Source organism: Neoarius graeffei, chromosome 3, assembly GCF_027579695.1.
Source record: "Neoarius graeffei isolate fNeoGra1 chromosome 3, fNeoGra1.pri, whole genome shotgun sequence".
Classification (NCBI taxonomy): Eukaryota; Metazoa; Chordata; class Actinopteri; order Siluriformes; family Ariidae; genus Neoarius; species Neoarius graeffei.
Window position 1 is genome coordinate 93,525,637 of NC_083571.1, and position 144,179 is coordinate 93,669,815.

At 42.9% G+C, this 144,179-nt stretch overlaps 3 protein-coding genes across 3 annotated transcripts in view; 1 reads left to right on the top strand and 2 right to left on the bottom strand.

The window, feature by feature from the left end:
* Positions 1-4,193, bottom strand: part of si:dkey-71h2.2 (low density lipoprotein receptor adapter protein 1) — a 99,527-nt gene extending 95,334 nt beyond the window's left edge. Inside the window, 1 exon segment of the mRNA XM_060916089.1 lies at positions 4,109-4,193. Coding sequence (XP_060772072.1) covers positions 4,109-4,193 — 85 coding nt within the window.
* Positions 4,194-27,974: 23,781 nt separating this feature from the next.
* si:ch211-278j3.3 (E3 ubiquitin-protein ligase RNF19A) lies at positions 27,975-71,891 on the bottom strand. The gene is made up of 9 exons (XM_060916090.1): positions 71,733-71,891; positions 64,902-65,353; positions 61,567-61,772; positions 57,296-57,443; positions 42,226-42,388; positions 41,721-41,835; positions 28,892-29,023; positions 28,342-28,600; positions 27,975-28,182 (listed from the first exon to the last, which is right to left on the bottom strand). Exons 1-9 carry the CDS (start codon positions 71,889-71,891, stop codon positions 27,987-27,989), a joined length of 1,830 nt encoding a protein of 609 aa, XP_060772073.1. The 3' UTR covers positions 27,975-27,986.
* A 33,902-nt stretch (positions 71,892-105,793) lies between these two features.
* Positions 105,794-144,179, top strand: part of znf513a (zinc finger protein 513a) — a 47,987-nt gene continuing 9,601 nt past the window's right edge. Inside the window, exons 1-3 of the mRNA XM_060917659.1 lie at positions 105,794-105,980; positions 106,464-106,568; positions 108,695-108,826. Of these exons, the coding sequence (XP_060773642.1) occupies positions 106,529-106,568; positions 108,695-108,826 (172 nt within the window). The 5' untranslated portion in view covers positions 105,794-105,980; positions 106,464-106,528. The remainder of the gene's footprint in view (positions 105,981-106,463; positions 106,569-108,694; positions 108,827-144,179) is intronic.

The following is a 144,179-nucleotide window of genomic DNA, read 5'->3' on the forward strand; positions in this document are numbered from 1 at the left end:
AATACCGGTTTCACACCTCGAAAAAGCCAGATCCGTCTGGACGCGAGGCCGAAACGATAAAGTATTTATGCGGCTTCGACAAAAACGTACTTGTGTGGACGGGCCCTTAGTGTTTTCCAAGTACTTTTCTTGCTGTGTCGTTATTTTACAGTACTTTTTTTCTTTTGGTCACGAAGCACTAAAGTCCCCACCTGTTTCTTTGTTTCCTCCTCACAAAGTCCATATGCATGAAGGTCACGACTAAATTCATCCCCAGCCATACAGTTACAATGCGCCGTGATCATGTCTCCGTCTTGTTTAACGAAGATCCAGGTCTTTCAAGGGGTTTCTGATGATCTTCGTGAATGATTTTCCTGAGAGATAAAAGTGAACTGTTGTTTGTTTACACTTCAACTTGCAGCGCTTTGTTGTAAAGACGGGAGCGAAAAGCTTAAAAAAAAATAATAATACACGGGCAAAAACAATCCAGGATTCATTCGGCAGCGACTTGATCCCGAGGTCCTTTACCCAGCCACGTACAAAAAAGTTGCAAGCCTCCATACTCTTCCACACTTTCATGTGTTTTGCGGTGTAGAAGGACGTCTGCAACACCAGATACGTAGTTCGAGATGTTGGGGAACTCGACTGAAGGGTAGTTTTCGAGATCGTATGACAAATCCTTCTTTCCCAGACTGTAGCGGTCGATGCCATTGCACACAGCAATCTTCTGTATCTAAAGCGAGCAGTGGCTTCAAGATTACGAGCATACTCTGATAACTTATCGCTAGTTGTGTGCGCTACGGCAGCCATTTTGGTTTGTTTGACCACCAGGTGTTTTAGCGGAAGTGAAATCGCTAAGAAAAAAGTCACGTGACTGAAACCCAAGAATAAAACCAGTTCCTACAGCAATTAAACAGACTGTTTGACAGTTGTTTCTTAGCACAGTTTCTCACAAATAATTGTCAGAAGTGCATCCTAGTAAATCATTAAAAGTTTGAATCCAGGGAGAGTGGAATTTATTTTATGCCCAAGGTTTCCAAAGTATCTCTGAGAAAATAATAACCAAGGACATAGTTCCTAGGAGAGAATGACTCATAGCTGACATATCAACGTGACTGTTTTGGACTGCAGGCAGCGTGTCACCAGCTCACACAACGACACATCACTCTGTATCTAGCTCCTTACATTGTGTGGTAATTTAAAAAAAAAAAAAAACTACATAAGAGTTAAACAATGATTAATAATTAATTACTAAAATAATCATTTGCATGAAATTTGTAAACCTACAATTATCAACAGTCCATAATTATCGACACCTTGTCAGATTTACCAATAAAAAACAATTTTACAAAGGTGAGTTTCAGTTACAACAGTTATTATCAGTTAATTAATCACCCGGAAGACCCGCCTCACCCTTTGATCTTGTCGTTTAATGACGCAGCTCATTACCCGAGATGGAATTTTTTTTTTAGCACGATCAGCAATTGGAGGAAAACCCGGACATTATCATCGCAGGTAAGTATGGTGGAAAGATCATGGACATGCATTTACTGACCAAATTCACTGATATTTCATGACCTCCTTGTCGAAACCTACTTTGTTTCTTACTCTTTCGTTTGACAGTCGCCATTTTGTATCTAAACGCGCGTTTGAGAATCACGTGAGGTGTTGATAATAGTGATAATTCCACAGGGTGTCGATAATGGTGGACACCGGTGAAAGTTAAGTAACATTTACAACTGTTATGGATGGATCTTTGTGCAACATTGTTGAAGTAGATGAACTACTTTAAAAAATAAAAGTGCTGCAATAATTTTTTTTTCTGATTCATAACAGAATGGAATGTTTAGAGAGTATTTTGAATCCGATTGCAAGAAATAGAATTAAAATTAAAAACCCGGACATTATCATCGCAGGTAAGCATGGTGGAAAGATCATGGACATGTTTTTACTTATCCTTGTCGAAACCTACTTTGTTTCTTACTCTTTCATTTAACAGTCATCATTTTGTATCTAAACGCGCGTTTCAGAAGTCACGTGAGGTGTCGATAATAGTGATCACTTTCACCGGTGTCCACCGTTATCGACACCCTGTGGAATTAAGTGACATTTATAACTGTTATGGATCGATCTTTGTGGAACATTGTTGAAGTTTTAAATAAAAACCATGTTTTGTTAATGTAATACTACACACCGATCATTTTTTATAAATAATCATATGGATGTCGATAATGGTGTCGATAACTGTGGACAAAGGAGTCGATAACTGTGGATAAAGGTGTCCATAACTGTGGACAAAGGTGTCCATAACTGTGGACAAAGGTGTCCATAGTTGCGGAACAGTGCTGATAACTGTGGACAAAGGTGTTGATAATTGCGGAACAGTGTTGATAACTATGGACAAAGGTGTCGATAATTGTGGAACGGTGTCGATAAATGTGGACAAAGGTGTCAATAATTGTAGAATGGTGTCGATAACTGTGGACAAAGGTGTCCATAATTGTGGAACGGTGCCGATAACTGTGGACAAAGGTGTCCATAATTGTGGAACGGTGCCGATAACTGTGGATAAAGGTGTCGATAACTGTGGACAGCCGTGTCGATAAATGTGGACAAAAGCGTCGATAATTGTAGAAGGGTGCCGATAACTGTGGACAAAGGTGTCGATAACTGTGGACAAAGGTGTCGATAACTGTGGAACCGTGTTGATAACTGTGGACAAAGGCGTCGATAATTGTAGAACGGTGCCGATAACTGTGGACAAAGGCGTCGATAATTGTAGAACAGTGCCGATAACTGTGGACAAAGGTGTCCATAATTGTGGAACGGTGTTGATAACTGTGGACAAAGGCATCGATAACTGTGGACAACGGCGTCGATAACTGTGGACAACGGCGTCGATAACTGTGGACAACGGCGTCGATAACTGTGGACAACAGCATCGATAATTGTATAACGGTGCTGATAACTGTGGACAAAGGCGTCAATAACTGGAATGTTGTCGATAACTGTGGAGCGGTGTTGATAACTGTGGACAAAGGTGTCGATAATTGCGGAACGGTATCGATAAATGTGGATAAAGGTGTCGATAATTGTAGAACGGTGTTGATAACTGTGGACAAAGGTGTCCATAATTGTGGAACGGTGTCGATAACTGTGGACAAAGATGTCGATAATTGTGGAACGGTGTCGATAATTGTAGAACGGTGTCGATAACTGTGTACAAAGGTGTCGATAATTGCAGAACAGTGTCAATAACTATGGACAAAGGTGTCGATAACTGTGGACAAAGGTGTCGATAGTTGCAGAATGGTGCCGATAACCATGGACAAAGGTGTCAATAATTGCAGAACGGTGTTGATAACTCTGGACAAAGGTGTCGATAATTGCAGAACAATGTCAATAACTGTGGACAAAGGTGTCCGTAATTGTGGAACGGTGTCGAGAACTGTGGACAAAGGTGTCGATAATTGTAGAACGGTGTCACGTGATCTGATACACTAAGTAAGCAAGAATCAACTCTTTTTTTCTTTAACTACTCATGCACAATTTACGTATTGAAAGAGTCTCTTCTACTTTTGCAACGGCCAAAAGATCGCTACGGTGTCGACAATTGTAGCCGCCTCTCTATTCCTGTAGCTTTTTTTTTTAAATGCTGTTTGTGTGTTTTGACTGGGTAGCTGTGTAGGAGTGGACTTTGGTTCAATACAATGAAGTTCAATGCTTTTATTCGTTCGACATCATCTCTGTTCAATTCCCAAGAAACAACAGGCATGAAAGAAAAGTTTATCATGATGGGAACCGCCATCCAATCAGCTTTGCATAATATTTGCAAAAATGAGGAGAACAAGATAAATAATAATAATAATAATAATAATAATAATAATAATAATAATAATAGGATAAACATTTGCATAAACATACACCTTTATTTAATTTTAATTTGCATTTTATTTTATTTTATTAATTTGTTTATTTTGCAGTAAATATATACAAAGGCTGTCATAAAGGCTTCTGAAAAGGCTACACCATGCAGTTGGAGTTACATTACAATCATCACATCACATCAGGCACCACAGACTCTCAGGTCCAGTTCTATATTTAGTTTCTTAAACATCTCAACACTTACTTTCGTGCTTGGCGGTTCCCCATGTGTGCCGCGGAACTCCAGGACTTTTTATGATGGCTCTGCCGGCTGATTTTAACGCGTCCATGCTGAGGTGTGTCAGTAGTTTCTGAGCCTGTGATGGGAAGCGGAGGCTGAGCGGGACCCCGAGAACAGCGCTCTCAACTCGCTCACAGCCCTGCGCGTGCGCTGCTTGGATACGGATGGAAAGGTGCGCGCTCACGCAACGCCCACTTCCGGGGTTACGTAAAAAGGCGGCGACGTGATTTTAGGGTTTTTTGTTTGTTTGTTTGTGGAACAATAGAGCTGTATTAAGTAGGAGGAAATCTATATTTATGGAAGAACAGATATGGTCTATTGTACATATTATGGATGGATGGATGGAAATGGTAATATACTTGAATTAAATGAATTTCATAAGAAAGAAAGAAAGAAAGAAAGAAAGCACAACTTTATTCATCACACACTTGTGAAATTCCTCTCTGCATTTAACCAGGACTGCCAACTTTTCAAAATTCCTTGGAGTGAAATTTTTTTTGGGGGGGGGGGTCGACGGCAAAATTTTTCCGCACACCACGCAGTAAGTGGGAATTTTGTATTCAGTTTGATATTCATTTGTCCCCCTGCATTCTGGTGTTTTGTTTGTGGGTCGTCCAGCTGGAGATGGACAATGAAGGGGGGGGGGGGGGGGGGGGGGGGGTTGAGATTTTGGATTTAGTAGATGTTCCTGCATTCTGGTGGATTTTTGGAGTGGCCTGCTGTGCCATACCTACATTCTTAAGGCCTCTGCATGCTCTTGCGACAAGGCTTTCGCAGATAGCTTTTCGCAGACAGTTGTAATTTATCGTTGAACGGGGAGTAATAGGCGTGCGCGATGTTATTCACCGCCACAACACAAGGGGGCGCGAAATCGCTAGGAGTAGTTGGTGGGTGTGGTTAGTGGAGTGTTTATCCTCCGGTTACTTATGACTAGAACTGGAGTCGTATAGATGTACGTACTTCCTCGATCAACCGCTCTTCGTGCTGCTCCATCTTTGCTCGTGTTTTTAAAAATGGCGGTCGTGAAAACAAACCAAACCGGGAAAGTAGGGAAGCGGAAGTGCGTGTACAGCGGATGTAGAGTGGACCAATCAGAGCCCTCTTGTCTGCGATGCTGTCTGCGAGGCTTCTGCGGTGGTCACAATTTTTGGGAGGTGCGCGCAGAGCGTCTGCAAAGGTGGGGGGGGCTACGCAGATGCTGTCTGTGACGCCATCTGCGAGGACTGGGTTGTCAGCATAAAGGCCTCTGCATGCTCTTGCGACAAGGCTTTCGCAGATAGCTTTTCGCAGACAGTTGTAATTTATTGTTGAGCGGGGGAATAGGCGTGCGCGATGTTATTCACCGGCACAACGCAAGGGGGCGCGAAGTCGCTAGGAGTAGTTGGTAGGTGTGGTTAGTGGAGTGTTTATCCTCCAGTTACTTATACTAGACCTTTTTTTTTTATAATGACTAGAACTGGAGTCGTATAGATGTACGTACTTCCTCACTTCCTCAGTCAACCGCTCTTCATGCTGCTCCATCTTCGCTCGTGTTTTTAAAAATGCCAGTCGTGAAAACAAAACAAACCAGGAAAGTAGGGAAGCGGAAGTGCGTGTACAGCAGGTAGAGTGGACCAATCAGAGCCCTCTTGTCTGTGGCGCTGTCTGCGAGGCTTTTGCGGTGGTCACAATTTTTGGGAGGTGCGCGCAGAGCGTCTGCGAAGGTGGGGGGGCTACGCAGACACTGTCTGCGACACCGTCTGCGAGGACTGGGTTGTCAGCATAAATTGGCCTTCAATTGGCCTTTACACACCCTGACTTGCCAGGCCTTCAGCTTGTGGCCAACAAAAGCACCAAGTTTTGGCTTAAAAGCCCCCACACTAGAAAACTACAGATGACTGCCAATGTTCCTGTAGCCCTATAGACCTGTGTTTCAGATTTAAAGGCAAGTTCATGTTTGAAATATTACATCAGCTAAGCCTAAACACCTTCTGAATTGAAACTAAATGTTAAGTTTTTAAAAACTGTTGCAAAAATAAGATTGTCCCTCACTGACTATTCATTATGCATTTAAGGGCTTTCCCCACCACTGGGTTCAGCAGAAGATTGGCATGGGGAAAAATATCAACAGCAAAAGAACAAATAAAATGCTTAAACAGTAAGCAAAATGTGCATGTGCTACAAGAAACATTAAAATGATTAAGTTTGAACAGTATTGAAACACAAAAAGCTGAACCTTGGCCATAGGTGGGAATGTCCACACAAAGTTGGGCTTAAAAATTTTGGTCATACTTAAATAAGCTATATTAATATATTTCTTATTAATTTATTTCTTATCTATGTTTCTTATTAGTAATAGAGCATTCATCAGGGCCTGTTATCTGACAAATATTCTCTACCTGTCTTGCCCTCTTTGAAACCCTGTCTCCTCAGTATATTGTTCTCTGTCTTTTTTTTTAATTATTCACAACAAGTTCAAGTTCTTTGATATTACAGGTGACCATGCTTTATTTACTTTAACTGAGCAATTACATACATCATAAATAATTAAAAATAAATACCCTGTAAATAAACAATAGGTATGGTGGCTAATGGCTCTTCTTGCATTTGTAATACTATCTCTTACTTGCTTTATTTTACAACATTTCCAGTATGGCTTCAAATAAAGTCATAAAGTATGATAACATACAGTAAACAAACTAAAAATCCGCCTTAATAAACGTGTGCTAAGGAGGTGCTTTCCCGTGCTGCTTGTTGGGGAAGATAGAGGCTGTGGCACGGCAGGAGGCCTATAATGATTTAGCATGCCTAGTACACAGCTCTCGATATGGCATTAAATATTCTCACAACACTTATAGGCTAAAACGATTAAGAAACTTTATACAAGTTCATAATCACGCCAGTAACGCCACACATCGGCGTACATATGTACAAACCTGTCTGAGACACCCGTCTTCAACTTGGATACCTTCTTCTCTCTCCTCTTCCTCTAAATTGACGGTAGGCAATTATCCAACTACCGGCGAGTGAAGCATCATTAGATGCGCCACCTACCATAGGGGAGTGTGTACAGAAGGGAACAACTCTCTGTCTGTTTAGCCGTGCGTAAGGCGTAATTGATCGATCGCAAGTGGTTGGCGCGACGCAATAGGTAGCCTAGATCAGATAGATAAACTAGATTTTTTTCTAGCGTGAGAAATTGGAGGTATGGCGTGTAAGCGTGTGAAGACAGTCAAATGCATGTGTCTCACCCTCATTGCGTGAGAGTTGGCAGCCCAGATTTAACCCATCTGAAGCAGTCAACACACACACATACCCAGAGCAGTAGGCAGCCATGCTAACAGCACCCAGGGAGCAGTTGGCCCAAGGCCGTCCCATATTAACCTAACCACATGTCTTTGGACTGTAGGGGAAACCCACGCAGACACGGCGAGAACATGCAAACTCCACACAGAAAGGCCCCTGCCGACCACTGGGCTCAAACCCAGAACCTTCCTTCTGTGAGGTGACCATGCTAACCACGGTGGTGTAAGTGGTTAACACTTACACTCACTTACTTACTTAGTGGTTAGCATCTCATCTCATGATCTATAGCCTGTTCTACAGGGTCGCAGGCAAGCTGGAGCCTATCCCAGCTGACTACGGGCGAAAGGCGGGGTACACTCTGGACAAGTCGCCAGGTCATCACAGGGCTGACACATAGACAAAGACAACCATTCACACTCACATTCACACCTACGGTCAATTTAGAGTCACCAGTTAACCTAACCTGCATGTCTTTGGACTGTGGGGGAAACCGGAGCACCCGGAGGAAACCGACGCGGACACGGGGAGAACATGCAAACTCCGCACAGAAAGGCCCTCGCTGGCCACGGTGCTCGAACCCGGACCTTCTTGCTGTGAGGCAACAGCGCTAACCACTACACCACCTCGCCACCCCCGGTTAGCATTTAATACTAAATATGATATGGATTGGGCGGCACGGTGGTGTAGTGGTGGTGTAGTGGTTAGCGCTGTCGCCTCATTGATTGCATGATTGCTGGGATCAACTTCGACAAGCTCTCTGTCTTGGACAGAGTTAGAGCCACCAGGAAAGCAGAAGCTATCCTGGCTGACCCCAGTCACCCGCTGTTCTCTGAATATAGGCTGCTGCCTTCTGGTCATCAGTACTTGGTACCAAAATGTAGGACGAACAGATTTAAAAGTTTATTTGTCAATGTAACTACTGTACTGGCCTGATAAACACCGGACTGTCATGATCGGTTTCCCTGTAATATCTGTGCACCTTGTTTTCATTGTGATCGTATGCTGTATGTTTTGTTGTATTGTGTTTTATTCTCTGCTGGCTGTACAACAAATTGCCCCTCATGGGGATAATAAAGTTTACTATTACACAGCAAGAAGGTCCTGGGTTTGTGCCCAGTGGCCAGCGAGGGCCTTTCTGTGTGGAGTTTGCATGTTCTCCCCGTGTCTGCGTGGGTTTCCTCTGGGTGCTCCGGTTTCCCCTACAGTCCAAAGACATGCAGGTTAGGTTAACTGGTGACTCTAAATTGACCATAGGTGTGAATGTGAGTGTGAATGGTTGTCTGTGTCTATGTGTCAGTCCTGTGATGACCTGGCGACTTGTCCAGGGTGTACCCCGCCTCTCACCCGTAGTCAGCTGGGATAGGCTCCAGCTTGCCTGCGACCCTGTAGAACAGGATAAGCGGCTACAGATAATGGATGGATGATATGGATTGCTCCATCCAGACTTATAAGAAAGTGACAGAACATTCCAATAGCCCTTATTCAATCAATAAAAAAATAATATATTAAACATACCAACACCGAGATTACACAATATTAAAATTGATGATGTGGACCCAGTAAACGAAAAGTGCAACAATAAGTTTTTAAGAAAATATTTCATTAACACTCTATTTCCAGGTATAACAAGGAGCCCACTTAGTCTTCAAAATTATGACAAATCTAAAATTTAAACTATCAGAACAAATTTCTTAAAATTTCCAATCCCCCCCAAATATAAAGAAATACATTTTAAAACAATTAGCAAGATATATATATATATATATATATATATATATATATATATATATATATATATATATATATATCCAATCTTCTTCTTCTTCTTTTGGCTGCTCCCGATTAGGGGTCACCACAGCGGATCTTTCATCTCCGTTGCTCCCTGTCTTCCGCATCCTTCTCTACCACACCTGCCACTTTCATGTCCTCTCTCACCACATCCATGTATCTCCTCTTTGGCCTTCCTCGTTTTTGTTTGCCTGGCAACTCCATCCTCAACATTCTCCTTCCAACATGCTCTGCATCTCTTCTCAGGATGTGCCCATACCATCTCAGTCTCATCTCTCTTAGCTTAATTCCCAAGCTCTCCACATGTGCTGTCCCTCTGATGTGCTCGTTCCTTATCCTGTCCAACCTCCCATTGCAAACCTTAACATCCTCAACTCCGCCACCTCCAACTTTGCCTCCTGTTTCTTCGTTAAGGGTACGGTCTCCAATCCATACATCACAGCTGGTCTCACTACTGTCTTATACAGCTTACCTTTCACTTTTGCTGGGACTTTCCTATCACAAACGACTCCCGAAATTCTTCTCCAGCTGCTCCACCCTGCCTGCACTCTCTTTCTCACCTCACTATCACACGATAGTGAATCCCTCTAATGAATTTTTTATAAATTAATTGGAGGGATATATATATCCGTCCAATGAATTTATAAAAAAAAAAGATTTCAATTAGAAGTAGAAAATTGTTATATTTGTACCAAAAACATAGAAATGACAGAACACCTGTTTTATGCCTGTGATGCAGTTCAGAACTTATGGAAATCCCTTCACAATTGGATATCTTCCAAATCCATAAGTATAGATTTATTTCCTTTCCAAAATATTCAGATGGGTGTGATTCTGAAAAATAAGAACATTGAGTTTCTAGTGAATAATCTCATTATAGTTACAAAATATTACATACACAAATGTCAATCTAGAAAGTGCTCTCCATCATGGTCTGTACTTAAACAGGAATTATCTTTATTTCACAAATGTCTCAAGAAAATTAACAATGCCCAGGATAAGAACTTGTGCTCACTTACTAGTGCATCTCAAAAAATTAGAATATTGTGAAAAAGTTCAATATTTTCTATCAGTTATTTAAGAAAGTGAAAATGTTATATATTATAGACTCATTACACATAAACTAAAATGTTTCAAGCATTTTTCTATTTTAATTTTAATCAGTATGGCATACAGTACAAAAACATTAAAAAAAATCTCAAAATATTAGAATATTTCATTTCGAGTTTGAGTAAAACAGTATGAACACAGTGTATCTCTCGGTCTAGTTCAGTACACACAACCACAATCATGGGGAAGACTGCTAACTTGACTGTTGTCCAGAAGATGATCACTGATGCCCTCCACAAGGAGGGTAAGCCACAAAAGGTCATTGCTGAAAAGGGTGGCTGGAAAAGGTGCACAAGCCACAGGGATGGCTGCAGTCTTGAGAGGATTGTTAAGAAAAGTTGATTCAAGAACTTGGGAGAGCTTCACAAGGAGTGGACTGAGGCTGGTGTCCGTGTATCAAGACCCATCACGAACAGACATCTTCAAGAAAGGGGATACAACTTTCGCATTCCTAATATCAAGCTACTCCTGAGCCAGAGACAATGTCAGAAGTGTCTTATCTGGGCTAAGGAGAGAAAGAAATGGACTGTTGCTCAGTGGTCCAAAGTCCTCTTTTCAGATGAAAGTACATTTTGCATTTAATTTGGAAATCACGGTTCTAGAGTCTGGAGGAAGAGTGGAGAGGCACAGAATCCAAGGTGTTTGAAGCCCAGTGTGAAGTTTCCACAGTCTGTGATGATTTGGGGTGCCATGTCATCTGCTGGTGTTGGTCCACTGTATTTTATCAAGTCCAAAGTCAACACAGCCATCTACCAGGAGATTTTAGAGCACTTCATGCTTCTATCTGCTGATGAGCTTTTTGGAGATGCTGATTTCCTTTTCCAGCAGGACTTAGCACCTACCCACAGTGCCAAAACTACTACCAAATGGTTTGCTAACCATGATATTACTGTGTTTGATTGGCCAGCCAACTTGCCTGACCTGAACCCCACAGAGAATCTATGGGGTATTGTCAAGAGGAAGATGAGAAACACCCGACCCAAAAATACAGATACACTGAAGGCCACTATCAAAGCAACCTGGGCTTCAATAACACCTCAGCGGTGCCACAGACTGATCACCTCCATGCCACACCGCATTGATACAGTAATTCATGGTAAAGGAGCCCCAACCACCAAGTATTGAGTGTATAAATGAATATACTTTTCAGAAGTTGGACATTTCTGTATTGTAAATCCTTTTTTTGATTGATCTTAGGGAATATTCTAATAATTTGAGATACTGGAGTTCTGATTTTCATGAGCTATAAGCCATAATCATCAAAATTAAAACAAAAAAGGCTTTAAATATTTCACTTTACATGTAATGAATATAGAATATATGAAAGTTTACCTTTTTGAATTAAATTATGAAAAAAAGGAACTTTTTCATGGTATTCTAATTTTTTGAGATGCACTAGTATATTGTCATATCAGTTGTGCTAAACCCTTGTTATATATATATATTTTTTTTCTTTGTCTTGCATACCTTTAATCCACTCATTAGAGGAGGTGGGATTTTGGTTTTTGATAGAATTGATAAATGTTTTGTAGTGAGTTTGTCGTTGCATTGTATTCTTTTGTTTCAATAAAAAAAGTTTGCTTTTGTTTGTTTGTTTTTTAAATAACACTTTATTGAAAACATACAAATGTACAAACCTAATACGGAACCAACACCCTGTTATCATCTTATTAAATACAGGGAAGAGCAAAGAAATGATCAAAGGGAACAATCTGATAAAAAAAAAATCTAGTATAAACAACTAATAATACAAAATTGAAAATAAATTATGTAGGAAGTGCTGTTAAAAATGTACATGATAGAAAGAAAAACAAGTAAACAAGCAAGACAAAATAATAAAAATAAATTAAGCATTGCCAGGCAAAACAAACCTCGCCCAGCAGCACTTATTTTATACCTATATGTTGATGATGGTAATATTTCTCAATCATCAGCTGTCAGGTTATAGTCCTTTGAAAATCCATGACCTTAAGTTTAACGTTTCAGAGTCACTCAAGGTCAAAGATCATGGCAGTAACTGAAAGCCCATATGGCACTTCCTATAAGTAGATGATGTCTACCGTCAACCGTTTTCAAGTTACAGCCCTCTGAATGTCTGTGGCCTTGAGTTTGACCTTTCATGGTCACTCAAGGTCAAAGATCATGATGCCAAATGAAAGGCCATATAGGAGTTCCTATATGCTCATAATAGTAAGTATCTGTCTATCGACAACCGACAACAATCTAGCACTAGATTGTTAACAGACAGGCACAAAAACAAACAAACAAGGTTAAAGGTCATGGTGCCAAATGAAAGCCCATATATGACTTCCTATATGTTGATAATGATAAACATCTCTCTGTCTCTAATTGTTTTCGAGTTATAATGGAAAATATGCAAATTTTACCAATGACCTTGACCCGCCTGACATTTGACCCCTAACTGCTAAGAAAACTATGAGAGGTACCCCATCATGTAGCATATTAATGGAAGCAGAATTGAAAGATGAACATTTTGGAATTGGTTTGAAGTAAATATGATGAAGGAAGAGATCATGAAAACAATTATTTTGACCTTTTTCGTGACCTTGACCAGATGACCCTCAAAATATTGGAGAGTCTATTTGAGACCAATGCACATCTATCCTGGAACTTTCATGAAGATTGGTCCAGCTGTTTTCCCGTAATGTTACCAAAAAAAAAAAAACAAAGAAACAAAGAAACCCCACTGAAAACAATATCTCGCTGTGGACTCCGTCCCGGGTGAGGCAAAAAGTGACATGATTCTAGTCAACCTAGTCATGTTTTTCTTGAAAAATCCACTCAATAAGTGTATGATAATGATATTGTGGCAGCGGGGGCATGGTCAGGCGCCAGTCTGTGACAGGAGGGCGGAGTCAGGGAAGGTAAGTGGCAGAATCACTACACTTGACGGCAATTAACCTGTGTTTGTCTGTGTCTTCCCAGTGACCGCGCCCTATTTAAGGAGGGAGAGCGAGAGCAGAGGAGCTGATCCCCGAACTAGACGCTGGTTGTGTTGATGTGTGTCTGTGCATTCAAAAAGTTGTTCACTGAAAAGTGTGGCAATAAAGCCCTTTGCAAACCTGCTCTCTGTCCTGCCGTCCTCTGTGCTCTACTCACCCCTATCGAACTGCTACAGTGGTGCCGAAACCCAGGAAAAAGTGGAGCACCAGCCGAGCAGCCCCACAGAGTCCTCCCCGTTCGTCGAACTGGTCCACGCCCTCGCCACGGCCCATCAAAGCCAGCACCAGGCGCTCGTCACCCTCCAGAAGGAGCAAGAGCGACGCTTCAAGGCCCTGGTGCTGGCCCAACAAGAAGATCGAGAGGCGTTCCGGCACCTCCTCGCGTCGGCGGGGTCCACCAGCGCTCCTACTGCGGGCCCATCTCCCCTCACCGTCACCAAGATGGGCCCGCAGGACGACCCCGAAGCGTTCATCACGCTCTTCGAGCAAGTTGCCGGAGCCTCGGGGTGGCCGATGGAGCGGCGCGCCTCCTCCCCCTGCTAAGGGGAGAGGCACAGCTGGCCGCGCTACAGCTCCCCACCGACCTCCAGCTGGCCTACGCGGACCTCCGCCGGGCTGTCCTCCAGCGCGTGGGGCGCACCCCAGAACAGCAGCGCCAATGCTTCCGCGCGTTGCACTTGGAGGAAGTCGGCCGGCCGTTCGCGTTTGGCCAGCAGCTCCAGGACGCCTGCTGGCAGTGGTTGAGGGCCGACAACCGCGACGCCGAGGGAATCATCGACCAGGTGGTGCTGGAACAGTTCATCGCTCGCTTGCCAGCAGGAACCGCGGAGTGGGTCCAGTGCCACCGCCCGGCGTCGCTGGATCAGGCAGTCGAGCTGGCGGAGGACCATTTGGCGGCTGTCCCGGCGGCAGGACAGCAGACGGCATCTTCTCTTCTCTCCTCTTCTCTCTCTCTCTCCCCCTCCTCCTGTGTCCCGTCCTCACCCCATTCCCCCACCGCGGAGGCGGGGGCTGGCACCTCCCCAGCCTTCCCGTTTCTCCCTTCTGTGTCTGTCTCTCCCCCACCTCAGGTGAGTGAGCCCCAGAACACCGGTGCAGAGGGAAAGCCCGGGCCGGTCTGCTGGCGCTGTGGGGAGCCGGGCCACCTTCAACAGCAGTGCACGGCGATGGAGGTGGGCACGGTGGTTCGGATCCCCGACGCGCCAGAGGCCGCCCTCGATTGGGCCGGAGCGTATCGCATACCGGTGAGTATCCAAGGGGGGGATACATATCAGGCATTGGTGGATTCTGGTTGTAACCAGACCTCAATTCACCAAAGCCTGGTGCAACACGAGGCATTGGGGGGTGCACAGGGGGTGAAGGTGTTGTGTGTGCACGGGGACGTTCACAGCTACCCTTTGGTGTCGGTCCACGTTTTTTTCCGAGGGGAAAAATTTATAGTGAAGGCGGCGGTTAATCCTCGCCTTACCCACTTTGTAATTTTGGGGACTGATTGGCCGGGATTTCGGGATTTAATGACACGCTTAGTAAAGAGTGAGTCCTGCCATTTGACAGGGGGAGGTCCCGGTGTCGCTTTGGCGGGAGCAGCTGTCACAGAGCCATCCACGTCATCTCCGCGTCAGAGTGAGGAGCCGCCGGCTCCTCCTCTCTCTATTGGGGAATCCCTCGCGGATTTCCCATTAGAACAATCGCGAGACGAGACTCTGCGACATGCATTTGACCAAGTGAGAGTAATCGATGGTCAAACGCTCCAGCTGAACGCCACCCCGTCCTTCCCCTACTTCGCGATTATGAAGGATAGGTTATACTGAGTGACGCAGGACACTCAAACTAAAGAGCGAGTCACGCAACTTTTAATTCCAAAGAGCCACTGGGAATTGGTATTCCAGGCGGCTCACTTTAATCCCATGGCTGGACACTTAGGGCAGGATAAGACACTAGCCCGAATAATGGCCCGATTCTATTGGCCGGGGGTTCGCGGCGATGTTCGTAGGTGGTGTACGGCGTGCCGTGAATGCCAGTTAGTAAATCCAGCGGCCATTCCAAAAGCGCCTTTGCGCCCTCTACCATTAATCGAGACCTCGTTCGAAAGGATTGGGATGGATCTCGTCGGGCCATTAGATCGGTCAGCACGAGGGTACCGCTGGTGGACTATGCAACGCGATACCCGAAAGCAGTGCCTTTGCGCAATATCTCAGCACGCAGTATTGCAGAGGCACTCTTCCGCGTTATCTCCCGAGTTGGAATCCTGAAAGAGATTCTAACTGATCAAGGCACCACATTTATGTCACGGACACTGCGCGAACTGTATGGGTTTTTGGGGATTAAGCCGATCCGCACCAGCGTGTATCACCCACAAATGGACGGTTTAGTGGAACGGTTCAACCGCACCCTCAAAAATATCATTAAAAAATTCGTAAGTGAGGACGCACGTAATTGGGATAAGTGGCTCAAGCCCTTGTTGTTTTCAGTGCGAGAGGTTCCCCAAGCCTCCACGGGGTTCTCCCCGTTCGAATTATTATATGGGCGTAAGCCGCGCGGCATTCTAGACGTGCTGCGGGAAAATTGGGAGGAGGGACCTTCACAAAGTAAGAACGAAATTCAATACGTTATGGACCTGCGCGCAAAACTCCACACGCTCACCCACCTAACCCAGGAGAATTTGCGGCAGGCCCAAGAACGGCAAGCCCGCCTGTACAACAAGGGTACGCGTCTTAGAGAGTTCACACTGGGAGATAAGGTACTCGTACTGTTGCCCACGTCGAGCTCCAAATTAATTGCCAAGTGGCAAGGACCCTTTGAGGTCACACGGCGAATCGGGGACGTCAACTATGAGGTAAGGCGAACGGACAGGGGTGGGGCGCTACAGATTTACCACCTCAATCTGCTTAAACTCTGGAATGAGGAGGTCCCCGTGGCGTTGGTGTCGGTGGTTCCGGAGAAGGCGTAGCTGGGGCCGGAGGTTCAAAAAGGGGCATTGACATCACGTACCTCTCCGGTCCCCTGTGGAGACCACCTCTCCCCGACCCAACTCACAGAGGTCACCCAGTTGCAGACCGAGTTTTTGGATGTGTTCTTGCCCCTGCCCGGTTGCACTAACCTCATAGAGCACCACATAGAGACGCCCCTGGGGGTAGTAGTGCGTAGCCGCCCTTACAGACTACCCAAACACACAAAAAAAGGTGGGTCGGGAAGAACTTCAGGCCATGCTCGAAATGGGCATCGTCGAGGAGTCCCACAGTGACTGGAGCAGCCCGGTGGTCTTGGTACCCAAGGCCGACGGGTCGGTCCGGTTCTGTGTGGACTACAGAAAAGTCAACGCGGTGTCTAAATTCGATGCGTACCCAATGCCTCGTATTGATGAGTTGCTCGATCGACTCGGCACTGCTCGCTTTTATTCGACACTGGATTTGACGAAGGGATATTGGCAGATCCCCTTGAATCCCCTATCCCGAGAAAAAACGGCCTTTTCCACACCGTTTGGTTTACACCAATTTGTCACCCTTCCGTTTGGGCTGTTTGGGGCACCCGCTACGTTTCAGCGGCTGATGGATAGAGTCCTCCGCCCCCACGTCACGTATGCGGCCGCGTATCTAGATGATATCATCATCTATAGTAATGACTGGCCGAGGCACCTTGAACATCTGAGGGCCATCCTTAGGTCGCTGAGGCGAGCGGGGCTCACAGCCAACCCAAAGAAGTGTGCGATTGGGCGGGTGGAAGTACGGTATTTGGGCTTCCACTTGGGCAACGGGCAGGTGCGTCCCCAAATTAATAAGACGGCAGCGATTGCGGCCTGCCCGAGGCGCAAGACCAAAAAGGGGGGTGAGACAGTTCCTGGGGCTGGCTGGCTATTACCGTAGGTTTATACCTAATTACTCGGACGTCACCAGCCCGCTGACTGATCTCACTAAAAAGGCGGCCCCAGATCCGGTCCAGTGGACGGAGCAATGCCAGCAGGCTTTTTCAGAGGTAAAGGCTGCACTGTGTGGGGGGCCACTTCTACACTCCCCTGACTTTTCTCTCCCCTTTGTGTTGCAGACCGATGCGTCGGACAGAGGGCTGGGGGCAGTTTTGTCCCAGGAGGTGGAGGGGGAGGACCGCCCCGTCCTCTACATCAGTAGGAAGCTGTCAGTGCGTGAGGGGCGCTACAGCACCATTGAAAAGGAGTGTCTGGCGATCAAGTGGGCGGTCCTCGCCCTCCGTTACTACCTGCTGGGGCGCCCGTTCACCCTCTGTTCGGACCACGCGCCCCTCCAGTGGCTCCACTGCATGAAAGATGCCAACGCGCGGATCACCCATTGGTATCTGGCACTCCAACCCTTCAACTTTAAGGTGGTCCACAGGCCGGGGGCGCAGATGATCGTGGCGGACTTCCTCTCCCGTCAAGGGGGGGGGAGTCGGCTGCGGGCCGGACGGCCGCCCGGCCTGAGTCGGGCGGTGGGGGTATGTGGCAGCGGGGGCGTGGTCAGGCGCCGGTCTGTGACAGGAGGGCGGAGTCAGGGAAGGTAAGTGGCAGAATCACTACACCTGACGGCAATTAACCTGTGTTTGTCTGTGTCTTCCCAGTGACCGCGCCCTATTTAAGGAGGGAGAGCGAGAGCAGAGGAGCTGATCCCCGAACTAAACACTGATTGTGTTGATGTGTGTCTGTGCATTCGAAAAGTTGTTCACTGAAAAGTGTGGCAATAAAGCCCTTTGCAAACCTGCTCTCTGTCCTGCCGTCCTCTGTGCTCCACTCACCCCTATCGAACTGCTACAGATATCGACCAAAGAATTTGTTTGTTTGTTTTTCTGTTTGACAAAATAGCTTATAGAGCGGCAGCTACAATTACCAACGCCTTAACGATCTTTTGGCCATTGGAAAAGTTGAAAAGACTTTCAATATGTAAATTGTGCATGAATAATTATTCAAACGTCCACTGGAAAAAAAAAGAGTTGATTCCTGATTACTTAGTGTATCAGATCACGTGACACCATTCCACAATTATCGACACCTTTGTCCACAGTTATCGACACCATTCCACAATTATCGACATCCAGATGATTATTTATAATTAAAAAAAAAAATCAGTGTGTGGTATTAAGTTGATGAAACATAGTTTTGATATAAACTTTGTTGTACATAGACATATTGAGTACAAAATATCTTTATATAAATATATCGATGTCGGTGCTTACATAAATAAGAAGGTAATTCTAATGTTTGTAAACAAATGAACTGATAATGTTGAACCTGTGTCAGAAAATCTTTTTGTTCCACTTTCTACCCACTTTCTAAGAATTTTCATAGATCACATTTTGTTAATCATTTGTTGTTTGTATTAATTTCTAGTTTTGTAGTTTACCAATAAATATCAACAGGCAATTGACATTGTAACCACATGAAAATCCAGGTCAAAGGTCACATGTCATTCCTCGAACCAAAATATAAAATGTCTACTGATATTGTAATGTGTGGTCGAGATTTACAACAAACTGCAAAAAATATTTTCTGAATGGAATAGAAAAATCTGAATATTTCAAGCATGTAATTTTTTATATGCTAGGAATTTAATTCTGGTCTAATTCTATTTACTGCAATAGGATTCCAAATAATCTATAAACATTCCATTCTGTTATGAATCAGAAAAATAAATTATAAATCACAGCACTTTTATTTTTTTAAAGTACTTCATCTACTTCAACAATGTTACACAAAGATCGATCCATAACAGTTATAAATGTCACTTAATTCCACAGCGTGTCGATAACGGTGGACACCAGTGAAAGTGATCACTATTATCAACACCTCACGTGATTCTCAAACGCGCGTTTAGATACAAAATGGCGACTGTCAAATGAAAGAGTAAGAAACAAAGTAGGTTTCGACAAGGAGATCATGAAATATTGGTGAATTTGATCAGTAAATACATGTCCATGATCTTTCCACCATGCTTATCTGCGATGATAACGTCCGGGTTTTCCTCAAATTACTGATCATGCTAAAAAAAAAAATTCCATCTCAGGTAACGAGCTGTGTCATCAGACGACAAGATCAAAGGGTGAGGCGGGTTTTACGGTTGATTAATTAGCCAATAATAACTGTTGTAACTGAAACTCACCTTTGTAAAATTGTTTTTTATTGGTAAGTCTGAAAAGGTGTCGATAATCATGGACTGTCGATAATTGTAGCCGCAGTTCTAATAATACAAAATTGAAAAGAAATTATGTAGGAAGTGCTGTTGTTAAAAATGTACATGGATAGAAAGGAAAAAAGAAAAACAAGTAAACAGGCAAAAAATAAAAAAGCGACGTGATTCTAATCACTCCAGTCATGTTTATCTCAAAAAATCCACTCAATAAATGTATGATATAGGCACTTCACCTTAAAATTTCAAAGAGGTTCAATTCACCTTAAAATCTGCTCCCTTTTAAAGGACACCTGAAGAAGAACATAGCTTTTTGAATTTTAAAATAATCTTTTACAGTTGCAGAGATATGGTGATTTTAGTAAAAATCAATAACAGTAATTAAGTATGATGTATTATAGACAAAAACTTGTGCAATAAAATTTTTTTTTTTCAAGAATTACAAGAAGATTCAATTTCCCAGCATTAGTTAGTCCTTTTAACAGGTACAAACCATATATTTCTGTAATCAGCAACTCCATACCTATATGGTGATAATGTCATGAATGGCATACAGACAACCTTGACCTTGAAACGACCTTCATGCACTGGAAAAAAATCTCAGCTGATGCAGACACAGCAGTTCCAAGTATCTTATTCTCAATTCATCAATTCATTACTCCACACAATTAATGTTGCTGATTGATTGATTGATTGATTGCACTGCTAGTTGAGTGTAGTTGACAGCTTGTCACCTCATTAATTGACAGAGGTGGACAGTAACGAAGTACATTTACTTGAGTACTGTACTTAAGTACACTTTTTGAGTATCTGTACTTTACTTGAGTATTTTTTTTTGGGGGGGTGGAGCTTATGACTAAGTTCACTACATTTGAAAGACAAATATCATACTTTTTACTCCACTACATTTCTATCAAGGTCCTCGTTACTCGTTACTATGATGCAGCTTTGAAAGTGGATGTTTTTTTTCTTTTCTTTTCTCAAATGTGATTGTTTTTTTCACAAGTGACACTAAGACAGACTATCAGTAATCACTAGGGTCACATCTCATCCATAGACTGGATAAAACCAAGATCGGTGATTTCTCTGCAGCATTATTTGAACACGATCAGTTGATGGCAGAATGGAAGGAGGCGGTTCTTCTGGGGAATGCACACACACCCATGGCTTTACCTAGAACCCATGTTTCAGTTTTCTCAAAAGATTAAAGATTCATTTCGTTTTAAATGTTTGCTTTGTTTGCCAAAAACAGAGCACATCACAACCTACAAAAACTCACCATCCAACCTGTGGAAGCATATTGAGGTATATAAATGTTTTATTCCAAGAGAAAGCTTGCAACAAAGTTGTCTGTGCTTTTAGAGCTAGTGATAACGTTGCAATAGCTATGCAGACTGGTTAGTCAAATGACTTTCTATGGATTTGCCCGCCAAGTTGCCATAGCCTTGTCCACGACTAACGTTAACACATAGCTAGTTAACTTGGACACTGTTAGTTAGCATGTAAAAACAGAGTTATGCTAACATGAATAAAGTTAACTTATCTGAAGTCCTTTCAGAAATATGTTTTAGCATAATCTTGCCAAATAAACAGAATGTAGAAATCTTTCTTTTCTAGTAGCGTTAGCTACCCAATAAGATTTTAAGTTTGAAAAGAGTTTGCTAGCATGTCAGGTGGAGCTTCACTGACTAGCTAGCTTAACATTAAACCACCATGATGGCACAGCATGTGTTCATTTTGTGAATTCACATTTCTGTCTTTGGTAACGGCGTTAGGCTTTGTAAGCGTTGTGGCAATAATACAGCGATGCACTGACAGAAAATGTACTTTTAATACTTAAGTACTTTTAAAAGCAAGTACTTCGGTACTTTAACTTAAGTAAAAATTTGGCTGGAGCACTTTCACTTGTATCGGAGTAACATTTGACCAGTGGGATCTGTACTTTGACTTAAGTAATGAAGTTGGGTACTTTGTCCATCTCTATTAATTGATCAGTCATTGATAAAAATTAGCTGACCCCCCCCAACATTGTAGCACAAAATAGAAAGGGTCTACATGGTCCTGATTGGTACTGTTAGAACCAGAAAAGGTTGTAGTTTTATGAGCAACTTAGTTTCGGAGGTTAACCCTAACAATTACGACAGGAAATGCAAAAATATCTCACCTTTGACACATTTTCATCCAAGGCTGGCATTTTGTTTTGGACCGGAAAAAAGGCCTATGTCATCCCTAGCATTCTCATTTGTTTGAAAGTCAGGGGGAACCCATTTCATATTTAAGGGAAATTTCCAAATCTAATTTTGCTATACGACAAAGTTCCTGCTGCGCGCTCACTGCACACAATGCATATGGCACAACGCGTCACCCACTTCTCTGGCTCTAGCGCTGAATGTGAAGTGTCTATAGAATAAAGATATCGGCCAAAGAATTTTTTTTTTCTGTTTGACAAAATAGCTTATAGTTAATATTAATCAAAGTAGGTGTGTTGGAATTTTTTTTCCCTCAGATATTACATTTTGACCTGAGATAAATGTCATCAGATAGAGCTCGGAAATCCTTTTCCATTGATATATGTCGGGTTACTGTATGTGGTATAGAAAAAAAAGTGATGGCAAAATGAATTTCGTTAAAAAGCTCCTTGCTTTTTGCATTGACATTTGCATAGAAATGAAGAAAAATGTCTTGACCATCTTTGGTTCAAGGTACAAAAATTATCATAACTTTCTTAAAAACTGAGTAAATGTCATGAAATTTTCAAGAGATATCCACAATTTCAAGTGCTTTCTATTTATGTGAACATCAGCTGCCTCCATTAACTATGATGCCTAATTAGCATACTGATTAATAAAAACTACAAAATCCAGGTTTGTACAACAAAACCATAAAAAAATTAAATGACTTTGCAAAGCTAGTTTTATTTTAAAGGTATAACTTGTGATAATTTGCAAGAAAAAAATTTAAATTTTAATAGTGTTGATGTCTTAAAGAACTAATCATTAACCATTAGTCTAATGGCGTAGCCCATTTTCAGCCATCAAAAACAACTTTTTGATCATCAACTGATTAAAATTTCACCAAATTACAGCTAAGGAATGGTATTAATTGCCATATTACCCTAAATTGTGGTCATTAGTTAGTGAAGTGGTTTATCAGTAATTAAATCCAAGCGAAAATTTCAGCAGCAAAAAACTACAATTTATTGCAGCTGAACTGGAAAAATTCAAAACCGTAGTGAGATAATCTACTCTCCTTGCATAATGAGCAGAAAGACCGTTAGAAACCGCCAATCAGAAGCTAATTTGCTGGGACAACCCTCAAGCAGCAGTGCACTCACTGGAACAGCGTGGTTGGCCAGCCAGTGCAGCCTGCTGTCTGAAGATTGTGGTGTACCTGAAAGCTGGAGTGAATGAATGAATGAATGATAGTCAAACTCTGTTGAAAATTCCAGTTTGAGCTGACCAACTATTAGCTGCCCTAATAGGCCTAGTTGGTGGTCATGCTGGTAGACCATCTTGGCCTTACATTTGTGTTAGCTTCTTAAAAAATAGCTTGACTAGATATAAATGACTTGCAGCCACATGATCAAAATGTGCTACGTCATGAGCGTTCGTTATGATGGTGGATATACAAAGCAACCAAGATGACAGCCGCTGAAAGTGTGTCTGTAAACAATGCTGAATTTTCTCAGTATTACCACAATTTGAACAATCGAGCGAAGATATAATACAAAGAGAAGATAGATATGTGTGGTTTTGACCCATATTATTTTAAAAAGTCAGACCTTTCTGAAGATAAGATGCTTCTACTGACCATCGAATACGACTACAGGTCATTTCATCCAATGGCCATTTCGTCCAAAGCCTTTTTCATACGCACTATCAATTATTTTATATTTCAGGTATTTGTTTGTTCGAAAAAAGGAGGAATTCTCAATGGAATTTGACCGAAGCAAAACACATTTTTGTAAAGCAAATGAGTGCCATAGAACGTGCGCTTCGACACTAAAGAACGTACTAAGGGGGGTAACCACGTCGGCCTGTGACACTTGCTGACCCTGGGATGAGTTAACTTCCTTGTCATTGCAGGCTGCTCGCTTGCATGTCTGTGTTTCCGGCTAGATCAAATTAAATCTTCAGATGCCGAGCAGCGCTCTCACGGGGGCTTTGTTCGCGAATCCCGGGCCGAGAAGAGATCCTACCGATCCGAGACCATGCTCTTTCAAAGGGGGAGACTTAGAGGGAGGTGCCTGTAAAATTTGGCTTCGCTGCGAGCTCCGTTGGCCGAGTTATTAATTGTTAAAGCTGGTTGGATCGTATTAAATCTTAAGGCACAGAGCAGTGCTCTCGCGGGGGCTTTGTTCACAAACACCGGAATACCTGAAATATCAGATATATCTATCCATCAATTATCTATACCTTATCCATCAGGGTCATAGGTGAGCTGGAGCCAATCCCAGCTGAGATTAGGTGAGAGGCAAGGTACACCCTAGACAGGTCACCAATCTATCACAGGGCTAACACAGAGATGGACAACCATTCACACTCACACCTATGGACAATTTAAAGTAGCCAGTTAACCTCATTCACATGTCTTTGGACTGTGGGAGGAAACCGGAGCACCCTGAGGAAACCCAAACAGGCATGACAAGAACATGCAAACTCCACACAGAAAGGACCCAGTTGGCCACCAGGTTCAAACCGTGAACCTTCTTGCTATAAGGCTAAACACTGCACCGCTGTACTGCTTTGGCAGGACAGTTATTAAAAAAATACTATGTAGCATTTTAACTATAAAAGGAGCACAGACCATACAAACTCACCTAATTTATCTTTTTTATTTAAATATGTACAGTGCCTTGCAAAAGTATTCATCCCCCTTGGTGTTTGTCCTGTTTTGTCGCATTACAAGCTGGAATTAAAATGGATTTTTGGAGGGTTAGCACCATTTGATTTACACGACATGCCTACAACTTTAAAGGTGTACATTGTTGTTTTATTGTGACACAAACAATAATTAAGATGAAAAAACAAAAATCTGCAGTGTGCATAGGTATTCACCCCCTTTTTGTATGAAACCCCTAAATAAGAGCTGGTCCAACCAATTCACTTCATCAGTCACATAATTAGTTGATTAAGATCCACCTGTGTGCAATCAAAGTGTCACATGATCTGTCACATGGTGTCTGTATAAATCAACCTGTTCTGGAAGGACCCTGACTCTGCAACACTACTAAGCAAGCAACATGAGAACCAAGGAGCCTCCAAACAGGTCAGAGACAAAGTTGTGGAGAAGTATAGATCAGGGTTGGGTTATAAAAAATATCCCAAACTTTGAATATCCCACAGAGCACCATTAAATCCATTATAGCAAAATGGAAAGAATATGGCACCACTACAAACCTGACAAGAGAAGGCCACCCACTAAAACTCACAGACCGGGCAAGGAGGGCATTAATCAGAGATGCAACAAAGACACCAAAGATAACACTGAAGGAGCTGCAAAGATTCACAGCGGAGATGGGAGCATCTGTCCATATGACCACTTTAAACCGCACACTCCACAAAGCGGGGCTTCATGGACGAGTGGCCAGAAAAAAAGTAATTGCTTAAAGAAAAAAATAAGAAAACATGTTTGGAGTTTGCCCAACAGCATGTGGAAGAAGATTCTCTGGTCAGATGAGGCTAAAATTGAACTTTTTGGCCATCATGAGAAATGCCATGTGTGGTGCAAACCCAACACCCTGAGAACACTATTCCTACAGTGAAGCATGGTGGTGGCAGCATCATGCTGTGGGGATGTTTTTCTTCTGCAGGGACAGAAAACTGGTTAGGACTGAAGGAAAGCTGGATGGCAGTAAATACAGGGCAGTTCTGGAGGAAAAATCTGTTTGAGTCAGTCAGAGGTTTGAGACTGGAACGAAAGTTCACATTCCAGCAGGACAATGACCCTAAACATACTGTTAAAGCTACACTGCAGTGGTTTAAAGGGAAACATTTAAATGTCTTGGAATGGCCTAGTCAAAGCCCAGATCTCAATCCAATTGAGAATCTGTGGTATAACTTGAATATTGCTGCACACCAACGCAACCCATCTAACTTGAAGGAATTGGAGCAGTTTTGCCTTGAGGAATGGGCAAAAATCCCAGTGGCTCATTTGCTAAGCTAAGCTAATAGAGACTTGCCCCAAGAGACTTGCAGCTGTAACTGCAGCAAAAGGTGGTTCTACAAAGTATTGACTTTTGGGGGGTGAATACCTATGCACTCCAGATTTCTGTTTTTTCATCTTAATTACTGTTTGTGTCACAATAAAAAATTATTTTCACCTTTAAAGCTGTAGGCATGTTGTGTAAATCAATGGTGCTAACCCCCCAAAAATCCACTTTAATTCCAGCTTGTAATGTGACAAAACAAGACAAACACCAAGGGGGATGAATACTTTTGCAAGACGCTGCAAAAGCCACAATCAAATCATTAAACATTGTTTTAGATGCATTTAGCCATCATTGACTTTCTCAAAATAAGAACGTTTCATGACTACTCCCAAAGTATCCGAGCAAACAGCTTTGACAAATTAGTCAGCAATAATTAGTGTCAAGGCGGCACGGTGGTGTAGTGGTCAGCGCTGTCGCCTCACAGCAAGAAGTTCGAGCCCCGTGGCCAGCGAGGGCCTTTCTGTGTGGAGTTTGCATGTTCTCCCCGTGTCCGCGTGGGTTTCCTCCGGGCGCTCCGGTTTCCCCCACAGTCCAAAGACATGTAGGTTAGGTTAACTGGTGACTCTAAATTGACCGTAGGTGTGAGTGTGAATGGTTGTCTGTGTCTATGTGTCAGCCCTGTGATGACCTGGCGACTTGTCCAGGGTGTACCCCGCCTTTCGCCCGTAGTCAGCTGGGATAGGCTCCAGCTTGCCTGCGACCCTGTAGAACAGGATAAAGCGGCTAGAGATAATGAGATGAGATGAAGTCAATTACCAGATCAGTGTAAATAAGCATCAATACATGACATGTCCTTTAGCGCCCTCTAGGAGTGCTGTGTTGTTATTACATTACATACTGTACAAGAAATGCTGTAGCTTGTTAGCTCAGTAAGTGGCCAAGTAATGCTAATTATGTTTATTCTGGATGTAATCTATTCTTTTCCCCAGTAGATTTAAACATTAACAAATACTTCAGCAACACATATTTGCCAAGAACACAAAATTAATTTCTTACTTAGAATCTGTTTATTCATACACCATTTCAATTTTCCAAATCTACATTGCACATACAGTTATTTCACTTCAGATCTGTGCATATATTTACCCACACAATTAAATCTTTCTCAAACACGTGAAATATTCCAGCTTCAGTTTTTTACCCATCTGCTTATTTCTTGGGAAAGAAGCACCTCAGGTGACATGCTGATATGGGATTTTGCTTTGGTGCTCACTGCTGACTTGCAGAGAGCAAATCTAGAGGGTTTCTGCAAGCTGTGTCGTTGTGCCTTCATGCCTCTATATGCTGTAGAAGTGATCTGAGAGACTGCCTTAACTAAGACTCAGTTGCACTTATGGAAATAATCCCAACCATATTACCGAAGCTTCACACTTCTTTCCCTACTATCGTTAGTATCTCTAGTCCAGAAAAGTGCTCATCCAGTTGTATCATTTAAGCTGAACACAGTTTACTGGCTCAGTCATTCGAGAAATAGGACACAGTGGCTTTTTAGAGATTGTATAAAATAACTCAAGTTCAAATGAATTTCAGTAAGCAACACACTGGATGCGATACAGTTATGGAGAATCGTTTCGGCCAAGACGCTTTCGGTTCAACTGCATTAACAAGGCTTATGTTTAGTTAGTTGCTACATACAGGGAACGTTAACGAGATTAGTATTTTACTGAGTAGACTCGTAGGCTAAATCTAGATCAAAGGCCCATTATTTATGCAACATAAATAGGACAGTACATGGTATTCTGTGAAAACTTTTTACTAATTATTTGAATCAACATCATAGCGGGAATGTCAAAATACCCTGTTGCACAGTTGCCAGTAGTATTGTATTGTATTCTCCAGGCAAGGAAGCATTAGATTCCATAATATTGTGTAAAAGCTGTATGTCAAACTAGGAAACTCATTGCTCCAAAAGAAAATCATGCTGTAGTTCTTGAATTTATTGTTATATTTTAAGGGATGAAATAGTACAGCCACTTAATACAAAAGTATATTGCAGCTATAAGAAGGGCGAAACAAATAAATTAAATAAAATACCATCTGGATAGCCATTTTTTTCTTTGTACCACAGTAAAAAAGAGGCTAACAATCACAAGACTGGCTCGCAAACATGCTTTCGGTCAGTTTAGTTCATACGATCATCATTACTCATCATAATGGTCGACTGGCAGCTGCCCTGGACGTTTGTCCCCATGCGCTCTGTCATGATGCTGAATCCTTTCTATCTTGCTATCTTGCTCTCGCCCCCTCTCGTCCTCTCTCGCTCCACTGGTCTTCATTTCTCTGTCTCTGTGTGAACAGACAGAGGCTAGAAGCAGCTGGTTGGAGGTACAGTGGGTGGTGAAAACAGCTGAGGATCAGACATTGTCTGTCTGTGTAATTGGCTGGGGGTCTTCATTCATTGGCCTTTGGGAGGCACTGAGAGGATCGTGTGATTGATGGAGAGACTCGGCTGACAGACTGCGGCTAGAGAGAACACTGCTGAGACTGGGCTGACGTCTGCCGCGTGGCTGGGCCTCAATCTCCACCCGTACCTCAATATTGGTCCCCTCCCTGCAGTCACATATGGCAGCAATTCCAGCTTCACATTGTTTAACTCTCATAATCTGTTCGCTATTTGTAATGGAGTCCACTCTACAAAATACATTAGCATACAATATCATGTTGGTTCCATTTCACTTAAAACTCTAGTCTTGATAAATATGGACCCACCTCAAAGCAAAGGTCTGTGTGCTGCTAAAGACACACTCCTCAGCAACATCCGCATCATCTGATTTGCTGTCTTGTTTGGTGCTTACCACCTGTACATCATCAGATGGATCAGAGGATCCCTCAGGCTGTGAGAGGACAGCACTGGTACTGGGTAACGCTACTGCTTCATCCGCACTCACTTCCTGGAGACTGATCTCATTTAGCGCTGGCTTGGGCTGCCCAGTCCAGTGATCACTGACTACATGGGAAAACAAAAGATCTTCAAGAGAAGTTGAAACTTCAGATCAGAAGGTTGAAATGTCAACTAAACAATTTATTGTGGATTTTTTAAATTGGCGTCAATACCACAGGCATGATTAATATACAGTTTACTAATATCAAAAGTGGAATATTTTCCAGTGTCATTGCTACAGTGATCCAGGACTCTGTTAGATGAGCAGTATAAAAAAAAATAGTTAGCTAGTTTATAATTCATACCTCACACCAAATAAGGTTCTGAATATATCTAAAAAAAAATTTACTCAGATTGTATATTAGCATCTAGACTTACAAGTGGCCAGGTCCTCTAACTGGATCTTCCGCATTTCAGGGGCTTCAGTTTGAGGCCTGCACCAGCCGTTACGACACAGAGACATGGGGACGACGCCGTAAACATATGTCAGCATCAGAGGCACTCCAACCGCTGGAAATATCGAGCAGACATATTCAAATGTATTCCCAGTTTTGAGAACTTGCATCCCTATGTTGCCGATCAACAAAAACAAACTTCCCAGTAAGTTACTGAATCTACTACAGTATCCAGCATAAGTATAAGAACGTGGTCCAAGTCATTTACATTCATTTACAATCCCAATTCCAAAAATGTTGGGACACTGTGTAAACTGTAAATAAAAACAGAATCCGATAATTTGCAAATCATGGAAACCCCATATTTCAAATGTTGAAAATGAGACATTTTATTGTCTCATTCATCTCATTATCTCTAGCCGCTTTATCCTTCTACAGGGTCGCAGGCAAGCTGGAGCCTATCCCAGCTGACTACGGGCGAGAGGCGGGGTACACCCTGGACAAGTCGCCAGGTCATCACAGGGCTGACACATAGACACAGACAACCATTCACACTCACATTCACACCTACGGTCAATTTAGAGTCACCAGTTAACCTAACCTGCATGTCTTTGGACTGTGGGGGAAACCGGAGCACCCGGAGGAAACCCGCACGGACACGGGGAGAACATGCAAACTCCACACAGAAAGGCCCTCGCCGGCCACGGGGCTTGAACCCGGACCTTCTTGCTGTGAGGCAACAGCGCTAACCATTACACCACCGTGCCGCCACATTTTATTGTTTTTTGAAAAATATATGCTCATTTTGAATTTGACGTCAGCAACACATTTTCAAAAAAGTTGAGACAGGGGCATGTTTACCACTGTGTTGCATCATCTCTACTTTTAACAACACTCTGTAAATGTTTGGGAACTGAGGAGACCAGTTGCTGTAGTTTTGAAAGAGAAATGTTGTCCCATTCTTGCCTGATACACAATTTCAGTTGCTGAACAGTTCGGGGTCTCCTTTGTCATATTTTGCACCAAATGTTTTAAATGGGAGACAGGTCTGGACTGCAGGCAGGCCAGTTTAGCACCTGGACTCTTTTACTACAGAGCCATGCAGTTTTAATATGTGCAGAAAGCGGTTTGGCATTGTGTTGCTGAAAGAAGGAAGGCCTTCCCTGAAAAAGATTTTATTTGGATGGCAGCAAATTGCTCTGAAATGTGTATATATCATTCAGCATTAATGATGCCTTTCCAGATGTACAAGCTACTAATGCATCCTCATACCATCACAGATGCTGGCTTTTGAACTGTGCACTGATAAGCTGGATGGTCCCTCTCCTCTTTAGCCTAGAGCAGGGGTGTCAAACCTGATCCATAAAGGGCCGTGTGGCTGCAGGTTTTCATTCCAGCCATGCAGCAGCACCCTGATTTGGCTTATTCAATCAACTGACACACCCACCCTTTAATCAAGGGTGGGTGTGGCTGCAAGTATTTGACTGTGTGAAGACAGTTCAGTTGATTGAATGAGCCAAGTCAGGTGTGCTGCTGCATGGCTGGAATGAAAACCTGCAGCCACAAGGCCCTTTATGGATCAGGTTTGACACCCCTGGCCTAGAGGATGCGGTGTCCATGATTTCTAAAAATAATTTCTACTTTTGATTCGTCAGACCTCGGAACAATTTTCCACTTCACTTTGGTCCATCGTAAAAGAGCTCGGGCCCAGAGAAGGCAGCGGTGTTTCTGGATATTGTTTATATATGGTTTTAACTTGCATGTGTGGATGCAGTAATGAACTGTTTTCACAGACGATGGTTTTCTGAAGTGTTCCTGAGCCCATACAGTGATTTCCACTACAGACATGTGTCTGCTTTTAATGCAGTGTTGCCTGAGGGCCTGAAGATCACAGGCATCCAATGTCAGTTTTCAGCCTTGTCTCTTGCATACAGAGATTTCTCCAGATTCTCTGAATCTTTTAATGATATTATGTACCATAGATGATGTAATCCCCAAATTCTTTGCAATTTTACACTGAGGGACGTTATTGTTAAATTGTTCCACTGTTTGCCCATGCAGTCTTTCACAGAGCGGTGAACCCCTCCCCATCTTTACTTCTGAGAGACTCCGCCTCTCTGGGATGCTCTTTTTATACCCAATCATGTTCCTGACCTGTTGCCAATTAACCAAAATTTTTTTTTAGCATTACTTAACTTTTTCGGTCTTTTGTTGCCCTGTCCCAACTTTTCTGGAACGTGTTGCTGGCATCGAATTCAAAATTTAAAAACAAAAAAATCTCTTTAACATTTGGTATGTTGTCTTTGTACTATTTTCAATGAAATATAGGATTTCCATGATTTGCAAATCTTCACATTCTGTTTTTATTTATGTTTTACACAGCATCCCAACTTTTTTTGGAATTGGGGTTGTACCTAGTCTCACATTTCTGATTTGCTGCTCAAACTGTTTGAACCTGTCTGAGTGCTGGCGAGTGCAAGAGAGCAATCAAACAAACTGCATTTTTAATTTTGGTGCAATTATCATGACCATTAAAGTTTTAAATCTAATACTTTGTTGTACTTTTTTTTTGTCAAAAAGTACCATTTCCATGAATTCAAAACATTCTCAATTTGAATGAAACCAAGGGTGCCACATCAGAGCAAACGGCACCGCAAGCATGGGCCAAAACAATACTAGTGTGAAATGGGGAAAGGGTGGGGCCTCGAGAGAGTCAGATAATATTAGTGAGTACAAAACCCTGCACAAATATCAATTGGCTTATGAGTGGCTTTTATTATAAAAAAGACAGCTCTTTTGGTGTGTTTTGGACAACATTCCATTGTATGCAAAGTGTGCAAAGGTTGGCAGGTATAACAGTCCATCCATCCATCCATCATCGCTTATCCTGTGCAGGGTCACGGGCAAGCTGGAGCCTATCCCAGCTGACTATGGGTGGGTACACCCTGGACAAGTCACCAGATCATCACAGAGCTGACAAACAACCATTCACATTCACACCTACGGTCAATTTAGAGCCACCATTTAGCCTAACCTGCATGTCTTTGGACTGTGGGGGAAACTGGAGCACCTGGAGGAAACCCATGCAGACACGGGGAGAACATGCAAACTCTGCACAGAAAGGCCTCCATTGGCCGCTGGGCTCGAACCCAGAACCTGCTTGCCGTGAGGCAACAGTGCTAACCACTACACCACTGTGCCGGCAGGTATAACAATCTTTTTAAATATTTATTTTTGGTATTTTCCATCTCACTACTACAGTATACAGCTCTGATATAAAGTGTTGCATGTCCATTGCTTTGCACACTGCAAAAAAAAAAATGAAAACTGCATTTGAGGAGAAAATTCCTTAATACGAGTGAAATTATCTTGCTGCGTGGACAGATAATTTTACTTGACAAGACATCTTGGAATAAGCTGGTTACAATTTAGAACTAGTCTGAATAATCTCAGAGTTGGTGTCTTGTATTCTTCTAATAGGAAATGCTCGATCGTTTCAACTATTTTCAAGATATTCTAACTTAAGATATCATTTTTGCAGTGTAGAAGAAAGCAAGACACCAACTCTGAGATCATTAAAAGCAGGGCTTTGAACCGGTTCAAGGAACGAAAACGAAAACCGGGAACTTTTTCTATTTCACATGGAACAGAAACGAAACCAGAAACTTTATTATTTTTTATGTTCCGGAACAGAAACGCTTATTAAAAATAATGGTAACCGGTTAATACCGGTTTTTATTTCGTTCCTCAAAGTTTCTGTAGCCTACAAATAGTCATTCTTCTCCTGCGGAAGTTTCTATGACCCGCTGGGGTTCACTTCCTGTGTGACGTTCGCTGATTGAATGGAGAGAGCGGGAAGGTGGACTACTAGTGAATACTAGGTGAATTACTGAGTGTCTGAGCAAAGAAGAGCCTGAACGATGCAACCTCCCTATTGGCTGTTTGTAAAAATGTATCAATTGTTGCCCTTCCCACGGGAATCATCGCGGGCTCGAGAGACGAGACAGTTCGTTGGTAGCAGAACAAAATGTCTGGACACAAATCGGGTTTTCAGAAAAGGAACGGAGGGTCGAAAATACAAAAAAGGAGGCAGAAAATGCAAAACGAGTTTTAAGGTAGGACAAATGGTTACTTTTTAAGGCAGCCCGCCGTGGCTGCCTGCAGGCTTATTTATTATAGCCCATTGAGTTAAAATAGTTGATATAAAATGTTTATAGTTATAGTTATGTGATGGTTGTCCTGATTTAGACTGGTGGTTTTTTTTTTGGGGGGGGTTGCGCGATGTTGCACCCGGGTCCAGATTAGGGCAGAACCGGCCCTGGCTACATTTCAGGTGTAGTTTGTTATGAATGTATGTACTTGCATAGATGTGTACTTGGTCTTCCAATATGGCGCCTAACAAAATCTCGCGGCGCGGTGACGTCATGCGGTAGCCCTCTATAGGGCCTGACTAGCCTTTGGTAACACACTAAACGAATTATCTTTCATTTTTGGCACTTTTTCTGTTTGTGTAGATGGGAAGACATACTGAGAATCCAAATCGCCAACATTTGAAATAATAATTGTTTTGAATTATTTCTTGTCTTATTTAATGAAGGTTGTAATAGAATTAGCCTACATTTGGCTTAAGCTGGATGAGACAGAGACATAATTTTATAGCCATTTGTTAAACAGCTGACAGGGAACGTAATTAACCGTTCCGGGAACGAAATTTTTTTGTTCTAACCGGTTCGGGAACGTCTATTTAATGGTGGAACCCAAAACCGGAAACGTTAAAATTCCGTTTCTGTTCGGAACGAACCAATAGGAAAAAAATTCCGGTTCAAAGCCCTGATTAAAAGTAGTTCTAGATTGTACCCAACTTATTCCAAGATGTCTTGTCAAATAAAATTATCTGTCCATGCAGCAAGATAATTTCACTAGTGTTAAGGAATTTTCTCCTCAAATTCAGCTTTCGGTTTTTTGCAGTGCAAGATAACAAGAGGAATGATCTACAGTCCCCAGATATGACCTAAATCCTCAGGAAAGTATAATGTAAACTTGTGGCATACTCATCTCATTATCTCTAGCCGCTTTATCCTGTTCTACAGGGTCGCAGGCAAGCTGGAGCCTATCCCAGCTGACTATGGGCAAAAGGCGGGGTACACCCTGGACAAGTCGCCAGGTCATCACAGGGCTGACACATAGACACAGACAACCATTCACACTCACATTCACACCTACGCTCAATTTAGAGTCACCAGTTAACCTAACCTGCATGTCTTTGGACTGTGGGGGAAACCGGAGCACCCGGAGGAAACCCACGCAGACACGGGGAGAACATGCAAACTCCACACAGAAAGGCCCTCGCCGGCCACGGGGCTCGAACCCGGACCCTCTTGCTGTGAGGCGACAGCGCTAACCACTACACCACCGTGCCACCCGCACTATAAACATACAGGAGAATAATGGAAGCAACAAAGACTGGGTCAGTGGCTCATTTTAGCCAGGGGACAAAAGATCTTCATTCTCCATGGTGTGGAGTAAAACAGAGTAACATTGTTTACACCACTCTGTAGCAGTCTTGTGCTCAGGGGACAAGGGCCCTCTGTGAATCTGTTAAAACTGGATCAGTGCTGAGAGCAAATTCACAAGCAGGGCACTGAGAGGAGGCGGGGCACTGCACAATATGAATTCACACCACGCCATGGAGATCGATCTGACACTTCAATGGCAACAAGCTGCTGTAATTTTGCCACTAAAGCCCTCGCTGCGGCCACGATACTGAGAAACATATGACTCATCAAGGGGCTAGAGGAGCGAACATATGTGTGAGAAAACAAGACTCGAAGGCATCACTGTGCATGAACAGACCCAGAGCTCAACTTCCATTTGTTTCCATGGTGCTTAGCAGTATGACAATATGTAGAAGGACATGATTATGCATGTGAGCATGCACGTGTATATCACTATACGTGTGCACAGTGCAGTTCCCCCAGATGGTGACCCACAACAGGAAGCAGAGCTTTGCTGTGGGAGTGAGTTTGAACACCAAGCATTTAGTCAGCACTTTCTTCCAACACAAGCCGCCTTACATGAGTAACAGCCTACTAGCGATGGGAGGCATTCTCTACCTCGCATGACATCTCACCTTTCTCTTATGGCTACGTTTAAAGTGTATAGGGGAGAGCGGGGAGACTTGGGACAGGGGAGACTTGGGACCGTTTGTACATTTAATTTCAAGTAATCAGGTTTTAGATGACATCAGAAGTTAGATGTCGCCCCTGAGAGTAACCTACTTCTTTTGGAGCTACGAAGCTGGACACTGCCGTAAGATTTGTGGAGTTCAATATTTCCGTCAACCAAAACTTGTATTTTCTGCTTCACACTCCACCTCCATTCTATGGTGTAATGTACACTGGTGAATTCAGGATTTGTTAGGAATTAAAGTGCATATCACGGGTAAATTCAGGAGCAAGATCAATGTAATTCTCCTATTTTATATTAAACTTTGGTCAAATATCTGTCACATTTTGCATTTTGTGCAATTTTTTTACCTTGCGCAATACCAGAAAAATTCAGTTGAAATCAAGCCATTTGAGGCGAATTGGTCTGCCTCTGAAAAAACTTGCCATTTGGATTTCCCGGCAAACACTGATTTTCGTGACGTCACGTGCGGGACGCCTCCCTCTGAATCCTACGTCAGCGCTGGTTTGTTTATGAGAAAACAGCCGTATTGTTTACATCCCCGGTGTTGTCTCCGTCATCTTCACTACTTGAATCATCATCAAATCCAAACAGATGAAGCCCCAATTCTGACATCTCATTATATTTCCGTTATTTCATTATATCTCATTATATTTATATAGCTTCCGGTTGAGAGTACGTCGTGCGCGTTCTGGCTGCCGCTTCTCACCGGAGCTTTTTTTTGTTGTTTTTTTGTTTTATTTTATTTCTTTTTCTATTTTTTTTCTGTGTGTTTGTGTAGTTTGATGTTTGTTTGAGTGTTTTCTCCACCGGTTGTGTGGTAGCTCCGGACCTAGTTTTGGGCGTCGGTTCCCTCCAGGCCTTGGTTCGCCGTGGGTGATGCCTGCGCTCCCAGCTGTGGACTGCATTGAGCTCGTTGCTCATTTTACGTCATGGTTGTCCAGCGCTCTGTGCTTTAATGCTTGGTGTGATGTTCCGAGCGATGTTGCTCGGTGGTGTCGCGGCGGCTGTGCAGGCGGTTTGGGACACACCAGCGCTTTGCATGGCGGACCTTCTCTGCTCGCTGTGTGGATCCATGGCGTGGTGTTTGAGCGATGTTGCTGACGGCATCACGGCGGCGGTGCTGGAGATGTGGGACTTGTTTTCGTGCGCCTTTTGGTGGGACTGTGGCTGCTACACCACGGGAATTACATCCTGACCCCTACTTGGTGGACTTTTTACTTTTAATTTTTTATTTTTTTATTATATATATATTTTTTTTCTTTCTTTGTCTACTATTTATTTGTTATCTGTGTGTGTGTGATTGTGTGTGTGTGTGTATGTGTGTGTATGTTTGAACTTCCTGTAAAGCGTCTTTGAGTACCATGAAAAGCGCTATACAAAACAGATGTATTATTATTATTATTATTATTATATTCTTCATCCAAAGGTGAAGTAACATTGCACTCAGGTGACAATTCCATATTTCAATGCAAAATCGCTAGCTGCTAAACTTGGTCTACACAGGCTGTGCACTGAAACCGTGTAAGCTCTCGCAGCTTGCTAGCGCTTCCGCAGGTGACGTCACAAATCTGTCTCCAGACTCCCTTGGGATTTTTCCAGACACGTTTTGTTATTTTATTTTTTTCTGCTGTAGACAGATGGCCTTGTGCAAAATTACCCTTCCGGATGAGTGTGTAAAGGGACATTCTCATCTCATCTCGTTATCTCTAGCCGCTTTATCCTGTTCTACAGGGTCGCAGGCAAGCTGGAGCCTATCCCAGCTGACTACGGGCGAAAGGCGGGGTACACCCTGGACAAGTCGCCAGGTCATCACAGGGCTGACACATAGACACAGACAACCATTCACACTCACATTCACACCTACGGTCAATTTAGAGTCACCAATTAACCTAACCTGCATGTCTTTGGACTGTGGGGGAAACCGGAGCACCCAGAGGAAACCCACGCGGACACGGGGAGAACATGCAAACTCCGCACAGAAAGGCCCTCGCCGGCCACGGGATCTCGAATCTGGACCTTCTTGCTGTGAGGCGACAGCGCTAACCACTACACCACCGTGCCGTAAAGGGACATTCTTTCATATAAAAAAGAAAAAAACGAAATTGGTCCAGGACATGCACTTGAAAGTACTACGTATGCAGCTTAAGCCCTATTCGCACGGGATAAGTATTACCTGTGGACCTCTGGTAATTCGGAATAATTACAGAGAATGTCTGAGTTCTTAGTCCCGTGCGAATGCTCCATGTCCGTAATTTGCCAAGTAATAATTCCGCCGCGAATTACCCACTGTGTTTCGGCAAAACACAGACGTCCAGTGGTAATACAAGTCCCGTGTAAATGCGCATGTCTGTGTTTGTAATTATTAAACGCGCGTCTCTTGTACTTTTCTGGAGTGAATAATGGAGGATACGGGCGAAATTTTGATAAACAGCATTTCAGGGGCAAGTGGTAGTAGGCCTATCCCGTATTTGAACCAGATAAGCATTTTGAACTCCTGTCTACTAGTGTTATGACGTTCGCGAACGAACCGATTCTTTTGAACGGCTCCTAGGCATGAACGATGAGAACCGAGTCTCGAGCTGGGGGAGCCGTTCTTTCTGTCGTTCTTTTTCTGTACTGTGTTTCAGATGAAAAAGCTTTTGCCCAAGGACAAGAAGTAGGCTAAACAGCATTTGCCTTTTATTTATTCAAGTTTTATCTGTTTGCCTAATAGTTCAAATTGTTTTGTATATAGTTTATAATGCTGTTGTGTGATATTAATGATAATATTGTGGGAAAACTACTTTGCACGGACGTTCATTTAATTTATTCTATCGTCATTTTGTTTGTTCTATTTTTGTGTATTTTATTTGTTTATCTGTTTGTCTAGTTGTATCTATTTTTCTAATAATAATATATTTTTTGCATTAATAGTTTGTTTTTTCCTATTAAAATAATCTTGTGTTCTTGTTATAACTTTATCTATTTATCTGAATGTTTAGTTGTATCTATTTTTGTTACAATTTCAATATTTTTAATGTAGAAAGTTTGTTTTTTTCTATTAAAATGTTCTTGTGTGATAACTAGTTCTTGTGTTATATTTATTGTAGTTGTATCTATTTTGTATCTCAGACTTAAATATTTTTGTAAAACAAGTGTTTTTCTATAAAATATTCTTGCGTTCTTGGTAACTATGTTCTTAAGTGGGTTCTTTTTTTTTTTTTTACAGAAAAGCCGTTCTGCATGGACATTCATCGTTCTGCAAGCCCTCATTGTTTTTTAATGGTTATTTATGAGCGTTTAGGGGTTACAATAATGTAAGTCTAGGTTGCTTTATATAAAAGGTATGTCCAGAAATATTGATGTCACTGTCTAAGCACAAGCAGAGGGATGTGGCTTCTTTAGACGCTGTCTTCTTAAAACTGAATAAATATTTAAAAAGAGCCAAATGAGCCAGTCTTTTGAACGGCTCTTTTCAAAGAACGGATCACAAAGATGCGGATCCCATCAAAGAGCCGTAAATCCCATCTCTACTGTCTACAAGATGAAACAGGATGCTGTGAACTTACGACACATCCGGTCACAATGTCTGTAAATTCAGTGAATTACAGACTTTTGCTTATCCCGTCCGAATGCGCCACACAATAACACAGAGGTGCGGGGGTAATTGCGAATTACCAGAGGTCCATAGGTAATACTTATCCCATGCGAATCGTACTTTAGAGTTACCATATATAGTATTATTTATTAAACTTAAATTCTGGGGAAAAACATTTAAAGGTAGACTGCCTTTCAGATTTTTCAAGTGTAGGTCATAAAAAGAATTTTCCCCGACACCCAATTATTTTTGTTTAGTGCACGGAAAGCTACTGAATTTGAATCACAGACTTCCAATTTTATTAGTTTTTTAAAAAATAGAACAATTAATGAATTTACACCCACGTGGCCCTAAATTCTCCGCTATTTTTTCCTGCTTCACCATGACCCAATTCAAGATACTACGTCATGCATCATGTGGTGGGCTTTCCCCGTTCACTCAAGGCATTGTGGGATACAAATTTGAAACAAGAGAGAAAAATGGAGGACGTGAGTGTGCAAATGAAACGTGAAAGACGGACTACAGTAACGGAAAGCGAGAAGAAAAGACGTTATGTTGCGAAGGAAAAGAAACACGGAACCAAACTAGTAAATATAGTTTGGTCAGCGAGCACCTCGGTGTGATCAGCTATTCGTTTAGCGACAGAATGATGTAACTGTCAGTGCACGGTCAAAAGTAAACCTGCGCATGTGCACACAGACAGACTTCCTCTGTCTGCTCGACTGCGTGAAGCGAGCAATTTCATGCACATTATTTGCTAGGGAATCTCCTCATATTAAATAACTTCCCAGCCTGTTTTTTTTGTTGTTGTTTTTTAGATATTGCAGAAATAAACATCTCATCTCATCTCATTATCTGTAGCCGCTTTATCCTGTACAGGATCGCAGGCGAGCTGGAGCCTATCCCAGCTGACTACGGGCGAAAGGCAGGGTACACCCTGGACAAGTCGCCAGGTCATCACAGGGCTGACACATAGACACAGACAACCATTCACACTCACATTCACACCTACGCTCAATTTAGAGTCACCAGTTAACCTAACCTGCATGTCTTTGGACTGTGGGGGAAACCGGAGCACCTGGAGGAAACCCACGCGGACACGGGGAGAACATGCAAACTCCACACAGAAAGGCCCTCGCCGGCCCCGGGGCTTGAACCCAGGACCTTCTTGCTGTGAGGCGACAGCGCTAACCATTACACCACCGTGCCGCCCAGAAATAAACATATATCACAATAACCAAATCTCAGAGGGAACTAAATTTCACCAATTTTATGAAATCGAAAGGCTGTATAGCTTTAAGGATTTTTTTTGTTTTTCAAAATGCCCAGATGGGGAGAGTTGGGACAGTTCATGTTACAGTTTTTTCTTGAGGTTTACAAATATAAAATTGTTGAAAAATGTTTGTTAAAAATGTGGGAGTTAAACCTGTATGAGGATGAAGCTTATTTCATTCCTTCTTAAGAATGGAACCGTTTTATCTAGTCAGGTTTTGGATAAACTGATGTTTTTCTATCGCCATACCAGCATTGTGTGTTCATACAGTTCATATGGTACCAATAAATAAAAATTAAACATGTTGGCCTATGCATTTTATTTTTGTTCCATGTCTCCCCACTATGTCCCTAGTTTCCCAACATAATGTCCCATGTTTCTCCTCAATGTCTCATATCTCCCTACAAAAAGTGAAGCCTGAAGGCCAGTATACCCGTATGTGACAAGATATATGTGAGAAACTAAACTTGTGGTAAGAGGGTATAGTATCCATCCATTATCTGTAGCCGCTTATCCTGTTCTACAGGGTCGCAGGCAAGCTGGAGCCTATCCCAGCTGACTACGGGCGAAAGGCGGGGTACACCCTGGACAAGTCGCCAGGTCATCACAGGGCCGACACATAGACAGACAACCGTTCACACTCACATTCACACCTACGGTCAATTTAGAGTCACCAGTTAACCTAACCTGCATGTCTTTGGACTGTGGGGGAAACCGGAGCACCCGGAGGAAACCCACACAGACACGGGGAGAACATGCAAACTCCGCACAGAAAGGCCCTCGCCAGCCGCTGGGCTCGAATCCAGGACCTTCTTGCTGTGAGGCGACAGTGCTAACCACTACACCACCGTGCTGCCCAAGGGTATAGTAAATACTCTCTAATGCTATATGAATGTGATGCTACCTGCAAAGAATTTCACACAATCTACAAAAGCTGAAAACTTGTCCCAAGTCTCCCTGCTCTCCCCTACATTTCTGTGAACAAAGAATGATCCTCTAAACTACATTAAAGGAACAGTCCACCGTACTTCCATAATGAAATATGCTCTTATCTGAATTGAGACGAGCTGCTCCGTACCTATCCGAGCTTTGCGCGACCTCCCAGTCAGTCAGACGCAGTCAGACGCGCTGTCACTCCTGTTAGCAATGTAGCTAGGCTCAGTATGGCCAATGGTATTTTTTGGGGCTGTAGTTAGATGCGACCAAACTCTTCCGCGTTTTTCCTGTTTACATAGGTTTATATGACCAGTGATATGAAACAAGTTCAGTTACACAAATTGAAACGTAGCAATTTTCTATGCTATGGAAAGTCCGCACTATAATGACAGGCGTACTAACACCTTCTGCGCGCTTCGGCAGCGCATTGATATCTGAGCTCCGTATCAATGCGCTGCCAAAGCGCGCAGAAGTTGTTAGTACACCTGTCATTATAGTGCGGACTTTCCATAGCATAGAAAATCGCTACGTTTCAATTTGTGTAACTGAACTTGTTTCATATCACTGGTCATATAAACCTATGTAAACAGGAAAAACGCGGAAGAGTTTGGTCGTATCTAACTACAGCCCCAAAAAATACCATTGGCCATACTGAGCCTAGCTACATTGCTAACAGGAGTGACAGCGCGTCTGACTGACTGGGAGGTCGCGCAAAGCTCGGAGAGGTACGGAGCAGCTCGTCTCAATTCAGATAAGAGCATATTTTATTATGGAAGTACGGTGGACTGTTCCTTTAATACTACGTTGTATTGAAACTGTTCTGAAAAATAATCTCACCCACAGTGACGGCTGCTAACACTGGAGAGACGAACACTGACGTCATGACCCCGCTGGCTACTGTCAAGTAATGTTTACTTCCTGAGATATTGTTTTTCTTACAGCGACCATGGACCTGAAAGATAGCGTAACACATGCGAAGAAGAACATAAGAGAAGAGAAATACATTTTTAATCTTAGATGTATGTCTTGTTCACACTTGGTATTAACATCTGTCTCATGTGGACAGATCCGAGTACAGACGTGAACACTGAGACCATGTTTGTAGTGCAGGTTCGGTTTCTGTTTCCATGCTTGGAATATGTTCTTGACTCAGCAAAATGACTAGGAATATAAACACTGAGTTTTAGTTTGGTTTTGGCTTGTATTTGTGCATCTGGTTTTAAAGTGACATTGGGTTGCTTTCACAGACTTGCCAACTGAGACACTTGAAAATACCAGGTGTGTACGGAAGTCTGAGCAACTGACATTTGTGTTCAGTAGCTCTAATTCGACAGATACATACCCTGCGGCCCATGTATATCGGGATGCCTACGATAATGACAGGTATGGCGATGCCTGCAATCAGTGAGATCACCACTGGAGCCCCGAGCAGCATTCCGACCTGCCATAGAACCTTTCGTGTCTGTGACCACGGCTTCTTTCCCCAGAAAGTGCAGCCTGAGGGACTGTGGAAAATACAAAGGAAGGATGGGAAAAGAAAAGTACATATTAAATACGAGTTAAAGCAGTTTAAAGATATTTTTGTCACATTTTAATATTTGGATTTTGTAATTACACCTTACAACATACAGTACAGTTTTACTGTTGTTAAGGTCTTTAATACACTAAATCTCAGGTGCCTAAGTGTCAGTCTTAGCAATATTCCAGATTATACCACAGCGAAGTTGAATTCTTGAATCTGGTTTGTCAGAAGGTGTGCATTAATTTTGTATAACAGCACGGCCTGGACAGTAGCTCCAACTGTAACATAAATAACAAATACAGTGTAAATACAGACTAGTACGGTGGACGTGTCTTATAATCTAAGAAACAGATTTTAAAAATGTGTTGTTTAACACAGAAAATGTATAATCGTTGATATGGTGAAGCGTTTTGTTCGGAGCAGCAAGTTGTCTTGGTTTAGTAGTGCCCTACTTTGAGATCGGCGTAGGGCACTACAACGAAAAACCATGTGACATTTGTACATACTGTTCAAGTATACAGCTTAACAGGGTTAAGGAGAAATGTACAGTGGTGCTTGAAAGTTTGTGAACCCTTTAGAATTTTCTATCTTTCTGCATAAATATGGCCTAAAACATCATCAGACTTTCACACAAGTCCTAAAAGTAGATCAAGAGAACCCAGTTAAACAACTGAGACAAAAATATTATACTTGGTCATTTATTTATTGAGGAAAATGATCCAATATTACATATCTGTGAGTGGCAAAAGTATGTGAACCTCTAGGATTAGCAGTTAATTTGAAGGTGAAATTAGAGTCAGCTGTTTTCAATCAATGGGATGACAATCAGGTGTGAGCAGGCACCCTGTTTTATTTAAAGAACAGGGATCTATCGAAGTCTGATCTTCACAACACACGTTTGTGGAAGTGTATCATGGCACGAACAAAGGAGATTTCTGAGGACCTCAGAAAAAGCATTGTTGATGCTCATCAGGTTGGAAAAGGTTACAAAACCATCTCTAAAGAGTTTGGACTCCACCAATCCACAGTCAGGCAGATTGTGTACTGTGGCAGTGGGGGCGTGGTCAAGCGTCGGCCTGTGACCGGAGGGTGGAGTCAGGGAAGGTAAGTGGCAGAATCACTGCACCTGAGGTTAATTATTGTGTTTGTGTGTCTTCCCCAGTGACCGCGCCCTATGTAAGGAGAGAGAGCAGAGAGAGCTCTCTCCCCAACCAGACGACTGATGTGTGTGCGTGTGTCTGAGTGTCTGGGAGAGCGTAATGCTGAAAAGTGTAACAATAAAAAGAGTTTTGTGAACTCAGTACTGGCCTGCCGTCCTTCTGTGCTCATTCCCGGGTTTCGGCACCACTGTGACACTTTGTATGGGTGGGTGGAGCACAGAAGGACGGCAGGCCAGGACTGAGTTCACAAAACTCTTTTTATTGTTACACTTTTCAGCGTTACACCACTCTCCCAGACACTCAGACACACGCACACACATCAGTCGTCTGGTTGGGGAGAGAGCTCTCTCTGCTCTCGCTCTCTCTCCTTAAATAGGGCGCGGTCACTGGGGAAGACACACAAACACAATAATTAACCTCAGGTGCAGTGATTCTGCCACTTACCTTCCCTGACTCCGCCCTCCGGTCACAGGCCGACGCTTGACCACGCCCCCACTGCCACATGTACAAATGGAGGAAATTCAAGACCATTGTTACCCTCCCCAGGAGTGGCTGGCCAACAAAGATCACTCCAAGAGCAAGGTGTGTAATAGTCGGTGAGGTCACAAAGGACCCCAGGGTAACTTCTAAGCAATTGAAGGCCTCTCTCACATTGGCTAATGTTAATGTTCATGAGTCCACCATCAGGAGAACACTGAACAACAATGGTGTGCATGGCAGGGTTGCAAGGAGAAAGCCACTGCTCTCCAAAAAGAACATTGCTGCTCGTCTGCAGTTTGCTAAAGATCACGTGGACAAGCCAGAAGGCTATTGGAAAAATGTTTTGTGGACGGATGAGACCAAAATAGAACTTTTTGGTTTAAATGAGAAGCGTTATGTTTGGAGAAAGGAAAACACTGCATTTCAGCATAAGAACCTTAACCCATCTGTGAAACATGGTGGTGGTAGTATCATGGTTTGGGCCTATTTTGCTGCATCTGGGCCAGGACGGCCTGCCATCATTGATGGAACAATGAATTCTGAATTATACCAGTGAATTCTAAAGGAAAATATCAGGACATCTGTCCATGAACTGAATCTCAAGAGAAGGTGGGTCATGCAGCAACACAACGACCCTAAGCACACAAGTCGTTCTACCAAAGAATGGTTCTTCTTCTTCTTCTTCTTTTGGCTGCTCCCGATTAGGGGTCACCACAGCAGATCTTTCGTCTCCATTGCTCTCTATCTTCCGCATCCTTCTCTACCACACCTGCCACTTTCATGTCCTCTCTCACCACATCCATGTATCTCCTCTTTGGCCTTCCTTGTTTTCGTTTGCCTGGCAGCTCCATCCTCAATATTCTCCTTCCCACATGCTCTGCATCTCTTCTCAGGATGTGCCCATACCATCTCAGTCTCATCTCTCTTAGCTTAATTCCCAAGCTCTCCACATGTGCTGTCCCTCTGATGTGCTCGTTCCTTATCCTGTCCAACCTCCCATCGCAAACCTTAACATCCTCAACTCCGCCACCTCCAACTTTGCCTCCTGTCTCTTCGTTAAGGGTACGGTCTCCAATCCATACATCACAGCTGGTCTCACTACTGTCTTATACAGCTTACCTTTCACTTTTGCTGGGACTTTCCTATCACAAACGACTCCCGAAATCCTTCTCCAACTGCTCCACCCTGCCTGCACTCTCTTTCTCACCTCACTATCGCAGCCCCCATTTTCCTGCACAGTTGACCCCAGGTACTTGAATTCACTAACTTTCTTTACATCTACTCCTTGCATCTTCACTCCACTCTCATCCCCATTCTCATTGATGCACATGTATTCTGTTTTGCTACCGCTCACCTTCATTCCTCTTCGTTCCAATGCATACCTCCATCTCTCCAAACCCAACTCAACCTCCTTTCTACTTTCACCACATATCACAATATCATCCGCAAACATCATGCTCCATGGTGACTCTTGCCTCATTTCGTCCGTCAAGCTATCCATCACTATGGCAAACAAGAAAGGACTCAAAGCAGATCCTTGATAGAGTCCCACCTTCACCTTGAACCATTCAGTTGTTCCAACTGCACACCTCACTGCTGTTTCACTGTTCTCATACATGTCTTGCACCACTCTAATATACTTCCCATTCACGCCACTCTTTTTCATACAATACTCATCTCTCAGCACTCTATTGTATGCCTTCTCCAGGTCTACAAACACACAATGTAGCTTTCTCTGGCCTTCTCTGTACTTCTCCATTAACATTCTTAAAGCAAAAATTGCATCCGACGTGCTCTTCCTTGGCATAAACCCGTACTGCTGTTCACAGATTGCTACCTCTCTTCTCAATCTCGCCTCCAATACCCTTTCCCATAGCTTCATGGTGTGGCTCATTAATTTTATTCCTCTGTAATTACTGCAGCTCTGTACATCTCCCTTATTCTTGTATATTGGGACTAGCACACTCTTTCTCCATTCATTTGGCATCTTCTCATTCTCTAGGATCTTATTAAACAATCTCGTTAGGAACTCCACAGCCGTCTCACCCAAACATCTCCAAGCCTCAATCGGGATACCATCTGGTCCGACTGCTTTCCCAGTCTTCATTCTTTTCATGGATGCTCTCACCTCATCCTTACTAAACAACTCTGCTTCCTGATTTGCTGTCTCCAATGAATCTCACCTTTTCTCTCTTGGATTCTCCTCATTTAATAAATCCTCAAAGTACTCTTTCCACCTTCTTAATACACTCTCTTTGTTTGTCAGCACATTTCCATTTCCATCTTTCATCACTCTTGCCTGCTGTACATCCCTCGCTTCCCTGTTTCTCTGCCTAGCTAGTCTGTACAGGTCTTCCTCTCCTTCTTTGGTCTCTAGTCTTTTGTACAACTCCTGGTATGCATCTGCTTTCACCTTCGCTACCGCTCTTTTTGCCTTCTGTCTCGTCTCTCTGTATAACCGCCTTCTTTCCTCGTCTCTCTGATTGTCCCAATTCTTCTTTGCTAGCCTCTTCTCTTTTATAATTTCCTGCACTTCTTTGTTCCACCACCATGTCTCCTTGTCTTCCTTCCTCCTTCCCGATGACCATGTCTCCTTGTCTTCCTTCCTCCTTCCCAATGACCACCCTAGCACCTTCCTTGCTGCCTCTCTTACTAGTACAGCAGTAGTATTCCAATCTTCTGGCAGAGTTCCATTACCACTCAATGCTTGTCTCATTTCTTCCCTAAACTCCTTCTGATGTTCAACCTCTTATTTTCCACCACTTAATCTTCGGCGCCACTATTTCACGCTTCCTCTTTTTCACTTTCAAGCTCATCCTGCACATGACCACTTGATGTTGTCTAGCTACACTCTCCCCTGCCATCACTTTACAGTCTCCAATCTCCTTCAGGTTACCCCTTCTGCAGAGTATGTAGTCCACCTGTGTAGATCTTCCTCCACTCTTAAACATTACCCTGTGCTGCTCTTTCTTCTCGAAGTATGTATTGACTATTGCCAAATTCACCCTCTTTGAAAAATCAACCACCATTTGCCCTTCCACATTTCTCTCTCTTACACCATATCTGCCCATCACATCCTCATCTCCACTGTTTCCCTCGCCAACATGTCCATTGAAATCTGCTCCTATCAGCACGCACTCCTCCCTTGGTATACTTTCTACTACTTCATCCATCTTTTCCCCGGAAGACTCTTTCTCTTCATTCTCACATCCAACCTGTGGGGCGTATGCACACACAACATTGATTACCACTCCTTGAATCTCCAACTTCATGCCTATCACTCTATCTCACACCCTCTTCACATCAATCACACTGTTGACCAACTCTCCCCTCAAAACAATACCAACACCATTTCTCTTTCCATCGACTCCATAATAAAACAACTTGCATCCATCTCCAATGTTCTTGGCCAAAGAATGGTTAAAGAAGAATAAAGTTCATGTTTTGGAATGGCCAAGTCAAAGTCCTGACCTTAATCCAATCGAAATGTTGTGGAAGGACCTGAAGCGAGCAGTTCATGTGAGGAAACCCACCAACATCCCAGAGTTGAAGCTGTTCTGTACGGAGGAATGGGCTAAAATTCCTTCAAGCTGGTGTGCAGGACTGATCAACAATTACCAGAAACGTTTAGTTGCAGTTATTGCTGCACAAGGGGGTCACACCAGATACTGAAAGCAAAGGTTCGCATACTTTTGCCACTCACAGATATGTAATATTGGATCATTTTCCTCAATAAATAAATGACCAAGTATAATATTTTTGTCTCAGTTGTTTAACTGGGTTCTCTTTATCTACTTTTAGGATTTGTGTGAAAATCTGATGATGTTTTAGGTCATATTTATGCAGAAATATAGAAAATTCTAAAGGGTTCATAAACTTTCAAGCACCACTGTATTGTAAAAAAAAAAAAGTTGGAAAAGGTTCATAAGGAGAGCTTTGCTTTGTCTTCAGTGTTAAGAAGGAACAATCTCAGACTGTCAGACAGGGAGAAGTAAACACACGTAAGCAGAAAGAATAGAGCCAGACATTTAATATAATATTGGCTGGCGTTGAGTGGTATATTGGATATATTCCATTCAGCTAGCATGATATTGAACAAGTCAAAGATGAGTTCATTATCATACTCGCTGAATGGAATATATCTGATATACCATGAAAAAAAGGCATTATTATTATCATTATTATTATTATGCATACACATACCTTTCGGGTGTTAACGTGTCTTTCTCTTTCAAAATTCTCTCAAAAGCTTCCCTATTTAATGAAGCAAGCCTGGCAGCCATGTTTGTTTACAAATTCTCACAGTTGCTTTCTAGCACAGAAATGTTAGTCTCCGACGTGTGATGTCATGTTGTCTTGACAACCATGCAATATCGTAAATCATATTCAACGCTCATTCTCCGTTGGGTAGAGTAGCGTAATACACATAGGATAAACGATATGCTAATAATATTGCATGCTATCAAACCAAATGAATGAAACCCATTAGAAGGGAATAGAACACGTTTTTATTCCATCGAAAAAGTGTCCTGTATGTATAATAATCACTATTATTATATATACAGGCCACTTTTTCCATGGAATAAAAACATGTGTTCTATTCCCTTCTAGTGGGTTTATTGATAGCATGCAATATTGTTATCATATTGCTTATCCTCAGTGTATCACGCCACTGTACCCAATGGAGAATGAGCATGCAATAATGTTACAGTTTTGCACATTGTCAAGACAACACAATGTCACACGTCGGAGACGTAAAACTTCCATGTTAGCAAGCAACTCTGACAATTTGTAAACAAACATGGCCACCAGGTTTGCTTCATTAAATAGGGAAGATTTTGAGAGAATTTTGGCTGCCAGGTCGCTCTGTTGTGTGTAGCTGTCGATACTGATTTTAAAAGTAACTAAGTAAATTACACAGGGAAAATAATAATATTCGGCTTGGCTGTGCTAGCGTTGGCCTTCACTAACACTACGCCGGCTGGAAGGTAACTGGACTGCCGCACTAACAGCACCGAGTTGCAGGTAAGCTAGCATTGGCCTTTGCTAACACTACTGCTACGCCAGGTGGAAGCTAACCGGACTGCTGCACTAACAGCACTGAATCGCGGGTAAGCTAGCATTGGCCTTCGTTAACGCTACTGCTACGCCGGCTGGAAGCTAACTGGACTGCCGCGCTAACAGCACTGAGTCGCAAGTAAGTTAGTGTTGGTCTTTGCGAACACTACTGCTACACCGGGTGAAAGCTAACTGGACTGCTGCGCTAACAGCACAGAGTCACGGGTAAGCTAGCGTTGGCCTTCGCTAACACTACTGCTATGCCGGGTGGAAGCTAACTGGACTGCCGCGCTAACAGCACAGAGTCGCAGGTAAGCTAGCGTTGGCCTTCGCTAACACTACTGCTATGCCGGGTGGAAGCTAACTGGACTGCCATGATAACAGCACTGAGTTGCAGGTAAGCTAGCGTTGGCCTTTGCTAACACTATTGCTACGCCGGGTGGAAGGCAACTGGACTGCCGCATTAACAGCACTGAGTCGCGGGTAAGCTAGCATTGGCCTTTGAGAATGCTGATATGAAGAGAGTGTGTATGTATAATAATAATATTGGCTGGCTTTTTTTGTGGTCTCTCAGATATATTCCTTTCAGCTACTCGTCTTTAACTTGTTCAGTATCATGCTAGCTGAATGGAATACATCTGATAGACCACAAAAAAAGCCATCCAATATTATTTAATTAACGCATGCAGATAAGCACATGCTCATAACATCTATTACCGAGTCATAAGATGCCCCTTTTCCACCAAAGCAGTTCCAGGGCTGGTTCGGGGCCAGTGCTTAGTTTGGAACCGGGTTTTCTGTTTCCACTGACAAAGAACTGGCTCTGGGGCCAGAAAAAACGGTTCCAGGCTAGCGCCAACTCTCTGCTGGGCCAGAGGAAAGAACCGCTTACGTCAGCGGGGGGGGCGGAGTTGTTAAGACCAACAACAATAACAAGACCGCGAAAGATCGCCATTTTTAAGCGACGAGAAGCAGCAGCTGTACAAACGCGAAATCATCCATTATTATTATTGTTGTTGTTGCTGCTTCTTCCACATTGTTTTTGCTTCGATATTCGCACCAAGGTTTATGCAAACGTAGCGACGTAACTGACGTATACAGCGACGTAATGACGTATACAGTGACGTAACTGACGTATACAGCGACGTAATGACGTGTCTTCCCTTAGCACCGCGAGCTATGGAAAAGCAAACTGGTTCTCAGCTGGCTCGCAAGTTGAACGAGTTGTGCACCAGCACCGGCCCCGAACCAGCCCTGGAACTGATTTGGTGGAAAAGGGGTAACAGTAAGCTAACAGGTCTCACAACTCAAGGAAATATCTTTGTGACAAGACGCCTGCTAGCTTTTAAGCTATTGTGTTGTACTCACTGCTAAAATACAGTCTCTCATGTTTGTATTTGAATCATGGGCTCCTGATGAAACACTCTAGCTATTCAAGGCAAGGCATATTTAGACATATTTATACTCTTGGGCAACTGTTTGTCCTGAAAGAAACACATTTCATCATCATTCCACTAGACAGAAAGCTTTGAGCCTGGAAATGGTGTCCCTGGACAACACCAGGCAAAAATCATTCCAAATCAATTGAAAGTCATATTTCAATGCAGCCTATCTTGTTTTAAAAACAGCTTTGCATTTATTTACAGTACATTGCTGTGATTCTTTTTTACACACACTGTATAGAAGGATAGATAGAAAGCAGATAGAAAATAGAAAAGTGCTCATGAGGCAGTGTAAATGTATAGACATGAGCACAAGATATGAATGATATGAAGCACATCGCAACACTGAGGGAGGGTCTGTGGCCCGTTATTAGTAGACTACATAATCTCATCTCATCTCATCTCATTATCTCTAGCCGCTTTATCCTGTTCTACAGGGTCGCAGGCAAGCTGGAGCCTATCCCAGCTGACTATGGGCGAAAGGCGGGGTACACCCTGGACAAGTCGCCAGGTCATCACAGGGCTGACACATAGACACAGACAACCATTCACACTCACATTCACACCTACGGTCAATTTAGAGTCACCAGTTAACCTAACCTGCATGTCTTTGGACTGTGGGGGAAACCGAAGCACCCGGAGGAAACCCACGCGGACACGGGGAGAACATGCAAACTCCACACAGAAAGGCCCTCGCCGGCCACGGGGCTCGAACCCGGACCTTCTTGCTGTGAGGCAACAGCGCTAACCACTACACCACCGTGCCACCAGACTCATCTCATCTCATCATCTCTAGCCGCTTTATCCTTCTACAGGGTCGCAGGCAAGCTGGAGCCTATCCCAGCTGACTACGGGCGAAAGGCGGGGTACACCCTGGACAAGTCGCCAGGTCATCACAGGGCTGACACATAGACACAGACAACCATTCACACTCACATTCACACCTACGGTCAATTTAGAGTCACCAGTTAACCTAACCTGCATGTCTTTGGACTGTGGGGGAAACCGGAGCACCCGGAGGAAACCCACGCGGACACGGGGAGAACATGCAAACTCCACACAGAAAGGCCCTCGCCGGCCCCGGGGCTCGAACCCAGGACCTTCTTGCTGTGAGGCGACAGCGCTAACCACTACACCACCGTGCCGCCCTGCCGCCAGACTACATAATAAAATTATAATAATAAGTAGGTCAGATATACTGCCAGTATCTAAATATTGCTTATGTCCTATTACTACATACATGCATTTGAGCAAAACCTATCCATGCATGTCACGTCAATGGGAGTTAGTAAAACATCAAGCCTCTTCTACACTGACTCACTCTGGTGTTACGACAAAAACCCCACATTTATAATAGCCAACACTGTCCGGTCTTAAAGAACTTCTAAAGAACACTTACACTGTGTGCACAATTATTAGGCAAGTTGTATTCCTGAGGATTCATTTTATTGTTGAACAAATATAGTGCTCTCAGTCAATCCAAATTGTTAATAAACCTAAAACCCGAATGTTTAAAGGAGAACTGAAGGCAAATTTTTTATTATCAAAATTCTATTTCTCTCATTTTATTAAATATAGGAATGCATTTCTGACAGCTATTTTGTCACTGCTCTAGCAAGTTATGAGTGTTTGAAATATGCTATGGAATATATCAGTCCATAGTCAAAGCAATGGCCGTAAACGAGATTCGCTAAGACCTGTGCGAGACATCGTAGGACGGAAGTAAAATGTACAGCGGAAATCAAAGTGACCAACATCTGCCAACGTTGTCAAAAGACGCACGCGCCCTCTTTCGAATGCTGACGTAATCGAGCCGGAAGTTGTGTTTGTTTTGATAGCAATCAGGGAAGTTTGAAAAAAGTAGGCAGTAATCGTCATTTAAACTCGTTTTTGTGCAATATTTCATTTGGAAAACAGTTTTCAAAATGGCGGCACTGATACCTGACTTACACGTCACGTTTTGAAGTCTCGCACAAGTCTCGTGAAGATCACATGAATAAGTGACGCCTTCTGTGGACCAAACGAACTAAATTCAACATGGCTAAAAACCGAATAGGCCGATAAGTATAATATTTAATTGCGATTAGTTGCCAATACGAGTCACGATATAAGGTTACTAAAACCGAAAATGTAATTGAATAACACGTTAATTAAGAAATAAAGCAAGCTTAAAAATGACTTCAGTGCTCCTTTAACAAAGGAAAAGGGAGTTTAGGCTTTCTCAGGGGAATATATAAGTGTGCACAATTATTAGGCAACATTTAGTGTGCAGAATTATTATTCAACTAAACGAAAAACTAAAATTTTCCCATCTCACTTGTTTATTTTAATTTTTCAAGTAAGTGTAACAGATAAGCACTTTTGGCATTTCAGAAATATTCAGTGACCAATATAGCCACCCTTCTTTTCAATAACTGCCATGAGCCTTCCATCCATGGAGTCTGTTAGTTTTTTGATTTGTTGATGATCAACTTTTTGTGCAGCAGCAACCGCGGCCTCCGAAATGCTGTTCAGAGTGGTGTATTGTCTTCCCTCGCTGTAAATCTCACATTTAAGAAGGGCCCACAAGTTCTCAATAGGGTTTAAGTCAGGTGAGAAAGGGGGCCGTGTCATTACTCCGTCATCTTTAAGGCCTTTGCTGGCTCGCCAAGCAGTGATAGTTGGATGCATGTGATGGTGCGTTGTCCTGCATAAAAATCATGGCCTTCTTGAATGATGCAGACGTCTTCCTGTACAACTGCTTGAAGAATGTATCTTCTAGAAACTGGCAGTAGGTTTGGGAGTTGATTTTTAAGTCCATCTTCAACCTGAAATGGTCCAACTAACTCATCCTTAATAATAGCAGCTCATACCAGTACCCCTCTTCCACCTTGCTGGTGTCTGAGCCGAAGTGGTGCTGTGTGTCCATTAGTTATCCAGCCATGAACCCATCCATCTGGTCCATCAAGAGTCATTTCATCCATCTGTAAAACCTTTGAAAAATCTGTATTCAGATATTTCTTAGCCCAATCTTGACGTTTCAGCTTGCGAGTCTTGTTTAGTGGTGGCTGTGTTTCAGCCTTCCTTACCTTGGCCATTTCTCTGAGCACCTTGTACTTCTGGACACTCCAGGTAGGTTGCAGTTCTGGAATATGGTGGCACTGGAGGATGATGGGTTCCTGGTAGCTTCATGTTTAATCCTTCTCAAGTCTTTTGTGGTTAATTTGCGTCTTTTCTTCTCCACACGTTTTTCGCAACCCTGTTGACTATTTGCAACAAAATGTTTGATTGTTCTGTGGTCACGTTACAATAGCTTGGCTATTTCAAGACTGCTGCATCCCTCTGATAGGCATTTTATAATTTTTGTTTTTTCAGTGTCTGTTAAATCTCTTTTTTGGCCCATTTTGCTTGAGATAAAGACGCTGCCTAATAATTATGCACACCTTAATATAGGGTGCTAATGACTTTAGGCCACACCCTCCCTCAGTACACAAATAAATACCAGTTAAGAATGCTTAAATCCAATTAGCATTCAAGTGTATATAGCTTGGGGTTGGAAAATATGCATAGAAATAATGGTAGGGTCAGAGTAGCCTGGGCCCGCCCATCCTAAGCGTGATGCAACACGAGGGCCTGTTGCGAGCTTAGTCTGGCCAGGCAGGCTATCTACAGCATTTCCAAGCTCCTGAAAAATCGGGAACCAATCAACTTTGAGCATCTCCAACGGCCCTGGGTAGAGGCGTGTTCAAGGCAGTGACATAGTAGAACTGCGACCGGAAGCCATAGATTGTTTACAGAATCTATGCCGGAAGTGCTTCATTCACATCACGAACATGGAGCAGCGGCAACCCTTTAACACAGCGGTAGATGCTGTATTGAAAGCATTCAACGGGAAGTTCTCATTGAAAACGGAGCAAAGAGCAGCCCTGGAGGTATTTATTGAAAGGAAGGACGTTTTCGCCTTGCTCCCGACCGGCTTCGGTAAGAGTTTAATCTACCAGTTAGCCCTGTCGCGTCACATACATCAGAGGAAAGAGTGATGTGATTGGTTTAAGCTTCGTCACAGCCTTTTCTGGCTTCGACCAGTAGCAAACTGAAGCATTTCAGGGAGGCGGGTCAACCACGGGCTCTGGGAAACAGTTTGGCTTAATAGCTTGGCCAGACCAAATGCTCGGAGAGCTTTGAAGTCGCGTTAGCCAGGCTAGGGTCAGAGTACTCATTTGCCTAATAATTGTGCACACACTGTATTCTTTCTCACTAATAAATATATGAGGCGAGGTGGCCAAGTGGTTAGAGCGCTTGACCGCCAAGCGAACGGTCCCCGGTTCGAGCCTCGCCTCGGACGGTGATCTGGGGCTCGCTTCCTGTCCACCCAGCAGTGAATGGGGACCTGGTGGAAACACTGGGGAAGTTAAAGGCGGCGAGGAAAGGAACTGGCCACTCTACCTCACCATGCCGACAGCCTAGACAGAGTGTGCTCTCTAACAGGCACTCCCCAACGTACGTACGAAAACATATATGGGACTCTTTGACTTTTTGAATAAATATAGGAGACAATTGAACTGAAACTAATCTTTGAATAATGTGTAGATTACAATCAACCAAAAACAAAACCATCACAACATTCATGAAAGCAGAGCACTCGTTTGCATTTAATACGAAAAACTCTGTGCTTCTGAAAATGAAGCTTATTTACTTCTTAATCATTCTAGTAAATCACAGAAGTTGGGAGAGATTCTGTTGATTAATTGGTCAACATTAGCGCTGGATTGTGCCCAAGAGTGGAAAAATCAATCACAGCCTCAACTTGAATTAACCATAAAAAAATAAATAAATAAAAAACCACCACAAAATGCAGCTATTATCTACATCTACATCCTGTGTATCTCTACGACCTTAAAGTCTACTGCCCAGCTTACTAAAGTTACCATCCGGGGGTCTGTTCAGTAATAATCCTAAACATGTTCCTTCGATAAATGTTATTATTCTATCCACATTCACTGGATATGAGCAATCGCATGCTCTGATTGGCTACTCTACTACTAGGATATCAGCTCATATACCATGAATAGAGAAACACAAAATGGCAGAGCGTGTTGCTGAACCAACCAAAGACGAAATAAAAACTCTACTTGAAAACAACCCCCCCCAAAAAGCAACAAAATATGGAATAAAAGTATTCGATGGTAAGAACATGTCTTTTTTTTCAAGAATTATTATTATTATTGCATTTTTCACAAATTGCTACTGTCACTTTGCTGGTTTGTTTACATTCTAAGCGGAAATTATTTTGTCTGACATTTTGTATAAAGTTTTTATTGATCAAATTTGCAAAAAATAAAAATAACTACGTAGAACTCGATGCGGGCGGCACGGTGGTGTAGTGGTTAGCGCTGTCGCCTCACAGCAAGAAGGTCCGGGTTCGAGCCCCGTGGTCGGCGAGGGCCTTTCTGTGCGGAGTTTGCATGTTCTCCCCGTGTCCGCGTGGGTTTCCTCCGGGTGCTCCGGTTTCCCCCACAGTCCAAAGACATGCAGGTTAGGTTAACTGGTGACTCTAAATTGACCGTAGGTGTGAATGTGAGTGTGAATGGTTGTCTGTGTCTATGTGTCAGCCCTGTGATGACCTGGCGACTTGTCCAGGGTGTACCCCGCCTTTCGCCCGTAGTCAGCTGGGATAGGCTCCAGCTTGCCGGTGACACTGTAGAAGGATAAAGCGGCTAGAGATAATGAGATGAGATGAGAACTCGACGCCAACGGCGTCGATGGGGATGCCTCTGCCCGGTAGACTACACGCCTTATTAAGTTGTGATTTGGGGATGGACATTTGACCTCACAGTAATCTTGACCTGGTGAAATTACTTGCATCAGCCTTGGAAACATTGTGTTCACAAGGTTTTCAGACAGACATTTGACCTCACAGTGACCTTGACCTTAGACCTTTTGATCTCAAAATCTAATCAGTTTATCTTTGTCCCCAAATGCACAAATGGTGAAAGTTTGGTGAAATTCCTTTCATTTGCCTTGGAGATATTGTGTTCACAAGGTTTTCGGACAGACATTTGACCTCACAGTGACCTTGACCTTAGACCTTTTGATCTCAAAATCTAATCAGTTCATGTTTGTCCCAAAGCGCACAAATGGTGAAAGTTTGGTGAAATTCCTTTCATTAGCCTTTGAGATATCGCGTTCACAATGTTTCGGGATGGACGCACACATGGACGCACGCACGGACAGACGGACAGCCCGAAAACATAATGCCTCCTGCACCTTACGGTGGCGGAGGCATAAAAATGCTCTGTTTCTCAAAATCCAGTGAATGTGGATAGAATAAAATAGTTACTCCACTCAATCTCGTCGTACATGGCTTATAGCCGACTCGGCGCTATGCATGTCATCGGTTATCAGCTCATGTACGACTCGATTTCGTGGAATAACTGTTACATATTTAATGTAACAACAATAACTGTTATATATTTAATGGAATAACTGTTACATATTTAGGGAAATTTTACATCTTCTGGCCAATCAGAATCTAGAATTCAACAATGCCATGGTATAAAACATGATGCTGGATGCTGGTTCACAGGTGTGATTTCGACTGAAGTGATGCTGTAGTGAATCTGTGGCTGTAACTAGTGACAGCATTATTGATGTATCAATGTATCAAGACTACACTTTCAGCCTTAAAGCCTTTCCTCCTGCGATGACTGGCATGGACTGTGTCTCTGATAATGCTGTATATTTGACAGTGTGTGTGACGGGGTTACATACCTGAGGTAGTGTACATCTGTGATCTCCTGCATACACAGCCAGCAGAACTGACAGGCACAAACTGTGCAGTTCATCCGGTTGCAGCTGCCATCATTAGTCTTCATGATATAGGCACCACAGCGTGGACAAGCTTTAATCTCCTCTGCATCTAAAACACACACAGACACACACCACAGACCAGGATTACCCAAAAGAAAAAAAGGTTAAAAGTTTTATCTTGGGGCAGGGGTGGCTGAGTGGTTAGGGCTCTGGATTACTGATCAGTAGGTTGTCAGTTTGAATCCTGGAACCAAGTTGCTACTTTTGGATCCTTGAGCAAAGCCCTTAACCCTCAATTGTACATCACTTTGGACAAAATGCTTTTTGCATTAAACTATCTAATAAACACAATTTTTTTAAAGCATATGATCCTGCAAAACATTGAAAGGTCATTGTGACTGATGACTGACTGCTCTTGTGAATTAGAAAGCTAATACAAACATTTTATCCATAATGCATAGTATTTCCTTTAGTTGGACTGGATCATTTTCAGATCACAAATGAAATGCAACATATTGTATTCGGAAAATTAGATAATACGACTGCTAGCTAAGCATGGTCTCTCTCCGGTTGATTTGGTCTGCACCCAAGTGCGATTGGGGGTGGCATGGTGGTGTAGTGGTTAGCGCTGTCGCCTCACAGCAAGAAGATCCTGGGTTCGAGTCTAGTGGCCGACGGGGGCCTTTCTGTGTGGGGTTTGCATGTTCTCCCAGTGTCTGTGTGCGTTTCCTCTGGGTGCTCCGGTTTCCCCCACAGTTCAAAGACATGCAGGTTAGGCTAATTGGTGGCTCTAAACTGACCGTAGGTGTGAATATGAGTGTGAATGGTTGTTTGTCTCTGTGTTAGCCCTGTGATAACCTGGTGACTTGTCCAGGGTGTACCCCGCCTCTCGCCCATAGTCAGCTGGGATAGGCTCCAGCTTGCCTGCGACCCTGTACAGGATAAGCAGCTACAGATAATGGATGGATGGATGGAAGTGCGATTGGAGTGTTCAGGTCAGATAAGATAAAATCATAACTTAGTGCTCAGGGGCTATGGGAGTGATGTTATTATGTCCCTGGTCAGAATAGCCGCATCATGGGACACAAATTATTTTTTTTCCAACCCATTTTTCCTGGCTAGTGGGGCCTTGAATCTCCTGCCAGATGTCAACAGCTGGAATGATAAGTGAAAGGGGTGGCTGGGGTCATTATAGCAGTGGTTGCGTTAGACTTTTTCATTGTCCGTCATTTTGACGGACAGGGTCGTAAAAATTCCGTCATTGTCCATTATCTGTCATTTTATTTTAATTTTTAAATGACAATGTATATAGGCTATAAATGCTATATATTTAATAACTTGTGTTTTCATGGACTCATTTTCATTTAAAAATTAATTCACAGAACAAGCTTGTATTATTTAATCATTTATTTATGTATTTATGATGCAAAAAGATGAACAGAGATTCTGACGTTCGGTCACTTGTGATTCCCTCCGCTAAAAACATTGCGGCTGTTGTGCCTTAACGGGCATATGAACAATGTTATTTTACAACGTAGCAAGACAATTGCAGTTAAAATATGAACTACAACTACAATGATTTAAGTGACAATCTAATTTGACCTGTTTGCGTGAGCTCAAACCTTCCTTCTGGCCTGCATGGATTTAAATTGGGAGCTCGCTTGTGCATAATCAAAGTCGTCAATGGAGACTGCTGCCGAGGCAATTGTCATTAAATTTTGCGTCTTTGCCTCGGACAGACGACTTCTCATTGACGTTTTAATTTTATTCTGAAGGCTGAACCCGCGCTCTGCTGTGACACTGGAGACTGGAATAACCAGCGCCACTTCAGCCAAAGTTCTGAAGTCGGGAAACATTTCTCCCAGGGAAGTGATCAGAAGCCAGCAAGAGCCTCTGAAAGTTGGATTTCCCGACCCTGCTAGTACTCTCTTCATAGGGAGGAAATCCTGCAGCATGTGGTCTTTCTGCACCAGTGGTGCAGCTGCACCCCGCGGTGACCCGTAGTGGGCTGACACGGAAGGTCTTAAATAAAACGAAGTTATGTTTAAATGTTAGTTTGTCTACCCGTGCTCTCATTAAAATGATAGTTTAGCAGATATTCGAGCAGTGATGTTCCTAAGCTTCCTAAGCTTGCTGGGGAAGAATACAATAAATCGACATTTGTTTCATTTTAAAAACAAGAAAACAACTAGCCTAAATGAGCGCTATTGCATTAAGACGTACAGGCAGGGAAACGACACAAACAACCCAATGCATCTCGTTTTTTAATAGCAAAAATGACGTGTCTTCTGTAGAGAAGGGAAACATTAATACATCTCACTGTGCTAGTGGTTAGAAAAGTCAGAGCGCGGTCAGGAGCGCGATGGGGGGAACAGCCTTGCGCAGTGGCTACAGTGTATACATGAGTAGCCTATGCACTGAACATCAAGACTGCCGCAACGTCGGCTCAGATTGAAAGTGACGGCAGTGAAGACTATGTATACTGTATGTAAGAAAACTCTGCCACAACTTGCCAATCATTTCAATTGTGTGTTTCATTATGTTTTATTATTGTTATTATTAGGCTATTATTGTTATTGGTAATGGTAACGGTAAACATCCGTCAAAATGACCGACGGCCTTCAGATTTTTCCGTCATAGCTAAAAAAAATCCGTCAATGACGGACAATTGTCGGTTAACGCGACCTACGCATTATAGACCTGAGATGCCTTCTTGTACAGGACGGATTGTATAGGTTCTGGAGTTGCAGTTCCCAATGATCTTGCTAGCTTGGTTGATCATCTTATTCAGCTTGTTCCTGTGCTTAAAGCTAGACGGCCTTTCGATTTCATAAAATCGGTGAAATTTAGTTCCCTCTGAAATTTGGTTATTGTGATATATGTTTATTTCTGTAATATCTCACAAATTATCAGGCCATTCTATGGCTGGGAAGTTATTTAATTTGAGGGGATTCCCGAGCAAATAATGTGCATGAAATCGCTCGCTTTGCGCAGTCAAGCAGACAGAGGAAGTCCGTGTGCGCATGCGCAAGTTTACCTTCTTCTTCCTCTTCTTTTGGGTTTTACAGCGGCTGGCATCCACAGTGTTGTGTTACTGCCATCTCCAGGTTTACCTTTGACCATGCACTGACAGTTCCATCATTCTGTCGCTAAACGAACAGCTGATCATACCGAGGTGCTCGCTGACTGCCGATATTTATTAGTTTGGTCCTGCGTTTCCTTTCCTTCGCAACATAACGTCTTTTCTTCTCACTTTCTGTTACTGTAGTCAGTCTTTCAGGTTTCATTCGCGTCCCTCATTTTCCTCTCTTGTTTCAAATTTGTATCCCACAATGCCTTGCACGAATGGAGAAAGCCCACCATGTGATGCATGACGTAGTATTGAATTGGGTTATGATGAAGCAAGAAAAAATAGCAGAGAATTTAGGGCCACATGGCCCTAAACTCATTAATTGTTCTTTAAAAAAAAACTAATAAAATTGGAAGTCTGTGATTCGAATTCAGTAGCTTTTGGTCCACTAAACAAAAATAACTGGGTGTCGGGGAAAATTCTTTTTATGACCTACACTTGAAAAATCTGAAAGGCAGTTTAGCTTGAGGTTCCTATAGCAGGAAGTAATGTTAAAAGTGAGAACCCTGTCAATGAGTAACCTGTAGACCATGGGCAGGGTGTATTTTCTGGTCTTGAAGCTCCTCAGTTTCCTGAGAGAGAGAGAGAGAGAGAGAGAGAGAGAGGGACTGTCTTGCCTGTAGCCTTCATTGGTCTGAAAGCTGAGTTTATTGTCAATGATTGATCCCAGATATTTAAAGTGAGTGACCTTTTCCACTTCCTGCCCTTTCATGATAACTGGTTTGAAGACAGGCCCTATGTTGCCTGTGCCCATGCTCCTGTGTATTCTTGAATAAATTGAACGTGGGATGGGAGGAAATTACTCCAAGGTTCAGAATAACCTCTCCAAATGAACTCGGTGTAAGTCCCTGTTGCATTCACTCCATCTCTTCTCTTGCCATCAGGAAGTTTCCTGAATATGTGAAGGTGTTGTGTGTCACTTTTAGACAGTGTTTATACTGAGACTGAGATGCACATACTCGTAAGTGTTACTGGGTATATTTTAAAAGGTTATAAGAGATGATCCACAGAACCTTGATTCCTCAACAGTGAAAAGAATAAGAGATTTGGCCAGTCTGTAAACAGACCTTCCATTGTGTAACCCCAATATTTTGTTCTGTACCTCCGCCTGATTCCTCACTGAAGACGTAGAGCGCTGAGGTGTTGTTGCTACCCAATGTGTGTCGGGCACGTTGTCGTCTGGCTTGGTCACACGTCTGGTCTGGGTGCCACAGCTGACGACAGTGGTAGCAGAACTCTGTGTCACAGCCCTCACGGCCACAGCTCAGCTTTGGACACTCGGCACAGCCATAGGCTATCACTGCGTAACTGATCAAACGGTAACATGTCACACATCACCACATTTTATTAACATGATCTGCAATTTTTTATCAACATGTAGCCTAATGGTATGTTAATAATCTTCACAACTGGAATAAAACATTCATGTATACATTTAAATATGAATAGAATAAACTGATTGAGACTAATCCAGATAAAATTTCTATCAGACCATACGAGATGGGCAATCCATTTAAAATTCTCTCACCACCATGTTAGAAATGTTTAAATGTTTGTTTAAACAAATAGTCTTTGGAGGCGCAACCAAGTAACATTTCAAACTAGAATGAAGCAGGACATGAATTCTACTTCATGCCATCCGTTAAATCACCAAATCTGGAGTAAGGATCTTTGCTGAGATTGACATTTAAGTTAAAACCCAAGCAATGTGATTGAGAACTATGCTAACATGCTGACATTAGCTACTCGTTAAACTCTGACAGGACTCACAAGGCTCACAAGTCCTAGGATTTTTGGCCTATATTCAAAATTGGTCAAAATACTCTGGGGAGACTGACCTTCAATAATTATTCAAAACATCCATCCATCCCACTTATCCATCAGGGTCCCAGGGGAAGCTGGAGCCAATCCCAGCTGATTTGGGGCAAGAGGCGGGGTACACCCTGGACAGGTCGCCAGTCTATCACAGGGCTTATCCAAAACATGCTGACAATTTTTTAAACAATATGGTGGCAATATATTGCAAATTTGCAATCATTCATTGTTAGGCAGAGCATGGTTTACTCAAACAGCTGTAACTCAGGACTGCTTGAATGGATTCACAACAGGGTCCTGGAAGTCTGCAAAGATTGGGGTGTGGTCATCCATATGGGACAGGTTTAAAAATCAAAGAACTGACCTGTCAAGATTCAGCTGAAATTTGGTAAACTGCATCATTGTCCTAATTTGTATGTGCCTTTCTAATGATGACTGGGTTGCCCAACAAAAATGGCCACCATCAGACAATCTGATTTCAGCAGACTTTTTACATAGTTAGTATTGAGCTACTGTCATGAGCCATGAAAAGCGTATTCATCTGTGGTCTCTTTATTGTTCTATGCAACTTTTGGCAAGAACGGGCCACTAGGAGCTCAATTTGTGAAGGGTGCCTGGATCCCATACAGCGTCATGTCTATTTTTTTTTTTTTTTTAACAGTTAGTGGTGTATGAACATGGTTGGAAATCTTTCAGTAAATGCATGTGTTTCTTTTCATAATGAAAAGTACCAAACTCCCTCTGAGAAAATATTTGTAAGTATCTGCCATATACAGTTGTGGTCAGAAGTTTACATACAGTGACATGAATGTCATCTTGGATATGAATGTCATGGCAATATTTGGGCTTTCAGTAATTTCTTTGAACTGTTCTTTTTCTGTGGCAGAATGATTGTACAGCATACATCTTTAATTAAAAAAAAGTCTCTTATCTTGCCAAGGCCTCTTAACTTCCTGTTAGTGATCATGATTAACTACAGCTGGCAGCTTCTCTGTGCCTTCATAAAAAGGGTTTGTTTACAGCACTCATTGGATTGACCAACACACAGTAAAATGGGAAAGTCCAAGGAGCTCAGTGCAGATCTGAGAAAGAGGATTGCAGATGTACACAACTCAGGAATGTCTCTTGGAGCCATTTCTAAACAACTGTAAATTCCAAGACCAGTTCAAACACTTGTATCCAAGTTATTATGAGGTGTAGTCACTTTGCCAAGCCACTTTGCTTCAGGAAAACTAAAAACTGTCACCCTCAGCTCAAATGATGGTTTGGATGGTCAAGAACAACCTGGGAACCACCATGGCACAGCCCTGCGATGAACTGGAAGCTGATGGATCACTGTCTACAGTTCAGATCACCATGGACTAGAGGCTGCTATCCAAGAAATAAACCCCTGCTCCAAAATTGACACCTTCAAGCTTAACTAAAGTTTGAAGCTGACCACACGGACAAAGAAAAAGCCTTTTGGAGGAAAGCTGTATGGTCAGATGAGACAAAGATTGAGTTGTTTGGCCACAATGACCACCATGTACAGAGGGACACTGTACCAGCTGGTGGTGGTGGTAGGGTCATCATGCTCTGGGGCTGTTTTACAGCCAGTGGAACTGGTTCATTGCACAGACTGGATGGAAGGAGGACTACCTCAGAATTCTTCAGCATAAACCATCAGAAACTTGGACACGACTTGGGACTTACAACAGGACAATGAACCCAAACACGCATCAGAGCTGGTTGTGGAGGATAAAGCAGGCTAACATTAAGCTTGAAACAAGTCCTGACTTCAACCCTGTTGAAAATATATGGATTGTGCTTATAAGTCGAGTCCATGCCAAGAAAAAAAAAAAAATTTAATTGAACTCTACCAATTCTACCATGAAGGGTCGTGAAATATCCAACCAGAATTCTGCCAGAAGCTTGTTTAAATATTAGGTGTGCTGTATGTATAATTTTGACCCTGTGTTGATTTCAGAAAACCCAAAGAAAATTAAAACTTGTGCACCAAATTCTAGTGGGTTTTTTTTTAAATTAAATATGTATGCTGTACAATCATTCTGCCACAGAAAAAGAACAGTTCAAAGAAGTTACTGAAAGCCCAAATATTGCCATGACATTCATATCCAAGATGACATTCATGTCACTGTATGCAAACTTCTGACCACAACTGTATATGCATTAATACAGTGCGAGAAAGTGATAATATTTTAAATATATTAGAAATCTTAGAGTAACATGGTAAATACAGTATAATAAGGGCAGGAGACTTACAACATAAAAATCAACCCTACAGAGAGTCTCAGCTTCCCTTTATTAGGCCTCTGGTTGCTGAGAGGAAATCCAACCCTGGCCTCTTGAGCTATGCATAATGTAACAGTGAGGAACAAAACTCTATTACTGAGGCCCTGTGTCCACTACTGCATGCTTTCAAAAGCAAACAAGATCACAAAAACAATTTTTTTGAGGAATACCAAAATATGTCAAATAATATAGATATTTTATTTTACTATCAGTACGATCAGTATGCACATTTTTAATGCATTGCTGACCACGGAGTAGTCAATCTGACTCTGAGTTGATTTATTTGCTCTTAACATTTAAAAACGCCTCGTTATAGTGATAGGTGTCAACCTGCAGTCTGGAGCCGGGCACCAGCGTGTGTCAGGGTCGGCAGCCAGGAAACGGCGGAGCTGATACTCCTCAAAACGTTCAAGCAATGCACTGTCATCTAGGATTGCACGTACATCCGTTGGTGCTAGTGCTTCGGGACACTGTGGGCAGGCGATACCTACACGACTCTCTGAGATCTCAATGCGCAGGTACTGACGCAAACAGTCAGTGCACGCATGGTGTGGGCACGAGGACAGACGGGGGAAGTGGGCACGTGGCTGGCTCAGCAGGCACAACGGACACTCGACCAGGTGCTCGAGGAGCTGCTCTTGGCTAGAGGAGGAAAGCGACACGACGCCTGTGGAGCCGCTGCTCACGCACTCCACAGCCTGCTCAACCTCAGTTCCTTCAGCTTTAACTGAGCCTGTTTCAGCAGCCTCTCCACCTCCATCTCTCTCACTGTGAGGTGGCTCCTGGAGTGGAAGAAGAAGCAAATTAAAATTTAGGTCATTAAAACATTCCATTTAGGAAAAAATTCGTCATCTTAAATTGCACCAAATTATAGCTGTGTATTTGTATTCTGTCCCTGGCATTGATTTCTTCATATTGTTCACATTGCAGGGGAATCAGCAAATGCAGACAAATTGACCTCTCTCTGTGAATTCCAGACAAATATACTACACATAGCTAAGTCCCCATAATCACGTTACAGTACCTTGCTAATGTAAGGACAGTAGTATTAGGTAGATTAATTTACACAGTTGAAGTAGTGTATTGCATGCTCTGTTTAGGCAGCTGATACTGATAACATTAATAAACTACTTCATATTAAGCAATCAGGGGCATTATTTTATTTCGCATTTTGTTTAGCTCTGTATTTGATGATAAAAATAGTGTTTAGATGACATAAGATGCTTTATAAAGTTATTTGAATTGTACGAAGATGCTGTAGTACCTCCTCGTGATACTTTAACAGAGCACTTAGCTGTGATCATAAGTTGTGACACACGGTATCATGTGGTATAGGATGTCTGCATCAGAGGGGTTTTTTTTTCCCCCATGTACAATTAAACGAGACCGTCAATGACTATGTAGCTCATTCTGGCCCCGTCTAGTCCAGAAGGGACGATCTAAATTGGGCCACCTTGCACAATAAATGTTGCAAGCTATATACACTCTATACAAGCTATATACGAAAACTATACACACTCTAGAAATCCCTACCTATTTGCCAGAAAGAATCCAAAATGGTGAGGAATTGACCAAGAAGAAGCTTTTTTGTTGTTGTTGAACTGCTCATTAAGGCTTAATTAGTCCATAACTTAATTAACGATTGTAATTAGGGAAATCTGGGTAGAACTTATATGCACCCTAGGTATCCCTACCTTCATGTCGAAAATAATTAAAATCAGTGAAGAATTGAGGGAGAAGAAGCGATTTGTGTGGAAACTGCTCGTCAGGGCTTAATTACTCCATATCTTCATTATTTATTGCAATTATGCAAATTTGGGTAGAAGCTATATGCAGCCCAGGCAGACCTACCTTCCTGCCAAAAAGAATAAAAATTGGTGAAGAATTGAGAGAAAAGAAGTGATTTTCGTGAAATGTGGACGACACTGGATGGATAACAGACGACGGACGGATGACGGACAACACACGATGGCATAAGCTCATCACCTGTCGGCCGGATGAGCTAATAATCAGTGTCTGTATTGTTGCATCCCTAGTCAAATCAATCAATTGCCATGACTCAGAGTCCTACAACATCACCTTCTGCTGGATCACCTGCCTGACACTTGTTCCTGCTCGTGCCCTTGCTCCCATTTAATTCGAATGTCTTCAAAATTCCCCATGGCATTTCACGCTGCAGCAGAACCATAGGGAATTGTGTACATCACCTGCTCCCCAAAGTGATTAAAAAACAGATCAGGTGACACCAGAGCATTTAGCAAATTTGTCCTGCACCAAAAACAAGCTCGAGCTAGAAAGAACTAAATTACTTGCAATTCTCTGGTGCAATATGAGCTTGAACTCTCAACCTTTTATACCACCTCATATCCCGACACACAACCTCCAGAGATGTTGTGTACATACTGTATGTGTCGTTGTGTAGTTGTGTGTGTGTATTCATGCAGAGGGGATAAACTGTGCAGTTAAACCGCAGTTTCCTGGCAACAGCAAGGCAACCCTTACAGTAACACTAATTAAATAAGAGTGGGGAGGAAAATGTCAAAATTAGCAGAAAGGAAAGTGTATCAATGTTTTTTCCATGACTGTCTTGGTCTCCAGACCACCTCTTAAAAAAGGAAAGTGGAAGTATATGGCATCCGTCAATATATGTCAAGAGAAATAGTATCATGTGATGATAAAGATATATTTGTGCACTCTCACACACTAATTCCCTGTTGGTATAAACGACATTTTGTTTTCTTCATTCTGACCTCAGGGTATGTTAATTTTTGCACTCAACTGTAAATATGACTTTGAAAAATGTTTTTATATTCATTAAAGTAATTAAGCATACATGTTAATGTTGAAACCAGGACAAGCCTCAGCATTGAATATGGAGCTGAAATGTAACCCTTTCTCACAGTACAATGGCAACGGCAGAATGGAAATCTACTTATCATACATTTTCAATCTGTATAAACAAATGAAATGTTTTATCGCTGTAAATCTGTTATAAGATTAGTCAGGACACTGTCAGGTTTCTGTGTGTGGAGTATCGTGACTCTGTGTTTAGCTGCTGGTGAGCAGGGTGATGGGAAACTGGAGGGGTGTGAGCGCCTTGCTGGGAAAATAATTCGCACATCTTTCCACAATAACATTGGTACAGAGATAAAATGGACAGCACGACTAAAGCTTTTTTGATAGTAAAACACGATACAAACGGCAGAATTAAAGTATAGCATTTAAACCTTGTCGGCTAGGTAAAAGAGAAATAGTTCTTAAAACTCTGAGTATCTACTTTCATATGAGCCGTTAGCCACTACTATTGAGTGTGACATCACACACAAAAAAGTGCTGAACACGGGCACCCTAAAACAGGTGGAAATTCCTTCTTTTGTTTTTAAAATCTGGTAAAGAGTTACAAACATATAAATGTCCAGACTGTTCATTTATGACCATTTGTCATCAATGTATATCATCAGATAAAGTTTGTTAGTCCAGATTTTCACTCCTACAGTATGCTCAGCAGCACCGTCATGAAGCGAGATTTCTCACGGCTGCAGTATGACTGAATCTTGAGTCATACTTTATATGAACTGTTCACCATTGCCATTTTTGGTCAATGTTTTATACAACAGCAATGCGGTATGTACATAATTTTAACAGCTAGTTACTGTGAAACTTTTATAAACTATAAAATGAACATTTCTATTTAATAAGCTAACAATATATGCCTTTAAAGGAATACGCCAACCCCAAGTGAAATTGAGTCAGTCCCTGCAGTCCCTAGAGTTGGATGAGTGAGCCAAAGCGTTTTGTAGCCGACCCAGCCATTGTCCTGATCTGGAAATGTCCCGGTTAGCTTTAGCTTAGCGTAGTCGCTGTAATCCGGCGTGTCCAGCTAGCATTGTCGTTGCAAAAGTGAATCAAATAACTCAAGATTTTTTTATAATTATTTCTCATGACCTGTACATTCACATCGAGTACACATATCAATGCAAATTAACACGAAGGGATTTACTAGACCAATTTATATCTGGAACTATTTTCGGCCACAGCACAGGCAAAGCACCGCTGCAGGCCCAAAGACACTACGCAGCACCTGAAAACCCTGGTTTCCCTGGTAACACTGGTGTATTGACGGAAGTTGTGGTGCTGCGTGGTGTCTTTGCGCCTGCAGCGGTGCTTTGCCTGTGCTGTGGCCGAAAATAGTTCCAGATATAAATTGGTCTAGTAAATCCCTTCGTGTTAATTTGCATTGATATGTGTACTCGATGTGAATGTACAGGTCATGAGAAATAATTATAAAAAATCTTGAGTTATTTGATTCACTTTTGCAACGACAATGCTAGCTGGACACGCCGGATTACAGCGACTACGCTAAGCTAAAGCTAACCGGGACGTTTCCAGATCAGGACAATGGCTGGGTCGGCTACAAAACACTTTGGCTCACTCATCCAACTCTAGGGACTGCAGGGACTGACTCAATTTCACTTGGGGGTGGCGTATTCCTTTAACAGTTAGCAAAGATTACTCCGCATAATATCCTTTATCACTTACAGACAGCAACCTAACTAGCTGGCCTAACTTCACTGAAACATGACTACCCTTACACTTAACAGTTTATCCACGAAATCGAGTCGTACATGAGCTAATAGCCGACAAGGCACGTAGCGGTATGCCAGTTTTATTCTATCCACATTCACTGGATTTTGAGAAACGGAGCATTTTTTTTTTTGCAAATTCGATAAATAAAAGCTTTATACAAAACGTCTGACAAAATCATTTCCGCTTAGAATGTAAACAACCCGGCGAAATGACAGCAGCAATTTGTGAAACCTTGAGAAATAAAAAGGATACGTTCTTACCATTAAATACTTTTATTCCATATTTTGCTGCTTTGGTTTTAGTATTTTTTGGTGTTTTGTTTTCGAGTAGAGTTTTTATTTCGTCTTCTGTCGGTTCAGCAACACGCTCCGCCATTTTGTTTTTCTCTACTCATGGTATATGAGCTGATAGCCTAGTAGTAGAGTAACCAATCAGAGTGTGCGATTGTTCATGTCCAGTGAATGTGGATCGAATAAAAACACATATACAGTGGGGCAAAAAAGTATTTAGTCAGCCACCAATTGTGCAAGTTCTCCCACTTAAAAAGATGAGAGAGGCCTGTAATTTTCATCATAGGTACACTTCAACTATGAGAGACAGAATGGGGGGAAAGAATCCAGGAAATCACATTGTAGGATTTTTAATGAATTAATTGGTAAATTCCTCGGTAAAATAAGTATTTGGTCACCTACAAACAAGCAAGATTTCTGGCTCTCACAGACCTGTAACTTCTTCTTTAAGAGGCTCCTCTGTCCTCCACTCGTTACCTGTATTAATGGCACCTGTTTGAACTTGTTATCAGTATAAAAGACACCTGTCCACAACCTCAAACAGTCACACTCCAAACTCCACTATGGCCAAGACCAAAGAGCTGTCAAAGGACACCAGAAACAAAATTGTAGACCTGCACCAGGCTGGGAAGACTGAATCTGCAATAGGTAAGCAGCTTGGTGTGAAGAAATCAACTGTGGGAGCAATTATTAGAAAATGGAAGACATATAAGACCACTGATAATCTCCCTCGATCTGGGGCTCCATGCAAGATCTCACCCCGTGGGGTCAAAATGATCACAAGAACGGTGAGCAAAAATCCCAGAACCACACGGGGGGACCTAGTGAATGACCTGCAGAGAGCTGGGACCAAAGTAACAAAGGCTACCATCAGTAACACACTACGCCGCCAGGGACTCAAATTCTGCAGTGCCAGATGTGTCCCCCTGCTTAAGCCAGTACATGTCCAAGCCCGTCTGAAGTTTGCTAGAGAGCATTTGGATGATCCAGAAGAGGACTGGGAGAATGTCATATGGTCAGATGAAACCAAAATAGAACTTTTTGGTAAAAACTCAACTTGTCGTGTTTGGAGGAGAAAGAATGCTGATTTGCATCCAAAGAACACCATACCTACTGTGAAGCATGGGGGTGGAAACATCATGCTTTGGGGATGTTTTTCTGCAAAGGGACCAGGACGACTGATCCGTGTAAAGGAAAGAATGAATGGGGCCATGTATCGTGAGATTTTGAGTGAAAACCTCCTTCCATCAGCAAGGGCATTGAAGATGAAATGTGGCTGGGTCTTTCAGCATGACAATGATCCCAAACACACCGCCTGGGCAACGAAGAAGTGGCTTCGTAAGAAGCATTTCAAGGTCCTGGAGTGGCCTAGCCAGTCTCCAGATCTCAACCCCATAGAAAATCTTTGGAGGGAGTTGAAAGTCCGTGTTGCCCAGCGACAGCCCCAAAACATCACTGCTCTAGAGGAGATCTGCATGGAGGAATGGGCCAAAATACCAGCAACAGTGTGTGAAAACCTTGTGAAGACTTACAGAAAACGTTTGACCTCTGTCATTGCCAACAAAGGGTATATAACAAAGTATTGAGATGAACTTTTGTTATTGACCAAATACTTCTTTTCCACCATAATTTGCAAATAAATTCTTTAAAAATCAGACAATGTGATTTTCTGGATTTTTTTTTTCTTCTCATTTTGTCTCTCATAGTTGAAGTGTACCTATGATGAAAATTACAGGCCTCTCTCATCTTTTTAAGTGGGAGAACTTGCACAATTGGTGACTGACTAAATACTTTTTTGCCCCACTGTACCAGGACAGTGCATAATAGCCTGAGTTTTCTCCGCCCCAGTGAGGAAATTTACAAGGTGAAAAATATAACTGTGCTTTGACAGGACAGGAATACTGAATGGAAATTTACAATCAGATATTTTGCACATATTCATTTTTAGAGGAGTGTCTGGTATAAAATGGGTCGTAATATTTGTCATTCTCTTAGAATTACCGCTTTGTTAGCATTCATTTTATCATCCCTATGGGAACACTATAAAGTGCATCTCTGTTTCTACCACAGAATTTAAAAAAATTGTCCTTATACCAGCAGATGTGGTATTCCTGTTGTGTACGAGTGAGTGAATGAGTGAGTTACTAGTCAAATCCCTTGAAGTGCTTCACATCTGAAATATTTTGACCATGATTTAATTATCAGGGAAAGTTTAAAATGGATCATTTAAGCTGCAAAAAGTGCTAATGTAGCTTCATTCAACTAAATTATAACTCTTTCTTACATTCTGTGCATGCTCCTGGTCGTTAGGTGTCAGCGTAATCACCACTTCATCTCGACTCAAGGCAGCTGCAGGCTTCTCACTCTTGGGGTCTGACTTGGGCTTGCGGGTAAAGAAACTGAGGAAGCTAAAGGCCTGGGACTGCTGCTTTGGCCTTTTCATGGTAGGAAATGTGACAGTCCAACCATACCAACATGAGTGAATTAGACCTTTTCAGCGTGTGAGAGGGTGTATACAGGACATTTATGAGTCGAAGCTGAGATGCACTAGTGCACACATTGGGAGCGAGTGAGACAGACATCTATAAGGGTGAATCCTACTGGAGATCATTATCCTTTCAAGTATCCAGTAGCGTAGTCATCCTTTTCAGCCACAACAAACTTATCAACCTGAAAAAAAGTGAAAAGATTATTAATGAGTAACATTTTACTCATTAGCACATCTTTATTAACTCATTTTACAGGTTTTTTTTTTTTTTTTTTTGTGGGTCGCAATGTGTTCATGATTCAACTACCATCAACCTATCTAGAAAAAGACATTTAATCTCAAGGCTTAGTTCATGCCAAAAATGTATGATACATTTTCCGTATTGAACTTCTTATAGTACAGGGTGTTTCAAAAAATGTGATATTATTTGAGACGTAAATATCCCAGAAACTACATAGTCTAGGCAAATGAAACTGAACAGGGTTAATATTGAGCAATATAAGATTTATTCCTCAAAATTTGAACGAGAAATTCAAAAGGTATGTGGATTCCATGAACGATTTCACAGATTTTCAATATGCACACCGCCTGAGACACAGACAGCCTTCCTCTTTGAACTTTTTGTCCCGTGTCCAAATCTCCATTGCAGTTGGTGCATTTTTAGAGAATTCTGTCATAAATGCACGCTGCACGGTCTTGTTCGACTGTGTTCGAGCGTACTCTAACACACAAAACGCCTTTTCTTTTCCAGTGAATGGCATTTCTATACCCAAAAAGATAAAAACAAAAAACATTAAACATAAAATTTTGACCCGTTTCCACACATGCTGTTAAAATTTGAGGTCAATTAAACGAGAATTGGCAAAGTTATTACATTGTGAAATGATATCAAAATTTTTAAAAACACCCTGTTCTATGTTACCAGGTACAGAGCAACTAATCAAGACACGTGTTAATAAAAAGGGTCCTTCTTCCTGTCTTTGCATGTGCTGATAGAGCTACAGTCTCTGTAATAACACTACAAATCATTTAAACTGCATTGAGAACTAGTGAGAAAGTGACAATGTCCAATGCTGATGCGTTCAAACAGTCTCTGGTCAGCCACTCAACAGGCAATAACCTACGATTAGACTCAGTTTTTTCCTCAAATAGTTGTACTATTTATTCTCAGAAAAAGTATTACTACATAAACCACAGCAATATTGAATTCTTGAATCTGAATCTTCACAGGGACACAGAATCTCATCTCATTATCTGTAGCCGCTTTATCCTTCTACAGGGTCGCAGGCAAGCTGGAGCCTATCCCAGCTGACTACGGGCGAAAGGCGGGGTACACCCTGGACAAGTCGCCAGGTCATCACAGGGCTGACACATAGACACAGACAACCATTCACACTCACATTCACACCTACGGTCAATTTAGAGTCACCAGTTAACCTAACCTGCGTGTCTTTGGACTGTGGGGGAAACCGGAGCACCCGGAGGAAACCTACACGGACACGGGGAGAACATGCAAACTCCGCACAGAAAGGCCCTTGCCGGCCCCGGGGCTTGAACCCAGGACCTTCTTGCTGTGAGGCGACAGCGCTAACCACTACACCACCGTGCCGCCCCGGGGACACAGAATATAATCTCTGAAATGGTGAAATTAACATTTTTGAAGGATTTAGTACTTTCTAACAGTCACTAAGTTTTCCATCAATTTTAAGTTCAAGACAAAGAAAAATGAGAAAGGCCAGTGAGCGAGCGACTGTTGATATTCGCTATAATATACTGTATGTGATGACAAAAACTAACTTGTTTCACAAACTTTGCAGAACATTAAATGTAACTATAAACTGATTATGCACTCCGTGAAGCTAAGACTAAGACATCGATAAGCAGAGGTGGACAGTAACAAAGTACATTTACTTGAGTACTGTATTTAAGTCCACTTTTTGAGTATCTGTACTTGAGTATTTTTTTTTTTTGGAAACTTACGACTTTAACTTCACTACATTTGAAAGGCAAATGTCATACTTTTCACTCCACTACATTTCTATCAAGGACCTTGTTACTATGAAGCGGCTTTGAAAGTGGATGTTTTTTTCTTTTCTTTTCTTAAACGTGATTGGTTTTTTCACAGGTGACACTGAGACGGCCTATTAGTAATCACTAGGGTCACGTCACGTCCATAGACTATAAAATCAAGATCAATTATTTCTCAACAGCATTATTTGAACACAATCAGTTGATGGCAGAATGGAAGAAGGCGGTTCTTCTGGGGAATGCACGCACACCCATGGCCATATCTTGAACCCATGTTTCAGTTTTCTGAAAGGATTAAAGATTCGTTTCGTTTTACATGTTTGCTTTGTTTGCCGAAAACGAACCACATCACGGTCTACAAAAACTCGCCGTCCAACCTGCGGAAGCATATTGAGGAATATAAACGTTTTATTCCAAGAGAAAGCTTGCAATGAAGTTGTCTGTGCTTTTAGAACTAGCACAGTTCTACGTTGCAAACGTAGCTATGCAGTCTGGTTAGTCAAATGACTTTCTATGGATTTGCCTGCCAAGTTGTCATCACCTTGTCCATGGCTAACGTTAACACAAAGCTAGTTAACTTGGACACTGTTAGTTAGCATGTAAAAATGGAGTTACGCTAACATGAATAACGTTAACTTATCTGAAGTCCTTTCAGAAATATGTTTTAGCATAATCTTGCCAAATAAACAATGTCTTTCTTTTCTAGTAACATTAGCTACCCAATATGATTTTGAGTTTGAAAAGAGTTTGCTAGCATGTCAGGTGGAGCTTCACTGACTAGCTAGCTTAACGTTAAACCACCATGATGGCACAGCATGCGTTCATTTTGTGAATTCACATTTCTGTCTTTGGTAACGGCATTAAGTATTTTAAGTGTTGTGGCAATAATACTTTTAATACTTAAGTATTTTTAAAAGCAAGTACTTCAGTACTTTAGCTTAAGTAAAAATTTGACTGTACTACTTTCACTTGTATCGGAGTAACATTTGATCAGTGGGATCTGTACTTTGACTTAAGTAATGAAGTTGGGTACTTTGTCCACCTCTGTTGATAAGACACTCCACAACAGACTAAGTGGAACATATACGGGTACACACATGCTGAGAGCAGTACTTGGTATTACTTGGAAGGACCACAAAACCAACAAAGAGCTGTATGGTAAACTTAGCAACATAACAGCTGTACTACAGGAAAGGCAGCTGAAGTTCATAGGGCACTTGTGGAGGAGGAATGAGGAAATAGTAAGTCAAGTGCTTCTTTGGGAGCCAAAGCAAGGAGCAAGAAAGAGGGGAAGACCAGCACTTACATATGTGGACCAGTTATGGAAAGACTCTGGACTGTCCACTGAGGAATTGAAAACCATCATGGATGACCGTGAAGAATGGGGGAAACTAGTTTGTGGTGTCCAAGCGCGCTCGAACTAAGCAAGCATAAACTGATAAAAAATAAACTTTGTGTGGTTGCTTTCTGTGGTATAAGAGGAATAAATAAATTGGGGCAATGTTTTATTCCTTGCTTACGCAGTAGTACCAATTTTAAATTTTAATCATCATCATCGTCACACTTTCATTTCTTTCTCATCCCATCTCATTATCTCTAGCCGCTTTATCCTGTTCTACAGGGTCGCAGGCAAGCTGGAGCCTATCCCAGCTGACTACGGGCGAAAGGCGGGGTACACCCTGGACAAGTCGCCAGGTCATCACAGGGCTGACACATAGACACAGACAACCATTCACACTCACATTCACACCTACGGTCAATTTAGAGTCACCAGTTAACCTAACCTGCATGTCTTTGGACTGTGGGGGAAACCGGAGCACCCGGAGGAAACCCACGCGGACACGGGGAGAACATGCAAACTCCACACAGAAAGGCCCTCGCCGGCCACGGGGCTCGAACCCGGACCTTCTTGCTGTGAGGCGACAGCGCTAACCACTACACCACCATGCTGCCCCTCATTTCTTTTTTTTTGCTTATTTTTTTGCTTTTGTTCCAGCACGTGCTGAACTTTGGTTTCGGTTTTCATTTTGGTACATCACAACATTGTCCTTCACGAAAAAAGGATCAAGGCAGATACCTTTTCACTCGCATAATCTGTCATGAAAGTAACTAATTTGGTTTCTCGTACAATATGCTACAGTTCAATCAGGCCTGAGTTTACCAAAAGTATCGCAGCACAAAAATCATCGTTAAATGGTAGAGCGAGCAGCACAATGAACACTCTCTCTCTCCTAGTTAAGATGCTCTTAGCGTTAAGAGGCTTTTGGGAAACCCACCCCAGCTCATCTCATCTCATCTCATTATCTCTAGCCGCTTTATCCTTCTACAGGGTCGCAGGCAAGCTGGAGCCTATCCCAGCTGACTACGGGCGAAAGGCGGGGTACACCCTGGACAAGTCGCCAGGTCATCACAGGGCTGACACATAGACACAGACAACCATTCACACTCACATTCACACCTACGCTCAATTTAGAGTCACCAGTTAACCTAACCTGCATGTCTTTGGACTGTGGGGGAAACCGGAGCACCCGGAGGAAACCCATGTGGACACGGGGAGAACATGCAAACTCTGCACAGAAAGGCCCTCGTCGGCCACGGGGCTCAAACCCGGACCTTCTTGCTGTGAGGCGACAGCGCTAACCACTACACCACCGTGCCGCCCCACCCCAGTTCAGTTCACAGGATTCCTGTGTATGTACATGAGATGGGTGAATAAAGTCTAGAGTCTAGATGTTTCTATTTCTGATCTACAGGGGGCAAGAATAAGCAATACATATTTCTGGTTAAGTGCATCATGGTGTAGTTTTCTAAATTAAAACTAATAGCAGTGATGTCACTTGCGGTTGTGGACATCTTGTAAACTGTGTTTATGTGATTTAAGTGCTGAAGTGTTTAAGAGCTGAAGAAGGTCTCATCTCATCTCATTTCATCTCATTATCTCTAGCCGCTTTATCCTGTCCTACAGGGTCGCAGGCAAGCTGGAGCCTATCCCAGCTGACTACGGGCGAAAGGTGGGGTACACCCTGGACAAGTCGCCAGGTCATCACAGGGCTGACACATAGACACAGACAACCATTCACACTCACATTCACACCTACAGTCAATTTAGAGTCACCAGTTAACCTAACCTGCATGTCTTTGGACTGTGGGGGAAACCGGAGCACCTGGAGGAAACCCACGCGGACACGGGGAGAACATGCAAACTCCACACAGAAAGGCCCTCGCCGGCCATGGGGCTCGAACCCGGACCTTCTTGCTGTGAGGCGACAGCGCTAACCACTACACCACCGTGCCGCCCCCTGAAGAAGGTTGTTGTATTAAAATAAATGTAAAATAAGTATATTTTGTGTGATACTGTCATGTTTTATAGCTATAAACACAAAATGCTCATGCTCAAAAAAGAAACGTTTGTATACATGTTAGTCCTGTTTAAGATTATGTAATATGTAAAGGTTTTATGTTTTTTGGTTGTTAAATGATGGATAGACGGATGGACTGTTTGATGCCCTAATTACATTGCATTAAATTACATTAGAGGCATTTAGCAGATGCTCTTATCCAGAGCGACATACAATATACCCAGAGCAGCCTGGGGAGCAGTTGGGGGTTAGATGCCTTGCTCAAGCGTACTTAAGCCAGTCCTGCTGGCAGTGTTGTAGTTGAGTCACTAAATCTCAAGTCCAAGTCTCAAGTCCCTATTGTTCAAGTCCGAGTCAAGTCCAAGTCATTTAAAGAAAATTTCGAGTCGAGTCTGAGTACACTATTGATCATCTATTTAGTTCTAGTTCATCGAGTCCGAGAACAAGACTCTAACCGCACCATTTGACGGTGGTTGTTGCTGCCTTTATGTGAAAGCGTCTCTGCTACTGCGTTGGACTAACATTACTGCTTGCTCGACTGCTGCATTTTAGTTACTAGGCTACAGATAAAAAGCTTGTTTGTCGCTCAGCAAGCCCCGCCCACTATCAACAAGGCAAATAACACGAGAGAGGGCTAACGCTTGCTAGTTCATCGGTCAGCAAGCAACCCCCTCTATCAACAGAGCAATGAACATAGCATGTCACTTCCTTCTCTGGGTGGAGTCTTGCCAAATGACGATTGAAGTTCGAGGTCGTCCCCGTCGTCTCCTCGATAGTTCTTCTACATATGGAACACATAGCAGTGCAATTTTTCCCACTGCACAAGAAGTCTGTATAAACAAAACAGACAATCCTAGGGGCTTCTCTCCAGGCATTTTAGCACCATTAACAATAGTTTATTCCTGAACATGACATATGAACAGGTGAATGTGCATTCTCTTGCATGAAATTAGGATAAAAATTAATGTAGATATAAAGATCTTATGCCAAATTATTATTGCATGTTACAAAAAATAAAGAAAAAATCCGAGTCCTCGTCTCTAATTTATGAGTCCGAATGCAGTTAATGCACAAGTTTGAGTCCAAGTCATCAGTGCTCAAGTCCAAGTCGTGTCAGAAGTCCTTAATATTAGGGCACAAGTCGGACTCGAGTCCAAGTCCTTGACTCGAGTACTACAAGTCTGCCTGCTGGTCCAGGGAATGGGAAAAGGTCAAACCGGTGACTTTTTGGTTCCAAAGCTGCTTCTCTAACCATTAGGCCATGGTTTCCTCACATTCCCTAATGCTTGTTTCATGACTTATAACCACTGTACTTTTGTTCTTCTCCTGATCCCAAAGTTGGATTATTTTAGTTCCAAATTTCTCATTCTCATCTCATTATCTCTAGCCACTTTATCCTGTTCTACAGGGTCGCAGGCAAGCTGGAGCCTATCCCAGGTGACTACGGGCGAAAGGCGGGGTACACCCTGGACAAGTCGCCAGGTCATCACAGGGCTGACACATAGACACAGACAACCATTCACACTCACATTCACACCTACGGTCAATTTAGAGTCACCAGTTAACCTAACCTGCATGTCTTTGGACTGTGGGGGAAACCGGAGCACCCGGAGGAAACCCACGCGGACACGGGGAGAACATGCAAACTCTGCACAGAAAGGTGCTCGTCGGCCACGGGGCTCAAACCCGGACCTTCTTGCTGTGAGGCAACAGCACTAACCACTACACCACCGTGCCGCCCCTTCCAAATTTCTATATTTAGATTATTACTCTATTAATCTATGACTGGCCATTTTGCATTTAGCGGGTATTAGTGTGTCACAAGGTGTTGATCTTACACGAGAGGACATTTTGTTTACACAAGATGGATAATACAAGAATTTAATGTTATTTGTCATGGTATGTACTATTCTGTTGCACGAGATCATATTACTTACTGTTTTCGCAGAATTCATGATTTTATGTCATTTTTCTGGGGCGGCACGGTGGTGTAGTGGTTAGTACTGTCGCCTCACAGCAAGAAGGTCCTGGGTTTGAGCCCAGCAGCTGACGAGGGCCTTTCTGTGTGGAGTTTACCGTACATGTTCTCCCCATATCTGCGTGGGTTTCCTCTGGGCGTGCTGGTTTCCCCCACAGTCCAAAGACATGCAGGTTAGGCTAACTGCTGGCTCTAAATTAACCGTGAGTGTGAATGGTTGTTTGTCTCTATGTGTCAGCCCTGTGATGACCTGGTGTCCAGGGTGTACCCCACCTCTCGCCCATAGTCAGCTGGAATAGGCTCCAGTTTGCCCATGACCCTGCACAGGATAAGCGGCTACAGATAATGGATGGATGTCATTTTTCTGTTTCACCCAAACTCTAAAATATACAGATGTACAAATTTGGTGCATGTAGATGAAAGTCTACGCTCACACTTAAGAAAAATGTAATCTTACACAAGATGGGTAAGATCAAGATCACGGTCCCTAGTTACATGTGGCATATTAATTGATACTGTCACCATGGCAACATGATTTAAGATGACAAACATTTTGTGTAATGGATAGCTTAGCATGTTTCTGATCAAATTTGGTTTGAATCTGATGAACCCTGTAGAAGGAGTGTTAAAAAGTTTAGTTTATAAGCCCCATTTACTCTTGCCAACTGGTGGCATGATGAAAAAGAATTACTATTGCTATGTGTATGTGTCTATACCCCATTACTGTACATAAATTTGAACTTCAGGCCACACTGTATGATGTACAGTAGAAATATGACACACTTCCTATTTGTGAGCTGTAATATGTTAACTGATTGCCCTGTCATGGCAAAAGCAATCATAAGATGTGAAAAATTCCTGTAATTTAGTGTCGAGAGCATCTTGTCATCATGATGACCAAATTTAGTTTGAATCTGATGAATCCATTAAGGAGAAGGATACCCGTCAAAGCCAGATAAAACCCAAAATGGATTTCTTACCTGTTGGGCGGAGATAATGGATGCGATTGTGAAGTTCATTCATTTTAAAGGAAGCCTCCAGCCAAAATCTAAACTGTAACCATTGATACATCAGTTGTAAACACGCCTGCTTGTAAGACTTCCTGGTTTGAATACTGAGGAAACCCCATCAAAGTAGTGCTCTCCAGATAATGGTACTGTATGGCAAATAGCTAGCTGGCTCCTGCTAATAATCAAACCACATTAAAATAAATTAAAGCAAGGGAGCTAATGGATTGCTCAAGTGACCAGAAATGAACCAACAGATTATATTGATTTTTTTTTTTTTTGGGCGTTTCTGCTCCATGTTTATTATGGTTGGATGTTATTATGTAAATGTGGCTATGTGGATGTCACTGACCAAACTGTCTGCTGAGAATTTTATTCAGGAATCGGAGTGAAGTTAGCTAAAAAGTTATTGTCATATTATTATTATTTAGCACGAAAGGACAGGGAGACAGGCAGAGCTATTCAGCTACATTAAATTATGTTCAAAAGGTATAACTCTAGAAGATTCTTCGAGAGAAGCAGCTTTGAGACCAAAAGGTCGCCGGTTTGACTTCCTGGACCAGCAAGAATGGCTGAAGTACCCTTGAGCAAGGCATCTAACCCCCAACTGCTCCCCAGGCTGCTCTGGGTAGGTTGCACTCTAGATAAAAGCATCTGCTAAATGCCTGTAATGTAATGTAATTCTTATGGCTTGGTGTCCTGTCAGTGGCTAAATGATGCTCAGGAGTTAGTCCTGGGTATGACTTTAAACTGCAACCGGTGGTGAGTCTCAGGTCCGGGAGGACTTGAGTATTGGGGAAAGTGGAGTTACCCCTTAATCACCATTGCTCCCAGGTCTGCTCTGACCAGGAGTGGTAGCACCTGCCTGGGTTCCAGCTATGGGTTAAATAGTACATCACTAATAAGGTGCTGGCAGCAGGGTGCTTTTCGGTGCAATGTGGCAGATGAACCCAGCAGGGTCAATGGCACACCACTAGATGGCATGTGGAACAGCCACTCAAATGGCCATCACCTGGCAAGTCAGTTGTCACTGCGGGGCAACTTCCATACCCATCAGGTCTGTGGCACTTTTGTGCACCACTTGGCATCACGTCTGGAGATCCAGAGAGACAACACAATGGGGGCACGACATCGTACTTACTGTGCAAGGCGCTTCATTAGGAGAGGAGCTCTGGTGCGGGCCTTGCAGCCCATCTCCGTTTCTACGCATCCTAATGAAACAATCATCATCGCTAGTGATGGACAGCCAATGATGCTAAGGAGTGGTCTCACCTGCAATATACTGTATATACACTTCTCATAGAAACTCAGAGCGTTGATACTAGTAAGAAATGTTTACTGATATAAATTTATTGTCTACAGTTTGTGGGCACATTACATTTTTAAAGATTCAAATAGTGGGGACATACAGTAGTTACACAAATATCTGAGCAAGCTAAGCCTGTTAAAATCTTGGTTAGCCTGCTGATGTTACTGATAGTTCACCCCTTAGCTCAGATTAAATTGGCGCTACTGAATGACGTACTGGTGTGTTGCATTCTGTATATTTTAGAGTTTGGGTGAAACAGAAAAATTACATCAAATCATGAATTCTGCTAAAACACAGACAGTAAGTGATACAGTCTCGTGCAACAGAATAGTACATACCATGGCAAATAACATTAAATTCTAGTATTATGCAGGAATTTCCCTTTAAGAAGACCCAGTATACCTACCAAATTTGGTGCATGTAGATGAAACTGTATGCTCATACTTAAGAAAAATGCCAAAATGGGACATTATCAAGCCCCAGAGCCATGCCCAGGTCCAATCTTTTGCCAGACTGATGACCAACACTTCTGATGTGTATGCCAAGCAACAATGTCATATCACCAATAGCACCAATAACAGATGCTATCGGGGTTGAATCTTTCCAAAATCCAGTGGAAGGCTTTCCCAGAAGAGTCAAGGTTAAAGTTAAAGGCATGAGGAACAGTACAATACTGTATGCATCTGAAATATCAGCTCTATCACATGATGCACTGTGGAATAATCAGGGAAGACTTTTTGTTGAAATAGATTCATAAGTTAATTAACTATGTTGCAGAGCATTGCTATTTAACATACTGGAGACCACAAGGTGAGTGAGTTCTTTTGAAAATGACCAAAGTCAAAGAACGACGCACACTTAAACGCAGGAGTTTGGATCACAATTCTGTGAATACAGTCAGCAAAGGACACCAAGAATCCGAAAGTGAAATGTGTTCAACAGGATTCCATTCCTGTCATCATGTTGTAGATATTTGGAAAATGAAAATAAAGCCAGATGCTCCATTGGGCAGCATTATTATTATTTTTTATTCAATATGATCATTAATGAAGGATATGTCAGAAGGTACATTAAGAAGCTTATGATGAGATACTATTTTCCTTCCATTTTGTTAATGTCCTTCTTGAGAGGAAAGACTCATGGAGGTGGGCGAGAGAGAGAAATGGAGGCAGAAGCGACACGGAGACACTGCATCATTTAACAACCTAATGGTAAGTACCAGTGAAAAGCATTCTGGGGCTTTGTAGGAAATCATCAGGGAGACATTTAAGTGCAAAAACAGTAGCACCAATATTTTTCCATACCTTTTATCTGAACATTTAAATTCTCCAATGTCATTATTTGTAGTATATAATTAGATAAAATCACCAACAAACTGTTTTGGTGGCACGGTGGTGTAGTGGTTAGTACTGTCGCCTCACAGCAAGAAGGTTCTGGGTTCAAGTCCAGTGGCCGACAGGGCCTTTCTGTGTGGAGTTTGCATGTTCTCCCCATGTCTGCGTGGGGTTCCTCCGGGTACTCTGGTTTCCCCCATAGTTCAAAATACGTGGTTAGGTTAACATAGGGGGCGGCACGGTGGTGTAGTGGTTAGCGCTGTCGCCTCACAGCAAGAAGGTCCGGGTTTGAGCCCCGTGGCCGGCGAGGGCCTTTCTGTGTGGAGTTTGCATGTTCTCCCCGTGTCTGCGTGGGTTTCCTCCGGGTGCTCCGGTTTCCCCCACAGTCCAAAGACATGCGGGTTAGGTTAACTGGTGACTCTAAATTGAGCGTAGGTGTGAATGTGAGTGTGAATGGTTGTCTGTGTCTATGTGTCAGCCCTGTGATGACCTGGGGAAAGGAGCCTATCCCAGCCTTTCGCCCGTAGTCAGCTGGGATAGGCTCCAGCTTGCCTGCGACCCTGTAGAACAGGATAAAGCAGCTAGAGATGAGATGAGATGAGATGAGATGAGATGAGGTTAACATAGGGCAGCCTTGGGCTGAAGTGCCCTTGAGCAAGGCACCTAACCCCCAACTGCTCCCCAAGCACTGTACCATAGCTGCCCACTGCTCTGAGTATGTATGTGTGTGTGTGTATGTGTGTGCTGATTGCTCACTTGTGTGTGTGCATGCATGTGTTCACTGCTTAAGATGGGTTAAATGCAGAGGATGAATTTCATTGTACTCGAGTGTGCATGTGACAAATAAAGGCTTCTTCTTCTTGACTCATGTTAGTTCTTTCTCTTATACTTATGTTCTTTTGGAACAAACCTGACACAAAGACTTGTTGCTCATTAAATGTTACACAGCTATATTAGCTAAACTCCAAAAATGTCTGAAGATCACATTTTACAAGTAGTAAAAAACAAACAAACCCAAATCCAGCAAAGAGGAATCACTGTACTTTTAAACCTAAATATACGAGGGTACGTCAAAAAGTTCTCAACCTTGCCCAGAAATCATCATAGGAGAAAGACTTCTTACATTATTTTTCTACAGAGTCACCTTTAACTTGGTCCATTGATGTTCAAGCTTCACTATCCCTTCACGGAAAAAGGTCACATCCTGAGCCTCCAGATACTCCTCAACAGCATGGATGACTTCATCATCACTCTGAAAATGGTGACCACGCGAGTGGGATTTCAGTTTGGGAAATGGAAGGAAGTCAGGTGGTGCCAGGTCAGGTGAGTAAGGTGCACAGGGCAACAATTCAAAGCCACATTTGGCTACTTCTTCCCCTGTCACCTGTGCTGTGTGGACAGGGGTATGGGGCAACAATTCAAAGCCACATTTGGCTGCTTCTTCCCCTGTCACCTGTGCTGTGTGGACAGGGGCATGGGGCAACAATTCAAAGCCACATTTGGCTGCTTCTTCCCCTGCCACCTGTGCTGTGTGGACAGGGGCATGGGGCAACAATTCAGAGCCACATTTGGCTGCTTCTGCCCCTGCCACCTGTGCTGTGCTGTCCTGGAGCAACAGCACGCCAGCTCAAAACCTTCCTCTCCTTTTTTCTTTGATTGCTTCTTTCATTTGAGTTTTTGTGGACAGTGATAGAAGGCTTTATAGTATACAGTTATGCCCCAAAATTGGAGTTACACCCCTTGTTTCTGGGTGAGGCTGATAACTTTTTGAAGTACCCTTGTAACTGTTAGTATGATTGGGACGTTATCTGTCTTGTCCATGTAGAGAATCCTCTCATGCAGTGGTTCTCAAAGTGAAGTCCCCAGGGGTCTGTGAAGCAGAGCCAGGGGTCCATGGTTTTTTGATCACCATGACCCCTGATGGTCATGGATTGTATTTGTATTAGGTACAAATACCCCAATGGCTGGGTATTTGTACCTAATCTGCATGTCTTTGAAGTGCAGGGGAAACTGGAGGACCCAGAGGAAACCCATACAAACACGGGGAGAACATGCAAACTCCACACAGAAAGGCCCCCATCAGCTGTGAGGTTGGAACCCAGAACCTTTTTGCTGTGACAGTCAGTGCATTTACATGCACATCCAAATCGAGCTACTTTCGGTAATCGAGCTAAGGGTCCCAGCAGGGGTGCCAGAGAAATCTAATCCTACATGCACACAAGGAAATCGAGCTATTGTGTGAGGTACATTGTGCACCCGAGCCACAGGTGGCGCTACGCGCCCCATCGTGTTGGTACACTTTCGGTTGTCGTCATGAAGAAGAGCTATTCAAGAGTATAAACAAAGTTATCAGTTCCGTGTTCTGCTCGACATTTTCTCTTCTTCGTTCGTTCGTTCTCCTTGTTCCTCCTGACCTCTTCTGCTGCTCGCTGCTACTACTACTGTTGTCATGCCAACTGAGGCTGTTGTGTTTCTTGCTTGTGGTCTCGTCACTCGTCACTTCCGGAAGGGGCAGTGCTGAAGTAAGTAGCTCGACTACGTAGCTCGATAGGGTTTACATGCACTAAGTAGCTCGGCTACAATCGCATAATCTAGGTCGCGTAGCTCGATTACGAGAAATCCAGTTCGGTTCGATTTCAGCCGAGCTAAGGTGTTTCCATGGCATTTAGAACTTCGATTTCAGTCGAGCTACGGCAGAAATTCTCTATGTGCATGTAAACGCACTGAATGTTAACCACTACACCACCGTGCCGCCCAATTTCCCAGTAAAACACTCGCATCTATGTAAGAAATATCTGGCACCATTTCACATGGCAATGGATTTTGCACCATGAAATCCATATATATATATATATCTGGACTCGAGTGTTTTACTGGGAAATAAACCACTCATGACATAAATCTCTATATGTCACTTGTGAGGAAATCGATTAATTGTTTTGATAAATTTGGCGACTTTTTATTTGTGTCTATATAATAAAAAGAAAATCACATGTTGGCTTGAAGATATGAAGTTTATCTTCTTGTGTTGAAAAACTTACATTTTTCATACGAAATACATCGCAGATCTGAGTGACATTTTTAAATAATATTGGCTGGCACTGAGTGGTATATCAGATATATTCCATTCAGCTAGCATGATACTGAGCGAGTCGAAGACAAGTTCAATATCATGCTAGCTGAATGGAATATATCTGATATACCACAAAAAAGCCAGCCTATATTATTATTATTATTATTATTATTATTATTATTATTAACGGCAGTCCACATAGCTTCCACCTGGCGTAGCAGTAGCGTTAGCGAAGGCTAACACAAGCTTACCCGCAACTTGGTGCTGTTAGCACGCCAGTCTAATTACCTTCCAGCCGGTGTAATGTTAGCAAAGGCCAATGCTAGCACAGTCAAGCTGAATATTATTATTATTATTATTATTATTATTATTATTATTATTATTTTCCCTGTGTAATTTACTTAGTTACTTTTAAAATTAACATTGACAGCTACACACAACGGCACGACCTGGCAGCCAAAATTCTCTCAAAATCTTCCGTATTTAATGAAGCAAACCTGGCAGCCATGTTTGTTTACAAATTGTCACTATCGCTCGCTAAAGCGGAAGTTTTACGGCTCCGACCTGTGACGTTGTGTTGTCTTGACAACGTACAATATTGTTACAATATTGCATGCTCATTCTCCATTGGGTAGAGTGACGTAATATACAGAGGATAAGTGATATGATAACAATATTGCATGCTATCACTAAACCCACTAGAAAGGAATAGAATACATGTTTTTATTCCATGGAAAAAGTGATCTGTATGTAATAATAGTTCCTGATATTTCACTCGGATGATGTCACTGCCAATGTTTTCCTGCTGACTAGACATGCGTAGTGAAAATGGCGAACCGGTTCAAAATTAAAATTATTTTGATTAACTTGCAGATTTTTTTTTGTGGATGTGTCCATATAATACTGTATATATATATATATATATATATATATATATATATATATATATATATATATATATATAAAATTAACAAGTTGCTGGGTTAAGACAACAACAGTCCTCAGTGACTTTTCCCTCTTAGCAACACATATTCCTTATAGTGCAAAGTAGCAGTTGCAGAATTAGTTTGGGATACCCCTCACAGCACGTTCGAAAACACAAAGCGTTCTTCTCAGTGTACACATTTTAAGTAAGCAAACGTATACCAAACTATTTCTAAACAGTGTGTTCTCTCAGGTCTGAGATACACAGGCTGACACGGCACTTCCAAATAAAACCACTTTCATTGGTGGTCAAAAGTTTTATTTCACCAGAAGCTTTTTTTTTTTTCCGAGAGAATTACATTCTGCTGGATTGCCTATAAAGCTATTAACATAAACATTAGCGGCTATTCAGCACAACAAAGTCATGATTAAATTTTTATAGGATAATTGTGAGGTATCACCATTACCAATAGTCTTTGTCTCAGGATAAATACCGATATCAGCCCACACAGGCAGTATTACATAATCAGGCTCAGACCTTTCAAACTACTCCGAATCAGTTTCTACCAAAAGCTGATGGAAAAAAAATCAATAAAATAAAAATAAATCAATAAATAAAAATTCCCAGGCCATAAAAATGTGGTTTAGAAGCAGTTATCTGAAAATGATCTGGACTTGATGTAGATAAATTCAGAAGTCTCATAATAAAATAATGAGACACTCCAAAAGCACTTATTAACCACAAAGTAAAGAAAAATATTATTAAATCAGACTGCTGAGTCAGGTTCTTGGAAGAAAACTATCCAACCACAAAGTCGGTACTAAAAGCACTGGATTTCGTATTTCTTTTCAGACTGCATGGATGGAAGTGACAAAAATAGTTATGCGGAAGATTAGCTCTATTATTTCATCTCATCTCATTATCTCTAGCCGCTTTATCCTGTTCTACAGGGTCGCAAGCAAGCTGGAGCCTATCCCAGCTGACTACAGGTGAAAGGCGGGGTACACCCTGGACAAGTCGCCAGGTCATCACAGGGCTGACACATAGACACAGACAACCATTCACACCCACATTCACACCTACAGTCAATTTAGTGTCACCAGTTAACCTAACCTGCATGTCTTTGGACTGTGGAGGAAACCGGAGCACCCAGAGGAAACCCACGCGGACACGGGGAGAACATGCAAACTCCACACAGAAAGGCCCTCCACAGCCACGGGGCTTGAACCCGGACCTTCTTGCTGTGAGGCGACAGCACTAACCACTACACCACCGTGCCGCCCAGCTTTATTATTATTATTGCATTGTCGCACAGTACGAAATTGGAGTAACATTAGTGTACTGGAGTTTTCAGTTACCTGTCAAGTCGGAACAAGGACCTCAGACAGACAGCACCTTTCACAATATGTGGGCAGTTCCGAGCAGCACTGACTTTTGTTGGGTCATAATGTCATCCTTCACACCCAAAATGTCGAAGAACAAAGAAGCCTTTATTTGTCACATGCACACTCAAGCACAGTGAAATTCACCCTCTGCATTTTAACCCATCTCAAGCAGTGAACACACACACACACACACACACACAGAGCAGTGGGCAGCCATACTACAGCACCTGGGAAGCAGTAAGGGGTTAGGTACCTTGCTCAAGAGCACTTCAGCCCAAGGCCGCCCCACGTTAACCTAACCGCATGTCTTTGAACTGTGGGGGAAACCAGAGCACCCGAAGGAGCAGACACGGGAAGAACATGTAAACTCCACACAGAAAGGCCCTCCCGCCAGCCACTGGGCTCAAACCCAGAACCTTCTTGCTGTGAGGCGACAGTGCTAACCACTACACCACCATGCCACCCCATGTCTATGGTTTTAACATCCTTGGAATTGAACCCAAGGTGCCAATAACTACTGGAACGACCTTGAGCTTTGATTCTGGCAAGTCCCACATTTTTAAGATCTCGACTTTCAGTAGTGCGTCCCTGGTAATCTTATCTGCCTGTTTGATGACAATGTTATGGTCACCTGGTATTGCCACATCAATTATCAGGCATTCCTTCTGCTCCTTCTTAGAGACCACCAAGTCAGGTTTTCGAGCTTCAATTACATGGTCAGTTTGGAACTCAAAGTCCCAAAGGATCTTGGGCTTCCCTTCCTCAACCGGCACTTTCTCAGGTGTACATTGGTACCACTTGTCTTCCGTGGCATAGCCATACTTTCTGCACAAAAGCCAGTGGAGATTTAAGCATACCTTATCATGCTGAGGCTTGTATTCTTTCTGTGCAAGGCACTTGCGTGCACTTACTACGTGCGTGACATTTTCTACCGCAACTCCACACAACCGGCATAAGTTGGTGGCGCCAGTATGATATATGTCACGCTTCGCAGAATTGGTGTTAAGTGCTTGATCCTGAGCGCCAATGAGTAAGCTTTCTGTGTTCTTCTTAAGATCACCTTTACTTAACCATAGCCATGATGCTTCAGGATCTTTTAGTTCCATAGTATCTTTGTGGAACTGCCAATGCAGCATCTTACCCATCAAGTTCTCTTCCTTCTCCCTTTCAGTCCTGTTCTTAAAACCTGCGCTGGATTCAACCTCGTCCTTCCTTACTAGTTCCACCCTATAATAATAATAATAATTATTATTATTATGAGTTTTTCCTTAATGCCCTGTTCTGTTCGCTCATGGAGCCAAGTCCATCCCTTAGACTTTGGGCTACCATGACGGTGTGATGTATCTACTTGATATGTGAATGTCCTCCTTTACCAAGGAGGATGATCTTCTGAATTTCTTGTATCTTGATGTTACCAGGGATTTTGTTGGTGCATTTTTCAATCCCTTTCTTGACCAGACCAAGGGCACCTAATTACCACTGGTATGGTTGTGGTCTTCATATCCCACATCCTCTCAATTTCTATTTCTAGATCTTTGTATTTGGAGAGTTCTTCTGTCATTTTTAGAGAAGTGTTTCTTTCAGTGGGGACAGACAAAACAATGAGCAGACAAACTCTTTCCTTCTTGTCCTTCACTACTATATCTGGTCTGTTGGGCTGAATTTACTTATCAGTTTGGATTGACATGTCCCAGAGTATAGTAGCTTCATCATTTTCCGTTACAGTTAATGGCTTCTATTCATAATATTTGTCTTTGACTCTGATGTTATAATGCTTACAGATAGCCCAATAGAGGTATGCTGTGGCTTTGTTTCATAATTATTATTAATATTATTATCATCCATCCATCCATTATCTGTAGCCGCTTATCCTGTGCAGGGTCGCAGGCAAGCTGGAGCCTATCCCAGCCGACTATGGGCGAGAGGCGGGGTACACTCTGGACAAGTCGCCAGATCATCGCAGGGCTGACACATAGAGACAAACAACTATTCACAGTCACATTCACACCTACGGTCAATTTAAAGCCACCAATTATCCTAACCTGCATGTCTTTGGACTGTAGGGGAAACTGGAGCACCCAGAGGAAACCTATGCAGACACAGGGAGAACATGGAAACTCCATACAGAAAGGCCCCCATTGGCCACTGGGCTTGAACACAGAACCTTCTTGCTGTGAGGCGAGAGTGCTAACCACTACACCACCATGCCACCTATCATCATCATCATCTTCATCCCACTGATCAGTTAGTGAAAGTGATCATGTTACCCAGCTGTGGCCGAAGTAAGATTAATATAGTATTGATTAACTTGGTAAAGTCTGTAAATCTATTTAAACCACAATAACACCATAACTATCCATCCATTATCTTTAGCCACTTATCCTGTCCTACAGGGTCACAGGCAAACTGGAGCCTATCCCAGCTGACTATGGGCGAGAGGCAGGGTACACCCTGGACAGGTCTGACACAGAGACAAACAACCATTCACACTCACGGTCAATTTAGAGCCACCAATTATCCTAACCTGCATGTCTTTGGACTGTAGGGGAAACCGGAGCACCCAGAGGAAACCTATGCAGACACAGGGAGAACATGGAAACTCCATACAGAAAGGCCCCCATTGGCCACTGGGCTTGAACACAGAACCTTCTTGCTGTGAGGCGAGAGTGCTAACCACTACACCACCGTGCCACCTATCATCATCATCTTCATCCCACTGATCAGTTACTGAAAGTGATCATGTTGCCCAGCTGTGGCCAAAGTAAGATTAATACTGTATTGATTAACTTGGTTAAGTCTGTAAATCCGCGGCACGGTGGTGTAGTGGTTAGTGCTGTCGTCTCACAGCAAGAAGGTCCGGGTTCGAGCCCCGTGGCCGGCGAGGGCCTTTCTGTGCGGAGTTTGCATGTTCTCCCCGTGTCCACATGGGTTTCCTTCAGGTGCTCCGGTTTCCCCGACAGTCCAAAGACATGCAGGTTAGGTTAACTGGTGACTCTAAATTGACCGTAGGTGTGAATGTGAGTGTGAATGGTTGTCTGTGTCTATGTGTCAGCCCTGTGATGACCTGGCGACTCGTCCAGGGTGTACCCCGCCTTTCGCCCGTAGTCAGCTGGGATAGGCTCCAGCTTGCCTGCGACCCTGTAGAACAGGATAAAGTGGCTAGAGATAATGAGAATGAAGTCTGTAAATCCGTTTAAACCACAATATTATGACACCATAACTATCCATCCATTATCTTTAGCCACTTATCCTGTCCTACAGGGTCGCAGGCAAACTGGAGCCTATCCCAGCTGACTATGGGTGAAAGGCAGGGTACACCCTGGACAGGTCTGACACAGAGACAAACAACCATTCACACTCATGGTCAATTTATAGCCACCAATTATCCTAACCTGCATGTCTTTGGACTGTAAGCGAAACCGGACCACCTGGAGGAAACCCACGAGAAGAACATACAAACTCCACACAGAAAGGCCCTCGCTGGCTGCGAACCCAGAACCTTCTTGCTGTGAGGCGACAGTGCTAACCACTACACCATAACTATTTCAAATTAAAAAAAAGAGAAAAAGCTCTAACTTTTCTTGTGTAAAAGCAAGATTTTAAAGGACAGTATGGTAAAGAAGGTGTTAGTAGCAATCAGATCGACATCAGTCCAAGTCATACAGACATGATCTCATCATCACTGCGGGTTATGGCACTGTGCTGCTGCTGCTGCGTTACAGCTTCAGCACCAACAGTCACCTGGCTCCGTGTTCACGCGCATCAGTAACCGGAGATGCGCTCCTCCTCCTCCTCCTCCTCCTCCTCCAGTCACACGAACTGCACACTGACTTTCTCTCCTGTCACCAATCACACACTAAACCCTGACACACTCTCTGCAGGGCAAGAGTACACCAACGGACGGACCTCAGGGTGCTAAAAGATATTTAAACGAATCCCAATGTCCATCTTCATTTCTTTAAATGGATCAGACATCACAGCACTGCAGGGAGTGGCAAGGTTATTTATTACTCTCCCTACTCTCATCTGCAGCCTGCTCTGCTCTCATGTGACCGTTTCCTCATCTGAAATACAGCCTGTTGATCAGAATGAAACAAATATTAAAAAATAAATGATGCCTAAGAAATAATAATCAGAAGAAGAACAAAATCCTGCCCCTTACCTTTTCTCTTTTTCACCGCGTTATCGTGTTGCTGCTCAGAACCATCAGTTAGCTCCGCCCACTGAAAAGCCGAGACTGGCTCCGCCCACTGCTGTAGAACACACGGCCGGCCAGCGGGAGCGCGCGACTCCGCGGTCCGAGAAATGTGCGTGACGTAAGATGAGATGAGATGAGATGAGATGAGAGGAGATCCCCTTAAAGCAGGGGCGTAGCTAGTGGGGGGGCCTGGGGTGCCCGTGACCACCCCTTTGTCGGACCATACATTTTTTTCAATAGCCGCATTAGAAAAGTGCCCACTGTGATTTTTCTAACATTTTTTTAACTAGATTGAAAACTCATTAGGGTTTCTATAACCTTGACTTCCTGTGGTTTGGGTGCGAAAACCCAGTTTGTCAGAGTGTGTGGGGGAGAGGCGGATGTAAGTAAGATAAGATAAGTCTTTATTGTCATTGTCACTTTTTCAAAGGTACAATGAAATTGAAGGTGCTGTTGACTCATTATGGGTTATAGAAAAAAATAAAAACAAATAAAGTATAAAAATAAATAGTAAAAGTATACGGAATTGCACTGGTAAAATAGTATAAACAGAATTGCATTGTATTGGTTCTATATGTACACAGATTGCACTGATAAGAAAAAATATATATATATATATATATATATATATATATATATATATTATATTATATTTATCTCTAGCCGCTTTATCCTGTTCTACAGAGTCAAGCTGGACCCTATCCCAGCTGACTACGGGCGAAAGGCGGGGTACACCCTGGACAAGTCGCCAGGTCATCACAGGGCTGACACATAGACACAGACAACCATTCACACCTATGGTCAATTTAGAGTCACCAGTTAACCTAACCTGCATGTCTTTGGACTGTGGGGGAAACCAGAGCACCCGGAGGAAACCCACATGGACAACATGCAAACTCCGCACAGAAAGGCCCTCGCCAGCCACAGGGCTCAAACCCGGACCTTCTTGCTGTGAGGCGACAGCGCTAACCACTACACCACCGTGCCGCCCAGAATATATATAAATATTTGGACAGAGACTTGGTTCTGTACATTACCACAATGAATTTTGAACAAAACAATTCAGATGCAGTTGAAGGTCAGACTTTCAGCTTTAATTCAGTGGGTTGAACAAAATGATTGCATAAAAATGTGAGGAACTAAAGCATTTTTTAAACACAATCCCTTCATTTCAGGGGTTCAAAACTAATTGGACAAATTAAATAATTGTAAATAAAATGTTCATTTCTAATACTTGGTTGAAAACCCTTTGTTGACAATGACTGCCTGAAGTCTTGAACTCATGGACATCACCAGACGCTGTGTTTCCTCCTTTTTAATGCTCTGCCAGGCCTTTACTGCAGCGGTTTTCAGTTGCTGTTTGTTTGTGGGCCTTTCTGTCTGAAGTTTAGTCTTTAATAAGTGAAATGCATGCTCAATCGGGTTGAGATCAGGTGACTGACTTGGCCATTCAAGAATATTCCACTTCTTTGCTTTAATAAACTCCTGGGTTGCTTTGGCTTTATGTTTTGGGTCATTGTCCATCTGTATTATGAAACACCGACCAATCAGTTTGGCTGCATTTGGCTGGATTTGAGCACACAATATGTCTCTGAATACCTCAGAATTCATCCGGCTGCTTCTGTCCTGTGTCACATCATCAATAAACACTAGTGACCCAGTGCCACTGGCAGCCATGCATGCCCAAGCCATCACACTGCCTCTGCCGTGTTTTACAGATGATGTGGTATGCTTTGGATCATGAGCTGTACCACGCCTTTGCCATACTTTTTTCTTTCCATCATTCTGGTAGAGGTTGATCTTGGTTTCATCTGTCCAAAGAATGTTCTTCCAGAACTGTGCTGGCTTGTTTAGATGTTTTTTAGCAAAGTCCAATCTAGCCTTTTTATTCTTGAGGCTTATGAGTGGCTTGCACCGTGCAGTGAACCCTCTGTATTTACTTTCATGCAGTCTTCTCTTTATGGTAGATTTGGATATTGATATGCCTACCTCCTGGAGAGTGTTGTTCACTTGGTTGGCTGTTGTGAAGGGGTTTCTCTTCACCATGGAAATTATTCTACGATCATCCACCACTGTTGACTTCTGTTGGTGTCCAGGTCTTTTTACATTGATGAGTTCACCAATGCTTTCTTTCTTTCTCAGGATGTACCAAACTGTAGATTTTGCCACTCCTAATATTGTAGCAATTTCTCGGATGGGTTTTTTTCGGTTTTCGCAGCTTAAGGATGGCTTGTTTCATCTGCATGGAGAGCTCCTTTGACCGCATGTTTTCTTCACAGTAAAATCTTCCAAATGCAAGCACCACACCTCAAATCAACTCCAGGCCTTTTATCTGCTTAATTGAGAATGACATAATGAAGGAATTGCCCACACCTCCCCATGAAATAGCCTTTGAGTCAATTGTCCAATTACTTTTGGTCCCTTTAAAAACAGGGTGGCACATGTTAAGGAGCTGAAACTCCTAACCCCTTCACCCAATTTTAATGTGGATACCCTCAAATGAAAGCTGAAAGTCTGGACTTTATGTCCATGTCCATTATATAACTATAACTTGAATATGTTTCAGTAAACAGGTAAAAAAAAACAAAATTTGTGTCAGTGTCCAAATATATATGGACCTAACTGTATATTGCACATTGGGGATAGGGCCAAGAATAGTTCTATTGCACATTTGAGTTCAAAGCCATGGTTGCTTTGGGATAGAAACTGTTTTTTAGGCGGTTTGTCCTGGTTTTCATTGCTCTGTATCTCTTGCCTGATGGCAAAAGCTGGAAGACACAATGACCGGGGTGTGAAGAGTCTTTTGAAATGTCCATTGCTTTCCTGCAGCATCTGGAGGTGTAAATCTGTTCCAGGGTGGGGAGGGGGCAGCCTATTGTTTTCTCTGCTGCCCTTACGACCCTGTGGAGCGCCGCCTTCTCTGAGGATGTGCAGCTGCTGTACCATACACACAGTCCGTACGTGAGTACACTCTCTGTGGAGCAGTGATAGAAGGCCCGGAGCAGATTTTGGGGGAGACAGTTCTTTCTGAGGATTCTCAGAAAGTACAGTCTCTGCTGCGCCTTCTTCAGCAGCTCCTTGGTGTTGGCACTCCAGGTTAGGTCGTTCTTCAGCTCAATGCAGAGAAACCTGAACACCGGGACCCTCTCCACACAGGCCCTGTCGATGAGTGCAGATATGTTAAATACTGTAATACACATGAGCATAAAGTGCGTGAAACGCACACAACAGGCAAACAGTCTAAAACAGTAGGCAAAGTCATAATTGAGGAAACAGGCAGGAGGTCAATCGAGGCGCGGACAGAGTATCAGAGGCAAAACTATACAAGATCAAGGGACGAGAAACAGGAGTCGAAAAACCAGGAGGTCAACAAGAACAGGGACAGGAAACAAGGCTCTCTAAGGCACACTAGACGCGGCGTAATACTTCGCATCGTCCTTGCATGGGCGCAGTCCTTAAATAGCCTAAACGTAGTTCATTGATTAAAGACAGGTGTTCTTTGTTAACGGCGCGCGTGCCGGAGCTTGTCAGGACTGACACAGTTCTGCACAAGCACAAGACGATCGCACTAGAAAGCATGGTCAAGCTGCCAGTGTAGCTGCAGTATTTTTAGTTGCGAATTACGAGTATTTCTTCTTGTGTTAATAATACGTCATGTCAAAACAAGCGAAACTTTCCTCCTTCTTTCGACGTGAAGAGAGGTAAGCAATTTATTAAATGTTTTTTTCATCAAAGTTGCATTTTGTGGCTTCGAAGCTAAGTTTTAGTGTGCCGTTTCTAGAACACAACATCAAGAAAACGTGGAAGAAACAGCAATAATGAAAGAGCCGGTTTCTAAGTTACCTAAAACTAGCAGTGGTAACTATTCTTTGTTACATAATGTACTCAGGCTGCCAGGCAGTGTGTGACCCCCACCCCCACCCCCTCACCCCTTTGAAAAATCCTAGCTACGCCCTTGTAAAGTGCATATCCTGGACCAATTTAGTGTTTTTTTTATATGAAAGTATGTACCTTTTCACACTCATCCAGAAGGGTAATTTTGCGCAAGGCCATCTGTCTACAGCAGAAAAAAATAAAATAACAAAACGCGTCTGGAAAAATCCCAAGGGAGTCTGGAGCCAGATTGATCCAGATTCGTGACGTCACGTGCAGATCCGCCAGCAGGCTGAGAGACCCTGCATGCTGTACTCGAGTTGAGGGGGGATGGGGGAGGATGCCATCCCCCCTGGAATAAAAAATGGTCAAAATCATCCCCCCTCTAAAACGGGCATCCCCCCTCCCTTCCCTTGAGCAATTTTATCAATAAATGTGGACATTACTTCTATTTAACATTGGAATTAAAAATGCCATTCCACGTAGCTTTGCTGAAACTGAGCATACAATAAACTACCGCGACAGAGGGCACGCGCAAGGGAAGCGTTTGAGGAGGTGACATTCAGTTGGGGTTCCGTTATTTCTGATTTCATTCGGCGTCAGTGACAGCAGTGGATTGCAGCATCATGGCCAAGCGGAGTGGACAGCAAGACCTAAGCAAGTTCGGATTTAAGATCGCAAGAAAAAACATTTCAGGAGGTAAGTCAAGAGTTACGAATATCAGTCACACTTTCTGTGAGCCCACTATCATGCTGTAAAGTTACCGATATGTAGCCTAATTTGTGGGCGGCGGATAACAACACAGCTATCATAATGAATGTTAGTTTGGAGTCTAGCCAGCTATCGATAACTTACTCAGGTTCATGTTAGCTTTGATTTGAAAAACAAGAAATCCATGATAAACTACAGTATTTTTCCTCATCTATGCTGATAATGAACTGTTTAAGGCCAACTAAAAAAGAAGTACTTAACATGTAGCATTAAGTACTTCTTTTTTAGTTGGCCTTAAACAGTTCATTATCAGCATAGATGAGGAAAAATACTGTAGTTTATCATGGATTTCTTGTTTTTATAGTGGAAAGAGGAAGAGAGGAGGAAGCAGAAGCAGGGCAAGACAGTGATGCAGATGAGGGCCCAAGTTGTCAGGGAGATGAGCAAGATATCCCTGATTGCTGGACATCCGATATTTTCAGGCAGAAGAAACAACAATATCCATGGTTAATATGCCAAAGCAAAAAACTTGGCTGCCTAACCTGTCAGAAAGTTAAATCAGTTGGGCCAAATGCAGGTGGGAGCCAGACGCATGTTGTTAATGAGTGGTCCAAGGTTAAAGTTACAGTCTATGGTGCAACGAGAGCAGCACAGCTTTATCAGCACAAAATACTGTATGTCTGGTAAATGAACAAGGTACACAGACCTACGTTGTGTGCAAACCCTCCTAAAAGCAAACCAGTTTCCCACCGACGGACCGACACGCGACTAAAAATTTCACCATCCCCCGTGGTTTGATTTTACAACTCGACCACTGCCTGCATGGATTCAGTGCACAGTCTGTGTAAACCAAGTTTAGCACGCATATCCCTTGATACATGTGAAGTAAGTGTATTATCACCCAGCGCTTTTGTGTTATTTACTTTTGTGTGTGTCAATAAATAACATTATCCATGTACCACGCAAACACAGGAACACCTAATTTAGAGTATAGCCTCTCTTAGGGTGGTGTAGTGGTTAACACAGTTGCCTCACAGCAAGAAGGTTCTGGGTTTGAACCCAGCAGCCGGCGAGGGCCTTTCTGTGTGGAGTTTGCATGTTCTCCCTGGGTGCTCCAGTTTCCCCCACAGTCCAAAGACGTGCAGGTTAGGTTAATATGGGATGCCCTTGGGCTGAGGTGCCCTTGAGCGAGACACCTAACTCCCAACTACTCCCTGGGTGCTGTTAGCATGGCTGCCCACTGCTCTGTGTGTGTGTTCACTGCTTCAGATGGGTTAAATGCAGAGAGGAAATTTCACAAGTGTGTGATGAATAAAGTTGTGCCTTCTGTGCTGTGCTGCTATTTCTTACCCTGGCAACAGTCAACTTGTGAATTGCCAATTTTCTTGGTCTTTTTCTCGGCTCTGCTTGGTCCTCGGCTTCGAGGGCCTCAGTGGATGCGGCACTTCGCCTTCTGTCAGGGGAGACGAACACGGCTGGCTCCTTTGGTGACGCTGACACAAATGGAGACGGTGTTGCTTTGGGCATTCTAACAGATGGAACTGCATCTTTTTTCAGATCAAGTTGCTTCTTGAAGCCCATTTCCCACTGCAAATAGTTCTCAAAGTCGTCGAGCTTTATGAAATGACCCCTGCATATGATGCTGTGGTCTGTTGCATGTTGCCAGTTTTTCCGAGTGCCTCGCACGAAGCGCTCCCATTTCTCTCTCATTGTCCGGTCTTTTGGAAAACGATGAGTACTAATCCCATCAAGATTGGTGTTGCTACACCCTCCTATGATACATCTGTTAACCATTTTAATAATTATGTGATAACGTTGAAGAAATTTGCAGAAAACCACCAGGTCGTTTTCTCATAAACAAACCAACGCTGACATGGGATTCAGAAGGAGGCATCCCGCACGTGACGTCATGAAAATCAATGTTTCCTGGGAAATCCAAATGCCAAGTTTTTTCAGAGGCGGACCAATTCGCCTCAAATGGCTTGATTTCAACTGAATTTTTCTGGTATTGCGCAAGGTAAAAAAATTGCACAAAATGCAAAATGTGACAGATATTTGACCAAAGTTTAATATAAAATAAGAAAATTACATTGATCTTGCTCCTAAATATACCCAAGATTTGCCCTTTAACCTCCAAGAGAGTTCCCTTTCACCGTTACAGCCCACAAAACAGCCTGACCTTCTGTCACATTACAGCATCACTTACTCACTGACTTATAGTTTATTTTGTATCCCTCCTGGATACTTTTTTTTTCCTCCTCCCCTCTTCTGTTTATTATACCCCCTTTTTTGTCACTTGATATACTTGGACCTATTCGTGTATTTTATTGTACACTATACTTGCATTTTGTACATTATTTTACTATATAAACTTATCATGGGCGGCACAGCAGTGTAGTGGTTAGCCTCACAGCAAGAAGCCCCTGGGTTCAAGCCCAGCGGCCAGCATGTTCTCCCGGTGTCTGCGTGGGTTTCCTCAGGGTGCTCCGGTTTCCCCCAAAGACATGCAGGTTAGGCTAATTGGTGGCTCTAAATTGACCGTGAGTGTGAATGGTTGTTTGTGTCTATGTGTCAGCCCTGCGATGACCTGGCGACTTGTCCAGGGTGTACCCCGCCTTTCGCCCGTAGTCAGCTGGGATAGGCTCCAGCTTGCCTGCAACCCTGTAGAACAGGATAAGCAGCTACAGATAATGGATGGGAAACTCATCATCATTATTATATAGACATGAGTGTTTTACTGGGACACAGTGGTGTAGTGGTTAGCACTGTCGCCTCACAGCAAGAAAGTCCTGGGTTCGAGCTCAGCGGCCAACGAGGGCCTTTCTGTGTGGAGTTTGCATGTTCTACCCATGTCTGTGTGGGTTTCTTCCAGGTGCTCCAGTTTCCCCTACAGTTCAAAGACATGCAGGTTAGGCTTATTGGTGACTCTAAATTGACCGTGTTTGTGAACCCTTTAGAATTTTCTATATTTCTGCATAAATATGATCTAAAACATCATCAGATTTTCACAAAAGTGCTAAAAGTAGATAAAGAGAACCCAGTTAAACAAATGAGACAAAAATATTATACTTGGTCATTTATTTATTGAGGAAAATGATCCAATATTACATATCCGTGAGTGGCAACAGTATGTGAGCCTTTGCTTTCAGTATCTGGCGTGACCCCCTTGTGCAGCAATAATTACAACTAAACGTTTCCGGTAACTGTTGATCAGTCCTGCACACCAACTTGGAGGAATTTTAGCCCATTCCTCCATACAGAACAGCTTCAACTCTAGGATGTTGGTGGGTTTCCTCACATGAACTGCTCGCTTCAGGTCCTTCCACAACATTTCAGTTGGATTAAGGTCAGGACTTTGACTTGGCCATTCCAAAACATTAACTTTATTCTTCGTTAACCATTCTTTGGTAGAATGACTTGTGTGCTTAGGGTCGTTGTCTTGCTGCATGACCCACCTTCTCTTGAGATTCAGTTCATGGACAGATGTCCTGACATTTTCCTTTAGAATTCGCTGGTATAATTCAGAATTCATTGTTCCATCAATGATGGCAAGCCGTCCTGGCCCAGATGCAGCAAAACAGGCCCAAACCATAATACTACCACCACCATGTTTCACAGATGGGATAAGGTTCTTATGCTGGAATGCAGTGTTTTCCTTTCTCCAAACATAACGCGTCTCATTTAAAACAAAAAGTTCTATTTTGGTCTCATCCATCCACAAAACATTTTTCCAATAGCCTTCTGGCTTGTCCTTGTGATCTTTAGCAAACTGCAGACGAGCAGCAATGTTCTTTTTGGAGAGCAGTGGCTTTCTCTTTGCAACCCTGCTATGCACACCATGGTTGTTCAGTGTTCTCCTGATGGTGGACTCATGAACATTAACATTAGCCAATGTGAGAGAGGCCTTCAGTTGCTTAGAAGTTACCCTGGGGTCCTTTGTGACTTCACTGACTATTACACACCTTGCTCTTGGAGTGATCTTTGTTGGTCGACCACTCCTGGGGAGGGTAACAATGGTCTTGAATTTCCTCCATTTGTACACAAATATGAAGTTTATCTTCTGGTGTTGAAAAATTCACATTTTTCATATGAAATGCATCATGGATCTGAGTTACATATTTCAATAATATTGGCTGGCGTTGAGTGGTATATCAGATATATTCCATTCAGCTAGCATGATATTGAACAATTCAAAGATGTGTGTTTTCAAAATGGCGAAATGGTTCAAAATTAAAACTATTTTGATTCACTTGCATAATTTTTGTTGATGTGTCCATATAACAAAAAGAACATTACACAGTGGCACGAAGATATGAACTTTATCTTCTTGTGTTGCAAAATATTTCACTTGTTCACTTCACTCACTCATGAAATATACAATCATCACTCGAAGATAAACTTCTTGTCTTCGAACAACTATGTAATATCATATATATCCATCCATCCATTATCGGTAACCGCTTATCCTGTGCAGGGTCCTATCCCAGCTGACTATGGGTGAGAGGCGGGGTACACCCTGAACAAGTTGCCAGGTCATTGCAGGGCTGACACATAGAGACAAACAATCATTCACACGCACATTCATACCTACGGTCAATTAAGAGCCACCAATTAGCCTAACCTGCATGTCTTTGGGGGAAACTGGAGCACCCGGAGGAAACCCATGCAGACACCGGGAGAACATGCAAACTCCACACAGAGAGAGGCCCCCCCGTCGGCCACTGGGCTTGAACACAGAACCTTCTTGTTGTGAGGCGACAGTACTAACCACTACACCACTGTGCTTTCTGTGTATATATATATATATATATATCAGTCACCGAAGAGAACCCATAAATACCAGTGCCATGCTATATTTGTTTGAGATCCCTCATCAAAAAATTCCAAACTAAATGTGTTAAGATTGAATCTTGGCATAAACTCACTGGAGGCAGCCATATTTGTTGTTTACATCGGCGCAACCTTCGACTTGTGCATGTGCAATGTTCCATGCAATCGCCTGCCTTGCTAGGCATGATCATGATACGTAGAGCTACACACGGAAATGCTCGTGTAGCCACAGCTGTGACTCGAGTCAGCTGTATAGCTTGAAATTGTGACATCAGTTCATGGCATATCCAGGATATACCATGACTGACTCACACCATATCCAGTTTTTAAAATTTTTGACGTCACGTGATAGTGCTTCATCAGTGGTGGAACTATTTTATGTCACGTGAGCCATTTTTTGATAAGGTAAATAAATAAATGAACGAATGAATGAAAAGCAAAATACAATAATAATAATAATAATAATAATAATAGGGGCATTTGCATGCTCTCCCCGTGTCCGTGTGGGTTTGCTCCGGGTGCTCTGGTTTCCCCCACAGTACAAAGACATGCAGGTTAGGTTAACTGGTAACTCTAAATTGACCGTAGGTGTGAATGTGAGTGTGAATGGTTGTCTGTGTCTATGTGTCAGCCCTGTGATGACCTGGCGACTTGTCCAGGGTGTACCCTGCCTTTCGCCCGTAGTCAGCTGGGATAGGCTCCAGCTTGCCTGCGACCCTGTAGGACAGGATAAGCGGCTAAAGATAATTGATGGATGGATGGATGGATAATAATAATAATAGGGGTGTTTGCATGCTCTCCCCGTGTCCGCGTGGGTTTCCTCCGGGTGCTCCGGTTTCCCCCACAGTCCAAAGACATGCAGGTTAGGCTAACTGGTGGCTCTAAATTGACCGTAGGAGTTTATGTGAGTGTGAATGGTTGTTTGTCTCTATGTGTCAGCTCTGCGATAACCTGGCGACTTGAGAGGTGTACCCCACCTCTCGCCCATAGTCAGCTGGGATAGGCTCCAGCTTGCCTGTGACCCTGTAGAACAGGTTACAGATAATGGATGGATGGATGAATCTTCTTCTTCAGTGCTCTGACATCCATCAGAGTTTCTGGCGAACATTACAGTAGTGGTTTCCCTTTGCCTTCTACCAGATTATTCCAGAGGTTTTCTCCTCTCAACCATTCACATTTATGGACAATTTAGAGTAGCCAGTTAACCTAATCTGCATGTCTCTGGCCTGTTGGGAAAACCAGAGCACCCGGAGGAAACCCACGGGGAGAACATGCAAACTCGACACAGAAAGATCCCTGTCGGTTACTGGGCTCGAACCCAGAACCTTCTTACTGTGAGGCGACAGTACTAACCACTGCATCTCCATGCCCGGGACTCCCTAAAGTGAATGACGCATGAAATGGAATGACGAATGACAGCTAGTGATTTGAACAATAAATGGTCCCTTGTCATTCAGATTCTTATAAATGGAATAACGATTGAAATGTAGGTGGAATGACATGCTTTCAGCTCATGAAATGGAATGACATTGTTTCTAAGTGGAATGACATACTTTTAGGTTATGTTATCAGTGATATCACCTTTTACAAATGGAATGACAGCGTTTCCAGGTGGAATGACATACTTTAAGCTAATGTTATCAGTGATATCCCCTTTTACAAATGGAATGACAGTGTTTTTAGGTGGAATGACATACTTTGAGGCAATGTTATCAGTGATATCACCTATAACCTAAAGGCCCGGTCCCACTGCACTTACGGATGCAAAGAGGATGTAAAACGTAAAAAAATCTTTGCCATCCATTGGAAAACGCTATGCATCCGTTGTGTACTCATTGCATACGTGCTTCATACGCTCTATCCATCGAGCATCCGTCCACTGTGATTTCATCCGCGCAAAAAGTTTTGAGCTGCACAAAACTTTTAGAACGGATGAACTTTCCGCCGTGTACGATGTAAATCCGCGACATATACGAGCAACAAACGTTCTATGTCCGTTATCATCCGTTAAACGTCTGCTGTATCCTCTCTGCATCCTCTGGGCATCCTCGCAACTCACATCCGCTGCAGCTGAAAACGGAAAGAGGGAGGAAAGATAAGGTACATGAAACGTCTATTCATCGTTAGTAGCACGGAAATAGAAAGGATGTAAGCGTATGCATCTCGTATATAAAGTATTCAAAATGGACAAAGCGTTTATATCTGGGATGTATCTCGTATATTTAGGATGTCTGGAGTATGTCTAGAGTATGTAGAAGGACACCTAGTGGACAATCGATATTTTGTATAAAAAGGGGGAGAAAATCATCTAGTAGTAGAGATGTATCGATGTAGCCGCCAGCACGTCTTTCCGCTTTATGCTGACGGCGTGCGTGCTGCATCCCTTTATATCCGCGGAACAGACGCAATTCATACCCCCCGCATGCACAGTGAACGGTCTGCATCCGATATACATCCGCGCAACATCCCCTTTGTTTCCGTTAGGCGTACGTGATGCATCCCCTTCATCCGCCATGCATCCGCTCTTTCTGCTATGCGTCCGCTTCTCAGTTATCACCGGTAACCCCTTCGGAGCTGTCATCCACTTCCATCCGCTTGGCTTCCTATGAACATGCGTTTAACATCCCCGCTATATACTACCCACGTCCGTTCTTTTCCGTTCTGTTTTCGCAAATTTTCGCAAATTTTGTCCATTTCTGGAGCGGATGAAAACGGATAGCGCCACCCCCGAAATTTTGCTCGTCCGCTGTGTCCTTTTTGCATACGTTTTGTGTCCATCGGCCAGTGGGACCGGGCCTTAACCCTAACCCTAACCCTAGAAACAATGTCATTCCATTTGTTAACTTGATATCACTGATAACATTGCCTCAAAGTATGTCATTCCACCTAGAAACCTTATCATTCCATTTGTAAAAGGTGATATCACTGACCACATTAGCTCAAAGTACGTCAATACATATAGAAACCCTGTCATTCCATTTGTAAAAGCTGATATCCCACCAAGCACCCACTTATCTTATCCTAGGGAGGTCTAAAACTAAAGATTTCAATCGTTATTCCATTTGTAAGAATCTGAATGACAAGGGACCATTTATTGTTCAAATTTACTACCTGTCATTCGTCATTCCATTTCATGCGTCATTCACTTTAGGGAGTCCTTCCATGCCCCCAAATGATGAATACATCATATTAAATAATCAGTAAAGTTGTTGTTGTTGTTGTTGTTGTTACAGGAAGAAAATCACATTTGCAAAGTCAAACTCTCAGTCGTGGTTTTAATTTTTTTATATAAAAATTTCCCATGGGCGGCACGGTGGTGTAGTGTTTAGCGCTGTTGCCTCACAGCAAGAAGGTCCGGGTTCGAGCCCCGTGGCCGACGAAGGCCTTTCTGTGTGGAGTTTGCATGTTCTCCCCGTGTCTGCGTGGGTTTCCTCCGGGTGCTCCGGTTTCCCCCACAGTCCAAAGACATGCAGGTTAGGTTAACTGGTGACTCTAAATTGACCGTAGGTGTGAATGTGAGTGTGAATGGTTGTCTGTGTCTATGTGTCAGCCCTGTGATGACCTGGTGACTTGTCCAGGGTGTACCCCGCCTTTCGCCCGTAGTCAGCTGGGATAGGCTCCAGCTTGCCTGCGACCCTGTAGAAGGATAAAGCGGCTAGAGATAATGAGATGAGATGAGAAAAATTTCCCACAACTTTCACAACACAAAGTTGTCGCAGTAACATCATATTCTTGTTCCTTTTCCAACTTGCAGTCTCCATGGCGATAGTCTCCGGATATGACTACAAATCCCAGCGGTAAGAAAACTACATTCTGTCGTAACTTCCGGAAGCGGATACACGTAAAATTCCGGAAGAAAATGTATACAATGGCAATCTAGAAATCAATTAAGTTATGAAAAAAAGAGCATTAATTGCCTTTCTTCGTGGCTGACGTGATGTGGCATGGCGGACAGCTCATTTTAACATCCTCTGACACAACGCCATTTTACTCGCCTGCGAAACGATATCTGATGGTTAAAGGGAAAGCAGAAGGTAGAATAATATTGATGAAATCATGTTAGCATGTTTTAGCTAGCTAAATATTCATTTACATCTTTGGCTAGGTTGAGATGTGGAAATGTCTGTCAGCTTTGGGGCGAGCTAGCGATGTGACTTTCATTTGTGTTGTAGTAAAATCTTTATGTTGTTTTGAATGTGCAGTTTGTGGGGGTGGAAAGTAAAATAGTTTTTTTTTTTTTAAATTATTATTATTTGTTCAGAATCCAAGTGATAAAGTGCATCATGTAGATGAGGTGGTTTTGGGATCCTGTGACATTATTAGCTTCATAAGCTAACAGTTTGACAGCGAGTGCAATGAAAATGTGCTAGTGTTTTTAATTGTGCTTCTGACACAACAAGCAGCTGGTGTGTGTGTGTGTGTGTGAGAGAGAGAGACAGACAGACAGACAGACAGACAGCTTTACTGCAGTGCTTAATGAAACAGTGCTTTACTGCTGCACTGTTTGTGTTTGTTAGGAAGAATGAGCTGATTATAGCCAGCTTGTGGTAGAAGCTACAAATCAAGAAAGGCTGGCTGGAAGATGCCAAGAAGAAAACAACAGAATCCACAACCTGTAAAATGTAAGTGGTGTGTATGTGTGTGTAATAAATAATAATTAATATATAAGCAAGCAGTTTTAACCTATACCCATATCTTTTCTTGAAAGAAATAAGCTTAAAATAGCTGTCATCAGTAGATCAATATGCCTGATATAGAGCACTTACATATTACTAGTGGAATATTCACTGGCCTTGTAGATTAAAGGCTATCAATAAAACTACATTAAACTTCAAAATTGTTATATATACACTACCGTTCAAAAGTTTGGGGTCACTTTGAAATGTCCTTATTTTTGAAAGAAAAGCACTGTTCTTTTCAATGAAGATCACTTTAAACTAATCAGAAATCCACTCTATACATTGCTAATGTGGTAAATGACTATTCTAGCTGCAAATGTCTGGTTTTTGGTGCAATATCTCCATAGGTGTATAGAGGCCCATTTCCAGCAACTCTCACTCCAGTGTTCTAATGGTACAATGTGTTTGCTCATTGCCTCAGAAGGCTAATGGATGATTAGAAAACCCTTGTACAATCATGTTAGCACAGCTGAAAACAGTTGAGCTCTTTAGAGAAGCTATAAAACTGACCTTCCTTTGAGCAGATTGAGTTTCTGGAGCATCACATTATTTTGTGGGGTCAATTAAATGCTCAAAATGGCCAGAAAAATGTCTCGACTATATTTTCTATTCATTTTACAACTTATGGTGGTAAATAAAAGTGTGACTTTTCATGGAAAACACAAAATTGACTGGGTGACCCCAAACTTTTGAACGCTAGTGTATATTCTATCCACATTCACTGGATATGAGAAATCGTGCGCTCTGATTGGCGACTCTACTACCAGGCTATCAGCTCATATACCATGAGTAGAGAAAAACAAAATGGCGGCACGTGTTGCTGAACCAACCGAGGACGAAATAAAAACTACTTGAAAACAAAGCCGCAAAATGTATTTATTTTTTTCAATAATTATCATCTCATTATCTCTAGCCGCTTTATCCTGTTCTACAGGGTCGCAGGCAAGCTGGAGCCTATCCCAGCTGACTACGGGCGAAAGGCGGGGTACACCCTGGACGAGTCGCCAGGTCATCACAGGGCTGACACATAGACACAGACAACCATTCACACCTACGGTCAATTTAGAGTCACCAGTTAACCTAACCTGCATGTCTTTGGACTGTGGGGGAAACCGGAGCACCCGGAGGAAACCCACGCGGACACGGGGAGAACATGCAAACTCCACACAGAAAGGCCCTCGTCGGCCACGGGGCTCGAACCCGGACCTTCTTGCTGTGAGGCGACAGTGCTAACCACTACACCACCGTGCCGCCCTAGAATTATTATTATTATTATTATAGGATTTTTCACAAATTGCTCGTCATTTCGCCGGATTGTTTACATTCTAAGCGGAAATGATTTTGTCAAATGTTTTGTATAAAGTTTTTATTGATCGAATTTGCAAAAAATGTTCCATTTGTCAAAATCCAGTGAATGTGGATATAATAAAACTGTTATTCCGGTCAATCTTGAGGTACATGGTTTATAGCCAACTTGGTGCTTTGCGCCTTGTCGGCTATCCGCTCATGTACGACTCGATTTTGTGGAATAACAGATAGGTGAATGAATATGTATAATTATGTAAATATATTTTAAATCTTTAAATAATTAAATCAAATTAGTCAAAATATATTTTTTCATATTTCTTATTGTTCATTACTTTTTGTGTGTGTGGGGGGGGAAGTAATTTCCAAAATACTTGTTTTACAATCCAAACACAAGTCTGTATTTGCATTTCATAACATGTTTTATTCATATTTTATCAGGTGCATTTGGCTTTTTTTTTTTTTTAACCCCATGTTTGAACTCCTGATACTATGTCCAGCAGATGGCAGCAAAATGTTAGTTACTTTAAAAAAAGAAGGAAAAAAAAGAGCCCTAGAATGAAACTGTTGAAATTTTTTTTTTCTAATTTATTCAAGCCGTGCAGTTAGATCTAAACAGTTCTTCTAGAGTGAAAACTCTGAAATCGAAAACACATCATCTTAGATGAAAGTCCTTGTGAGTATAACATCCAGGCCTGTCTCATGATGTGACCACTGTCAATATCATTGTGTAACTCTATAAATCCTTCTGTGCTGATTTTTAGTGGATTCTGAAGATGGCATAAGCATTAATCCTTCAACAACCCTTACTTTTGAGAGTGACTTTCTTCTGGGCCAAGACCTTGACTTCTCAGATGCTGATAACGGAAAAATCTTAAGTCTGGAGAAGTTTTCAGGTGAGCGATGGGCTCAGCTCCGGCATAGCAAACTAAATATGTAGTTTTGCACGTGTTGGTATCTGTTTCGACCAGTTGCTAATTTTCCATTTCTCTATTTATTACATGTTGCGCTATGGGGACTGAAAAACATTTCTTTTATTAGCTTCTTTTGTGTGATAATGCTTGGGGGTAATTCTAAGTTTTATATACCTGTTATTTTGGTTATCAATTATTCCCAAAGGCTGTAACCCTTCACTATGCTACAGTAAACACATATATATTATGTTTGGTGACTAATTTTATTTGTATTACTTTTTATATACAGTGGTAAGTAAGGTCAGGTTCACATTTATGATGATTTAAATTTTATGATTACTAATTTATTATCTCATCTCATTATCTCTAGCCACTTTATCCTTCTACAGGGTCGCAGGCAAGCTGGAGCCTATCCCAGCTGACTACGGGCGAAAGGCGGGGTACACCCTGGACAAGTCGCCAGGTCATCACAGGGCTGACACATAGACACAGACAACCATTCACACTCACATTCACACCTACGGTCAATTTAGGCTACATCCACACGACAACGGCAACGAGATGTTATTTAAAAATATATCGCGTCCAAATGGGCAACGATCAGTAAGATATCAGGTCCATATGACAACGCAACGCTTGCTGAAAATGATGCAATACACATGCCACACCTCTAGGGGCGCTGTAAGATGGTCCCTTCGGAGACACGAGAACAATGGAAGAAGTAAGCACGCATGCGCATAAACTATTATGCGCGAGACTTCATATTAGCCACAAAGTCAGGAAAATCTGTTCGGAAAATTACATTATAATGACCAAATACAATGAAAAGTATTTTTCCAGTCTCACCTGTGAAAGGTAATCCCATGTGATCTCGTTTGGACGGTAAACCTGCTGGTACAGTTAAACGCAGCTAATCTTTATTCTCCGCTTTGACCTTTCCAATATGGCGGCAAGGATGACGCATGATTCTACGCGGAAGGCGGTGTCTTTTAATGGTCCGGAATAAATTGAATACTACACGTTGATGGAATAATTTGTTGTTTCTCACCTGTGAAAGGTAATCCCATGCGATCTCGTTTGGACGGTAAACCTGTTGGTACAGTTAAACGCAGCTAATCTTTATTCTCCGCTTTGACCTATCCAATATGGCGGCGAGGATGACGTACGATTCTACGCGGAAGGCGGCGTCTTTAATGGTCCGGAATAAATTGAATGCTACGTTGATGGATTAATTTGCTCCTCTACGCCCTTTTTGAGGAATGTATTGTCGGACTTGAACCATCATCTGAAGAGGTGAGATCGCTCCTTTTTTTTCGCTGTTTTTGCTGGCGGGATTGACTCTGCCCTACGTGCTATTCTCTCTCTCTCTCTCACTTTGCACCATTACACAATAAATATTCACAGTGAAAATATTTTGTAAGCGCGTTTCATGAACCAAGTTATAGGATTTGTTGACAACTCGCATCGCAATGAGAAGATCATTGGCACTACTGGTGTGAAGAATCAGACCATTTCATAAATGAATATTTTGCTGTAGAGCTGCAGTGTTTGTACAATTGCATGTTTTTGCTTCACTATTACTGTCACTATTCTGCTTCTTGCATTACTACTGTGAACTAACACTGAACATAATAATAATAATATCCAAGCTCGTGTTTCACTTTCACTAGTGCTCTGTAAGGCTTTTTCCTGGTGATATTCGTTACACTTCTACCCGGCGTGAAGCACTCACAGTCATGTGGTTGTGACGTCATCGTAAACAAATCCGTTCTACTCATCCAGACGACTTCACAACGGCAACGTTGCCAGATCTTTCCACTCTGGAACCCGTTCTCAAAAAGATTGCGTTTTGGGCACCCAAAACGCCGGTGCCGTGTGGACGCCAGGCCTAAACGATAAGCAATTGTATCGGAGTCACCTGAATCCGTTGCCGTGTGGACAGGGCCTTAGAGTCACCAGTTAACCTAACCTGCATGTCTTTGGACTGTGGGGGAAACCGGAGCACCCGGAGGAAACCCACGCGGACACGGGGAGAACATGCAAACTCCGCACAGAAAGGCCCTCGCCGGCCACGGGGCTCGAACCCGGACCTTCTTGCTGTGAGGCGACAGCGCTAACCACTACACCACCGTGCCGCCCAATTTTTTATTATTATTATTATTATTATTATTATTTTATTACTACTACTGAAAATTGAGGTTCCTGATGTTCTGGAACTAGTTTGCAGCTAGTTCAGCAAAATTTGAACACTCAAACTGTTCAAGGGAAATGCTATTGCATTTTGCTTGTTCATTTTGATCCGTCCAATACACTTGTGTCCCAGTGTGGAAGCGCCATGACTTAAGCAAATATGTAAGTTTGGATGTTACTTCAGTTGTTTCTTTAACCCCTAATCTCAGAAAAAGTTGGGACATTATGGAAAATGCAAAAAAAAAAAGAGCAGTAATTTTTCAAAATTTACTTTGACTTGTATTCCATTGCACACAGCATAAACCCAAGATATTTCATGTTTTGTCTGGTCAACTTCATTTCATTTGTTAATATACATCCATTCTTGGGTTTCAGGCCTGCAAGACATTCCAAACAATTGGGATGGGGCAATTGAGGGCTAGTCATGAGGTAAAACAATTAAATAATGATGTGATGTCAACAATTGATTGTAATCATGATTTGGTACAAAATCAGTATCCGGGAAAAGGCCTAGTCTTTGAGGAGCAAAGACGGGCTGAGGATCTCTAGTTTGTCAACAAATGTGTGAGAAAATTATTGAAGTGTTGAAAAACAATTTTCCGGGAAGAATGATTGGAAGGGATTTGGATATTTCACTCTCTGTGGTGCATAAAATCAGTAAACAATTTAAGGAATCTGGAGGAATTTTGGTGCGTAAAGGGCAAGGGCGCAAGCCTAAGCTGAACACCTGTGATCCCTGATCCCTCAGATGGTACTGCATCAAGAACTGTCATTCATCTTTAGCTGATACAACGTCATGGGCTCAGAATTGCTTTGGCAAACCTTTATCAAGCACTACATTACAGAGTTGCATCCACAAATGCCAGTGAAAACTTTGTGCAAAAAGGCAGCCTTATATTAACTGTGTCCAGAAGCACCGTCAACTTCGCTGGGCTCGGAGGCATCTGGGATGGATCATCACACAGTGGAAATGCGTATCGTGGTCAGACGAATCCATATTCCAGATCTTTTTTTGGAAGAAATGGACGCCGTGTGCTCCGGACCAAAGACGAACAGAACCATCCAAACTGTCACCAGCAGCAAGTCCAAAAGCCATGGTATGGGGGTTGTATCAGTGCCATTTGCAAAGGTTATTTACACTTCTGTGATGGCAGCATTAATGCAGAAAAGTACACTGACATTTTGGAGCAACATGTGCTGCCTTCAAGACGATATCTTTTCCAGGGAGATTTCCACAAGACAACGCAAAACCACATTCTGCACGCAGTACAAAGGCAGGGCTGTGGAAGAAGAGGGCGCCTATCTCCTCTGTCCCCAATAGAGAATGTGTGAGGAATTGTGAAAAAAAAAAAGTGACTCTGTACTGTTGGATACATTAAAGGAACAGTCCACCGTACTTCCATAATGAAATATGCTCTTATCTGAATTGAGACGAGCTGCTCCGTACCTCTCCGAGCTTTGCGCGACCTCCCAGTCAGTCAGACGCGCTGTCACTCCTGTTAGCAATGTAGCTAGGCTCAGTATGGCCAATGGTATTTTTTGGGGCTGTAGTTAGATGCGACCAAACTCTTCCGCGTTTTTCCTGTTTACATAGGTTTATATGACCAGTGATATGAAACAAGTTCAGTTACACAAATTGAAACGTAGCGATTTTCTATGCTATGGAAAGTCCGCACTATAATGACAGGCGTACTAACACCTTCTGCGCGCTTCGGCAGCGCATTGATATCTGAGCTCCGTATCAATGCGCTGTCGAAGCGCGCAGAAGGTGTTAGCATGCCTGTCATTACGTCATCTCTACGTTTCAATTTGTGTAACTGAACTTGTTTCATATCACTGGTCATATAAACCTATGTAAACAGGAAAAACGTGGAAGAGTTTGGTCGCATCTAACTACAGCCCCAAAAAATACCATTGGCCATACTGAGCCTAGCTACATTGCTAACAGGAGTGACAGCGCGTCTGACTGACTGGGAGGTCGCGCAAAGCTCGGAGAGGTACGGAGCAGCTCGTCTCAATTCAGATAAGAGCATATTTCATTATGGAAGTACGGTGGACTGTTCCTTTAAGACCTTTTATGCAGGAAGAATGGGACAAAATAACACAGACCCTTCATCACTTGGTGTCTTCAGTCCCTAAACATCTTTTAAGTGTTGTGTATTGCATTGTTTTCAGCAAGCGTTGCGTTGCCATATGGACCTGATATTTTACTGATTGTTGCCCATTTGGACGCGATATATTTTTAAATAACATCTCGTTGCCGTTGTCGTGTGGATGTAGCCTAAATTGACCGTAGGTGTGAATGTGAGTGTGAATGGTTGTCTGTGTCTATGTGTCAGCCCTGTGATGACCTGGCGACTTGTCCAGGGTGTACCCCGCCTTTCGCCCGTAGTCAGCTGGGATAGGCTCCAGCTTGCCTGCGACCCTGTAGAACAGGATAAAGCGGCTAGAGATGATGAGATGAGAAGGAATGGCAACATTACAAAATAATAAATGCTTTACCGTGTTAAACTTTTTTTTTTTTTTTTTAATGTGTTGCAAGAATCAGTTGAAATATGTTTTATTTTGAAAAAAATAAATAAATAAAATTCATTAATTAAAACATTAGATAATATGCTGTTGTGTTGCACTGAATGCAAATACAGGTCAATTACAAATCATTGTTTTCCATTTTAATTTCAACATTTTCTGATTTGGGGTTGTATTTGACAACCATGTGGCCAAGTTTTGTTGTTTTTAATCCATTTAGTTTGTGACCAACATCACATTTTTAGCCAACTGCATAACTTCAGTTTTAAGGAGACCGACATCTGTATGTTTATGTGTCGGTTACCAACATTTTGTGTAAAAAATAGTTCATGCCTCAGCACTTACGAATGGGGGAAAAAGGTTTTCGCATTGCAGTGCCACCATATGGCTTAGCTCAGACTCTTAACAGGGAGAGAAAGAGACTTTTCCATTAAAGTTGATGGCGATTGTAATTTCTAAAGTATTTGAATTGTTAATGATTAGAACTTATGTTTAACAAGCTGTACTAAGAATTAAGAAAACTTGTCTTGGTGATGTCTCTCTGCTCTAGTATTCCATTTACTGAATTAATAAAATGCAACTAAATGGAGACTGTGACTAAAGTCACAGTAATTTTGCACTTGCTGTTACAAACCAGGACATCTGGTCACCATACCCTGTAGATCCAGAACTTGGTGAGGAAAAGTTGTGCCCTGCTGCCCTGAACAAAATAAGAAACTGATTGAAAAAAATCATGAAAATTGACAGTTACAGTGTCTTGCAAAAATATTCATCCCCCCTTGGTGTTTGCCCTGTTTTGTTGCATTACAAGCTGGAATTAAAATGGATTTTTGGAGGGTGAGCACCATTTCATTTACACAACATGCCTACAACTTTTTAAAGGTGCAAATTGTTTTATTCTGACACGAGCAATAATTAAGATGAAAAAAAAACAGAAATCTGGAGTGCATGGGTGCAAGTATAAAATTTTCAAAAACCTGAAAAGTCTGACAAGGTCAGACGTGCATGGCATAGCCATGCAGGGGGGGTTACAAAGGGAGGTGAGCCCCCCCTTAGGGCTCGAAAAGTAATTTAAATTACAAGTTAAAATGGTTGTCTCTCATGCAATCTCATGCAAGCATTTATATATATTAATAGTTATATGATTTGCATATTCACATCAAATGTTTAATACATTTCATCAATTCATCTGAAATAATATTTCAAGTACAAGGCTTGATATTTCAAAACATCTAGCAACTACTAATTTAAATGTTGAAACAACCATTTTTAATATGCTTTTGCTGTGATACCTTTTTTTTTTTACAATATACGGTATACACTGGAATAGCTGTGCTGATTTGGTCGAACAACGTGCTACGTGCGTGAAACATGATATCACACATACATAACACCGTGAAACAACGGGCTAGTCAGGACCGCTCGTCGGTGAGTGGCATATAAATTGAATGAGGTTTGTGGCGAAGACGAGATGAAAAGATTTGTCTCGGGCAGAGACTGTACTGTGGTAACCTGGTAATACGCTGAGAGTGAGACAGTGAGAGGGCCGCCCCTATTAACCCCCCCCCCCCCCCCCCCGAAAATCTCAACGGATTTACACGATTTGGAAAAATGACTTTTTCAGAACTGAAAAAAATGGAGCTTCCGGCACATGCCGGAAAACTTGTACCCATGGGAGTGTGCATAGGTATTCACCCCCTTTTGTAGGAAACGCCTAAATAAGAGCTGGTTCAACCAATTCACTTCATAAGTCACGTAATTAGTTGATTAAGATTCACCTGTGTTTGTCAAAGTGTCACATGATGTCTGTATAAATCAGCCTGTTCTGGAAGGACCCTGACTCTGCAACACTAGTAAGCAAGCAACATGAAAACCAAGGAGCCTCCAAACAGGTCAGAGACAAAGTTGTGGAGAAGTATAGATCAGGGTTGGGTTATAAAAAATATCCCAAACTTTGAATATCCCACGGAGCACCATTAAATCCATTATAGTAAAATGGAAAGAATATGTCACCACTACAAACCTGACAAGAAGGCCGCCTACTAAAACTCACAGACCAGGCAAGGAGGGCATTAATCAGGGATGCAACAAAGACACCAAAGATAACACTGAAGGAGCTGCAAAGATCCACAGAGGAGATGGGAGTATCTATTTATAGGACCACTTTAAGCCGTACATTCCACAGAGCGGGGCTTTATGAAAGAGTGGCCAGGAAAAAAGTCATTGCTTAAGAAAACACATTTGGAGTTTGCCCAATAGCACATGGCTGACTCCCCAAACACATGGAAGAAGATTCTGTGGTTGAATAAGACTAAAATTGATCTTTTTGGCCATCATGGGAAATGCCATGTGTGGTGCAAACCCAACACCATTCCTACAGTGAAGCATGGTGGTGGCAGCATCATGCTGTGGGGATATTTTACATCTGCAGGGGCAGGAAAGCTGGTCAGGACTGAAGGAAAGATGGATGGTACTAAATACAGGGCACTTCTGGAGGAAAACCTGTTTGAGTCAGCCAGAGGTTTGAAACTGGGACGAAGGTTCGCATTCCAGCAGGACAATGACCCTAAACATACTGCTAAAGCTCCACTGGAGTGGTTTAAAGGGAGACATTTAAATGTCTTTGAATGGCCTAGTCAAAACCTCGATCCAATTGAAAATCTGTGGCATAACTTGATTGCTGTACACCAACGCAACCCATCTAACTTGAAGGAGTTGGAGCAGTTTTGCCTTGAGGAATGGGCAAACATCTCAGTGGCTAGATGTGCTAAGCTAATAGAGACACCCCCCAAGAGACTTGTAGCTGTAATTGCAGCAAAAAGGTGGCTCTAAAAAGTATCGACTTTTGGGGGGGGGGATACCTATGCACACTCCAGATGTTTTTTTCAATTTATTGTTTGTGTTACAATAAAACAGTTTTCACCTTTAAAGTGGTAGACATGTTGTGTAAATCAAATGGTGCTAACCCCCCAAAAAATCCATTTTAATTCCAGCTTGTAATGTGACAAGACAAACATCAAAGGGGATGAATACTTTTTGCAAGACACTGTGTAAGTGCTTGGGGAAAAAAATCCTGTTTTTCATAGATCAGCCCAGATCCGTGATCCGGATCAGCACCAAAAGTCATCGCAACATAATTCATCCCAGAGGTGTTCATGTGAAATTTAGTGATGATTGGTTGACAACTGAAGGAGAAATAACGTCCTAAAAAGTAATAATAATAATGAAGTAGGAAGATCCTGAGAGTAACAATTCGTGCTACCACTGCTAGTGCAAATTAACTAGGTCTATCTATATCCTGTTTAACCTGTATGTTGTTCATGTTAAGAGCAATTCCAGCGTTATGGACGTGACACTTGAACTCAAAATGGCAACAAATGACCCAGTGCATGTTTTATTGTCTCCCAGTATTTAAACAGGTGTTGCATATTTTAAGGCTGTACCATACTGGAGAAGTGATAGAACAAGAACAATTCCCATAGTACATCTAGGGCATGCCAGAAAACGCCAATAAAAGATGCGTTATGGACGTGACAGAAAAAGTATCATTTTTCTTGGGTGACTGTACATTTTTATCAAACTCTGTGAAATTGTAAACCTAATGTCGAAATGGAGATATCCGTTTGATAGAGGGGTCCAAGGTGAATATTAAAAAATCTTTGTTTAAAATATTTTGTATTTCATGCAGAGTTTCGGAAGGAAAAGTCAGCGTTATGGATGTGACGAAATTCCGTTATGGATGTGACGCGTCTGAAATAGACATGGCATATGTTTAGAAAATCAGCAATTTAACCACCATAACCCTTTGAAAAACTCTCTAAATATCAGCTAAAACTATCAAAGTTCTTAAATAATATTTAGGATGGCTATTGTTTTGCTGTTTTGTGGATTTTAGCATACATTTCTGTGGCTTGTGGCAATAATATAGAATTGTACATGATCAAAGTTGATTTTAGCTTGGGTTTTACATTATAAGAAAGAAAGACTGACAGTGACACATTAGGTTGGTTACAAATTGGTTCAGCTTGTTCACATCTGTAAAATACAGGCCTAGGTGATATCTCTGGGAGTGGTTTTGATGTATTACATGTTGCTTTATTTTTGCATGGTGAGGTTGACATTTACATGGAATTGCCCTTAAATATCTGCAGTGAATTAATTCTGTATTTGACTTTTATGATGCATTGTGGGATACTATGAGTCCACTATATAGGATGTAATAATTCTCACTGTACGTTCGGACAGCACTACAAAATGGCGAACTCACTATATAGTCCACTATATAGTGAGTGATTTTGGATACAGCACTGGACTTCTACGGTAGATCATGGTTCTAAACTGGTGATTCAGTCTGAGGGGTCATAGGTGGAGGCAGCCTGGATGAGTGTCTCAAATCTCACCATCCATTTGGGATAGCAAATCTGGTCAGGGAAGAAGCTGCAGGCGTGTTCCAGCAACTAGTGAAGACAGCAGTGGTAACCAGAGTCTTGCTGGCAATCTCAGAGTCACAGTTAGAACTCTGTGGAATAGTTGGTTAATCCCACACACTGGGAAAAGAAGAGGGTTATGGCCTCAGAAGACTCGGAACACTCTGAGCCACCAATGATCCAATGCATTTTGGGGTCCAGTTGAACGCTGATAACCCACATCCAGAACTGGGGTTCACTGAATATGTCTGCTTTCATGAGTCCCTCTTCAGCAGATTGCCGATACCATATATCTGTTAAGCCAGTATCTCACTGGGCTGCGACAGCTTGCGACAAATTGCGAACGTCATTCGCGAGAGAGTTTCAAAAGTGTCTTGAAACATTCGCGGGGCTTCTCAGTTTCCTCGCATGAGTCGCAAAGTGTCGCTCCTTCGTCGCTGAAATTTTGAACATGTTCAAAAAATTCGTGCGCCAAAATTTCTCTCAAAATAGCCACAAATGCGTCGCTGGTGTCGCAAAGCCGTCGCGAACCCTTCTCAAGTCAGTTTCCGTGAGGCTTCCTCTACTTTCCTGCCTGCTGAGGGAAAGCCGGGCTGTGACAGCCTGCGACTAGTTGGAGACACAACAATTGCGGTAAAATATGCGAATATCAATTCAGTGTGATTCCAAGTGAGTCGCTAATTTGCATATTGTTGTGTCTCCAACTAGTCGCAGGCTGTCGCAGCCCAGCGAGATACTACCCTTAGGAAACCATAACTACACATTGGGGTCATGGAATGATTATCATTTTTAGTGTATGTAGCCTCATGTCAGTGAACGGTGTGACCTGCTTTGGAACTCTTCTCTGTGAGTATCAACACCACAATGTGAGAGAGAACAGTGGACATGTTCCAGATGGCCTGCTCCTTAGTATAGGCACCAGGAGTCAGATGTCCAAATATAGCAGTGTCCTGATGCCAGTGGCCATCGGAGGAAACAAATCCACTTGTATGTTGTTAACATGTTTGGTGTTGGGGAGAGGCCAAAGGGCAGGACTTTTAATTAGAATGCCTGTCCTTCGAAGGCAAACCTTATGAAGCATCTGCAATGTCAGATGATGAAAACATAAAAAGAAGTGTGCGCACAGGTCAGTGAATGTGAACCAGTCCATGGCCGCATGGTCTGAGTAATTAAGTTATCCCACAAAATCGAGTCGTACATGAGCTGATAGCCAACCAGGTGTGTAGCACCGAGTTGGCTATAAGTGGAATAAATATTTTGTTCTATCCACATTCACTGGCTTTTGAGAAACAGAGCATGTTTGTTTTTTGCAAATTCGATAAATAAAAACTTTATACAAAACGTCTGACAAAATCATTTCCACTTAGGTGGACTTCTTAAAAATGGGTACCCTATGGGTACATGTGGCTACTACTTATACAACCCCGATTCCAAAAAAGTTGGGACAAAGTATAAATTGTAAATAAAAACGGAATGCAATGATGCGGAAGTTTCAGAATTCCATATTTTATTCAGAATAGAACATAGATGACATATCAAATGTTTAAACTGAGAAAATGTATCATTTAAAGAGAAAAATTAGGTGATTTTTAAATTTCATGACAACAACACATCTCAAAAAAGTTGGGACAAGGCCATGTTTACCACTGTGAGACATCCCCTTTTCTCTTTACAACAGTCTGTAAACGTCTGGGGACTGAGGAGACAAGTTGCTCAAGTTTAGGGATAGGAATGTTAACCCATTCCTGTCTAATGTAGGATTCTAGTTGCTCAACTGTTTTAGGTCTTTTTTTTGTCGTATCTTCCGTTTTATGATGCGCCAAATGTTTTCTATGGGTGAAAGATCTGGACTGCAGGCTGGCCAGTTCAGTACCCGGACCCTTCTTCTACGCAGCCATGATGCTGTAATTGATGCAGTATGTGGTTTGGCATTGTCATGTTGGAAAATGCAAGGTCTTCCCTGAAAGAGACGTCGTCTGGATGGGAGCATATGTTGTTCTAGAACCTGGATATACCTTTCAGCATTGATGGTGTCTTTCCAGATGTGCAAGCTGCCCATGCCACACGCACTAATGCAACCCCATACCATCAGAGATGCAGGCTTCTGAACTGAGCGCTGATAACAACTTGGGTTGTCCTTTTCCTCTTTAGTCCGAATGACACGGCGTCCCTGATTTCCATAAAGAACTTCAAATTTTGATTCGTCTGACCACAGAACAGTTTTCCACTTTGCCACAGTCCATTTTAAATGAGCCTTGGCCCAGAGAAGACATCTGTGCTTCTGGATCATGTTTAGATACGGCTTCTTCTTTCAACTAATGAGTTTTAGCTGGCAACGGTGGATGGCACGGTGAATTGTGTTCACAGATAATGTTCTCTGGAAATATTCCTGAGCCCATTTTGTGATTTCCAATACAGAAGCATGCCTGTATGTGATGTAGTGCCGTCTAAGGGCCCGAAGATCACGGGCACCCAGTATGGTTTTCCGGCCTTGACCCTTACGCACAGAGATTCTTCCAGATTCTCTGACTCTTTTGATGATATTATGCACTGTAGATGATGATGTGTTCAAACTCTTTGCAATTTTACACTGTCGAACTCCTTTCTGATATTGCTCCACTATTTGTCGGCGCAGAATTAGGGGGATTGGTGATCCTCTTCCCATCTTTACTTCTGAGAGCCGCTGCCACTCCAAGATGCTCTTTTTATACCCAGTCATGTTAATGACCTATTGCCAGTTGACCTAATGAGTTGCAATTTGGTCCTCCAGCTGTTCCTTTTTTGTACCTTTTAACTTTTCCAGCCTCTTATTGCCCCTGTCCCAACTGTTTTGAGATGTGTTGCTGTCATGAAATTTCAAAAGAGCCAATATTTGGCATGAAATTTCAAAATGTCTCACTTTCGACATTTGAAAGACATGTGAAAGTCTATGTGAATACAATATCAGTTTTTGAGATTTGTAAATTATTGCATTCCGTTTTTATTTACAATTTGTACTTTGTCCCAACTTTTTTGGAATCGGGGTTGTAAATAAAATTGTTCTCTGATACAATGTCCATACAGTAAATATCGCATACATACATGTTATCAGTTATACTCACCTCATCTCGTACAAGCATCACCAAGCTGTGAGCAGCCTCAAAATACAGTGCTGTGAATTATATCTATTTTCAAAACAGTAAGAAAGCACTTGTTCATGAATCGTCTTAGAAGCATTCTTTAGTACTAATGAGCACATTTTGTTTCACAAGTGTAAAGACTCTAAAATGAAAAAATTAAAGCGAATAGCAGAAGTTTGACCAATTATACTTTTACTCTTAGTTTTCACATTTGTCAAAGAATATATCAGAAATTTATTTTAAAAATGTATTCATTGAAAAATGTAAGTACTCATTACAACTCTTGTTGAATGGCTGGAATTCTTAGTCTAAATCTCATCATCTCTAGCCGCTTTATCCTGTTCTACAGGGTCGCAGGCAAGCTGGAGCCTATCCCAGCTGACTACGGGCGAAAGGCGGGGTACACCCTGGACAAGTCGCCAGGTCATCACAGGGCTGACACATAGACACAGACAACCATTCACACTCACATTCACACCTACGGTCAATTTAGAGTCACCAGTTAACCTAACCTGCATGTCTTTGGACTGTGGGGGAAACCGGAGCACCCGGAGGAAACCCACGCGGACACGGGGAGAACATGCAAACTCCGCACAGAAAGGCCCTTGCCAGCCACGGGGCTTGAACCCGGACCTTCTTGCTGTGAGGCGACAGCGCTAACCACTACACCACCGTGCCGCCTAAATATTTGCCAAAAAGCTAAAAAAAAAAAAACTTGCAAAACCTTTCATTTGAACTTTCAGAAGAACCAAAGAAAAGCTGTGATAATCAAAAGGTAAATTTTCTTAAAATAAACACCACTTACTTGATATTGAATCAGTAGCCTTGGTGAACCATAAGGTGAATTTCATTTCTTTTTTTATCTGCAGATTATCTCCCGATACTACGAAGTTATAACGAGGTTTCTCTTATTTTGTTTTTAGTTCCGATTGGTTCTGAAGTTTATCAAGCAATAGAATGGATAATCGAACTTAACCAGGATAAGCGCTGATTGGTTACGAAGTTTTGCTATTGTTACACACATTCTTATACTCGTTCTTGTGTAGCTTTTGATACCGCAAGATCAACTGTTCATATCGCGAGATCACAAGTCGCCATTCTGGTGATTTGTAATACTTATGCACAGAGCACAATTGTTACACTCTTACATTCTTACAGCACGATGACATGGTGGCTACCGCCTCTATATGAGGCAGTAGCCACAAAAACCTATCGATGGCTGCACGAATTGACTTTAGTGTTGTTGTTTTTTTGTAGAAAGTGCTGTCTTGCCAAGGTATAGAATTCTAATTCTTCCTTGGACATTTCAGTTATGTAATTTTCAAACTTCTTTGAGCTTTTGAACCAGTCTAAAAAAATTCAAAAATTTTAATGCTTAAAGATGATGAATGTAAACAAACCAGCGAAATGTCAGTAGCAATTTGTGGAAAATTATTATTATTCTAATAATAATTCTTGAAAAATAAAAAAGATACGTTCTTACCATCGAATACTCTCCATGTTTTGTTGCTTTTTTATTTTGGGGGGGTTTGTTTTCAAGTAGAGTTTTTATTTCATCCTCGGTTGGTTCAGCAAAACACTCCACCGTTTTGTTTTTCTCTACTCATGCTATATGAGCTGAAATCCTAGTAGTAGAGTAGCCAATCAGAGCACACGATTGCTCATATCTGGTGAACGTGGATAGAATATACTGTACGTCACTTGTAGCACATGAGAAAGTAGAGTCTACATAAACAGAATAGTTGAAGGACACTGAAACACAAGAAGCCAGAGGATATGACACCCCCCTCCCCTCACCTAAAGCAAGTGTAAAGCGGATGGACCCCCTGTAGGCATTCGAAGACAAAACTGGGGTGTTGTGTCTAAAACAACATGGCCCGCTGGTTCATTTAGCTATGCTGGTTTCGTAATTCAGAAACCTTTTCCTACTTCCTTATCAAGTGCTTCTGTGGTTGGTCCAAAGAGTGACCTCAGCATCTAATGCCTCGGTCACAACCGGCTGTACGTGCTCCTACGGCTGGTCTACGTGCAAAAAACGCAAGAAATGCACGCGTGTGACGTGCTGATTTTCGAGCCGTAGCCTGGCCGCAGACCGGCCGCAGAGGTTCTTTGTCATGTCAAACAAACTCTACAGGCGCTTACGTTTTTTTCAGGTTGCAAGACAAACTTACAGCCAACGTGCGTCTTTCTCCACGACCAAAAAAAACGCAGCGATTTGGGGAAACGCCAAAAATCGCACGGCCAAAAAAAATTGTACGTCCGGTTGTGACCTAGGCTTAAGTTGGATGGGGCTGATTTGCACACAGGAGGCAGAACGGATGGCAGCAACCACACCTGACTGTGCATCGAAACAGTTGCCCAATGTCTTGCACCAGGTGTTGTCAATCAGCTCCTTTACAGAGCAGTTAGCATCTGCAAATTGGAGGGACTAATCGAATGCTAGCAACAGAATGGAAACTTATAGTCAGTGTATAGGTTTTAGGTGTAATATTGTACGTTTTCACTTAGGAATCATCAGCGTAGTGCACCAGTGATGCAACACCATTATCAATAATGGGCATATGGCCAAATCTGACCTGCTCATTATTCATCATGTAGGCCAAAGCACATGCCATGGTGCCCAGGCACAGGTGAACTGAAGCCAAATCCATCCATTATTTATCCCACTTGAGTTCCACATCAGGGTCTCAGGGGGAAGTTGGAGCCAATCCCAGCTGACTCCGGGCAAGAGGCGGGGTACACTTTGGGAAGGTCGCCCAGACACAGGCCAGAGACAAAAGACCATTCACACCTATGGGCAATTTAGAGGAGTCAGTTGATCTAATCTGCATATCTTTGGACTGTGGGAAGTAAACCATGCAGGCATGGGGAGAACATGCAAACTCCATACAGAAAGGCCCCAGTCTGTTGCAGAGTTTGAACCTAGAACCTTCTTGCTGTAAGGCAACAGTGCTAACCACTGTGCCACCTGCCTACCATTGAACACATCCTTGCAAAGGTATGAGAAGAATGACTGACCACAGAGTTGTGAGGAGGACTTTGTGTTTTTTTTTTTTTTGGAAGTACCGACCTTCAAGTTAGACTGCCTCAGTTCCTGGGTCATTGATTTCCCAGCCATGATGAGTTGATTCATGCAGAGAGTAACACAACTGCTTTTTGTTGGTCTTCGCTTGGCCTGTGGATTTGTGATTGCTAAACTCTATAGATTAAGGGGCTTGGGCCAGATGTGACTCTGGACCAGGATTTTAAAATCTGCCAGCTGAGAGATTCAGTCTGCCTTACAAGAGATCCAGACACTGGCAGCCAGTGACAATCTAAATGCAGTGCAGTAATGCAGGAAAACCGACTCAAGCCCTTGTGGGTGTTCCAGAGCGTTCCCCAAGCAATGTTCATAATACGGAAGAAAAAAGTGCACACTCTGATATATTTAAGTTATTCCACGAAATCGAGTCATACATGAGCTGATGCGCGCTGCGTAGTCTGTACGCCATGTACGATGAGATTAGTGGAATAACTCTTTTATTCTATCCACGTTCATTAGATTTTGAGAAACGGAGCATTTATTTTTATTTTTTGCAAATTCGATAAACAAAAACTGTTAGAACCTGTGTCTGTCTCAGTTCAGATGCGTTGACGTAAGAGCGCTCTGGAGCAGGGTTAAAACAAACCACACGAGTTAAATCAATCTGATTTATTCAAGCACTGCTCAACGATACACAGAGAGAGCAGGGTTTATATACATCAGAAGCTTGCGTGACAAGATAAGTAAGGGGCTCGGGGGCACAAGGTCAACTCGCCAGATAAGGAGTCGTTTTTATTATACATGAAAGAGCAGACCATACACCCCCTAGAACAGGAGGAACCAGGAATGTGGTTTCAGCGAAACTAGAAGGTACAGAGAAAACAAAAGAGTATGTTCTCGCGATTATGCACGTTTACCAGGGTGTGAAAGGGTCATAAAGCTCAGGACAGCTATGCACGAGAACACACACAATCTTACAATCCCCTCTTTTATACTTTGTTTACAGAGTATAACTACAGTTTAGACTCTAACGTATTGACAGACATAACAAGACTGATTAGTATGTTGTTTAGCAGTCCAATTGGCAAATCGCCAAAAAACGTTGTCCTCGTGGCTGGCTTGAGCGGGATTCCCTGCTCCAAGCGCTAAGACCAATACCAGAAGGAAAGTCATACTGGTCACTGACTTTGTTCTTTCTGTGTCCACAGGATGTAGATAGTTGAAGGTAGCCCAGGCTCACGTGTCTTTCAGATTCTTTAGCCCAGAAGTCTGCGGGACGCACCGACCATCCCCTCTTTGTAGATCAGCCGAAACCGGATCACTCCGGATGCTGGAAAGGGGATCCCTGAAAAGGCCGTCAGCTATTGTCACAGCAACTTTCTGAAACACAAAAACCTGTTAGACATCATCATCATAGATTCAATTTACTATTGGAGCCTTCTTGATTCGGCTGGCGTGGATCCACTGTGGAAAAAGGTCAGTTAGTACAGCCGTTCGAGTTACAGCGAGCACATCCGTGGGTTCACTGTAGGGCGGTTCCTCCAAAGGAGCGCCTAATTTCGCAAATTTCTTTACCAACACTTTATCCCCTACCTCAAAGGGGTGAGTGGGTGCCTCAGGAATGGGAGGCTTTTTGGAATTTAGTCTCGTCCAGTACTCATCCAACACCCGCATGAGACCCACGGCGTACTCACTGAGATGTACATCAAGATCACTCGTTCCTATAGCCTGCACACCTCTGCGCCAGGGTGTAGGAAAAGGCCGGCCCATCACGAGCTCATACGGAGACAGGTTGTCGAGGGCCACTTGAGCGGTCATTCGCATGTCAGCGAGGACTAAAGGCAAAACTTGTACCCAATTTTTAGTACCAGCTTCTTGCATGGCTTTACGCAGCTTACCCTTGATTGTTCTGTTTGCGCGCTCCACAATGCCGGAGGACTGCGGATGGTACGGGATGTGGAAACGCCAATGGATCTTTAAGTCTTTACACAGTTCTTGTGTCACCTTAGAGGTGAACGGCGTACCTTTGTCAGAGTCTATCCCTACCGGGAGACCATAACGCGGAATGATTTCTTGCGTCAATTTGTTTACCGCCGTGCGAGCGTCTTCTTTCCCGCAAGGGAAAGCCTCCACCCATCGTGAAAATTTGTCGACCATGACCAAGAGATACTTAAAGGGGCCCTGTTTTGGCATGTGAGTAAAGTCAATCTGCCATTCCTGGAACGGCGTGTCAGGTATGGGAAGGTGCTGATGTACCGCGCCTGGTTTAGATGGATTATTCTGGGCGCACGTTAAACATCTGTCTAGAATGTGATGTACATCGGTGTGTATTTTGTCGATGCAAAATATTTTGGATAAATCCTCCACTACCCCCCTTCGTCCGCGGTGAGTGGGACCATGAAACTCGCGGACGAGAAATGGAGTGCAATGTCTAGGCAAACAAAGGCGGCCCTGAGCATCGATCCGAACGCCGTCAGACGGCTGCGCGCCGCATGAGTCCCAGAAATGGTTGTCTGAGGCCGAAGCGGAGGCCTGGAGGGAGATCAAGTCAATGTCCGGAAGAACGGCACTAATCATACGGCTGGATGAGACCAGGGAGAGAGTAAGCGAAGGCGGAAAAACACCGGAGGCAGCCGCGGCTTTGGCAATGCGATCGGCGAGAGAGTTTCCCCTGATCTCAAAAGAGTCCCCAATACAATGAGCACGAGTCTTAACAATGGCTAAAGAGCGCGGGAGAAGACACGCTGTAATAAGATCAGTAACAAGCGAAGAATGAGAAATGGGCTTACCGTCTGCAGTGGTGAACCCACGCGAAGCCCAAATCCGACCAAAGTCGTGAGCAACGCCGAAAGCGTAACGTGAGTCAGTGTAGATAGTGACGTCTGTGTCCTGGGCAATAACACATGCACGGGTTAGAGCGTATAGTTCGGCAGCCTGAGCCGAGGAGAAAGGAAGAGAAAAAGCTTCAACAGTTTCATCAGGAAGGCGGCACACAGAATAACCACACACGAAAACGCCGTCAGAGGGGCGTGAGCACGAGCCGTCCACAAACAGCGAATCACCTGAAAGTAACGGGGTGGAGCGTAAGTCGGGGCGGATACTTGTCTCGAAAAGAATGCTAGAAATGCAGTCGTGTGTTTCAGAAGGAAGAAAATCATCCTGTGAATTGAGGAGGCGCTGAAGCGCGTGCGCGAGAGAATCAAAAGAGGAGGAGGGCTTAACAGTAAGGTTTTCGGTGGCCAAAAGAATAGACTCGTATCCAGAGCGACGCTGCGCAGATAAATGCTGGGTACTGAGGTTCTTTAAAACGTGCACTACATCATGTGAGGTGTGGAGAACGAGCGGGTGAGACAAAACCAGCCGTTCAGCGTCCGTGACCATGACAGCACATGCAGCCACCGCCCTGAGGCAAGCAGGGAGGCCCTGTGCCACAGAATCAAGAGTTTTAGAGAGGAACGCACAAGGCCGCATACCCCCCCCGTGCTCCTGCGCCAAAACCCCAGACGCAGTTCCCTGCTGGTTGCACACATATAAATGAAACGGCAAACGGTAATTCGGAAGTCCGAGAGCAGGGGCCGAGCATAAAGCCTGTTTCAAGGCCCTGAAGGCCGTCAGCATCTCATCAGACCACACCAGGGGCTGAGTCAAAGGGTCCGAGTGCAGAATTGCAGAGCGCAGACACTTGTCATAGGTGGAACAGTCAGGAATCCACTGGCGGCAGTAATTGATAAGTCCCAGAAAAGCCATGAGGGCGTGTTTGGTGGCAGGCACCTGAGTGTCTAGGATGACCTGCACACGCTCGGGGCTGAGCCTGCGGGAGCCCTGGGAGAGATCGTGACCCAGATATCGAACAGTGGGGAGGCAGAACTGAAGCTTAGTTCGTGAGACCTTGAAACCTTCTTGCGCCAGAAGAGAGAGGAGAGCGAGTGTGGCTTTAGCGCAAAGGTCCTCGTCCTCCGCCGTTACCAGAAGATCATCCGCGTATTGGAGCACGGAGGAGCCCGAGGGGAGGCACAAACCGGCCAAGGCGTCCCTCACTACGGCTGTAAAAACCGCGGGGGAATCGACATATCCTTGGGGTAACCTGGTCCATGTGTACTGCTTTCCCCTGTGCGTAAAAGCGAACAGGGGCTGCGTGTCGTGGCCCACAGGGACGCTGAAAAAGGCAGAACAGAGATCAATTACAGAGAAAAACGCATGTTCACACGGAATCGAGGCCATAAGAGAGGGAACGTCTGGAACTAATGGGGCGACTGGGATAATTAACTCATTAATCTTACGCAAATCCTGGGTGAAACGCCACGTGCCGTTGGGCTTCTGCACCGGGTTCACTGGAGTGTTATAAGGGCTGACACAGGGAACAACCACACCTTGCTCTAGGAGAGAACACAGAACATCATCAATGCCAGACAGTTTAGCTGGGGAAAGGGGGTACTGTTTTACATATACTGGCGAAGAGTGTTTAATGACCGCCTCGTAAGGGGTACAGTTAACAAAGCCCACCTCGTCCTTATGTTCCGCCCAAAGAGAAGCTGGAAGATCAGAAAGAGAGGGTGTGAGGCAGGTAACGGCACAAGCAGCATTGAGAAGGTTATGGGGGAGAGAAAGAGAGGTGAGGGCAAGAGCAGCCGACGAGGTTTCGTCTGGTATGTCAACAACCATGTGTGAGCCACTAAAAGAAATAGAGAGCCCTAGGAGGCTCATGAGGTCCCGTCCAAGCAGGTTAAAAGGGCAATCAGGCATGCAAACAAAGGAGTGAGAAAACTTCAGTAAAGGATCAAGGGCACAAGTAACAGAAAGGGGGGGCGTGCAACTGGAATGGAAAGGAACCCCTTCTATTCCCACAGAGCTTACAGACCGTGTAGATAAAGGACCCGCATATTCCCTCCCCACTGAGGACATGGTAGCCCCGGTGTCGAGTAAAAAAGGATATTCAGTCCCTGCCAGGCATAAAACAATAGTGGGAAGATCTTCGTTAAGAGGGGAGCTGAATAAAAGATTTAACATAGCAACGGTCGGGGTTTCATCGCTCTGAGGGCAGCCCTATGGGCGGGCAGGATCTCTCTGCCCTGTGGGGCTTGAACCGGCGCGCATGACGGGTTTCTCGCGTTCCTGCTCATCTCGCTGTTTCGCATGACATTCTCTTATCCAGTGCCCCTCTTTTCCACAATAGTGGCACTTTCCATTTCTCCTCCCTCCCCCGCCGCGCGGTCCCGTTCGGCGACCCCTCTCCTGTCGTCCCTCCGCTCGTCCGCCCGGCACGACGGATAAACATGCTTTATTCGTTTTACAGTCTAAAAGACCATCGCTCTCCAGCGTGCGCACCCGCTCCCCGGCCTGACGGAGGACCAGATTATTCCGGTCACTCCAGTGATGTTTTAAAACGCTCTGTATTTCGGGGCGACAATTAGACAGAAAGGTGGACAAGAACATTGGGTTCGGGTTTGCCAAATCAAGTTCAAGACCTCCCAAATGTTGCCAAACTTCCCCAAAGCGCTTCCAGAAAGCCGACGTCAGCTCAGAACGCTCCTGTTTGCAATTAGTGACCTGTGACAGGTCTCTATTTGCTTGTTTTAAGGCGAGCAGGTATCGCGTCAATTGCTCACGAAGCTGCTGCAGTGCGTTCGGCGTGTCCTTCCAAAAGAAGGTAGTCACGGTGCGCCGACGCGGGCGACCGTCATCCCCTTCATACTCTTCCTTAATATTTTCAGCTTGATCATTGACGGGGGCGAGAACCTGAACGTTTTCTAACAGGGCTGTCTCATCATATGCGCCTCCTAATTTATTTTGCAGAATAAACCGGTAATCAGCTCCCGTAAGCTGACAATTACGAGAAACATTAATTAACTGATCAACAAAAAGCAAGGGCTTATCGGGTGACGGAAGAAGCGAGATGATGTCCTTAAGAGCCGACGGGGACGGAGGAGTTATATCAATACCACTGCGCTTTGCAACCCATACACAAGCAGCGTTTTGTGGCGGATAAGGACGCGAGCCGGCGTCTGGACCCACACCATCGGGATTATCCCAATCGTCATCATCAGTGTCATCATCGGTATCGTCACTACTTTCTTCGTCTTTGCCGTTCTTGGCTGATGCAGGCGCACCCTTTATCCCTCCGGGACGCTGCCCTCTGTCAACCGTGGGGGGGGGCACGCAGACACAGCAGCCAGGGACGGATAAATTTTAGGAATCGTTTTTGCAGCTGACGGCGATTTACCAGTAATTTTTCCAGCCTTACTATAAGGTGGAGGTTTACTATCTAACGAGGCTGGAGGAGCAGAATGAGATTTGGATTTTCCTAGCGCCGCCTCCTCCGTTTCCTTGGTGACGGGTGCAGCCCGAGGCTTCGGGATGGATTTCAGGACTGAACGGGGAGTATAAGCCTGTTTAAAATTATCCCAAATCTTCTTCATATCATACCATTTGGCATATCCTTCCCGCATATAAGGGCGGTCCCAATCCGGATCGCCTAAGCTTTCATAAATCATACGGTGCGCTGAAGCAAGAAAGCCTGGATTAAACGTCCCATCACGGGGATACGATGGAATCTGAGGATTTGCCTCCGTCCACCCAGCCAAATTGTCCAGCCACGGCGTAACGTAATAGCCTAAACCACACTTATTCATCCATTCGGCCGGGGTTTCCCCTGGCGCAGGCTTAGGGAACGAGCTTCCCATCGTACAATGACAACAAACGGATCTGAAGAGGAACAGACAACAAATATAGTACAAATTTGTATAGCGCGCTCTTCCTGGACTCGAACCAGGGAAAACTGTCCTCCGTAGGACACTACGAAACTACTGCCAACCAGGTAGTCAATCAAACATGTCTTACCTGATTGAGAGTATCACGTCGGGGTCACCAAATTGTTAGAACCTGTGTCTGTCTCAGTTCAGATGCGTTGACGTAAGAGCGCTCTGGAGCAGGGTTAAAACAAACCACACGAGTTAAATCAATCTGATTTATTCAAGCACTGCTCAACGATACACAGAGAGAGCAGGGTTTATATACATCAGAAGCTTGCGTGACAAGATAAGTAAGGGGCTCGGGGGCACAAGGTCAACTCGCCAGATAAGGAGTCGTTTTTATTATACATGAAAGAGCAGACCATACACCCCCTAGAACAGGAGGAACCAGGAATGTGGTTTCAGCGAAACTAGAAGGTACAGAGAAAACAAAAGAGTATGTTCTCGCGATTATGCACGTTTACCAGGGTGTGAAAGGGTCATAAAGCTCAGGACAGCTATGCACGAGAACACACACAATCTTACAAAAACGTTCTACAAAACGTCCGACAAAATAATTTCCGCTTAGAATGTAAACAAACGGGCAAAATGACAGGAGCGATTTGCGAAAAATGCTTTAATAATAATTCTTGAAAAATGGTAAAAAAGATGTGTTCTTACCATCAAATACAGTTAGGTCCATAAATATTTGGACAGAGACAACATTTTCCTAATTTTGGTTCTGTACATAACCATAATGAATTTTGAACAAAACAATTCAGATGCAGTTGAAGTTCAGACTTTCAGCTTTAATTCAGTGGGTTGAACGAAATGATTGCATGTGAGGAACTAAAGCATTTTTTAAATGCAATCCCTTCATTTCAGGGGCTCAAAAGTAATTGGACAAATTAAATAATTGTAAATAAAATGTTCATTTCTAATACTTGGTTGAAAACCCTTTGTTGGCAATGACTGCCTGAAGTCTTGAACTCATGGACATCACCAGACGCTGTGTTTCCTCCTTTCTAATGCTCTGCCAGGCCTTTACTGCAGCGGTTTTCAGTTGCTGTTTGTTTGTGGGCCTTTCTGTCTGAAGTTTAGTCTTTAACAAGTGAAATGCATGCTCAATTGGGTTGAGATCAGGTGACTGACTTGGCCATTCAAGAATATTCCACTTCTTTGCTTTAATAAACTCCTGGGTTGCTTTGGCTTTATGTTTTGGGTCATTGTCCATCTGTATTATGAAACGCTGACCAATCAGTTTGGCTGGATTTGGCTGGATTTGAGCACACAGTATGTCTCTGAATACCTCAGAATTCATCCGGCTGCTTCTGTCCTGTGTCACATCAATAAACACTAGTGACCCAGTGCCACTGGCAGCCATGCATGCCCAAGCCATCACACTGCCTCCGCCGTGTTTTACAGATGATGTGGTATGCTTTGGATCATGAGCTGTACCACGCCTTCGCCATACTTTCTTTCCATCATTCTGGTAGAGGTTGATCTTGGTTTCATCTGTCCAAAGAATGTTCTTCCAGAACTGTGCTTGCTTTCTTAGATATTTTTTTTTAGCAAAGTCCAATCTAGCCTTTTTATTCTTGAGGCTTATGAGTGGCTTGCACCGTGCAGTGAACCCTCTGTATTTACTTTCATGCAGTCTTCTCTTTATGGTAGATTTGGATATTGATACGCCTACCTCCTGGAGAGTGGTGTTCACTTGGTTGGCTGTTGTGAAGGGGTTTCTCTTCACCAAGGACATTATTCTGCGATCATCCACCACTGTTGTCTTCTGTGGGCATCCAGGTCTTTTTGCATTGATGAGTTCACCAGTGCTTTCTTTCTTTCTCAGGATATACCAAACTGTAGATTTTGCCACTCCTAATATTGTAGCAATTTCTTGGATGGGTTTTTTTTCTGTTTTCGCAGCTTAAGGATGGCTTGTTTCACCTGCATGGAGAGCTCCTTTGACTGCATGTTTTCTTCACAGCAAAATTTTCCAAATGCAAGCACCACACCTCAAATCAACTCCAGGCCTTTTATCTGCTTAATTGAGAATGACATAACGAAGGAATTGCCCACACCTGCCCATGTAATAACCTTTGAGTCAATTGTCCAATTACTTTTGGTCCCTTTAAAAACAGGGTGGCACATGTTAAGGAGCTGAAACTCCTAAACCCTTCATCCAATTTTAATGTGGATACCCTCAAATGAAAGCTGAAAGTCTGGACTTTATGTCCATGTCCATTATATAACTATAACTTGAATATGTTTCAGTAAACAGGTAAAAAAAAAACAAACTGTCAGTGTCCAACTATATATGGACCTAACTGTACTTTCTTTCCATAATTTGTTGCCTTTTTTTTTTTTGTATTTTTTGGTGTTTTGTTTTCGAGTAGAGTTTTTATTTCATCCTCGGTTGGTTCGGCAATACGCGCCGCCATTTTGTTTTTCTCTACTCACAGTATAGGAGCTGATAACCTAGTAGTAGAGTAGCCAATCAGAATGCACGATTGCTCATATCCAGAGAATGTGGATGGAATAAATGAGGGGGGAAGCTATTAAAAAATCATTCCTTTTTCATATACACATATATCAGGGCTTTACATGGCGGGTAAAATTCGGCTTTGGCGGGTAATAACTTTAGTCCCACTAGCCACTTTGGCGGGTGGTTTATTCTGTGGTATGACAATATATTTTAATTGTAGTTTTCTCTGAAGGCATCTGATATTATAAACGCATTGCAATGTAATATTACGCGCCTACAACTCCCATGAGTACCTGCATCAACATTCTGACATCATGTTAGAATTGTTTAGAACATTCGTTAACGTATCAGATAAAATCAATGATACGGTAACCTGCGGTTAATGAACGAAGCAACAAAGTTGCTGACGACTGACAAGCGCACTATGTGGTGGCATATAGCTGGAGTTTCAAACCCTGCTGCTCAGGGGAAAAAGGGGCAGAGACGAGCAGGGCCGGAAGCAGCATTTTAAAATCACCGACGTCCGTGATGCGCAAAGCGTGCACCAAAAAATGTTTGACATATTTAAATGAGGGGGTGAATTACACGCCACACGAGATCTATTCCTGAAATTACTTTTAATGGTGTTTGAACTGAAAATCATCAGTTTTGGAAAAAAAAAATCATGTATGTGGCAAGAGTAAGAATAATTTAAGCTTGTTTAATGGTTTGATCTGGCCCAAGAAATGAGGACAAAACTGCGCTGCTTCGAAAATGTAAATTTAACAACAGCTTGATGAAAGTGCACGGATGGTTACCATGGAAACCCCGTGTCTCCTGCACTGCGCTCCTCCCCCGAGTCGCGCGCTCATTCGCTTTTGTGTTCTTGGTCTCAGAGCCGCGCGCACGAAACAGACACAGAAGACAGAATCAACGTTTAACATCATTAACAATGCACTTTTTACAGAGACGTTTTAATGTTATTCTTTATTTTTTTTATCCAGTTGAATATTTAGCGTAGAAATGTATTTTCAGCTCTTAAAAATGACCAAGGTCCGGACCGCGGGGGCCTCAGAGCTGGCTGCGGCCATGGAGATGAACAAGACGCTAATAGGAAGATAAGACAGTTCAATGACAAATGGAAATTCGGGCGAGATTGGCTAGTTCATAGCAAAACCGAAAATATCAGATACTGCGAAGACTGTAGAAAGTCTGGCAAAGACAGGCACCAGTAATTTTAAACTCGAAACTATAAAGGACCACGAAAAGTCAAATGCACACATCGGTACTATAACATCAAAACAGGCGAAGACGGCTGGTTCACTACAGGACAGCCTTGCTTTCAGTCCCTGGCTGTCATGAAGTCGGCTGAGTTGGAGAGGATGGAGCTGCTGTTTAGAAATGTTCAGGCGATTGGAAAGAAGTTGATCTCACCCCAGCAATCAACTTACAGCCTGCTGGAAGCTTCAGGTCACGAAGACCATTTTTCATGGACCATTCAGACTCATCTGATGATGAATGTAATGAGGACATTTAATGTCTCTCTCTACACATGTTCACACACACACACACACACACACACACACACACACTATTAATAGATAATACATAATATACATAATAATACTTGATAATACACATAATACTTGCATATCAAAACATCAAATGTTTTTCAATGATAAATGTTTTGAATTGGACTTTTAATATTAGAATCAGTTCAGTTATACGAAATATCGTATAATATTTTTCATGTTATACGATATTTCATATTGTAAGGGGGTTGAATTTGAGTTCAATAAACAGAATACTCTGTTTATATTTTTGTCTGAACTGGTTGCATGTTTTCATATACCTTAACAGCACTGAATACTTGAGTGCTACTGTAGAGATACATTATATGCTGCCATTCATAATTAAATCTAGATCTTCCAAACGTTAACATATCATGGTGAAGAAAAAACTGCGATTTCCTGGCAACAAAATTGTGGCGAGTGAAAAGGCTGAATGGCTAGTGACTCTGGAAAACCACTAGCCACAGTGGCCAGTGAGCAAAAAAGTTGGTACCAGTCACCAGCTTTGGAGAGTGGTTCTGGCCAACTGCTAAGTTGATGTGTTTACAAATATAAAAAGTAAAAAGGGAATTAATGATGTTGGGTGATGTGATGTGATTAATTATGGCAGCATAGTGGTGCAGTGGTTAGCACTGTCATTTCGAGCCGAGTGCAATGGAGCACTGGGTTCGAGCCCAGTGGCAGGGGCCTTTCTGTTTGGAGTTTGCATGTTCTCTCCATGTCTGCGTGGGTTTCCTCCGGGTGCTCCAGTTTCCCCCATAGTTCATTAGGTAAAATACCCAGCTACTGGGGTTGCACAAGCCAGTGCATACTTGGCGCCGGTCCCAAGCCTTGATAGACTGGGGAGGATTGCGTCAGGAAGGGCATCCTATGCCAAATCAGATATGTAGAACAGATCTGCTGTGGCAACCCCTGACATATAGGAGCAGCCAAAAGAAGAAGAAGGTGGTGATGTGGTTATTACTGTTGTTATTGCCACAAACTGTCATAACTCACAGTGTAGCCTTGGTATGTGTGCACACGTGCACAATTTGGTATCCAGGTGTTACCATTTCTGGTGATTAGGAGGGTGAAGTAGAAATATAACAAATGTACTAATTATCCTGTCATGGACTGGCAACCCATCCAGGGAGAGGGGGGACCTCTCAATACAACCCCAAATCAGTAAAAGTTGGGATGTTATGCTGAAATTGAAAATGATGATTTGTAAATAATCTTTGATCTGTATTGCATTCAAAACAACACAGCAGCACATTTGATGTCACCTAATTTATTTTTTCAAAATAAACACATTTCAATTTTGATTCTTGAAACACATTAAAAAAAAAAAAGTTGGGACGGTAAAGCATTACTACTTTATAATGTAGCCATTCCTTCTCACAACACTGAAAAGATTGTTAGGGACTGAAGACATCAAGTGATGAAGTGTTTTAGGTGTTATTTTGTCCCATTCTTCCTGCAAACAGGTCTTAAAGCATATCCTGGACCAATTTTTTTTTTTTTTTATATGAAAGAATCTCCCTTTACACACTCATCCAGAAGGGTAATTTTGCACAAGGCCATCTGTCTACAGCAGAAAAAAATAAAATAAAACACATCTGGAAAAATCCCAAGGGAGTCTGGAGCCAGATTCGTGACGTCACCTGCGGAAGCGCCAGCAGGCTGCGCGAGCTTTGCACGGTTTCAGTGCACAGCCTGTGTAGACCAAGCGCTCCCATTTCTCTCTCATTGTCCGGTCTTTTGGGAAACGATGAGTACTAATCCCATCAAGATTGGTGTTGCTACACCCTCCTACGATACATCTGTTAACCATTTTAATAATTACGCGATAATGTTGAAGAAATTTGCAGAAAACCACCAGGTCGTTTTCTCATAAACAAACCAGCGCTGACATAGGATTCAGAGGGAGGCGTCCCGCACGTGACGTCACGAAAATCAATGTTTGCCGGGAAATCCAAATGCCAAGTTTTTTCAGAGGCGGACCAATTCGCCTCAAATGGCTTGATTTCAACTGAATTTTTCTGGTATTGCGCAAGGTAAAAAAAATGCACAAAATGCAGAATGTGACAGATAGGCTACGTTCACACTGCAGGCTGAAGTGACTCAAATCCGATCTTTTCGCCCATATGTGACCTGTATCCGATCTTTTATTGACAATATGAACGACACAGATCCGATTTTTTTCAAATCCGACCCAGGCCGTTTGGATATGTGGTCCTAATTCCGATCCTTATCCGCTCTTTTCATATGCGACTTCAGTCTGAACCGCCAGGTCGCATTCATCCGACTTGCACGTCATCAACAAGCCACAAACGTCACTATTCTGTGCTGAAGTAGGCGGCGGGTCTCTCAAAAAAACTTACAACAACATGGCGCATAATCACGGGCACAGATAGAGGGGGGGACTCGTCCCACCCAGATTTAAATTCACCTCGCTTGGTCCCCCCCACTTATAGAGAGGAAAAAACGACTATGCTGTCTTTCTTTGCATAAGGCAAACCTCACGGAAAAATCAAAAGACTAATTACCATTCGGTTTATTGAGGTGCACGGCAGTGTATACATAGTTGCAACAACTCACATAAAACAAAGACTGATATTCGGTTGGTTGAGCTGCGCAGACTGTACAGGTTGCGAGCTCGAGCTTGGTTGCTATGGTTACTAACAACAAGTTTGACAGGCATATCGGGGTTGGGGTTGGTTTGCTGGCAGCTTTGTCCTCCCCAGTTTTTTGTCCCTCACAGTTCAAAAAACGTATCTGCACCCCTGCGCATGACATCAATGCGAGGGACGCTTCGGGCTGTGAAGGTTCAGAATCTTCTCAATGGAAGGACGCAGAGGTTAGGGAGCTGATTTCCATTTGGGGGGATGCAGCTATTCAAGCTAGATTGGATGGGTCATACTGCAACCGGGCGGTTTTACTTCCATAAACACTGGCCATGCTCACTGCGTGTGACGTCGTCGTATCCTGCAATGCGCATGCGGAACACTTTTAGGTCGCTTTTCGTTCATACTGAGGATCACATACAAGTCGCATATATTTGTTAATGTGAACGACCTCACAAAAAAATCAGATTTCACAAAAAAATCGGAATTGAGCATTAAGCCTTGCAGTGTGAACGTAGCGATATTTGACCAAAGTTTAATATAAAATAGGAGAATTACATTGATCTTGCTCCTGAATTTACCCGTGATATGCACTTTAAAGTGTGCAAAAGTATGGATTCGTCACTGCCATGTTTTTCATTTCAAAATTCCTCACCCATTCTCTGTCGGGGACCGAGGAGACAGGCGCCCTCTTCTTCCACAGCCCTGCCTTTGTAATGTGTGCAGAATGTGGTTGTGCACTGTCCTGTTGAAATCTCCCTGGAAAAGATATCGTCTTGAAGGCAGCATGTGTCACTCCAAAATCTCAATGTACTTTTCTGCATTAATGCGCCATCACAGAAGTGTAAGTTACCTTTGCTAAGGACACTGACACAACCCCATACCATGCCGCACCCTGGCTTTTGGACTTGTTGCTGGTAACAGTCTAGATGGTCTTGTTTCTTTGAGGAGCATTATTGAAATATTTAAAACTAATTTTCTCACTCGTTTGTTGATAAACTGGAGATCCTCGGCCCATCTTTGCTCCTAGGTTTTTCCTGGATACTGATTTTGTACTAAATCATGACCTTTTTCAAATCACATCATTATTTAATTGTTTTGCCTCATTACTAGCCCTCAATTGCCCCGTACCAACTTTTTTTGGAATGTGTTGCAGGCGTAAAACCCAGGAATGGATGTATATTAACAAATGAAATGAAGATGATCAGACAAAGCATGAAATATCTTGGGGTTATGCTGTTTGCAGTGGAATACAAGTCAAAGTAAATTTAGAAATCACTGATTTTATTTATTTGCATTTTCCATAATGTCCCAACTTTTTCTGATTAGGGGTTCTAATAAATATAGCTACAAGCAGGGATGAGGGGGCCAAGCAGGACACGGTTTCCATGGAAACAGTATGTCATTTTGTCAAGGGCATGGCTGTATTTTATTTTTTTAATATCAAAGCACATTTCATGTTAACTGATCAAAGATTAGCCAAAATATGAGCTCACTTCTTGTTCGGTGGCTTTGCCATCGAATACAGTCTTGGAACAGGAAATGGCACCATGTTCAGACATCAAGATCACAAAAGGCCTGACTCTGGGGGGGGGGAAGCAATCCAGTTCTTAGACACGAAGAGTAATGACTAAAAACAAAATAATAATTATTATTATTATTAATTATTATTATTATAGTGTCCCAGAATGGTCAAATGGGGTATTTGTTTCCGGACTCCCTCAGGGTGGAGTCTTGAGCCATTTCACCAAGACGTAGGGATGAGTGATGAAGGCGTAGCTCCCAAAAGGCATTACTGAGAAATGGCCTCACTTCCTGTTTGCCAGCTTTGCCCTCGGATACGATCAGAGAACAGTAAATGACCGGACCTCAAGATCTAAAATGTGCGACTTCAAATAAGTCATGATTTTAGACCAAAGACATGAGTGAAAACGTACCTGGAAATTTGGCCTGTTGGTGGCACAATAGAGATGGTTGGACTGACCCCAAAAGCCTGGATACTTGGACTGTCCCCTATTAACGTGCCAAATTTTATCCAAAATGGCAGTAATAATAATATTTATTTGGATGCTTGGCCCCGAATGATACAGCGCATGTTAAGTACCGTATATGAAGTCTGATGTGGCAGTTCAGTACAGTCTGCCCTAATTATCGGGGGGGATTATTGTAAAAACAGTGTGTAGTAAATTTTGTAGTATCAAAGAAACAATGCACATAATAAGCAATTATTGGACGAGGCTGAACAAAATATCGTGACTTGTTAGTGGTGAGCAAGCAATTATTTACCGATGCTGAAGGCAGAGGCAAATAATTGCTCATAAGATACTAACAAATCGTGGTATTTTGTGAAAACAGAGTTCAATAATTGTTTTATCATTCAAATAATTTTTTTTTTTTGGAAATATTGATTTTAAAGTTCAGACAACACGGTTGTTTTTTGTGTGTGTGTGTGAGAGAGGTGGGGTTTTTTTGTGTGTTTGTGTGGGTGTTTTTTTTTTTTTTACTTTCAGTTAAAGAAGCCAACTCATTGTCTGTCAGTTTAGGGAAGCGAGCCATGTTGACAAAAGTGCAAAGTAAATGTGCATGAGCAGATCATTATTTGCAGCAAAATGGCTTTCCACTGTAATGTGCATGAGCAGACCATTCTTTCTAGGCATTTATTTGCAGTTTGCTAAGCCAATCAAAACGGCGTAAAATAATTTGCATGATAATACAGATTGTCCACTCAAACAATCGGATATTTTTAAAAAGGATTCTCTTTAGAACTGCTTTTTTTTTTAAATAATAAAAATGTTTAAATCATAACAATATTTGCTGATATTCATAAAGAATCTATTCAATAAAACTAATTTTCCATTATTTATTTATTTTTTAATACCCCTGCGGGCGGCACGGTGGTGTAGTGGTTAGCACTGTCACCTCACAGCAAGAAGGTCCGGGTTCGAGCCCCGTGGCCGGCGAGGGCCTTTCTGTGCGGAGTTTGCATGTTCTCCCCGTGTCAGCGTGGGTTTCCTCCGGGTGCTCCGGTTTCCCCGACAGTCCAAAGACATGCAGGTTAGGTTAACTGGTGACTCTAAATTGACCGTAGGTGTGAATGTGAGTTTGAATGGTTGTCTGTGTCTATGTGTCAGCCCTGTGATGACCTGGCGACTTGTCCAGGGTGTACCCCGCCTTTCGCCCGTAGTCAGCTGGGATAGGCTCCAGCTTGCCTGCGACCCTGTACAGGATAAAGCGGCTACAGGTAATGGATGGATGGGCGGTATACTGGTTTACCTCTGTCTGTCCATCCATCTGAAACACCCTTTTTTTTTTTCTCAGCAACCACAAATCATAGCCACTTGGTACCGAGCTTCAGCTTGGGGTTCTATACCGTGTATACCGTTTTCAGGTCTGTCGCACATCGACTTCCTGTTTACCGACTGAATGTATTTACAAAACATATAGCATGGATTTTGACGCTATTTCAAGAAGCAAAATGCTATTTCAGAATGCCAGTTTACCAGGATGTTGTTTGAAATCCCTGGGGAGAGACACTGCTCTTTACTTACTTGTTTCAGGGTTCATTATTTGTAGAAGCCAACATTCATAATAAGTGTCCTATTCCTTTGGTTGCCTGCATTCTGATAGAAGTGAGAGCGAGGGGATACGTAAGTGAGCAGTAGCTCATAGTTGATCTTGTCTGTTGTTGCCTTTGGCCAAGTTTACATTAGACCGTATCTGTCTCGTTTTCTTCGCGGATGCACTGTCCGTTTACATTAAAACGCCTGGAAACGCCGGGAAACGGGAATCTGCCAGGGTCCACGTATTCAATCCAGATCGTGTCTGGTCCGGTGCTGTGTAAACATTGAGAATACGCGGATACGCTGTGCTGAGCTCTAGCTGGCGTCGTCATTGGACAACGTCACTGTGACATCCACCTTCCTGATTCGCTGGCGTTGGTCATGTGACGCGACTGCTGAAAAACGGCACGGACTTCCGCCTTGTATCACCTTTCATTAAAGAGTATAAAAGTATGAAAATACTGCAAATACTGATGCAAATACTGCCCATTGTGTAGTTATGATTGTCTTTAGGCTTGCCATCCTTCCACTTGCAAGTGGTAAGTGACGCGAATGCCCGATATGCACTGAGATCACACACACAGCGGCTCAGTCCCGAATCACTGCTCGTGCGCTTCACTCGCGCGCTCTGTGAGCTGCGCAGAGCCGGAGTGCGCACCCTCCAGAGGGCACTCGCTGTTCAGGGCGGAGTGATTTGGAGCGCAGGATGCCTGCGGAGCCGAGCGTATCCGTGTATTGGCGTTGCTGTGTGCACGCGAATCGTGTATTGGCGTTGCTGTGTGCACGTTAATCGTTTTAAAAACGTTAATCTGATGATCCGCTGATACGGTCTAATGTAAACCCCACCTTTAACCATGCCCTCTTGTCTTGCTATCTCCATTTCCTTTGTTATTCATTAAAATGGGCAAAAGAAACTGATGGTTGTTGACTTGTACAAATCAGACAATGGGTTTACAAAAATACATCACTATCTTAATAAGGATAATTAGGGTTAAAAACAAAAACACGCCTGAAACAGTTTTGCAAGTTGGTAGGAATCGGCTCCCGTGAGCACACAGCGTCCCCATGGTTTAGTTGAGTGTCATGGTTAATAATTATAAAAATCAACACTGCTTTCCGAACAAGAAGAAGGAAGGCTTTTTTGAGAGCACCTCAAAATGCAGTGCCCGAATTTCACAGAGCGTTGTTAGAAATAAGCATCATGTGTAGTTTTGTTAGATGAAAACAAAATCAAGTGTTGTACACAATTTGCAAATTTGTTGACAAAAGTGGACTGCATGCAAGGAAAAACGCCGATAACTTGCTGTAAAATGGAGGCTAGTCCTGGATATTTTGGGGCCGTCCTTTGCCTGACGGTTCAGGGGCTCTTATGAAGGTTGATGACGACATGAATGCTGCTATAGAGATCTTGCATGTGACGTCACAGCCGATCCAGATTGTGACAGACACCATCGTGTCGGTCAAATGCCATATTCCGCCTTCTACTTCTGCTTTTACTTCTACCTTTTCTTCTGGAAAACCCTACTATATACAATTCTACTACAACGGCTGTGGCTACAAGCTCTCCCTACCTGTGCACGGTTTTTATGTTTTTTGTGTGTATTTTTGCGTGTTGTTCGTCTGTACCGGACTTCAATATCCACTACAACCGTATGGACTTACTGGACATTGGTTTCCAGCAGAAAATGACGGTTTGTAGCGATTTCCATCGCATGCACAACATTCCGGACGAGACCAGATAGCGAGACCAGCGGGGTCTGTGGATTGTTATCGGAAGCAAAGCGAAGGAGGCAGCGCCGGGAGCCGAAGCAAAAGCGAGGCTACAGGCAGAGCTGGCCTGTTGACTAAGCTCAGAAAACAGCTACTCAAACCTCCACTGCCAAGCCTCTACCTCTCCAACGCCAGATCTATGTAAGCAACACGGACGATTTGGAATTACCTTATTCTATAATCGGTTGGTCAGTGCTATACTCAATACTTAAATGACTTACCCATCCAGTGAGGATCATTTTCTTGTTTACAAGATGCCACATCTGAGTCGCTGACAAATCCTGAATTTCTGTAAAGAAAACTGTCCAAAGATTTATAAGCACGCAGTGCTTCACCACTGAACAGCGAGGGAAAGTTGATGAGGTAATCATACACGTCCGGGTATTCTGCTGGGAGTTCAAAATCCGGTCGTGAAAACTCCGTCCGGAAAGCCATAAGGGTCACAAATCTGTAGATCGTTTATTTTAGACATATATCTAGTTATCTGTTCATTAGAAAAATGAGCCGTGTAGTCTGTCGGTTGAAATTGATCCATTCTGTACACGAGTGCAGCAGTATTCAGCGGTGTTTTTGACCGACACGATGGCGGTTGTGTACTTTCCGGTCACCTGACTGCAAGATCTCTATAGGATGGCAGGATATTTCAGGCCAAACATTCTCTGCTAGAAGGTTCAAAGTGAGCCATAGATAGAGTTTTTAACAAGATGATCTCATCTCATCTCATTATCTCTAGCCGCTTTATCCTGTTCTACAGGGTCGCAGGCAAGCTGGAGCCTATCCCAGCTGACTACGGGCGAAAGGCGGGGTACACCCTGGACAAGTCGCCAGGTCATCACAGGGCTGACACATAGACAACCATTCACACTCACATTCACACCTACGGTCAATTTAGAGTCACCAGTTAACCTAACCTGCATGTCTTTGGACTGTGGGGGAAACCGGAGCACCCGGAGGAAACCCACGCGGACACGGGGAGAACATGCAAACTCCACACAGAAAGGCCCTCGCCGGCCACGGGGCTCGAACCCGGACCTTCTTGCTGTGAGGCGACAGCGCTAACCACTACACCACCGTGCCGCCTAACAAGATGATGAGCCAAATAATAAGTTTAAAAAAAAAACTAATAAAATCTAGAAATCCGTTTTGGGGTTTTTTTTCGTCTTTTTTTTTTTTATTAACCATCTCAGTCTTCGGATTCTGTGGTGTGAATTGAAGAAGGAAGTCCATATGAACAAATCTAAAGAATATAAAAGGGCTTAAAGCGAGACGACCTTTCGATTTCATGAAATCGGTGAAATTTAGTTCCGTCTGAAATGTGGTCCTTGTGATGCATGTTTATTTCTGTAATA

What these genes read in the sequence shown, in the direction of transcription:
- si:ch211-278j3.3 (XM_060916090.1), bottom strand. Translation starts at nt 71,891, where the DNA reads ATGAAAAGGCCAAAGCAGCAGTCCCAGGCCTTTAGCTTCCTCAGTTTC. An exon ending in CAGTGAGGAATCAGGCGGAG is followed by an intron (nt 57,444 to 61,566) that starts GTACAGAACAAA and finishes TGTGTGTTTTAG; the next exon opens with ATGCAGAGGAGATTAAAGCT. An exon ending in ACAGATGTACACTACCTCAG is followed by an intron (nt 42,389 to 57,295) that starts GTATGTAACCCC and finishes TATTTTCCACAG; the next exon opens with TCCCTCAGGCTGCACTTTCT.